The 134,538-nt window shown below is 39.6% G+C and overlaps 34 protein-coding genes and 1 pseudogene across 41 annotated transcripts; 16 read left to right on the top strand and 19 right to left on the bottom strand.

Moving 5' to 3' along the window:
• Nucleotides 1-13,887: 13,887 nt before the first annotated feature.
• On the bottom strand, nt 13,888-15,054 carry BDBG_09107 (uncharacterized protein; the record flags this gene model as incomplete). Its single annotated transcript, XM_002620503.2, has 4 exons — nt 13,888-13,938; nt 14,060-14,333; nt 14,436-14,786; nt 14,879-15,054. 4 exons carry the CDS (start codon nt 15,052-15,054, stop codon nt 13,897-13,899), a joined length of 843 nt encoding a protein of 280 aa, XP_002620549.1. The 3' UTR covers nt 13,888-13,896.
• An 848-nt stretch (nt 15,055-15,902) lies between these two features.
• Nucleotides 15,903-16,190, top strand: BDBG_09106 (uncharacterized protein; the record flags this gene model as incomplete). Its single annotated transcript, XM_031723875.1, has 1 exon — nt 15,903-16,190. One exon carries the CDS (start codon nt 15,903-15,905, stop codon nt 16,188-16,190), a length of 288 nt encoding a protein of 95 aa, XP_031581233.1.
• Nucleotides 16,191-17,505: 1,315 nt separating this feature from the next.
• Nucleotides 17,506-19,005, top strand: BDBG_09105 (uncharacterized protein; the record flags this gene model as incomplete). The annotated part of the gene is made up of 4 exons (XM_002620501.1): nt 17,506-17,629; nt 17,772-18,102; nt 18,138-18,201; nt 18,265-19,005. The coding sequence occupies 4 exons, from the start codon at nt 17,506-17,508 to the stop codon at nt 19,003-19,005; spliced, it is 1,260 nt and encodes a 419-aa protein (XP_002620547.1).
• A 457-nt stretch (nt 19,006-19,462) lies between these two features.
• On the bottom strand, nt 19,463-19,702 carry BDBG_17955 (uncharacterized protein; the record flags this gene model as incomplete). The annotated part of the gene is made up of 1 exon (XM_031725566.1): nt 19,463-19,702. The coding sequence occupies one exon, from the start codon at nt 19,700-19,702 to the stop codon at nt 19,463-19,465; it is 240 nt and encodes a 79-aa protein (XP_031581232.1).
• Nucleotides 19,703-19,828: 126 nt separating this feature from the next.
• On the top strand, nt 19,829-22,696 carry BDBG_09104 (uncharacterized protein). The gene is made up of 2 exons (XM_031723874.1): nt 19,829-20,086; nt 20,177-22,696. Exons 1-2 carry the CDS (start codon nt 19,945-19,947, stop codon nt 20,356-20,358), a joined length of 324 nt encoding a protein of 107 aa, XP_031581231.1. The 5' UTR covers nt 19,829-19,944; the 3' UTR covers nt 20,359-22,696.
• Nucleotides 20,576-22,872, bottom strand: BDBG_09103 (lysyl-tRNA synthetase, class II; the record flags this gene model as incomplete). The annotated part of the gene is made up of 5 exons (XM_031723873.1): nt 20,576-21,342; nt 21,442-21,867; nt 21,976-22,146; nt 22,250-22,533; nt 22,814-22,872. 5 exons carry the CDS (start codon nt 22,870-22,872, stop codon nt 20,576-20,578), a joined length of 1,707 nt encoding a protein of 568 aa, XP_031581230.1.
• Nucleotides 22,873-23,464: 592 nt separating this feature from the next.
• On the top strand, nt 23,465-23,917 carry BDBG_09102 (mitochondrial import inner membrane translocase subunit; the record flags this gene model as incomplete). The annotated part of the gene is made up of 2 exons (XM_002620498.2): nt 23,465-23,562; nt 23,725-23,917. The coding sequence occupies 2 exons, from the start codon at nt 23,465-23,467 to the stop codon at nt 23,915-23,917; spliced, it is 291 nt and encodes a 96-aa protein (XP_002620544.1).
• Nucleotides 23,918-24,488: 571 nt separating this feature from the next.
• BDBG_09101 (Sin3 complex subunit Stb2) lies at nt 24,489-27,704 on the bottom strand. Its single transcript, XM_002620497.2, has one exon. The coding sequence runs from the start codon at nt 27,366-27,368 to the stop codon at nt 24,795-24,797; it is 2,574 nt and encodes an 857-aa protein (XP_002620543.1). The 5' UTR covers nt 27,369-27,704; the 3' UTR covers nt 24,489-24,794.
• Nucleotides 27,705-27,971: 267 nt separating this feature from the next.
• Nucleotides 27,972-30,396, top strand: BDBG_09100 (uncharacterized protein). The gene is made up of 4 exons (XM_002620496.2): nt 27,972-28,413; nt 28,542-28,669; nt 28,762-29,517; nt 29,615-30,396. The coding sequence occupies exons 1-4, from the start codon at nt 28,293-28,295 to the stop codon at nt 29,831-29,833; spliced, it is 1,224 nt and encodes a 407-aa protein (XP_002620542.1). The 5' UTR covers nt 27,972-28,292; the 3' UTR covers nt 29,834-30,396.
• Nucleotides 30,397-30,772: 376 nt separating this feature from the next.
• BDBG_09099 (uncharacterized protein) lies at nt 30,773-32,355 on the bottom strand (the record flags this gene model as incomplete). The annotated part of the gene is made up of 2 exons (XM_002620495.2): nt 30,773-31,706; nt 31,856-32,355. The coding sequence occupies 2 exons, from the start codon at nt 32,353-32,355 to the stop codon at nt 30,773-30,775; spliced, it is 1,434 nt and encodes a 477-aa protein (XP_002620541.1).
• Nucleotides 32,356-33,226: 871 nt separating this feature from the next.
• BDBG_09098 (uncharacterized protein) lies at nt 33,227-35,355 on the top strand. Its single transcript, XM_002620494.2, has 3 exons — nt 33,227-33,720; nt 33,798-33,950; nt 34,043-35,355. The coding sequence occupies exons 1-3, from the start codon at nt 33,636-33,638 to the stop codon at nt 34,933-34,935; spliced, it is 1,131 nt and encodes a 376-aa protein (XP_002620540.1). The 5' UTR covers nt 33,227-33,635; the 3' UTR covers nt 34,936-35,355.
• Nucleotides 35,356-35,510: 155 nt separating this feature from the next.
• On the bottom strand, nt 35,511-39,139 carry BDBG_09097 (uncharacterized protein). The gene is made up of 4 exons (XM_031723872.1): nt 38,044-39,139; nt 37,635-37,711; nt 37,300-37,549; nt 35,511-37,210 (listed from the first exon to the last, which is right to left on the bottom strand). The coding sequence occupies exons 1-4, from the start codon at nt 38,231-38,233 to the stop codon at nt 35,553-35,555; spliced, it is 2,175 nt and encodes a 724-aa protein (XP_031581229.1). The 5' UTR covers nt 38,234-39,139; the 3' UTR covers nt 35,511-35,552.
• A 362-nt stretch (nt 39,140-39,501) lies between these two features.
• On the bottom strand, nt 39,502-42,302 carry BDBG_09096 (uncharacterized protein). The gene is made up of 3 exons (XM_031723871.1): nt 41,532-42,302; nt 40,603-41,361; nt 39,502-40,521 (listed from the first exon to the last, which is right to left on the bottom strand). The coding sequence occupies exons 1-3, from the start codon at nt 41,753-41,755 to the stop codon at nt 39,762-39,764; spliced, it is 1,743 nt and encodes a 580-aa protein (XP_031581228.1). The 5' UTR covers nt 41,756-42,302; the 3' UTR covers nt 39,502-39,761.
• A 25-nt stretch (nt 42,303-42,327) lies between these two features.
• On the bottom strand, nt 42,328-45,407 carry BDBG_09095 (peroxisomal ABC transporter). The gene has a single exon (XM_002620491.2). It carries the CDS (start codon nt 45,081-45,083, stop codon nt 42,600-42,602), a length of 2,484 nt encoding a protein of 827 aa, XP_002620537.1. The 5' UTR covers nt 45,084-45,407; the 3' UTR covers nt 42,328-42,599.
• Nucleotides 45,408-46,181: 774 nt separating this feature from the next.
• Nucleotides 46,182-46,373, bottom strand: BDBG_17954 (uncharacterized protein; the record flags this gene model as incomplete). The annotated part of the gene is made up of 1 exon (XM_031725565.1): nt 46,182-46,373. One exon carries the CDS (start codon nt 46,371-46,373, stop codon nt 46,182-46,184), a length of 192 nt encoding a protein of 63 aa, XP_031581227.1.
• A 1,019-nt stretch (nt 46,374-47,392) lies between these two features.
• On the top strand, nt 47,393-52,173 carry BDBG_09093. Of its 2 annotated transcripts, XM_031723870.1 has the most exons (6): nt 47,579-48,398; nt 48,521-48,607; nt 48,680-49,851; nt 49,924-50,073; nt 50,157-50,255; nt 50,327-52,165. In XM_031723870.1, exons 2-6 carry the CDS (start codon nt 48,577-48,579, stop codon nt 50,537-50,539), a joined length of 1,665 nt encoding a protein of 554 aa, XP_031581225.1. In that variant the 5' UTR covers nt 47,579-48,398; nt 48,521-48,576; the 3' UTR covers nt 50,540-52,165. The 2 variants fall into 2 exon arrangements, with proteins under 2 accessions (XP_031581224.1, XP_031581225.1); XM_031723869.1 differs by having other exon boundaries at nt 47,393-48,607; nt 50,327-52,173.
• Nucleotides 47,487-47,762, bottom strand: BDBG_17953 (uncharacterized protein; the record flags this gene model as incomplete). Its single annotated transcript, XM_031725564.1, has 1 exon — nt 47,487-47,762. The coding sequence occupies one exon, from the start codon at nt 47,760-47,762 to the stop codon at nt 47,487-47,489; it is 276 nt and encodes a 91-aa protein (XP_031581226.1).
• Nucleotides 52,174-52,289: 116 nt separating the features above from the next.
• Nucleotides 52,290-55,357, top strand: BDBG_09092 (adenylate cyclase). Its single transcript, XM_031723868.1, has 7 exons — nt 52,290-52,726; nt 52,854-52,885; nt 53,001-53,072; nt 53,162-53,458; nt 53,546-53,620; nt 53,749-54,151; nt 54,271-55,357. Exons 1-7 carry the CDS (start codon nt 52,498-52,500, stop codon nt 54,288-54,290), a joined length of 1,128 nt encoding a protein of 375 aa, XP_031581223.1. The 5' UTR covers nt 52,290-52,497; the 3' UTR covers nt 54,291-55,357.
• On the bottom strand, nt 54,361-57,043 carry BDBG_09091 (uncharacterized protein). Its single transcript, XM_031723867.1, has 2 exons — nt 56,503-57,043; nt 54,361-56,000 (listed from the first exon to the last, which is right to left on the bottom strand). The coding sequence occupies exons 1-2, from the start codon at nt 56,647-56,649 to the stop codon at nt 55,227-55,229; spliced, it is 921 nt and encodes a 306-aa protein (XP_031581222.1). The 5' UTR covers nt 56,650-57,043; the 3' UTR covers nt 54,361-55,226.
• A 108-nt stretch (nt 57,044-57,151) lies between these two features.
• On the top strand, nt 57,152-59,304 carry BDBG_09090 (alcohol dehydrogenase). The gene is made up of 3 exons (XM_002620486.2): nt 57,152-58,264; nt 58,396-58,482; nt 58,508-59,304. Exons 1-3 carry the CDS (start codon nt 58,253-58,255, stop codon nt 59,243-59,245), a joined length of 837 nt encoding a protein of 278 aa, XP_002620532.2. The 5' UTR covers nt 57,152-58,252; the 3' UTR covers nt 59,246-59,304.
• BDBG_09089 lies at nt 57,688-62,731 on the bottom strand. 2 transcript variants are annotated; one of them, XM_002620485.2, is made up of 4 exons: nt 62,447-62,731; nt 61,573-62,316; nt 61,041-61,313; nt 57,688-60,981 (listed from the first exon to the last, which is right to left on the bottom strand). In XM_002620485.2, exons 1-4 carry the CDS (start codon nt 62,675-62,677, stop codon nt 59,752-59,754), a joined length of 2,478 nt encoding a protein of 825 aa, XP_002620531.1. In that variant the 5' UTR covers nt 62,678-62,731; the 3' UTR covers nt 57,688-59,751. The 2 variants fall into 2 exon arrangements, with proteins under 2 accessions (XP_002620531.1, XP_031581221.1); XM_031723866.1 differs by having other exon boundaries at nt 57,708-60,981; nt 61,384-62,344.
• Nucleotides 62,732-63,190: 459 nt separating this feature from the next.
• BDBG_17952 (uncharacterized protein) lies at nt 63,191-63,571 on the bottom strand. The gene has a single exon (XM_031725563.1). The coding sequence runs from the start codon at nt 63,457-63,459 to the stop codon at nt 63,259-63,261; it is 201 nt and encodes a 66-aa protein (XP_031581220.1). The 5' UTR covers nt 63,460-63,571; the 3' UTR covers nt 63,191-63,258.
• Nucleotides 63,572-64,148: 577 nt separating this feature from the next.
• On the bottom strand, nt 64,149-66,684 carry BDBG_09087. 3 transcript variants are annotated; one of them, XM_002620483.2, is made up of 9 exons: nt 66,439-66,684; nt 66,245-66,340; nt 66,007-66,177; nt 65,816-65,869; nt 65,652-65,685; nt 65,455-65,479; nt 65,308-65,340; nt 65,139-65,179; nt 64,149-65,032 (listed from the first exon to the last, which is right to left on the bottom strand). In XM_002620483.2, exons 3-9 carry the CDS (start codon nt 66,035-66,037, stop codon nt 64,876-64,878), a joined length of 375 nt encoding a protein of 124 aa, XP_002620529.1. In that variant the 5' UTR covers nt 66,038-66,177; nt 66,245-66,340; nt 66,439-66,684; the 3' UTR covers nt 64,149-64,875. The 3 variants fall into 3 exon arrangements, with proteins under 3 accessions (XP_002620529.1, XP_031581218.1, XP_031581219.1); XM_031723864.1 differs by having other exon boundaries at nt 64,422-65,032; nt 66,007-66,182; nt 66,439-66,649; XM_031723865.1 differs by having other exon boundaries at nt 64,422-65,032; nt 66,007-66,128; nt 66,255-66,340; nt 66,439-66,649.
• A 21-nt stretch (nt 66,685-66,705) lies between these two features.
• BDBG_09086 (uncharacterized protein) lies at nt 66,706-69,351 on the bottom strand. The gene is made up of 2 exons (XM_002620482.2): nt 69,157-69,351; nt 66,706-69,061 (listed from the first exon to the last, which is right to left on the bottom strand). The coding sequence occupies exons 1-2, from the start codon at nt 69,274-69,276 to the stop codon at nt 66,875-66,877; spliced, it is 2,307 nt and encodes a 768-aa protein (XP_002620528.1). The 5' UTR covers nt 69,277-69,351; the 3' UTR covers nt 66,706-66,874.
• Nucleotides 69,352-70,600: 1,249 nt separating this feature from the next.
• BDBG_09085 (protein transporter SEC61 subunit beta) lies at nt 70,601-71,294 on the bottom strand (the record flags this gene model as incomplete). The annotated part of the gene is made up of 3 exons (XM_002620481.2): nt 70,601-70,635; nt 70,818-71,145; nt 71,292-71,294. 3 exons carry the CDS (start codon nt 71,292-71,294, stop codon nt 70,601-70,603), a joined length of 366 nt encoding a protein of 121 aa, XP_002620527.1.
• A 372-nt stretch (nt 71,295-71,666) lies between these two features.
• On the top strand, nt 71,667-76,295 carry BDBG_09084 (high nitrogen upregulated cytochrome P450 monooxygenase 1). Of its 3 annotated transcripts, none has more exons than XM_031723862.1 (6): nt 71,667-71,966; nt 72,035-72,933; nt 72,996-74,111; nt 74,249-74,431; nt 74,519-74,859; nt 74,957-76,295. In XM_031723862.1, the coding sequence occupies exons 3-6, from the start codon at nt 73,715-73,717 to the stop codon at nt 75,725-75,727; spliced, it is 1,692 nt and encodes a 563-aa protein (XP_031581216.1). In that variant the 5' UTR covers nt 71,667-71,966; nt 72,035-72,933; nt 72,996-73,714; the 3' UTR covers nt 75,728-76,295. The 3 variants fall into 3 exon arrangements, with proteins under 3 accessions (XP_031581216.1, XP_031581217.1, XP_002620526.1); XM_031723863.1 differs by having other exon boundaries at nt 71,687-71,966; nt 72,051-72,933; XM_002620480.2 differs by having other exon boundaries at nt 71,687-72,942; nt 74,957-75,407; nt 75,526-76,295.
• A 213-nt stretch (nt 76,296-76,508) lies between these two features.
• On the bottom strand, nt 76,509-79,829 carry BDBG_09083 (uncharacterized protein). The gene is made up of 4 exons (XM_002620479.2): nt 78,361-79,829; nt 77,861-78,299; nt 77,580-77,774; nt 76,509-77,459 (listed from the first exon to the last, which is right to left on the bottom strand). The coding sequence occupies exons 1-4, from the start codon at nt 78,441-78,443 to the stop codon at nt 77,157-77,159; spliced, it is 1,020 nt and encodes a 339-aa protein (XP_002620525.1). The 5' UTR covers nt 78,444-79,829; the 3' UTR covers nt 76,509-77,156.
• A 1,047-nt stretch (nt 79,830-80,876) lies between these two features.
• BDBG_17951 (uncharacterized protein) lies at nt 80,877-81,603 on the top strand (the record flags this gene model as incomplete). Its single annotated transcript, XM_031725562.1, has 3 exons — nt 80,877-81,007; nt 81,098-81,204; nt 81,353-81,603. 3 exons carry the CDS (start codon nt 80,877-80,879, stop codon nt 81,601-81,603), a joined length of 489 nt encoding a protein of 162 aa, XP_031581215.1.
• Nucleotides 81,604-81,635: 32 nt separating this feature from the next.
• BDBG_17950 (uncharacterized protein) lies at nt 81,636-81,986 on the top strand. The gene has a single exon (XM_031725561.1). The coding sequence runs from the start codon at nt 81,789-81,791 to the stop codon at nt 81,966-81,968; it is 180 nt and encodes a 59-aa protein (XP_031581214.1). The 5' UTR covers nt 81,636-81,788; the 3' UTR covers nt 81,969-81,986.
• Nucleotides 81,987-87,451: 5,465 nt separating this feature from the next.
• BDBG_09081 (uncharacterized protein) lies at nt 87,452-87,682 on the bottom strand (the record flags this gene model as incomplete). The annotated part of the gene is made up of 1 exon (XM_031723861.1): nt 87,452-87,682. One exon carries the CDS (start codon nt 87,680-87,682, stop codon nt 87,452-87,454), a length of 231 nt encoding a protein of 76 aa, XP_031581213.1.
• A 12,617-nt stretch (nt 87,683-100,299) lies between these two features.
• BDBG_17949 lies at nt 100,300-100,388 on the top strand (annotated as a pseudogene). The gene has a single exon. The product of its transcript is annotated as a tRNA-OTHER (tRNA).
• A 14,917-nt stretch (nt 100,389-115,305) lies between these two features.
• BDBG_17948 (uncharacterized protein) lies at nt 115,306-115,632 on the top strand (the record flags this gene model as incomplete). The annotated part of the gene is made up of 1 exon (XM_031725560.1): nt 115,306-115,632. The coding sequence occupies one exon, from the start codon at nt 115,306-115,308 to the stop codon at nt 115,630-115,632; it is 327 nt and encodes a 108-aa protein (XP_031581212.1).
• Nucleotides 115,633-115,928: 296 nt separating this feature from the next.
• BDBG_17947 (uncharacterized protein) lies at nt 115,929-117,712 on the top strand (the record flags this gene model as incomplete). Its single annotated transcript, XM_031725559.1, has 8 exons — nt 115,929-115,991; nt 116,050-116,289; nt 116,416-116,600; nt 116,625-116,822; nt 116,844-117,009; nt 117,124-117,270; nt 117,305-117,398; nt 117,486-117,712. 8 exons carry the CDS (start codon nt 115,929-115,931, stop codon nt 117,710-117,712), a joined length of 1,320 nt encoding a protein of 439 aa, XP_031581211.1.
• An 871-nt stretch (nt 117,713-118,583) lies between these two features.
• BDBG_17946 (proliferating cell nuclear antigen) lies at nt 118,584-122,862 on the bottom strand (the record flags this gene model as incomplete). The annotated part of the gene is made up of 11 exons (XM_002620474.2): nt 118,584-118,601; nt 118,718-119,004; nt 119,140-119,569; nt 119,681-119,721; nt 119,870-119,879; nt 119,946-120,013; nt 120,791-121,402; nt 121,458-121,909; nt 121,974-122,461; nt 122,541-122,746; nt 122,814-122,862. 11 exons carry the CDS (start codon nt 122,860-122,862, stop codon nt 118,584-118,586), a joined length of 2,661 nt encoding a protein of 886 aa, XP_002620520.2.
• A 2,221-nt stretch (nt 122,863-125,083) lies between these two features.
• BDBG_09077 (calmodulin-binding protein Sha1) lies at nt 125,084-129,317 on the top strand. Its single transcript, XM_002620473.2, has 3 exons — nt 125,084-125,307; nt 125,364-128,197; nt 128,274-129,317. Exons 2-3 carry the CDS (start codon nt 125,407-125,409, stop codon nt 128,816-128,818), a joined length of 3,336 nt encoding a protein of 1,111 aa, XP_002620519.1. The 5' UTR covers nt 125,084-125,307; nt 125,364-125,406; the 3' UTR covers nt 128,819-129,317.
• Nucleotides 129,318-134,538: the final 5,221 nt, after the last annotated feature.

The following is a 134,538-nucleotide window of genomic DNA, read 5'->3' as shown; positions in this document are numbered from 1 at the left end:
TTTCCTCACTGTATCTCAAGAAAGAGATTATAAAGATTGTATTAATTTATCTTAAAAATCAATTTTAGTTTATTAGATTCTCTTCAAAAATCTAATCTAGTTACTGAACTAGTGTGAAAAAAATCAGGTGTTTTATATATAAAAGTCTTGTATTCTTCTTTTAAAATAATCTGATCAACTTTTCAATTGAAAACAGACTTAGAAATCTCTTAATTGAAACAGTCTGACTAACTTTTCAAAAGAGTTTAATAAATATCTCAATTGAAACAGTCTGATCAACTTTTCATTAAGTGAGAATAATGAGTTCAAAAATACACTCAGTTGATGTGGAAAAAGATGCTTTCTCAAATGCTATTTCTGAGATTAAAATTCTGAAGAGAAGAAAGAAAGAAGAAATAGAGAAATAACAAGTTCTTGAAATACAGAAACTTGAAAAAGTAAGCAAGATTCTTAGAAAGTAGTGTCTAAGTGAGATGAATAAAGAAGTTCTGTTAATTCTTTATACTCAGACTAGACAACTATAGAAGATGATCAAGTTCAAACTTGAAATTTGAAACACAGTTCAAAAAACATTGAAAATTTCTAGTACAATCACTGACTCTTTATCTTGCTCTTCTTTCTTTTTTCTACTTCTTCTTCTTCTTTGAATCAGAAGAAAACATATGCTCAAGCAGCTGAATCTGCTATTTCTAAATCTGCTGTCTCAAAACCTGCTTAAAATCCTGAGAAAACTGAGAAGAATACTGCTCATACTTCTATTCATAGAAAAGTGAAGAAAAAAATGTAAAAAGAGAAAAATCTTCAAATCTTCAGAAATAGAAGACTTATTCTCAAAGTTTCAAATCAGAATATTCTGTAAAGAAACAAGCTAAACTCAAATCTTATTTTTAGAATCAGAAATGAAATTAATCAGCAGTTCTTTTCTCAGTTAATAACTGATATTGAAGTTCAAAAATCAGTTATAGCTTCAATTGAGTTATTATTCTTTGAAAACTTCATTATTCTGACTACAATACCTGAATTCAGTGCTGAATTCCTTATTCAGAATGAGAATCTCTGAAAGTCAGTAGTAGAATCTTTGCTAAACATAATAATTCTATCTAAGAGAGATGAAAAGTGAGATAAATTCATTGTTTATAATATTTCAGTTGAAATTTTTGACTGTGAAGTAGAAATACTACTTCTTAAAAATGAATTGAAAGAATATAACTCTATTCAACTGAGAAAAGAGTCTGTATAACTAAATTCAATTAAGTTCAGACAAAGCAGGAGAAATGCCTCTGTTCTAGTATATATAAAAACACTTGAACAGTCAAAGATCTCTGAAGTAAGAGTAGCAGATTTGAAAATGAGAGTTTATGAATATAAAGACTCAAGAATGAATCTTAAAGCTCAAACACAGTATTTAAACTATCAAAGATATGAATACTTTATAATCTTATATTTTAGAGACTCAAAATATGCATTCTGTATCAGAGATCATAAAACTAGTGAGTATAAATGTGAAACATGCTCAAAGAGTGATGAAATATATTAATACACTCCACTTAAGTGCTTCAATTGTAAAGAAAAATATGCATCTAGCTCAAAAGAATGTATATTTGCTTCAAGAACTCAAAAGAACTGAAGAAAAGATGAAGTTCAAAGTCAATCTAGAACTGAAGAGAAGAGTCAAGTCAGTAAACTTACAACTGCAAGCTTAAAAAGAAGAAACTCTTAATTATCTAAATCTTCAAACTTCAATTCTTCAGCTAAATATAAACAGAATTTGAATTCTCAAACTTCTGTTAAGATTAGAGAATTGAGAAATGACTCTGATGATAAACTAGATATAATGTAAGCAGTTGAAATTCCTACTTTTTAAAATAGTTATAATCTACTATCTGATGATAGTGATTAGATTCTACTCTATCTCTACTCTCTTTTAGTATGAATATACAATGAAAATAACAAAAAAAGTTTAAAAACTCTTCAAAAATCACATTTATTTAAAATAATGTGAATAGAAACTTAAATTATATTTATTCTTGTCTTCAAATTGCATTTGAATAAAAAGTTGATTTTATACTGCTTCAGAAACCAAATTTTGATACTGAGTAAAAATACATTATTTCTCATTCAAGCTACTACTGCTTTCTATCTCAAAAGTCTGAGATAAAGTCAAGAGTAGTGATCTATGAAAGAAAGAGATCAAGATATCAATTTAATCTAAGATTTGATATCATATCTGACCCTCATATTCTGGTGAGTGATATTATAGATAAAGAAAATAAGTTTGATATTATACAGCTCATAAATATCTATAATAAAAAGTCATTGAAGAAAAATAACAATATCTGAACAATTAATAGAGGATTTCTGAACATAACTTTATCAAGAAACTCTATAATTCCAGAAGATTTCAATGCACATTATCTCTGATGAAATTCAGAATGTAAGAGAGTAGTAAGAGCTGATAATCTGATTAAATGAATCTTTGAGCATTCAATAGATTTGATTAATAAGTCTGATTAACAAACATTCTTTAGAAAAGACATGAAATAGAAATCTATTATAGATCTAATCTTCATATTATAAAATCTAATAAAAAAAAGACTTGTAAACTGATTTATTGATTCAAATGAGACATCAGAATCAGATTATGAGATTATTTAATTTAATATTGAACTGAGTGAAAAATAAATAAGTGAAAATTCTCTTCTCTCTAATCAGTTTAACTTTGAAAAAGCTGATTGAAAAGCAGTTGAAGAAAGTATAAAACTGTTAAAATCTGAAAGACAGAGTAAGTTATATTGAAATTCTGATCAAGATATCTCAAATGAAATACTTAAGAATAGAGTGTAGCTCATTACATCTATTATTCTAACAACTGTTAGAGATAATATTTCAAAGAGAAAATCTTCTGAGTATTCAAAATCTTGATGAAATGAGAATATCTCATCTAAAAGAAAAGAATTAGCTACTGCTAGAAGAGATTGAAAGAATGATATAATATCTGATAAAGAGTTCAAAGCTGTCAGAAATGAATATTTTTCAGATATTAAAAGAGCTAAAACAGACTGCTGGAATAAATTTCTTAAAGAAGCATAAGAAAAGAAAGTTTTTAAAGCTTTTAATTATACTAAAATAAGAAGTGTAGCAAAACTTCCAGCCTTAGAATATAAGTTTCAGAATGAATTATATACAGTAAACTCTTTTGAGAAAAAATGTCAAGCTTTCATCATAATTCTCTTTCAGAACTCATCAGATTCAAATTCAGATAAAGAGAATATATCACTTCATAACTATATTGATGAAAATGACTGAGAATAATCTGAACTTATACAAGATGAATTAGAGTCAGCTATCTTCTCAAGTTCAATTAAAACTGCTGCAGGGCCTGATTCAATTAATCACTTAATCATTCAAAATACATATTTCTACTTAAAGAATGAATATTTTGAGCTCTTTTTCAATCTCTTGAAAAATGAGTATTATTCTGAATGCTGGAGAGAAGTCACTGAAGTGATTCTTATAAAATCTAATAGAAAAGCTTCAATTTCTAAGTTATATAGAGTAATATCTCTATTGAACTGTCTAGAAAAGGTTTTAGAAAAAATAATAGCTACTTAACTATCTTTTATAAGCTCTATTAATGATTCTCTTCTATTTAGTGAATAAATAAGAGATAGAAAACAATGCTCTGTAATTGACACTATTCTCTCAGTTATTTATAATATTTAAATAGCAAAGTATGAAGATCTAGTCTCAACTGCAGTTTTTATTGATATAAAAGATATATTTAATTATGTTTTAAAGTCAAAGTTAATTCAGACTTTGAAGATGTTAAAACTGTCACTTTCTCTAATAAAATAAGTTAACTATTTTATATCTAAAAGAATTATATAACTATTCTTTGATGAAATAAAATACAATAAGACTGAGATAAAAATAGAAGTACTGTAAGAATCTTTAATCTCACTCATTTTATTTATAATATACACTGTATATCTATTCAAGAATAGAGATATGAAAATAGTCAGATCTCTAAGTTATATGAATGATATTGATCTAGTCTACAGTTCAAAAACAATCAAAGAGAATTTAGAAGTGATTGAAAAAGCAGTAAAGAAAATCTTTATTAGAGCAGATATCAATCAAATTCAATTTAATATGAATAAAACTAAGTTAATTCATTTCTTTTCTAGATTCAATGAGAAAGAACTATATCTAACTCTTTTAAATAAAGAGATTAAACCCAGTTTGAATATTAAATGATTAGAAGTATGATTAAACTTCAAGTTAAATTTTAAATATTATATTCAACAAAGAACTATCAAGATAGAAAGACTATTAAATAGCATAATCAGACTATTAAATACAGAGAGAGGTCTATTCTTCCAGACTATGAGACAGTTATATATAACCTGTATTATCTCAGTAACTGATTATGAAGTTCAAGTTTGATGAAATAATCAAGAAAATTTCACTGAACTCTTTCAAAGTCTGTAAAACAGAGTTTTGAGAAGAATTCTGAGAGTATTCAAATCATCTTCTATTAAAGTAATGAAAATTGAAGCTTCAATTCTTTCTTCTGCTATTAGATTTGAAAAGACCTGTATAAACTATACTCTGAGAGTTATAAAGATGAGCTTAAATTATATAATCAGAGAAAGAGTCTCTTCTTCATTTTCATTAATTAACTCAGAAAATGAACTGAATTGAAATAGATTTCTTGATTGAAATGAAAATAAGTCTTCAAAGAAAATATTCTCTCAACTATACAGACTATACTCACTGATTAAAAATTAATTTTCTTCATTAAATATTGAAAAAGTTGATCATGAGAAGATATCTCTCTGAAGAGAAAAGCTTGAATCTCTCATAGACTTGTAAATAAGTGAACTATCTAAAGAGAGAGAATATAAACAGCATTTGAAGAGAATCTCTATAATTAATATAAAAGACTCTATTCTGATTTATTCAGATGGCTCAAAAAATGAGAATTTGAATAGATTAGATACAGACATTGCTTACACTGAAGATAATATCAATTTTGTCTCAGACTTCTGAAATTTGAACTGTGAATCTGAAGTCTTCGATACTGAACTATTTACAATAATGAAAGCTTTCAAACTCGTTAAAATAAATTCTTATAAAAGAGAAAATAGTTTGAAAGAGATATGAATATTCTCTGATAGTCAAGCTGCTTTAAAAAGACTTAGAAATAGTCAGATTTATAATCATTAAATGAATCTTGAACTGATTTTAAACTCTGTTTTAAAAATTCAAAAGAGAAGAATATCAAAACTGATAATTTATCTACACTAAGTTCCTACTCATATAAATATTCATGACAATGAATTGACTGATTCAGCTGTAAAAAAGAGTTCAGAATTAAGCAGATCTATGCAAAAAATAGTGTTCTGATCTTTTATAAAGAGAAAGATAAATGAATGTTGTTTAGATAAGTGAAATGAAAGCTGGCAGAAACAAAAGAAGAGTATATATAATTCAAGATTTGAAATAAAACTTAAGTGAAAATCTTGTTTAATTGTGGCAGGCTGCGCCCGATCAATCATATAGAATATTCTGTTACACTTCACAGATTTCAACCGCTTCATTCTCGCATGTGTACACTCCGATTCTCGGCCATTCTCAATCACCAATCCTCGGCCGCCACGAACGCGTATAGATTCTTCCACCCTGAAGCTCCACTGCATACATCATCACATATGTGTATAAATATTCACTTTAATTGCTGATTCTCACACTTTCTCTTTCTTTTCCTTCTCTAATGTTTTTCTCTTTGTTATATAAGATCTATATATTATACCGATCTATTCAGTGTAGGCCTCTTATACTAGAAAAATGTTCATTGTCTCCTTATTAGAAATGATTACTCACTGAGATATCTGAATGTATAATGACGCGTAAGAAATAGAGAAACAGTTAAACAGTTAAGTGAACACTGAGTTCTCAGATAGAAGCTTGCTTGCCAGTCACTCTGACCCTGTAACAAGATCTTATGAAGAGAGTAAGATCTTATAAGAGAATGTCAGTGAAAGACCTGAGAGTTCTGACATCTCAGATGTATAAGATATTCATACAATTACACATTCAATGATTAATATAATCATGTCTAACAATAATATAAGAGAACTCTTAAACAGAAGTATAGACACAATGTCACAGTGGCTCTGAGCAATGTTGAAATTACAATAACAATAAATAGCTGATATGCATGCAACTCAACAACATCAATATGAAGAGATTCAATGATTATTATAATAAGAAACTCATGCAATTTCAACATCTACAGAATTGAATATAAATGCACTGAAAGAACACTTAGATGCTTCTATATATTTCAATACTTCTGATCTCACTCTCTACTCATCATAAAGGATGAAAATGCTTATGAAACTGAGTGTACATGAAGATGTCATTGACTTGTTAATCAATCAAAGTTAATATATCAATGAATGATTGAAGAATTGTGTGAAACAGAAGTTTCATTCATGAATAAAAGTATGTGAACCAGTGTTGTGAATATCTGATAATATTATGAAATATCTTGATGTTCTTCTCTGAGACACTGCCATGTAATAGAAGATGTTAGATTGAATACAGAGTATCTGACAGAGAAACACTTCTCTTACAACATTTATCTCTGACTTTGATATCAAGATCTTAGAAGCAGGTGATTAATCTTGAGAGAATCAAATAAAGATTAGCATGCTTAAGAAGACATTAACTTTTGAACTCTTACAGACTCTCATAAGTGTAAATAAAGACTTAACTTATGAAGGCTTCTGCACACAGCTTCAGATATTGAATGACTGTCTTATCAAGCTTAAGACTATACAGAACAGTGACAGAAGATATTATATCTCAGTCACTTATACACCTGCACTGAAGAATAACAATGATGCAGATGCTATGAATTGAGTAGACTTGAATGTCTACACATAAGCAAGAGTCTCTGCTGTCTGAACAGGCTTCTGAGTTCCTGGGATCACTTCTGAAGAAGTTACTGATTGATGTCAATGAGAAGTGTGTATCAACTGTAATTGATCAGAACACATTGCTTTCAACTGTTGATCAGTCTATGTGCCTTCTTACTCAAGAAATGAATCAGCATCTGTTCACATCAATCACATTGCAGTGAAGAAAGATTCAGAAGATAACTATAAGAATGTTCTGATGAAACAGAGAAAAGATTAGCTTCTATTCAAATTCACAAACAGAAGCTTGAAGAGATCAGATGACAATGATTTAAAGAGAAAATGATAATAAACACAATTCTTGTATCTACTGTGATCAATAACATGTATAATATGAAAGTTATGATAGACAGCAGTCTATGTTATTATATAATGATTAAATCTTCAGTTGTAAGATATTACAATCTTCAGTGTATTCTCTTATTAAAACTCTGACTTCTCACAGAATTTAATGACTTAAAAGACATTTCTATCTGTTATATGATGAAGTTGAACATAGATGTCAGAGAACATCAATGTGAAGATGTCTATATATATGAAGTCAATAATCTTGATTATAATCTTATATTAGAACTGATCTGACTATCTGAACAAGACATCTTATTAAATACTTGAAACAGAAGCTTAATATTCTCTAACAATGATAGGATTTACAAAGATGATATTCACAAGACTATGAATCTGACACAGATCTCTGTCAACACCTAGGAAATACTCTGAAAAGAAAGTTGCTGAAAAGATCATCAATAGGAGAATCATGTGATAATCTATTTCATCAGCCTGGCTGATATTAAGAAAGCTCTAGAGAAATTATTCTGTACTACAATAACAGATTCTCATACAAAACTCTCTTAATAATATCATGAATATCTAGATGTCTTCTGACAAGATAATACTATGAATATACCTTCTTTACAAGGCCCAGAAGTAGATCACAGTATCAAGTTAGAAAAGAAGAATGATAAGAACTCTGAGTCATTATGAGGCCTTCTTTATAATATGTCTCAAGATGAACTTCTTCTTCTTCAGAAGACACTCAATTATTATTATTATTCTTCAATTATAGATGTATGCAGTCAGAGACTATGACATCTACCCGAGAACCTTTAGTTCTCAGGGTTTTTCCTATATCTATAGAGTCAACTATTATACATTTATCAATTTCAGATATGCAAAATCGAGAATAAGAACCTCATATTTAATTGATTTAAATCATACTTCTTCTTTAATCTGACTCTGAGACTATTGTATAATGCACAATGCATTACAATATGCTCAGGATTTTCATTTGCATTGCAGAATGAGCACTCTGTTGAATCAAATCTATCATCAAATCTTTGTATATAGGATTTGAAATAACCATGTCCTAGTTTCAGCTGAATTATAGATGAGAATATTTTCTTTTTACATTTAATTGAACAAGATTTCCACTTTGATTTTGTCTCAAATCTTGAATAATGTATGCTCTTCTTTTGTTTCTGCTAGCTTTCATTTCACTTATTTAAACAAGATTCTTTTATCTTTCTCTTTATAAAAGACCAGGATACTGTTTTTTGAATAGATCTGCTTAATTCTGAACTCTTTTTTGCAGCTGAATCATTCAATTCATTGTCATGAATATTCATATGAGCAGGAACTCAATGCAGATGAATTATCAGTTTTGATATTCTTCTCTTTTGAATTTTCAAAACAGAGTTTAAAATCAGTTCAAGATTTATTTGATCATTATGAATCTGACTATTTCTAAGTCTTTTTAATGTAGCTTGACTATCAGAGAATATTCATGTCTCTTTCAAACTATTTTCTCTTTTATGAGATTTTATTTTAATAAGTTTGAAAGCTTTCACTATTGCAAATAGTTCAGCATCAAGGACTTCAGATTCACAGTCTAAATTTCAGAAATCTGAGATAAAATTTATATTATCTTCAGTATAAGCAATGCCTGCATCTAATCTATTCAAATTCTCACTTTTTGAGCCATCTGAGTAAATCAGAATAGAGTCTTTTATATTGATTGTAGAGATTTTTTCAAATACTGTTCATATTCTCTCTCTTTAGATAGTTCACTTATTTATAAGTCTATGAGAGATTCAAGCTTTTCTCTTCAGAGAGATATCTTCTCATGATCAATTTTCTCAACATTTAATGAAGAAAATTGATTCTTAATAAGTGAACATAGTCTATACAGTTGAGAGAGCATTTTCTTTAAAGTATTATTCTCATTTCAATCAAGAAATCTATTTCAATTCAGTTCATTTCCTGAGTTAACTGATAGAAATGAAGAAGAGACTCTTTCTCTGATTATATGATTTGAGCTCATCTTCATGACTCTCAGAGCATAGTTCATACAGGCCTTGTCAAATCAAATAGCAGGAGATGAAATTGAAGCTTCAATTTCCATTGCTTGAATAGAAGATGATTTGAATGCTCTCAGAATTCTTCTCAAAGCTGTGTTTTATAGACTTTGAAAGAGTTCAGTGAAGTTATCTTGATTATTTCATCAAACTTGAACTTCATAATCAGCTACTGAGATAATACAGACTATGTATAACTGTCTCATAGCCTGAAAGAATAGACCTCTCTCAGTATTTGATAGTCTGATTATACTATTCAGTAGTCTCTCTGCCTTGATGATTCTTTGTTGAATATGATATTTAAAATTCAACTTGGAGTTTAATCATACTCCTAGTCATTTGACATTCAAACTGGGTTTAATCTCTTTATTTAAAAGAGTTAGACTTAGTTCTTTCTCATTAAACCTGGGAAAAAAGTGAATTAACTCAGTTTTATTCATATCAAATTGAATTAGATTGATATCTGCTCTAACAAAGATTTCCTTTACTGCTTTCTTAATCACTTCTAAATTCTCTTTGATTATCTTTGAACTGTAGAGTAGACCAATATCATCTACATAACTTGAAGATCTCACTATTTTCATCTCTCTATTCTTGAATAGATATGCAGTGTATATTGCAAATAAAACAGGTGAGATTGAAGATTCTTGTGATACTTCTATTTTTATCTCAGTTTTATCTTATTTTCTTCCATCAAAGAATAGTTGTATAATTCTTTTAGACATGAAATAATTAACTCATTTTATTAGAGAAAGTGACAGTTTTAACATCTTCAAAGTTTGAATCATCTTAGACTTTGAAACATGATCAAATGCATCTTTTATATCAATAAAAACTGCAGTTGAGACCAGGTCTTCATGCTTTGCTACTTGAACATCATGAATAACTGAGAGAACAGTATCAATTGCAGAACATTGTTTTCTACCTCTCATTTATTCATTAAATAGAAGAGAATCACTAATAGAGCTTATAAAAGATAATCTAGTAGCTATTATCTTTTCTAGAATTTTTCTTAAACAGTTCAACAGAGATATTACTCTATATAACTTAGAAATTGAAGCTTTTCTATTAGATTTTGTAAGAATTACTTCAGTAGCTTCTCTCCAGTATTCAGAATAATAATCATTTTTTAAGAGATTGAAAAAGAGCTCAAAATATTCATTCTTCAAGTAGGAATATATGTTTTGAATAATCAAGTGATTAATTGAATCAGGCCCTGCAGCAGTTTTAATTGAACTTGAGAATATTGCTGACTCTAGTTCATCACATGTAAGCTCAGATCATTCCCAGTTATTTTCATCAATATATTCATGAAATGACATATTCTTCTCTTCTAAATGTGATAAGTTTTGAAAGAGAATTCTTATAAAAGCTTGATATTTTTCCTCAAAAGAGTTTGCTGTATACAATTCATTCTGAAATTCATATTCTAAGGTTGGAAGCTTTGCTACACTTCTTGTTTTAGTATAGTTGAAGGCTTTAAAAACTTCTTTTTCTTATACTTCTTCAAGAAATTTGTTTCAGCAATCTGTTTTGACTTTTTTAATATCTGAAAAATATTCATTTCAAATATCTTTGAACTCTTCATCAGATATTAAGTTATTCTTTCAATCTCTCTTAGCAGTGACTAATTACTTTCTTTTAGAAGTGATATTCTCATTTCATCAAGGTTTGAAATACTCAGAAGACTTTTTCTTTGAAATATTTTCTCTAATACTTGTTAGAAGAATAGATGTAATCAGCTTTACTCTATTCTCAAGCATTTCATTTGAGATATCTTGACTTTGATTTCAATAGAGCTCACTCTGTCTTTCAGATTTCAGCTGTTTTACTCTTTCTTCAACTGCTTTTCAATCAGCTTTTTCAAAGTTATACTGATTAGAGAGAAGAGGATTTTCACTTCTTTGTTTTTCACTCAGTTCAATATCAAATTGAATAATCTCATGACCTGATTCTGAGGTTTCATTTGAATCAATAAACCAGTTTATAAGTCTTTTTTCAATTAGATTTTGTGACATGAAAGTTAGATCTATAATAGATTTCTGTTTCATGTCTTTTCTAAAGAATGTTTGTTGATCAGACTTGTTAACTAAATCTATTGAATGCTCAAAAGTTCATTCAATCAGTTTATCTGCTCTTACTGCTCTTGTGCACTCTGAGTTTCATCAGAAATGATATGCATTGAACTCTCCTGCAATTATAGAGTTTTTTAAGAGAGTTATATTCAAAAATTCTCTGTCAATTGTTCAGGTATTGTTGTTTTCTTTCAATGATTTTTCATTATAGATATTTATAAGTTGAATAGTATCAAACTCATTATCTTTATCTATAATGTCACTCACTAGAATATCAGAGTCAGATATGATATCAAATCTCAGATTAAATTGATATCTTGATCTTTTTCTCTCATAGATCACTACTCTTGATTTTATCTCAGATTTTTCAGAAAGAAAGCAGTAATAGCTTGAATGAGAAATGATGTACTTTTGCTCAGTATCAAAGTTTGATTCTTGAAGAAGTACAAAGTTGACTTTTTATTCAAATGTAATCTGAAGACAAGAATAAATACAATTTGAGTTTCTATTCACATTGTTTTGAATAAATGTGATTTTTGAAGAGTTTTTAAACTTTTTTTGTTGTTTTTGTTGTACATTCATACTAAAAGAGAGTGAAGATAGAGTAGAATCTAATCACTATCACCAGATAGTAGATTATAACTATTTTGAAAAGCAGGAATCTCAACTGCTTGCATTCTATCTAGTTTATCACCAGAGTCATTTCTCAATTCTCTAATCTTAACAGGTGTTTGAGGATTCAAATTCTGTTTACATTTAGCTGGAGAATTGAAGTTTGAAGACCTAGATAGTTGAGAGTTTCTTCTTTTTGAGCTTGCAGTTGCAGATTTACTAGCTTGACTTTTCTCTTCAGTTTTAGATAAGCAAGCTTTACACCTTTCACAGAATAGATATAAAGAATTTATAAGAAGCAGGATTTCTTATATAAATATAATATTTTACTTTACTTTACTGTATTTTATTATTTATTTTATTCTATATTTTAATTAATTTTATCTGTATTGTTATAATTTAAGACTTTATTATAGTATAAATCTTAATATTTATAAATTACATCTTAAAAAGTTCAAATAAAGAAGAACTTTTAAGATATTAATATTTGAAGTGAATCAGGTTGTTAAGTGGTGAATCACATTAGTCATTGACATATCTCTCTTGTAATTATTTTCTCCTTTCTCTTCTCTCTTTCCATTCCCCTTCCAATGGCAATTTAGATAGAAGACACAAAACATGTCCTTTTCTCCAGGAGGTACATGTGGATACAGAATGGAAGGGGGAAACAAAGAAAAACAAAAAAAAGAAGAAAAAAAAAACGGAAAACGGAAAACAGAGATCAATCAACTCTTGAGCTAGCAGCCATAAAACAAGCCCAAAAGTTCTCTCCGCATAATCGGATAACTAACTGGAATTTCAAGATACGATCAGAAATCAGGAAATGAGTGTGATTTAGGCAATGTTTGGTAGAAAGAGTCACTTGAGAAAGGGGAGGGGGAATGCAGAACAGTAGCAAGTTCTGAATTGCGAAAAATATCTGATGAATAGTCAATGCACAACCATCAGTTTCTGTTGTATGCATGCATTCCTGCTGTGTCTCAACCAAGCATTGTTTCATTCTGTTAGGAGACAGGGCAGCGGCGGGGCGGGTGCCCGGTGCTACCTGGTATATAAAAGAAACAAATCAAAGTTTAACAAACAGTAAGAGTCAAACAAGAATGATGAGAAACAAAATGTATGGGGAATATGAGATGGGATATAGTAAGTGAGAAATACAATACGGGGGAAAAGGTGGAGATAATAATACACAAAAAATGTAGAGCTACTTGAGTAATGTAACGTAGGATGGGGGAAGAATATGGTTAGATGGATGGATAGATTTTCCATCTTTTTCCATCACTCGCTTTATCCCGTTCCCCATCATCTGTTACTCCTCCAGATGTGGAGTTTTTTCCTCGGTGCTTCAGACTGGTACTGACGTTAGACGGCGGGATTTCACTGTTGGTTTTATAAATAGTAATAGATGGCCCCGAAAAAACAAAACACAACATAGGGATGGACGGACAGGACAGCTTTCGTTCGTCGATTCGGCTTGTTTCATACTAGCTCCTCCCCCCTCCCCCCTCCCCACCTCCTCCTCATCGCTGCTAGTTTTTGCAATCTTTTCTTTTCTTTTCTCTCAATTAGTCGGGTGGTGCAAAATCATATATTATACAAGGGTCGTAGGATAGTAGAATGATAGCCGTGTTGTGTGGTCGGATTGCGGTATTAAGTTTTTTATATCGCGAGGGCGCGGCGGCTAAAAGATAGGAGATAGGAGATGTGGAGGGGAGAATCCTGGTTCGGACGGGACGGTGGGCATGGGATGGACGGGGATAAGAGGTGAGATGGACTGCGTTATTGTAGCGGGGGGTAGGGAATGGTGAGAGGCATCCATCCGGAGTGGATCGTATGTGATGCTGGGAGTCGTAGTGTAAAGGGGCATTATTAACGGGAGAAGGGTGACTTGGAGGCGTTGGTGAGGTCATCCTATTCAAACAAGGGTGAGTATTTGAGCGAAAGTAAACCAGGTAAGAAGAAGTGAAACGAAAAGAAAAGGAAAGGAAAAAAAAAAAAAAAAAAAAAAAAAAAAAAAAAAAAAAAGACTAACCATATGATTGCACATGGCGACGAAGAGGTCAAAGAAGAGTTTCCCTCCAATCTCCATTTCCATCTGCATGGTGCCACTTCGCTTGAAGGTCGATCTGCTGCGGATGATCAGGGCAAGATAATGGGCACGGAGCTTGGAATCGTTGTCCGGGGTGTTTGCATAGGCGAATCGAGCACTAGAGAGAATCGTGCTACATTGCACCGCGACCTGAAGCCCCTGTTTTCGGAGAGCGAGTCGTTTCAGGTCGTCCAAGCCGTATCGTTCTGCAGCACAGCTTTTGGGGAAAAGAAAAAGAAAACGGAACTGGTTAGCTCAACTTCAATTATGAAGGAGGATACAATGAGCTAAAAGTACAACGGAGAGCAGGGAGACAAACTAGACAGCGGTATCCTTCAAGATAACAGCCCCATCCACCTGGTTGATAATAGTCGACTCGGACGCTTGCTCACTCGAACCATTCCCAGCATTCTCCAGCTCCCAGACATCTCGGCGTTTATTGTGCATTAAGCGTGGGTAATAGTCGCCCTTGTAGAGGTACTCGAGGATGGACGAGAGGATTTCTGGCTGCTCATCGGGCAGATTGATTCTCTTGCCGTGGGACTCGAGGAACTGGCCTCGACAACAGGTGGCGAAGAAGGGTGAGATGCACAGGACACCCTCGTGAGCAGCAAAGAGACGTTGGTCGGGGCCGACGCAGAGGGTTATAATGGCAGAGGTAAGGTTGCTGCTACATGTGAAATATCTAGGTCAATACTTGTGTGCAGCTCAATGTAGATGCATATTTGCTTGAGGCTGGGAAATTGTCTTGTGTTGACTTACGTGCCAGCTGGAGGGCTATCTGGTTTGCGAGCAGCCCTTTCAGCTCGTCTGGTGGTTGTTGACGATGATGATGCAGGATCTCTGAAGGATCTCTTTGATCGAGACGAGGATTTACCCGCTCGATATTTGGAAGAAAAGCTCTCCGTATGGCTTTGGGATGACCGTCTAACAAACATGATTCCAGCTGGGGTGTTTCTGTTCTTCGAGGGGGGGTGGTTGGTTTATTTAGTTGGCCTGTTTTTCTTTTCTTTTCCCAGACAAGCCAAAATATCAGCTCGGGGGGGCAAGCAATGAATGCAATTCGAATAAATATAGCTAACAGCAAGCCTTGGTATGTAAAATGAACACAAACTATCCTGGAAGTCGACAGAATTTGAGATTTGACAGCTTGAGAACACCCGCAAGAGGAAAGGGAGAGGAAAAAAGAAAAAAGAAAAAAAGAAAAAAGAAAAAACCCCCTTCTCTCTCAGTCTCAGCCACACCTTTTAAGCACAGATATATATATAAGGAACGGTATCAGTATTATTATATACCCCGTTCATAACAGGGGGCTAGGCAGCGTCCACTCCGCAGTAGTTCATCTCCGCTCCAAGTATCACTAAGCTAGCAGCACAGCAAAAAAAAGAAAAGAAAAGAAAAGAAAAGAAAAGAAAAGAAAAGAGAAAAGGAAAAAGGAAAAGGAAAAGGAAAAGGAAAAGGAAAAGGCAAAGGAAGCAACAAGTCGCAAGTAGGAAGAGGGAAAAAAAAAAAGGAAAAAAAGAAACAAGGAACAAGGAAACCTGCACTGTTGTCCACGGCAGGGCAGCATCAGCACCTCTTTTTTCCCCCTTGGTTCCAAAAACTAAAACTACAAAACATCTTATACAGAGTAACCTTCTTACTCCGTGCAATCTCTCTCTCTCTCAATAATAATAATGGGAATTGGGGGAAATCTCTTTATCAAGAACAGAAGAGGGAGACGCGGCTTGCAAAGCTGGGCGACGCGTAAAGTGGTTACGCGAGTTCAGGTGACTCACACGAAGTCATGTGCTGCGCTAGCAGCCCCGCAGCGGCCAATCATCTAGCACGACACAGCTCCATCAGCGCAGTCTTGGCGGCGCACACGGCAGAAGCTAACCAAAGATACATACTCCGTAATATACAGGTACCGGCTGGCTGGGGATGCGGTGCGATGCTTGTCGTTCACGCTGGTAATTATCGTATTGGTGGAAGCGATAAGTCTGTCTCGTGCTTGCTGCCGACTACAAAAACTATGGCGGATGTGACGTATCATGTATCTGCGTATATCCCAATACTCAAGGATTTAACCTAGCGCGAAGAGGCAGGCTGCTTTAATAATCATCATCCATGTCATCATTGCCAGCCATGCATGCAGCCATGCTGGCCCTATGGCCTGCGTAGAGGTTTGACAGGTGGCCAATCCAATCGTGGAACCTCATACACAGTAGTAGAGGAAGACCTGTTTGCACGGCTGTGTGAAAGCATTATTAAATTACGATCCCACACGCAGGCCCGGAAGGAGCCTCAGCGCCGGGGAAGGCCACAAGAAACAACAAAGCCTACTACATCCATGACGAGGATGATGACAGGAACCTTTTCCAGAGAAGCATATGGAGATGTCTGGTTAGCTATGTATCTCAGCTGCCACTCAGCACCCCAGACCCCAGGTAAAGAACACTGTTCCTTGAATATTGATTGACTCACAGCTCACAAGTATATCCTCTCTGTACATAGATCTATGTTGACAAATACCAAATACTGGAAATGCACCAATAATACAAATATCTAGTACGCCCGTCGGGATGGACAAATTCTCGCGTGGCCGATGGATGTACATGTACTATATACTCTGTGCTCCGTACACAATCCAGAGCCGGCGGTTGAATTGGGCCGCGAATCTGAGTTAGCAACTGACTTTACGCTGAGGCGGGAACTCGGGAGCACTCTACCAGGCGCGTGTAACCCATATCATAGATAGTAATACAAAATCGTCAAAAACTCCAGAGACTTGGATAGCAGTACGGGGCCGGCCCTTCAGCGATCCCCGCCCAACAGAAAAAACGTGGAGCAAGCTTGCACCATGCCCGGAAAACCGCAAGAAATTCATTACATTATGTTGGGGGTCCCGCGGTTGATCGGCCCTTCTACCAGTGATTGAGCTCTTTTGCCCCAGTAGCCTACACATTACTCAAAGAATGCATGACTAAGCCTGGCTAAACATGGCTTCAAGGCTGTTGATATTGACTGGGAATAGTAAGAGTTCCTCTTTATGTCTCTGTTGTGTTCTGCTTGCTGTTGCTAATCGCTACGTCAGCCCAAAGGCGTATTATTTAACGTTGAAGGAGATCGAGCAAGTGATCTCAGAAAGGCTACTCCAGCCTCAGTTGCTAAAAGAAAGATATGATGAAATAAATTTACCTTTGACAACCAGTGGATTGGCTACGATGATTCAGAGACGATAAAAATGAAGAGGCAATGAATGGACCAGCGAACATTGCTTTGGAGGCACGATGATTTGGAGCATTGATCAATAATATCCCACTCGCAGAAATTCCCAGGATCCCAGTAGAAGGGAACGCTGGAGGGACCCAGATCCTCACACCAAAAAATCGCTTCTGGATAACGCAATGTCTCATCTCATGGACACCATACTAGCACTAGGAACGCGCACGACAGTTCAAGGTGGAAGTGGAACAACCGCCCAACCAAGCAGATACAACTTCACCTGGGATCACCCAGTCAACAGTCACTGTATGAGCTGCATTTCACATCGATCTATCTAAGAACATCAAACACCGTTCTCTTTTCCACTGTACAATTATCTTCTGATATAGAATATTTAGCAATTCAACTATCTAGTGAGAGTGGCAGAATGCAGCTTTATTTTTACCAGGCGTACCCTCCGGGGGGAGATCACCTACTCCCAGGCCAAAGGAAGCGATGGCAATGTTATACGTGAGCTGTCTTACGCGACCGAGCAGGCGGAAGTTCTACACGCGCATATACCGGAATCGTGATGCGATTTCCAAGCTCGTTGCTCATCACCTCAGCATCTACCCTTCAGCTTGTCAAGTGGAAGTGGAAGAACCAAAGAAATGGATGAGTGGTAGCTTCAACCTCTGCGTCCCTGTCAACGTCAATACTTTTACGACGCGTAATCATGCGTTTTCCTCTTCCCTATCGCGTTGGCGAGAACTTTTCTTCCTGGCAACGCGGATGAGAAGGTGCGTTGTGAGGCTGCAACCTATGCTTGGATCAGCCAGGAGTGTCCTTCAGTCCCAATACCACATTTATACGGATTTGGTCTTTCAACCGGCCAGCTTGTGAGAATCTTTGTTCTTTTCTCCCTCACTGTTGTCATTTAATGTTGTTAAGACACTCTCTAGTTTACCGAGAGAGAGCATCTACCGTTTCTCACACGGCTATGGTATTTCCTAAAATGCACAATCCGAAAGCTGCTCCGACTTCCCCTTCCATCTCGACTCGTTCAACATCCAACCACTATCTCTAACAAACTTGGCCCGTATTTGCTATTAGATTTCATCGAGGAAGCAGATGGAAGGATGCTTTCAGATGACTGGCGTGACAAGCACGATGATGATCAGACACTACGGATGAATTTGTTCCGAAACCTTGCAAAAATCATCCTCACCCTCAGCCACAGGCCCTTGCCGAAAATTGGATCCTTCACGATTGATAATGATGGTTTTCTACGACTAGAAAACAGGCCTCTCGCTGCTGCTAAGTCGACAATTGTGGAAAACGAGGAGACACCTCTTGATATCCCCCGAGATCGTGTGTACCCTACAGTTGACTCTGATGTTAACGGTATCTTATCCGTCCACGATAGTTACTTACGCTACCAGCCAAATTCACTCGCTTGTGTTGCAGATTGTGTCACTCAAATGTCAGCATTATCCATGATGCGCGCTCTATCAGCCCGGTTTCTCGAGCCTGGTCTGAACCATGGACCATTTTATCTTAGCTTGACTGATTTACACGCAAGCAACATTCTTATTGATGACGACTGGAATATCAAGTATCTGATTGATCTTGAGTGGGCCATTTGCGCAACCATTGGAATTCATGCAGCTGCCTTACTGGCTAACTGGCGAGACTGGGGATGAAATAAGCCCTGATAAGTACAGCAAGCGTCATAAGGAGTTTGTGGAGGTGTTTAAAGAGCAGGAGCACAAGATTCACCCATCCCACTCCATGCAGTGTTCCTCCGTCATGAAGAGGTCCTGGGACACTGGTTCTTTCTGGTACATTTTAGCACTGCAGTCCCCGTCCGGCCTCAGCAAAGTCTTCTTCTATGCACGGATCCAACCCCAATTTACAATGGTGGACATGGACAGAGTTCCATTTCTTCTAACAACATATCAACATTGGACGCACGACGCAGCGGGATTTCTAAAGGCTAAGTCAAAGATAAGATGGAGTATAACGAGCGACTTCAACAGCTATTCGGGGTGGAGGACAAGGAGGTCAACGAAGGGCTCAAAAACGACCTAGACAGGTTTGAGCGTGCAAAATCAGCGTTGATATGAGCCGCGATACCTCTTCTCCCATATTCCTCTTCGATTATTTTGGATTATTTCCACTAGTCTCGCCTATTCTCCCCGCCGCCACAATAACATCTTTATCGACAGCTCTTTTTACCGCATTATCCAATTCCTCTGCCCCTCTCGCAAACCGAGCTTGCTGGGCAGCTTTTCTCGAAGTGGAGAGCTCCTTTCGTTCGTTTGCGTTGACTTTGATTGCCTCGAAAATAACAGGATCATAATCTTCGGATGACACAGAGTGTTTTTTCTCGGCGGACATGATAAGAGTGTAGGCAACGGGTGGAGACGGACAAAGTCCTTTTCAATTCCAAGGATCAAGAGTCATTTCGAGAATTGACTTGATTGGAGACATCACCGCTGCATTTCTAGGTTTCACGTCCACCCAAAAAAAAAAAAAAAAAAAAAAAAAAACCGCGTGGAAGCTCAGCCAACCCACATTGCGTAAACGTTGGGGGCCCCATAAGAACAAGGCTAGAAAGCCGACGGCGATAGCAAGTAGTGATGCATAATGCTTGCGATACGACGGCATCGCCGGGAAGTGTGGCTCTAGAAGGGAAGCCAGACCGGTTAAATATCCCCGGTATGTTGAATTCGGGATGTCTGGGAGGTTACCCCGACGCCAGCGCCGTAAAGATCACTTTTTGTAAGTGTCCAGGGGCCGAATGGAAGTGTCATTACGATGTCGAGTTCATGTTATTGTCATCCGTGAGGACTGACGAGTTGTTGCTGCCAGACAATCATCACCGAGCCAAGAAACAGGGGTTGATCGGCCGGATAAACATAGCACCGGACCTGGTCCGGGATTATGATTATGGTAATTTGACATTGAAGGGGGAAAAGCTGGGATATTTCTATAACAAGTTACCTGATGCACCTGTCTTCGCTGCCTGGTTGCCTGATTGCTGCCTTCGTTAGTATCCTGTCGATGAGCATCGAGGTTAATATGATGGTGATGGCACGTCAACGTCGATCTAAAATGGTACATCTATCCAATCACCCTCTCTCATCTGAGTTTCTATCATACATTTAATCCATCTATCATTAAAGGGAGAACAAAAAGTGAAAAACACCCATACAAATACATATCTCATCCTGATATAATCTCCCAAAGAGCGAGGCGAAATTTCTCCCCTTACTCAGACCGCGTCACACTCCTCAAATTCCCAAAACTCAACACATCCCCAATCCGCCCTGCCCCCGTAAACAACATCACCAGTCTATCAACCCCACACCCCCACCCGCCCGTCGGCGGTAACCCCCACTGCAGCGCCTGCACGTAACTCTCATCCATCTTCCCCTCCCCCTCCTCCTCCACCGCCTGCCCCTGGAACCCAAGCTGGATCTCAAACTTGCGCCTCTGCTCAAACGGTGAGTTCTCCTCCTCGTACATATTCACCATCTCCCGCTTGTCAACGAAGAGCTCCGCTCGCGCAGTCACCACTTGCCCGTTGGCCGGGTGGATGAACGATTTCGAGAGCGGCGAGAGACATTCCGGGTGGTTGATAATGAAGGTTGGGTTTTTGCATTGCGGTTCGAGGTAGATGGAGCTTAGGCGGTCGAGGAGGCGGGGGAGGGTTGCGTTTGTCGGCGGTGGGTGGTGCAGCTGTTCGAAGAGGTCGAGGATTATTTTTGCTGCTTCTTCAGTAGGCGTGGAGGCAAAGTCTGGGAGCTTGTGGCCCATTGCTGCCTCGAGATCTGGGATGAAGTCTAGGCGGCTGAAGGGCGCTGCGAAACTGGCTGTGGTTGGCGATAGGGTTGGTAGTGTTTGGTTTAGATTGTGAACGTGTTGCGAGAGACCCGTGAAAATGGACTCGGTCAGTGATATTAACGTTTCTAGGTCGGCGAATGCGTGGTAAAATTCACAGGTTGTGAATTCAGGGTTGTGAGTTTTATCGAGACCTGTGGATTTAACACCCAGTTTTAGATGATTGTTTTCTTGTTTCTCCCTGGAATTACAAGGTAGAAAAAATCCAGGGTAAGGGGGAAGAGAGTTTTTACCTTCATTGCGAAATGATTGGCCAATCTCAAACACCTTATCGAACCCGCCAACAACAAGGCGCTTGAGCCATAGCTCTGGAGCAATCCTCAGCGACAGAGGTCGGTCAGGAAATTCAGTTGCGGATGTCTCGAACGGCCTAGCAACCGCGCCGCCGGCAACAGATGCCAATATTGGCGTCTCCACTTCCATGAACGACTTGTCTAGGAAAAAGGTGCGTATGTACTGAATGATGGATGACCGAGCTCGAAGGATATCGGCCGCGGTGGGGGAGGAGAGTAGTTGGACGTGCCGGTGATACGGCGAAGATTCTTGCTCTTTGATACGGAGCGGGATATCGTGTAGGCATGGCGTGATGAGCTTGGGAAGCTCGGATGCGGTCACGGAGAGCTCCCCGCGGCCTGTTCTATGGGGTTTTCCGATGGCAGCTAATTTTCCGGACCAGTTATAAAATGTTAATTTGCGTTACACAGATCGCTTTGCTCGGTGATACGATAAGAAATATAATACGACTCGGGGGGATAATGGTAACCTACAGAAAACATCCCCACGCCGCAGCAGATGATAGAACTGCTTAAATTTCTCTGGCGTCACGCCAGTGCCATCCAGATGTCTCTGGTTGCACAGAATCTGCACTTTCCGTCCATTCTGCACAAGGTCAAGAAATATCAACTTGCTCCCCGCAATACGTGTAGATTGTATTCTACCTAATCGCTTAAGTTATGAGCGCAGGCCGAACCCTTTTGGTATTCTTTTCTCCCTCCTCTATTTCTTTTAGGAGAGATATTTCCCAAAATCTAGGCTACATACCATAGATAACCACTAAGTCCTGCTCTGCAGTTTCGTTCGGTTTTATGTCTTTATATTTGGAGTGGAACTCGTCACAGCTGATTGACCGCTTATCGACGGACAGTCGTGGGTATGGTTCTCGGTAAATATTTGTGATCTCTGCGATCCTGTTTTTCCAGCCCTTTTTATCGTTCACGCTGGCTGCCTCTGCGACAGTCGGTGTATTTGTTGACGACCAACGGACCGGTCGGAAGGTTTGCTGTATCGCTGTTCCATTCAGGGACGAAATGTGTGAGCGGGCGAAACTAGAAAGTTTTATAGAGTTGGATTTCATTAGCGGATCTCCGAAGCGTTTCCGGGATACATTTAAAAAGTAGATTAACGCAAAGCAATTTGCATAGCACATTTTCAGATTAATGGTACATTGTTTTGATTCCTCTGCCTTTAAAGGGGCGAGGGCAGAAAAAAAAAAACCCCTCGCTTTCTAAAGCATAATCCGCAGCGGTTCGGTAAATGTAGTATCTCGTCCTTACGCATTTGCCAGGAATGGAAAACGAGTGGAAAGCTGACAAGAGATATACGTACCTTGCAAATGGCCTATCCAGACTCACTTGGCTTACCCATCGAGAGCAAGAAGTCCGCATCTGCTCAGCGGACGATAGCACTCACTGTGGGTGACGTCCAGTGGCTGGAGGAATCGAGTTGAACGAGAGCTTTCGGTCGTGGTTGGGGAGGAGGGAAATAATGCCGCCGGATTTAGCTGTGGTTAAATATTTAAGCGTTCCAGATGTGGTTAGAACAGACTGAGTTTATTCTGACGGCCGGCCAGATTCCTAGGCTAATTCAGCTCAACTTTGCGCAAACCGATAAAGATATTTCTATATATACATCCATTGTTGAAGATAGATATGGGATAGTACTGAAATCCTAAAAGCTTCGTTTTGATTTTATCTCACTTTGTATCGATCTGTCAGTGATCTTTTAAGGCCTTTGACCTGCGGCGACTTATACCACGTGATATAAATCAAACTCTAAATCGGCGAAAGTGCCCCATACCGCGGCCCGCAAACAACGAAACTCATATCCCAGTCTACATATACAAAGTCCTTTCGAATTGCAAGCATCAACTCCAATACCAGATTCCTCATATATATCATATTAACCCGCACTCGCCGGATAACTGCTAATCCTTTAACCCGAACCTTTATCCCGTAAACCCGCCCGAAAACCACCAAAATGTCGTTCCTATTCGGAGGCCAACCAAAATTATCCTCAGAGGAGAAAATCAGCAGGGCTGAGATGGAGGTTGAGATGGTCACAGATATGATGACCCGGTGAGTTTACGGTTACACTACCCGGAAGCTATGGACGAAAATTTGCCTCCCCCCTTAAGGAAAAAAAAGGAACCCAAGTTAGAAAAACCACCAATAAGTCACACAAAAATAGAGGCCTCATTTTTCTAACATATCCCTTTCCCCATTTTCCAATGGCCCCAGCCTCTCAAGCGCCTGCATGAAAAAGTGCATCCCACCCGACTACCGCGAAGGAGACCTGAACAAAGGCGAATCCGTTTGCCTCGACCGCTGTGTGGCCAAGTTCTTCGAAGTCAACATGAAGGTTTCGGAGAAAATGCAGCAGATGCAAGGGCAGGCTATGGGGCAGCAGGGTGGCTCTGGGTTTGGGATGTAAACAAAGAGGACAATACCTTTTTTTTTTAATTCCACAAAGGGAGAGGGAGATACCGAGATACGGGGCCGTCGGCCACCGGATGATGGGATAGAGATGACGATAATGGATACACGGATGCGGGGGTTTCTTTTACATCTTTTACAGCCTTTTCTTTCGCTACGTTTACCCATCTATTCTGGAGCTTGATTGATTCCCGGGGCGCCATTCTCTCGTGCGTTGGAATATAAATGCGGGTTTCATCGTTGAGGGATACGGTATTTGCTTGGTTTGCGGAGCTGGCTAAATGAGATGTTACGAGAACAGCGTGGGCGAGAGACCGTATTGTTCCTTATGGGCGTGTCTTCCTTTATATTCCATAATCAGGCATGGCGGTGAGAGGGGCTGTTGAAACTTGACTGTGGAGGCGGAAAACGCCTTTTGACATCACTTGTTTTATACCCTATCTACGGATTCATGTTTGTGCATCTATGGGGCTAGCAGATTCTTTTTTTGTACTTTTATCGGTCATATGCTTGTACGCTGTCGTATTCCTTTTGTATTATTATAGTAAGATTTATGTTTTCACACCCCCTTGCTATCTTGGTATGGTAGAGCAGATAGATGCCATTCGATTTAAGTGATCAATGAAATACTTCTTTGATTTGCTATGCTTGTCTGCTGCTATGAAACGCCTTGCTATGCGAGTAGTAACTATATGTACAGTACAATCAAACAGGGTATAAACCAGCTCTAAGTAATCTGCATATGCAGCACTGCGAACCCCTGTATCAAAAAGTAAAGGGGTAAATAGAAACATTCCAATATGTACCTCCCAGAGCTAAAGAGGGGAAGTTAAAGAAAAGAGGCCGGCTTGATCCATTATTATCAAACACCCATTTCACCGTCCAAGGAGCCCACTGCCCCAGCTAAACCACGATTCCCTCGCCTTCTGCGTATCATCCTTAACCAGATCCCTAACCCTATTTTCGATACCAACGATATGCCGCTCGTAATCACTCAATCCGGCATCCACCTCTTCGACCCTCGACTGTAGCGCATTGAGCTCATAATCAAGCTTTGCACCTAGCAGTTCGACTTTCTTGGAGCCCTCCATGAGACCCGAACCTTCGACCGCAAGCAGATCAGCGGTGCGTGTCTGCAACCCGCGAAAATCTTCAATCTTCTCATGGTAGACAGAGTTGAGCTCGTCTAACCAGGCCTGGGCACGGACGTTTATGAATTCAACGGCGGAGACTTGGTTCTCAACCCAAGGCGCGATCGTAGCGTGCAAGGCGTGAATCTTACCGCCGTAATACTGCGCGTCGGACGCGAGGATATCCTCCCGCAACATGGCGTCCGCGGGGGTCGTGTCTTTCGTATCGAGAATTGGGTCCCAATCTGGGATATTTTTCCATGTAAGAATCGTATCTTCTACGGCGCTAAAGGATAGGTGCCGTGGCCAACGGGAATCGCCTTGATTGTTTGACGGTTCAGAGGGAAGTACACAATGGCTTCGTGGCCGTCGAAGGGGTATGCTAGCGGGTAGTGTAGCTCCCCCTAGCTCTACTAGTTTTGGTTCAGCACTTTCGAGCGCAATTTTGCCTTCCCCAGCAGATAGCACAGCTTCCTCGCTGAGTTGTGATTCATTAGTTGTTGAATGCTTATCGTCAGGGATAGGACCCTCATGGGCTTTAACGGAGATAACATTGGAAGTGGACAGTGGTTCATTCGGTGGCAGTTCATACAAAGCTTGGGTGGTATCGTCTCGATTTTCCGGATATGTCGATGGCAATTGTTCGGCATCTGGAAAATTCTCGTCCTGAGTTTGCGTAGACGGCGGTCCAAAATAGCCCATGTTTGAATGAGAGCCTAGCTCATTTTCAAAATCCACGCCATCTCTAGACCGCTTGTGATGATGAGACCGGAGACTAGGTAGTCCAACAGCGTCCTTGAAACGACCAAACCCTGCACGGGCATCGGATACCTTGCCAGTGACGGATCGTTTTAGGGCACCTTTTAGCTGCTGTTCCCTGTCATCCAAAAGAGTAGCTGGGGAATCAAGCATTTTTCCAGAATAGTCGGTTTCAAGACTATGGCGGCCAGAGTTATGATCAGACGCAGCGTCCCTCTTCCTACTAGTCCATTTATATCCACCACGGTCGTCACACGTAAAAACCATTGAGTTGTCTCCAGCAGCATGGCGGAAGATATCACTTCCGGTTTTGCGTGGCTTCCCATGCCAGAGCCATTTAGGCCGTTCGCCTCCGACTAACTGAACAAATCGGTCCATATCTATGGTTTCAATTTCCGCGATTCCAGCTTTGGCACGTCCGCCAACAATTCCCATGACCATTTCTCCGCCTTTGCCTCCTAGTTCTGCAACAGTGGATTTTACTGCGCGTGGTACATTCCAGCCATCACCACTAGCGGCTTTTGCAGTTACCCGATGTAGTCGATCCAATGTCTGTCGATCGAGTCTGCGAGTCCTATCCAGTTTCTGGGACTTCTGAAAGCTCTCTATTCCTCGCTTTAGAGTTGCCACGTCAAAAACATCCTTGGGGACTGGGGCACCGTTCGCATTAAGGCGGTTCCTCGCTCCCATCAACGTACCAAGCAGTGCGGAAACTGTCGTTGGGCCTAGAATCCCATCGCTGGGCTCGATGTTGAAAAAGTCGGTTCCAATATCGGTCCACCAGTCGTTTATGGCTTTCTCTGTTACGTCACAGAGCAATCCATCAACATACTCAGGGACCAGCTTATCGAAAATCATCAGCGCCGTCTGGCATTGCTTTACCAGCTCCATTACCGCCGAATAGAGTGGTACCCGCTCGCTCGTTCTGTATAGTTGGTGAAATTTGGCTTGCGTAGCGGCGGTGGGTTGTTTTAGATTCATACCAGCTCGCCCCGAGCAGCCAAGGCGTTTCAGATCCTCGTTAACAATGAAATCCTCCCTATGTCTCTTCACATCGCCATTAGGCACGGGAATCACAGTCAACGCAGAAGGAAAACTACTCAGATTCGTAACCATCAAAATTCCAAGAGGGGTTTCTCGTTTTCTAGCATGAAATTGGGCAATAGCATCGAAGTAAACCTTTAATCTGGGGGACCAGGCATTTTCATCCGTTGGGACACTTAGCACAGCCACCATTGCAGTGTTTGAAGGATCGCCAGTATATGTGTTGATGACAAAGGTAGGATGGACCCTTGAGCATGCCCACTGCTCAACAATGTATATTTCATAGCCTTTCAATGTACGTCGCCGGTCCAGCACTATTGTCGACGGGTCCTCTTCCAGGTATCGAAAGGCAACAGGGTCTGTAAATACGAATCTTTGATGGCCCTGCTTGGGAGAAGAACCTTCGACCGCTTCGATATGAGGAGGTGTTGAATAACCTCTACCGGCAGTCCTGTCACCGTTTCGAGGACTAGCGGGGTGAGGCGAGAAAGTGCCAGTGTCGTTGGGAAAGGCCATGGCAGCTCGAGAACAGGATATGGACTATCTCTATCCCCTGTAGGCTCCTTGTTTTTCGAATCGGTATATGGAAGGAGGTTTTGGATTAAGTGCTTGTGGAATCGGACAAGCGGCGGTGTACCTCTGCAGTTATTTGTTATGGCTCTGGAGGGCCAGGAGTGAGCAAATAAGCACTGTCAGTGAAAAAGGCCATCATCGGTTTGGAGGATAGGACAGTCTGTGGTTTAATGTGTGCATCCTCAAAAGTTGTAGATCGACTGCGAGAACGAAATTCCGTACCAACAGTGTCGTGGAGGATGGATAGAAGCAGCGACGTCACAAGTGGCTGAGGATGTCACAAGACCGGGAGGACTAGGTAGTACCTCCGACCGGTGTTACAGTACCTAATACGACACGATACTGTCCTTTTAGCAGTGCAAACCTCCAGAGAAAGTCTTTAATACAAGTACAATACGTATATGGCTTGCGCCACAATCATGGGATGGTGGCCTGTATTACCGGCGGTACCCTAGCTGAATCGGGATGTACCCGTATGTACTCCGTAATGTACCGTATGTTACATGCTCATGCGGAGTTGGGAGCAACCACCCAATCACCCATCACCATCACCCATCACCATCACATCAACCCATCAAACCACCATCAATAACCACCGCTTGCTCACCTGCTTCTTCAACTGCCCATGACCACTCCGACACGACCACACCAAAGCAGCTGAAGGGGAAATATAGCAGAAAAATAAAATAAAAAAATAAAAAAACAAACAAACAAAATTACACCGTCTTCTCCTTGCGGGGATTCTTCCATTGTCTGGCCTTGAAGCTGAAGCTGTAGCGTCGCGACATGTCCGCCATACCCCAACGCCGGTAGAGCTCTCTGACCAAAGGCGACATTCGTTGGGTCACCCACTCCGCCACCGGCAAAATGGATTTACTGCAGAAGGAACATCAACGGCTCTGGAAGCGCGCTCACACTGGGAAGAGCATCAAAGATGTGCAGGCCACAATTGACCTCCTCCAGGAGGCAAGAAACAACATTGCCGAAAGTGAGCCGCTATCCCCTCCCGGAACATAAATAACCTTTAACTCCGGCACACAGAGCAATATCCAAGGCTTGCGGGTCGGATATTTGGCTTTTTGGAAGGATTCTTAGTAACTCATATTGTCTGCTTAGATCCCAGTTCAGCATCCATAACTTTGGCAAAGCTACAAAACCCTGTGAAGGCTTCCTTCGATGCGACCAACGACAGTCTCAAGGACGCCCATAGTGGCCTGAACAAATATACCAAAGCCCTGGACAAAGTAAGATCCCAGCATGCGTGGATGTTATGTGTGGTAAATCTATGCGTATGGAAATGGTCTACATGATATTAACTTTATATTTTTCTTTGCAGCTCTTTAAGGACAAGCCTCTGCCTTATGACGCTTTATCAGCGCAGCCAGCGCTGGTGAACAGAGCTATTGCCATGCACCTACTTCGAGAGGGCCAGTTTTCCGTTGCCTCTACATTTTTATCGGAAGTGGCCAAAAATCCAACTCCCGCACAACCCACTTCGGATCAATCCGATTCTGACACCGCCAGCATTGCCATGGAAATGGAGCAAATGCAATCAGGTGATATCAGGAAACAGTTTGTTCTCATGTATCAAATCCTACATGAGTTGAAAGAGCAACGAAACTTAATACCGGCCATACAATGGGCCTCGGAACATCGACACCTATTGGAAGCAAGGGGGAGCAATCTAGAGTTTGAGCTGTGCAGGTTGCAGTTCGTGTGGCTATTCCACGGAGGCAAAAATCCGCAAACGCCGATGGCGGTTGGCCGGCAGCTGGCATTGGAATATGCCAGGAACGAGTTTTCGACTTTCCAGAGAAGGCATCTGCCAGAAATCCAACAATTAATGGGGGCTATGGCATTTTGTCCTAATCTCGCAGACTCCCCCTACAAAAACATTTTTAACAACCCTTCCTCCTGGAACGATGTAGCACACTCCTTCACCCGTGAATACTGCTCTTTGCTGGGTCTAGCAGCAGAATCCCCTCTATATATAGCAGCTACAGCTGGCGCAATTGCACTCCCCACGCTACTCAAGCTACAAACCATTATGAAAGAGAAGCGGACGGAATGGACATCCCAGAACGAACTTCCGGTGAGAAAACACTCCCTGCTCCCCTGATTCTTTTCCCGTCTTAAATTTGCAAAACTTCCTTGCTCCATCTCTAACGGTCGTCGCTAACAAAATGCAGGTTGAAATCCCCCTCCCACCGTCATACCAATTCCATTCTATCTTCGTCTGCCCGGTTTCGAAAGAACAAACCACCGATGAAAACCCACCCATGATGATGCCTTGTGGTCACGTCATTGCGCAGGAATCTCTCATGAGACTTAGCAAGGGCTCTCGATTTAAATGCCCGTACTGCCCGAACGAAAGCCATCCAAAAGACGCCCAGAAAGTGTTCTTGTAGCTCAGAGGAAAAGGGAAAACACTAACACGACGTCTTAGGTTTGCTACTTGATTTTTAACTTCAACTTTTATTTATTTACTTATATACAATCTCCCTGGGGCATTTGCGGAGTTTCTTTCTTTCTTTCCTATTTTTTTTTTTTTTTTTTTTTCCAAACTGGCTTTGACGAGTATCCTCAAACTGTCATTATTCATAACGGCGCAGTGGAGTTGGGAAGGGCTGGCTGGGCTAGGGATAGGGCTGTCTTGTCTGCCTGTCAAAGGACAGGGCAAGTTTGTGCTGGCTGGAGCAGTGAATGTCATTTACATCGTTTGTTTTTATTCGTCTTAACAGCTCTTTATTTGGCTCTTTCCTTTTTTAAACTTTTTTGGATCAAAAAAATGGCTTGCCTACTCGCGTTATTGTATTTCAGATGATTAAATAGATCGATTTGATATCGTCTTCACCGCGATTTCGTCAGGACCAACCAACCTTCGTTCCCGAGCATTTGTCAGCTGTTAAGTAGTAGTCAACTATCGTAGTAGCTATACAGATAATAAGAAAATTACGGAAGTGGTAAAAATTCATCAAAAGTTCATTATCATATCGTTACTCGAAGAGACCTAGGTCTAAAGTATATCGAAAACTGATAGGGGTAGGAACAAGATACATCATGGTCCTCATAAAACGTTTGTGCAAGAGAAATAAATCCTCGTGAAAATTAATAGACAAAGAGGAAGGAGGGATTAAAAGTGTGTAAAGACCGTGGGAAATAATAACAAGAAAGGAAGGGGGTTTGAACCAAACACAGTTAAAACCTATCCGGCCTCCGTAAACGAAAACACGCGTCGATCGTGTCACGATGCACGCCAATCAATCCCTTGAGTTAAACGCCGCAGGAATCTAAAAAAATTCCCCATCGGTAATAGGCTTCGCGTACCCCCACCAAGCCCGACTCAACTACTTCAGCTTCGAACTCGCATCAAGATTCTGGAGAATCCTCCACTCTTCCACCTCCCTCACCGTCGGCCGCCTCTCCTCCCCCTGGTATCGAATAGGCGTCTGCCCCGCGATCCTCCGCAATTTAAACCGGTGCAACATCGTCTGCGAATCCAGCACGTCCACGCCATGAATCTCATAGAGCCCGTCGTACCGGAACCCGGCAACGGGACGATAAGGGTTAATCTTGGGCAGCTTCGAGCTGCGCAGGACGCGGATGGGCGTCCGGTTCGCATGTGATTCGATCAGCAGGTTCGTGCCCGCGGATATCTGGCCATCCTTGCCGTGCGTGCCACAGTAGGCGATGGTATCCCCCTGGTCGACGTCTGGGTACCCTTTCCCCGCCGAGCTAAGGATGATGGAGACGGCGCCGACCTTGTTGCGGCCGGAGATGCCTGCTTCCATTTCGCCGTGGGCGCCGTCGCGGATTGTGGTGATTTGCAGCGGGAACCATTGGCCGTTGCGCAGGTGGTTGTCGCCGACAACGATGCTGTCTCGTTTGAATTTGTAGGTGGGGTCGAGTTTGCGGGCGGATCTGTTGCGTTCAGCAGTCATGATGCCACGGAGTAAATTCGGGTCGAAGTCCCCACGTTGCCAGCGGAAGAGGATCGCTTCGCAATCTAACTTGATGTCCCAGGGGACGGCGTCGTCGGGGCTGTTAACGATGGCTGGAAGGCCGGTGTTGTAATCCATGAATTTTTGAAGGAGGGAAGGGAGAGCTGCGCTGACATCGTAGAATTGCAGTTGTTGGATGCGTCCCCGCATTCCGTTGAAGATGGCGGGGCGTTCGCCCTCCGGGGCGGTGGATGCTCGTTTGAAGAGCGTGAGTAATGAGAGGACATCGTCAGCTGATCTTTGGAGGCGACCTCTTTCCTTTGGTGAGATGTAGCGGAAGCTGGAATTGGGGGAATTAGCTATGTTTGTTTTCCCTCGACGTGATATATTCGCAAATGACGCGTAGCAAAAAATAATAATAATAACAATAAAAGGTATTACAATAAAAACACAATATAGAGATGAGATAGAGAAAAGCTATATACTCACGGCTCATTTTCGCGACCAGGCCTGGGGCCTACGCGCGTCTGTTTGCGCTTGGGGATTGGGGCGCCAGAGCCAATTCGACAGTCTACCACGCCATCCCTCGCAGCTCTTAAGCATTTTTCGGAGACAGCGCACGTACACTTGAGAGGGTCAAGGGCAGGTCTCTTTCTCTTTGCAGCTAACCTTTCTTCAGGTTGCTGTAGGGTAATTGGGCGATCCACACGCGTAGTGGTCTCCTCGAGGGCAGAGGCAGACTCAGTTTCCTCGATCTGCAAGTCGCTGCTATCGGCTGCATCCATGGCGCCGGTGGCAGGAGTTGCAGTTGTTCCTGAAGCGGGTGTTACAGATGTCGGTGTCAAGATCGCAGCAGGAGGTGTGCTGGCGGATTGCTTCTGTCTCAGCTCCTTGAGAGCCGCCGCGACTTTCTCAGCGAATGGGCGGTTGGGGATAGAGATGATCCCTTGTGTTTGATTGGGCTCTGGTTTCACATTGCCAGGCTCCATTGTAAAATTGTTTGGATTGAAGAGAGGAAGGAAAGCGAGTTTAGATCTTTTAAATCAGACCATCAGAGGACTTGAACTTTGCCTTGTAGAGAAATAACTTCGTGCGAAGGAAATGTGCAATTTCGATTCAAATGTTGATTGAAAAGTGGAGGATTGGCTGAAAACGGGTGAATGAGAAACAGTGAGGAGAAGGCTAAACTGTATTAAGTGCCTGAGAGAATGCTCTCCTCATTACAACTCAATGTATGCGCCGACTAATCTGATGAAAAGAGCGGGGGATTGCAGGTTGCATTCAATCAAATGAAATTGTGGTGTTGACGTGATGATGATTTTTAAAACTGTTTAACTTCCGCAGTTGACAGAGCAACTGTGGGGCAGGCAGCCTCTGATGACATTTGAGTAATTTTCTAACTAGTGTTCTGTTTCAATGAGTACAACATCAATGATACTGTGATTGTAGTAACTAGCAATCAAGGTCTCCTCATTATTGATGTTGTGTCTTACTGTCTTGATATGATCAATGATAGAGGCTTCCCATCAATAAACAGTTATAAATTGAGATGACAGAAAATTACACTAATTGTGTTATTGTTTCCTCCTATAGAGTATATATTCAGACAAGTCTCTATCTACATAGTAAGTACTCTCTCTGTTAATCTTTATACAGAAGTTGTCTCTCTCTCTCTCTCTGTACTGTATTGTACTGTATTGCATTGTACTGTACTGTACTGTACTGTACAAGTAATATATGAGTGATGAAAGCCAGGACTGACTAAACCATATACAGTAATATACTTGCGTGTCTATATAATGAGTATTTTGTGGAATTAAGCTTTTACACTGAAAAACATCATTTGTCACTATATATATATATATATATATATAGGTTAGTTAGTTATTGGCAGAGAGAGTGAAGCACTCGGAGTACTCTTCTGCCTTTGCGTAAATGGAATAGTACATATTATTATTACCTGTATGTCCGTCCATATTTGCACTCAAGAAACTTCTCTGTATATTATTATTACTACTTTCCAGGTGTTGTTGACGTTGAGCTCAATTCTTCCAGTAGAATAGTTAACTAACAACCCCCGAACTTCCCCCGCGATTAAGTTTAGTTATAACTAATACTCTTCTTATAATGGCTTCCCTCCCGCAATCCCCATTCCCATCACCAGGGTATTAAACAGGTTGTCGGGAGTCAACCGATGATGCTCTGTATATGGAGTATATAGACCACACTCAGTTCTCTCTCCCCCGCATCAATAGTAAATCCTAACTTGATGAAGTCCGTCAAGACACATATGGACTCCTCTGCGCCCATCCAGGGACAGGCAGTTACAGTTAGCCTAAAAGAGCTTGAAGAGGGTATGTAATCAACTATATTCCTCCTTAAAAAGCCAAATAAAAGCAGACGCTGACTCCATGTATAACATATATATAAGGTTCCGTTTCTTTCGAGACATTAACTGAAGCCTTTGGCCCGTCGTCACTCGGCATCATCATCGTCAAAGATCTCCCCGCCCGCTTCAAAGAGCTACGCGCCACAGCCCTATCAAATGCCTCATACGTAGCTGCGCTCCCACAGGATGAGCTCGGTATGTAAACTAGTTATCTACTTCACAAAGAAAACAAAAGAAACAAGGAAAAATAATTAATCGCTTGAAATAACCCCAATCACTCCTCCCAGACACCCTCTCCAGCCCCGCATCCAAATACCTCGTCGGCTGGTCCTGTGGCAAAGAAACCCTCCGCTCCGGCCGCTTCGACACCCTCAAGGGCTCCTACTACATAAACTGCGCATTCTACCAGGATCCATCCCTGCAAAATGCGCCCGAGGACGGATTTCCAGATTTCCCCCAGCACACGGCCCCGAATATCTGGCCCAATGCCCAGCACCTGCCCACTTTCCGCAATAGCATCGAGCAACTCTGCACCCTAATCATCGATACCGCGACGCTGGTAGCGCGCGCCTGCGATCGCTATGCGCTGGCGAATATCGAAGGGTATAAGAGCGGTTATTTGGAGCATGTTGTCAAGACGAGCTTGACCACCAAAGCGAGGTTGTTGCATTACTTCCCCCCTGTGGTAGACGAGGCTGGAACAGACAGCGTGCAAAGAGGCGCAGGTGAGGACGACGAAGGTGAAGAAGAGGATGACTGGTGTGCGACGCACATTGACCACAGCTGCCTCACTGGCCTCACCTCTGCCATGTTCGTTGATGAGGAGGCGAATCCGCCGAATTCCTCCTCATTGTCAAGTTCGTCTAGCAGCGGTATCCCCGAATTATCCGCCTCCCCAGACCCGAAGGCTGGCTTGTATATCCGCTCACGGACAGGACAGGTTGTCAAGGTGAATATCCCCAAGGACTGTTTGGCGTTTCAGACGGGGGAGGCGCTGGAGTTGATTACCAAGGGGAGATTCAAGGCCGTGCCACATTTTGTGAGAGGGGTGAAGAATGTGAAGGGGAAGGTTGCGCGGAATACGTTGGCTGTGTTTACGCAGCCGAATCTGGGTGAGGAGGTTCAGGAGGGAAAGACGTTTGCGGATTTTGCGAGGGAGGTGGTGGAGAGGAATCATTAGGCGTTATTTTTTTTTCTTTTTATTTTTTATTTTTTCTCTCTTTTCTTTTCTTTTCTTTTCTTTGTTGTATTATAACCGTACTCCGTATCGTAAATTGAGACCTAGCTGGGCGGGGATTTAAATTTATTTCATCCTATTTCATTTATTATTTAGGATTGCCTTTATATTGATTACTCTATGTAAACCATATCATTCTATGTATGGTTGTGGCAGCGCTTGGAAACAGTAAAAAATATTCTGCTAACTAGAAGTAAAATTGTATGCTCAACTATCACTTAGGCGCCATTAGCTGTCTTAAAACGCTGAAAATGGGGATAGAATACAGAGGTATCTTGCTAGTAGTACATGGGGAAGGACAAAATAAAGAGGCAAAGGGGCAAACACTAAATGCGTAGAATGAAAGAAAATGGACATGAGCAAAAGGCCTGAAAACGAACAGTTTATATCAAACCCAGCCCATGCGTTGAAATGGTGCTCCCGTCTCGGGAGGAACAGAGGAAACCCATTGCAATCGTAACCAACCGAACAAACACCACCCTGCTGAAAAAAAAAATAAATAAATAAAATAAAATAAAATAAAATAAAACTTGTCCAAATCAGAACGCCGGAATGTAAGGTCACGCGTATTTAGCCTTTTTCGGCTTCGAACCGCTCGGCCTATAATCACCGCCCTCGCTCTCCTCTGTTCCGCCACGGATCAGAGGTATCTGCTGGAGAGCAGTCTGCAGGTCGTCACTTTCACTGCTCTCACTACCCCCACTGACATCCGAACCAGCAGCAGACGTAAGGTCCATTGGTGTCTGGTTTGCCGACGCCTCCAGCGGCCCAAGCGCGCTAGTCACCAGCGAAGTCATCTTACCCACTTTTTCAAACGTGGACGACGTAGTTCTGCCGCCAATGAGACCCGCCCGTGGTGGCCTGCCCATTGCGCGGGGAATTTTGGCATCTCTGATATCTGCGCCCGTGGCGTTGCCATCAATAATATGCAGATTTGCGCGGAACATCTTGGGATCTCGCATGTCATCGTATATGCCAACTTCCTCCAAATTCAAGCTTTCCAGCGCAAGGGTCTCGACCCTGGTATCTCCGAAGAACCACTCTTTGCCCGGGGCTAATCGTTGATCGGTCAATCGGCCATATTCACGGCCCGCCGTCACCCCTTCCAGGTCGATGCCCAGCGAGATCTCATCGAACATGAGGGACATGACCTCCGATTCGTAGCAACGGCCGACAACATGATCTAGGGATATTTGAACACGTGTCTTCTCTGGTTGCATGCGGTACCATGTGCCATAGCCACTCATTCCCACGCACTCAAAAGAATTGATGACTTCTTCATCTGAAAGGGGTCTCGGAGCCATAGTTGAATCCGGCTCTCGATAGGCATTTTTTGGAGATAGCGTGTAAGCTTTGCCCACAAGTCGAACTGCAGTTGACTGACATAGCAGGGGAGACGCAAGGTCGGCGTCGCAGTTCCTCAGCTTAACCTGGATACTCTCGATGACTAGCACATCGGTGACACGGTTGTATGGATCTGCCGAAAGTGATGGTGAGCGTGGTGTGAGTCTAACGCCATCACCCTTTATTAGGAATTCGGAGCCAATAAATATGCCTCTACAATATACCGTCGCGTCCGGCCACGTGCCCTTGAAATGGTACTTATCGACCACGGAGCACGAAGGCATGACCGTGAGCGCGTTTTTAATAGATGGGTGATAGTCGTCAGGAAGGACGCCTTGCAGAAATATCTGCCAGTAGTTCAGAGGCCGAATGCAGTTCAGGGGTACATATTTGTATTGGCGCGAGAGGTTCTTGTCAGTGCTATTTGGGTCCGGGAATGTCTCTATCCGGAAACCAGATATGTTGACAGCAAATCTTTTCTTGGTTTCCGTAACAATGTCTTCAAGAACAGGAGGTTCCTCGGCCGTTTGCGCCACAGTTCCCGCTCGCCATTCAGGGGTGCCAAGGAATTTTCGCGTTTTCCGGCAATACACTTCGAACTTTTCAGTCACCCAGTTGAATTTAAGCTCTGTCCCCTGAAAGGAGTAGCACCAGAGAACAAGTTCGCCAAGCCGAGGGATAAACGAATGTTGCATAAAAGTTCTAGTTAGATGTTCTTGTAGCGTGTTGCGTTGTGCTCTCCAATCCATGCTTAATGGTTCTTTAATCGATTGGTCGATGCTGCCTCTTTCCTTTAGTTTGGAGACTAGGATTTTGAACACGTCTGGTGTTCCCTCCTCATCCTCAGCCAGATAGTTTCTCCTTTGAGGACGCCCTATACCAACAAACACATGTCAGAGGCTACGTCTCAATGAAGAAACCGCGATATATTCTCCAAGAAGAGCAAACGGGTAAATCGCTTACCGAACCTGTTTCCTGCACCATTTGCGGATTTGCTCACCCCACCAAGCTTCTGCTTAGGTTTAGGTCCAGGTTTGCGGCGCTGCCCCGCCATGGTAGGGTCGTCGTACTTAGCTGCTTGCTTACCAGCTTTGCAGATATCGCAGCCGCATGGAGTGGCACCATGAGTCATTAAATAGTAGAAATGAGGCCAGAATCTATTTGGAGAGTTATAGTAGTATCCTGATGGGTGGCCGTATAGATATTTGTCCCGCTGGTGTTATTTCGATGCCAATCAGCTTGTGTTCATGAAATATACAAACATTTTCTGAAAATCTGGCAGAGGTACTAGTACTGACAAGCTCGGGATTTTGTTGGCGTGCTCGAGACATATATACATATCCTTCGGGTAGTTGGTCCAGGATATATTGTTTCCCTAAACTCCAGCCGGGTTGAATCAATTGTTAACATGGCAACGCTTGAGTCGAGATAGGGAACCAACAAGGAACAAGTTTGATATATGTAATATCAAGCTCAAAAATACAGAGAGACTCCAAGAACTATCAACCCTTCATACATCCTAACCCAATTCTTCAAGTTTTGAAAAGGGTAGAACATGGGGAAGAATTGAAGATGCAGCGCAACGACATCACACGACACGTTCATACAATATTTTACAAAGCAACAGTTATTCAGAACATGAGAATGAAAGAGTTACGACAAAGGAAGCATGGCACCATATTGAGGAGATCAAAGACACCAACTAACCTGGTCTTGCCTCGCCTCTCGCTTTCATCCACATATTAGCCAATTTCAGCAAATAAAGACGCGGATCTTCTCTTTCAAATCGCGACTCTGTCGGCCAGCGATTTATGTCTCCATCCGTAAACGTCTTGTCTATGCAGACCTTGACGACGCCTTCGTCATCTTTCGTGGACGGCGGGTTAGGAGGCGGCATTTTGTATCGTAAAAAAAATTGCGCTAGTTGGCTAAAAAGGAGATTCTAATTTTTTGATCATTTTACATTAGATATATTCCCTCGAAATGAAATAGTCGACGCGTTTTTATGAATTTTAAAAAGAAACAAAGTAATGAGTTAAAAAAAATATAAAATGAGAAATTCAAAGTCGAACGAAAGTCACGTGGATCATATGAAGCCGTGGATCTGATTGGTGCATTCAGATAAACCCAAACCTTCAAGTGACAATTGAGCGGAGAGGAGTGAGCTTTGGAGGGGGGGTGTGTCACTTCTGAATTCATGTTCCTTTTTCTAAATCGACGAGCTTGTTATTTAGTTTGACGCAAATATTGCAGCTTTTATTTCGCTAACACCTCATACAATGAACACGGGTGACTATTAATCTCATTCATGTACATGTACATTACATACAAGGGAAATGAGTTAGTTTCATGGAGACGTAGAGTAAGTATATGAAAGGATATCCTCAAGAGGGGGTTCACCTCATACCTCACTACATAGAGCAATAGGAGGAATTTCGAGCACCTGGATATGTTGTATGTGCTTATTCTTCATGCTTTCACGGACCGGCGGAAGAAGAGGGAGTTAGCGAGTGGAACCGATTCAGCGTGGGAAAGGTTAAAGAGAGGAATACGCCCTCCGACCCTATGTAATTGTGAAGGCGTATCTATCCGGTTGCCAATATATCAGAGATATGGTGGCAGTGGAATATGCGCCTGGGTGGAATAAGGCAAGTTACATCGAACCCCAGCGAAAGAAAATATGTATACACTGACAACCTGACAGTTGCGCCGAAGTTCTGGAGGTGGTATCCTGATATCCTAGTGTTGAGGTCAACTCCCGAAGAATGATGATGTTAAGAATTAACCCGAATGCGAACGCAAGAAGGCTCCTCCTTATCTAGATATGATGAAGCTTAGCCTTAGGACCATTTGTCACAACCGAAGGTTTGAAGCTTAAAACCCCATCGGGTGCAAGTCCATAGTATATCTTCATGCTCATCCGTCCATGCTTGATGAACTTGGAAGAAGCTTAGCATATTTGAATGTGAAAGCGATACGTTAAAGGACGGTGCTAGAATAATGAAGCTCTGAAAGCACCCAGCGTCGTCCCGATCTTCCATATTCAGGTTATCTCCAGCATGGCTAAATCCCCAGTTGCTTGCGGCGGCTTCAGAGAAGCTTCTTACGAACATATTCCTTGCAAAATGGAATGGATTACAGGGAGTGAAGTAGCTCATTGATAATCCGAGTATGACTTATGACTTTATGTATGTATATAATGGCTGATCATTGATTGTTCGAGAGTTTCCCTCCGATCTCACTGAAATCCTAGACTATTTTGCTACTTTCTTCATATATATCCATACATCTGTCGCTGTCGTTTGCTAACTAGAAATAAACACTAATCCTGCATCCTCCCTATCGTTCTATCTCCATATGTCTTCAATAATTTCATACCCCTACTCCGCCATATTCTTGGAATCTCTACCTAAGCCCTGTGGGCTCTATTCCGCAGTCTCTCGCTTCTTCATTCTCACCATAAACGGCCTATCTGGGCCCATTGTTCCCGACAAGTTAGTGTTTGGTTGCGGCATTCCATTCGAAGCCAGTGCTTCCTTATCTACTTCGATATCAAATGCCGACAATATGGCCACCATGCCAACAACGACCTCATACATCGCGAGGTTCCTTCCAGGGCAGAAGGAGGTGCCTCCTCCAAAGGGACGCATGGAGTACATTCGTTCTCTGAGCGGCTTTGATCTTGCCTTGCCGGGTATCGACATCGCGTCCGCCGACAGGGTCAATCCAGTTTCAATTATCACATTCTGTCCACCCAGGTTCTCCAATTTCGTATCCGCGTTAATCTCTGCTCCCGTGTTTTCGTCATCGTCTGGTTCTTTGTCAATAAACCTTTCCGCCCAGAATTCAGAAGCATCCACAAACGTGCCGTCCGGAGACCAAACATCTGGATCTGTTTGCAATTCTCTGCCGGGAATAAATATCGTTCCTCCCTTGCGAAACACGTAACCCCCAAGCTCAGTCGTTTCCAAGACAAGCCGCACTGATGGTGACGAAACGTATAGCCGAAGTACCTCAAGGACTAGCGATTTTATGAGCTTGTTTGTGGCTAGGGTTCCGATGTCTAGCGTGCCATCTTGTTTCTGAGACAATGCTATTGCGCGACGAACTCGACCGTAGAGCTGCGGGTCGAGAACGCAATGTATCAGCATCCATGTCGCGGCCGGGATGGCATTTGCATTTGTTCTTAAATTATGCACCAATCAGCTATGCACTAGATGGGGAGAAAATGATGCAAGAGGAGAGGGATAGGGGGGAACAACGTACGCCCACATAAGGCTGAGGTGGAAAACAGCCCGCCCTCGTTTACTGATGCCATTGTTTAGAAATGTACGGTGTCTTTGCCTCATCAACCTGGCTCCCCAATATTCATCCCACGCGGGATCTTCCGATTCCACGTCTTCAAATTTTCGGTGCTTGGTTGCTTCCTCTTCCCATCGTTCTAAGACAGAAACCATCGCGCTTCGACTTGCAGCAGCCTCTGGAATAAATATGCCGGGTAAGTTCGTCGTAAGTGCCAATGCCCATGAATCAAATTCCCAAAGATCTTTATATGCTTGGGGCCAAACTTCCATGAGACGAGTCCCCATTATCATCGGAATGGAAGCAAGCGTATAATGCCGCATCAGGAACTCGTTAAAGTCCAGAGTTTTCCATGTGCCGCTGTTACCATGGCTTTCTTTCATTGAAAACGCCTGTTCTAAGCTTGCAGTCAAAACCTCGTTGAATTTAGATACCATCGGGGGTAAATTTATACCACTGAGGCCAGGGATATGTTGTCGATGGAGTTCAGGGATCAGGCCTTGGCCGTCACCTGCACCGTTTGGACCAGTGGGACCTTTCTCAAGGATTTTAAGGTCGGCTTGAGGGGCTCCGAATGCTTTATTCACGAGCAGCACGATGGGATCGAAGGTGAATAGCTTTGGGCGGCGATCTATCTGGCTTGCCAGTTTAGTGTCGAAAACTGTATACAGGTAATTCCCTGCCATTAATGTTCTCGACACGGGAAGACTAGGATATTTTCCCCTAGAAAAAATGTGAGATCGAGACATAAATAAGCGAAAGTCTGCTAGAATTCAACCCCCTTTCCCCTCTTTTCCTCCTCCCGGTTTTTTTTCAGTTTATCTCCTTTCTTGGACTAAGATATAGAACCACCCCCTAGAAAACAAGAGAAGCAAAAAAAAGAGTCAACCAACCTAACCCAGCTCGAGAAACGAGTCGTTCCGCGGCGGAAGAACAGTCCATGACCAAGCCATGGTATGGCATAAGGGATCAAGGGGGGCTCTCTCCCTTGCTGGAACTCGCAACGTGCCTTGACGCTGGTAAATACCCAGGTCAGGAGGAATGGGGAGATGAGAAGGACGAAGACCAGGCAGAGCATCATCTCTACTGGGGCAATGAAATGGATATTGGATAACATCGTTGAGAGTAGGAGGATATTGGGTGGGAGGATATTTCACTCTCCTTCATATACTACTCTACTTAGAGCTGTCCGTAAATGGGCGTATAGCTCGTTCTTCTTCGTCCGCTTTCGTCTTTGGGACGGGTATCTTCACGAAATTGATAATCTCAAGTCTGAAAGCAAAGCATTTCGTCTTAAAAATAAAGAGGAATTCTCCAAAGGCCAAAGAGGGAGGTTATGCCGCCACCACTGACTGGTTAGGTCGGTCACCCTCCCCTTGGTGTGCTCGGGGAAGCAGCCATCGCCGAAATATGACATCCGCACACGGATCCTTGTATGTTGCGAGATCCTTTTTTCTTGTTTTTGCCTTGATATGGTGAGACACAGCCGTACGGCTATTCATGTGTGCTTGATTTTCTTTTTCTTTTGATCTTTGAGTTTTTTCATTGTCCTCGAATGATTTGTCGATTAGCCGGGCTAGACGTTGAGAAAGGTTATTAGTTATCTAGAGCCGGTTTGAACAGAAGCAGTTTACTTGTACGGATTAGCTGTGCCGCCAAACAAGCTTGTGTTAGTTTCCGTGTTGCCTTCCAAGGTATGTTAGGATGTCAAAATTATTATTTTTTTCTTATTATTCTGAGAAGATGCAACTAGTTTCAAATGGATCATTCATGTGATGCTAGCAATTGGAAAAATTAAGTATGACGTAACAAAAAATAGACGCAGCCGATCCACCAAACAGAGCGCCTCACACAATTCTATTCTGTGATTCCAGCTTGTGCATACAGATTATCCGTAGCTGTATGGGCACTACATATGCATCTCAATCCGCATTCCGCGGGGCATCCGCGTCTCCACCCCCCTATTCGTTTTGCCCTTCAGCTTCGACCTCATCTTTTTCGCCCGCCTGGTATGGCGGAGGAGCCAGCTCAGCCTCACCATCACGAACCCACACCTTTTGCAACTCGGCATCGATTTCCTGCTTCCGTGCCTTCCACCCCTCAACTTGATCAAGTCGCTTGCGGAGCTCCTGTATTTCCTTCTCGACACCCATCTTCTCCTTTTCCGTGCCGATGCGGTCGAATTCCCATTCTGTGCCGTCCGGTCCCATGCCAAGGGTGAGATTGAAGGTGTGGTACTTTTTCAGCGAAACACGCGTGGAGATTGTGATCAAAGTGATACCCCGCTGCTTGGCTTTTTCATAGAGCAAGCCTTCGACATCAGAGGAGACAGCAGACGTAGCCTCATCGATGAATGCATATCGAGGCTCGTGGTAGAGGAGCCTTGCCATACCCATGCGTTGCTTTTCGCCACCGCTTAGGACGTCCTTCCATTCTTTGCGGCAGTCCCAACCACCCTCACGATCGGGTAGGTAGCCAAGATGGACATCGTTCAGCACTTGAAGTAGATCCGCGTCACTCCTCCCATCTTCTAACATGTCCATTTCGCTATGGGGATAAATGACTTGGTCACGTAGGGTGCCGAGGCTAAGGTATGGACGCTGCGGGAGGAACATTATGCCATCTACACCAAATCCTCTCGGCCGACTAACCAGGCCCCGGTAAACAGGCCAGAGACCCGCGACGATGCGAGCAATGGCGGATTTTCCGACACCATTCGGTCCTGAAATTAGAAGATGCTCGCCAGAACGCACTATAAAGGATAATGATTCGATAAGTTCATCACCCCCTTGAGGGAAGAGAGACGGCGCTACTACAGGTACATGTTCTAGACGCACGCCGTCGAATCCGCTATGGATCGTCCCCTGGACATCTGAAAGTGAGTATAATTCAGGATGGGAACCACGGCGAGATGCATATGCATTAGCCTGTACCCGGTGGAGAGTTGATATTAACGTATAGACGCGAGAGGTATATCCTGCCAACTCAGAAAGGTCTTTAATGCTGTACATCATACGGCCACCAGCATCCGCTAGGGAAAGCATAAGTCGCTTGTTTGTAATGAAATCCTTCATTCGATCTCTCTCCCTCCCAGAAGTTTCGATAGACGAGAGAGCCATCTCGGAAACACCAGCTAGGCCGCCCCACGCAGGCAGGAATATTGGAAGCGACGTGATTAGATACCCAAAGGCGGACCAAGAATACTTAAGAATCATATCTTCAAGCATATTATAGCGGATTTTCAGGCTATATATGCCCTCCATCCATCGTTGTAGATCCTTAAAACTTTTGGAGAGGAACACATGTTCCATTTCAGCTCCGCCGTAGAACGCCACCTCTTCAGCATTTGCCAGAAGTCGGGAGTGGAGACCTCTAAAGTCACCCTCCTTCTTACCCTCGACCGCTGTCAACTTTCCGAATGGTGGAGAAAGTCGACGCAGTATTGTTGCTGTACCGAAATATCCGCTGAGGATTCCTGTCAGTGCTAGGGGTCCCAGCGAACGATAGAGTTGGTAGTTGAAAACGAAGAGGTCCACTAGTGGTTTCCCAATAGAAGAATATAGCTTCGCAGAGGCCGCACAGAACCGGGTGAGATCCTGCGTGATGAATTGGTCCGCCGACTCGCCAACACCGCCATCAAGATTGGAGAGTTTATAATAGTTTATGTTATCGTTTAGGTAAAGGTCATGTATATACCTTGTGAGTCGCGTTCGGAAGGCAATAGAGACTTTGGACTGGAGGAACTTGATCATAGAATTGGTGTAAGACGCGAATGTGCCGATTCCACACCATTTTATCAGGCCCCAGAGGAAGGCTTTACCCTTGCCAGCGACCAAATCTCGCACAATCTCTCCATCAAGTCGTGCTACCACGAGAGATAGATATGTTCTGAGCATGAGAAAGACGCCGTGACCAATCAAGAATCCAGTTTCCTTGCTCCTCCACCTCGGAATCATGATGCTTAAGAGACTGAGAAACTGGTGCAGGAAGGCCAGATTCAAGCCTGGTCTGGTAGAGGGGGGCGGAATTTGGGATGGTAGAGATGATATATCACCGAGGCCGGCAGCCCTGGGAGGATTAAGAAATAGCCGTCGATGCGCATCGAATGTCGTCAATTTTGTCGGGCGAATGGTTACTTTGGAGGTATCGGAAGTCGTTACCGACGACTTGTAGGGGACATATATTATCCGTGTTCCATCCTTGCCGCGAAGACCGGAATTCTTCCTCACCAGGCGTTTCCCCTCAGCCCTCTCCTTCGACCATTCATGCCACCAGCGATATCCCCCATACCCACTTCCGATTATCGATAATAAAAGAATTATAGTTGCAATTAGCTTAGCAGTCTTGGACGATTTGCGGAATCGGTCTTGCAACAGCTTCGAATAGTAGGCAAAGAGGAGGAGCAAGGGATCCTGTGGAGGTCGCAACGTCGACTGCGCAGCCATTGTGTCCGTGTATTAAGTATCTTGTATAGTCGCTCACAGCCGGCTGAACTTGGGGGCTAAAGTATCCCGTTTTATCCCCCGTCTTGAGATTGCATTGTCAGCCTCGAAAACGGCCTTTGGATTGGAAAACGATATCGGGCAAGTTCTTTGAGGTCAGATTTCTTTTTGCGCCGCGTCAGGTACGTGGTTATAGGATTAGGTCATGCCAGCAGGCTCCCTGGATATTCTGAGTCTGTTGCAGGTCGGGAAAACGCCAACTATACCAGATACAAGGTGTAACTCGAAGGAATGAAGGTAGCATGAAACAAACAAGATACGCTTCGGCTGAAGAATACCGTGGGTGCAATTCAATGACATGTGACGACGCCCAGAATCCAGGAGACTCACATGACATCAAAATCACGTGCCGAGTGTAGCCAGACTAGTTAATATCCAAGAGTATTGTATTATACGAGGTTAGCGAATTGAAAAATAATTACGTGTGTAATATACAATACTAAGTAACTGAGAAATGCGCAGTAATGTAACTTGCGTAGCCGCCCATACGCTGTAGAAGTCTGCGCGCACTGGCGAATGAGCAACCGAGCATCAAACAAATAATATCAACCCCTCGGTATGTACGTACGCAGTACACTACATGTACCAGCGTACATAGCTTTCGCCAAAAGAATGCTTCAATAGCAGCGTGTCCAGTTTGTGATTCGTGGAGATTAGCTACCCTAGAGCTCGCTCGCTGGCGGGTTTGCTGAATATTTCCGGGGTTAAAGCTTCTACTTTGGCACCTGGTTGGCTGGCTACCCTTTATTTTCTTGAAGCATATCATGCTGCATGCAACCGCAAACCATTCGCCAGTCCATGAAAATTTGCCTACAGAGACCACGTCTAGCCAACATAATCGGCGGGATGTTTTGCCTGTTCACGCACCGCTGTGTACAGAGCAATAATCGCTGTCGTTATCACAGTGGGACCAAGCACACCAGGGCGCTGCCAAGCTGGAGCGGCAGGCTTAGCTCTCCTGCTAGCGGTAAATTACCCGGAGTGGCCCCAGCGAAAAATGGTTCGGGGATCGGGTACCTAGGTAGGCGGGCAGACTGTTGGCTAACCGCATTTCGATCTAGATTTCTCCGTAAGCGCCTTGAAGAAAATAGACGGCCCAATAGGAGCAACGAACCCAACCTGTGGCAGTTTACAAGATTGACAGGAACCGAGTTGATGAGCGCGCTTCGATTCCACAGCGCAGATGGAGCTTTGCTCCTCGACAATTTTGCCGCCATTCGAACTGGATAACATCTTGTGCATCGGCTTGAAAAGATGAGCCCAAGCATCGTGAGTTACTCCATGCAGCTTGACCCAAAACGTGACAGTGCACAGGGAGCATAAGGAACATGTTTGGCATTTTGCGCAATGTCCGTACGGAGGCACCTGAGTGGCTGAGATAACTACCTACACACCACTGATGTCGTTGATCTCGGCGAAAGGGATGAATGACACCACTACTAAGACGAGCTTAAGCTGGTACGTTACACGGCGAAACCTGCAGTTCAAAACCACGAGCAACAGCATCAAGTGCTATGTGTGCACGTACACGGGGAACCCATGCAGGTTCCCTTACTCCGCCTTTCAAAAAAAGGTCGCCAACGTATCATGGGTTGCTCGCTCAGCTTGACCAAGCCGATATTATTTAGCTGCGGAAGTCAGTTCGCTAGGCCGATGATTCTCGCAGGGAGAGCGCGCGCTATTTTGCGGTCTCTAATACAAATTAAAGCACAGTAAGGGCACAGGAGGTTATACGCAGAACCTAGTTAATACCCTGATCAATGGAAATGTAGTTAGTGGAGGAACCGAGATTGAGTAGTTGGGATAATCAACAACACGCAACTCAAATTCTATATTTTGCTATATGAGGCACAATACGCTACTAAAAGATGGCTAGCGTCGTGTACATGCAAGTCAACAATTATTTTTGAGTACACTCAGCGCATGGTTTTGTAACAAGAGACGTCGTTGTTGGTGGGGCGTGCATACAGCGTATACAAACTTTTTTGAAGCAGCTCTCCCCGCCTTCTACGAAGTACGGAGCACGGAACTCGGTCGTAAGATATTATATCACGTGCCTATGTATTTTTAGAACTTGGAGTGTATCGGTAATGAAAATTCCGCAGCCCGCCCGCGTCAAGGGGTAACATTACATACAATTCCCTGACGATACGAATGGTCACTCTCACTTGGAAGCCAGCCAATGTAACGTCAGGATGGGATGGCTCCAGCCACAAGTGCTCTTGAAATCAGTATAATGATGCGTGTACTTAGGTACTTCGATAATACGCAGCAAGATATTTACGAAACAATACCTCACGTGATTCATTATTACAACCTTGGAATAGACGGATAGCACACCCACCTCTAGGCAAGCCACAAGTTACCGTATGCCGGGTTACAGTACATGACCATACCAAGTAGCCCCCTTTCCAGACTGTCCAGACTCCCTTCCCAATAATCCCTCCAACCATCACCACCACCAACCAACCACCAACCGCTCCTATTACTGCTGGCGTTGAACCGCCTCCGCTTGTCTTCTTCCTCCTCCTCCATCCTTCTCCTCCTTGACCCTTTGCTACCTCTGTTGCTCTTCATATCCTGTGGTGTCTTCCGCGTCTGCCCCGTTGCAAACAGTATCATTCTCGAGTCCGTTGAGCTGGTTCCTTGCCCTGACTCTTTCCCCCTTCGCCAATTCGCTTGTGCCAGCCAGGGTTAGACCTGTCCTCTCACCCCGTTTTTTCGGCCTTTCTACCCCCAAATTTGGACTATTCCTCCTTGGGCTGCTTGCTCTCTATCCCAGCCTTGGCTCGCTCTGTCTGTCGCAAGGGCCTCCTCCGGCCCGCCGTCCCCTCGTCCGACTCTGTCTCACTTCGTTCATCTGCCGCTTGGAACACTCGTGGAGCTTTATCGATCACCTTGGGGGTCTGTTGGGATAGCCCTTGAATGATCTTTACGATACACTGCTGCTGTGAACGGTGTTCTCCTTAGCCCGAAGACGCGAGTTTACGGAAACTTCGCCCGCTGGAATTCTCCGCTCTTTGATCGATACAGCCAGTTTATATAGGTTCAATTCCTGGCGTGTTTTGCTAGCATTGACAGCTCAAGGCTGACTGGGAAGGCGACCACGGAGCTGTCTATTTCGTGGATATATTTTGCGACCCATTCGTCGAGCTGAATGAAGCTAGTCTTCATTGTTCGCTATCTTCATAAAGCAAGCAAGTCTACAATTCTGGTCGCATAGGCTCAGGAACAAAAAAGGCCAGAAGTCTTTTTCTTGTCAGTCTTTTGATTTGGGTTACAAGTGTCGTAGTTTTTAACTATCACGTTCTTGTTTGGGTCTCTCCCGGCGTGTTGAAAACGACGTATATTGATAGCCCCGATTCTTCTTGGCATTCCAGATATCAACACCACCTCCTCCTTCCTCACGCCAGAATTATCTATCGCGAACCTATCCATGACCGCTTCATCCAACGGCCCAGGGTCCAGTGAGTTATTCTATTTAGGTTATAATATCGTGCCTGAAACCATCTCGTTCTAACCAACCTCGTTCTCTTAAGACTCTGCCTTGCCAGTTCCTAACGATGCAAGTTCAAAAAACCTATCGTCAAATGATCATTCCATCGGCGATGCCCCTCTAGAGCGACATACATCGCATACGAACTCGGCGCAAGGTTCATCTGGCGATACTGAGCGCCCAAAGAAAAAGCGATCCTTTCTTCGCGTCCCATCGCGGTCATCTTCCAATGCAAAACAACGGGGACAACCCGCTGCTCCTGACTGGCCACAAGATGGAACTGAAAGCAATGCTGGAAGTAAAAAACGGGCTGGAAGCTTGGCAAGCAGTAAGCGGTCCAGGCGCACCGACGCACCTATGGCCACAGACACCAACAATGTGTCCACGCCCGATACAGATGATCAGCCTAAAGAAAGAATGGCAAAGGGGCCCTCGAAGCTGTTTTCTTTCCTCAGTTGCTGTGGCGGCACGTCGAACGACGATCAGGAAGAACCTGAAATACCCCCCAAAAAATCTGTAAAAACACAGTCGTCCCGTGGCAGGCAGCCAACGCCAGCCGAGAAGACAGAACCCAGCGCTGCAGGTTCGAGCACCGCCGATTCCAGAGAACCCGCCTCTTCTGACGAAAAGGCTGCGTTAAAGACAAGTGCGGACCGGAGGGAGCCTAACACTGATAACGGCCTGGCCGGAGTCACAGGAGAATCTGGGTTGGATAGCGTGGTTAAAATGGATATTGATAAAGATTCAAAGCCTCCAGCACCATCTAAGTCAGGATCAGGCTCTGGCTCGCCTTCGGGCTCTAAGACTTATACAAGCCGAGATTCGGATTTACCACCAATTCCTGCGTCAGAGCAAGTGACCTCTTCAAACACAACCAGCGTTCCCCTTGAGAAGCAACCAGCCACGGACGCCGTCCCGAAGCAGCCCAATGGTGATCACGATGCTGCCATGCAAGATGCGCAGTCCGCGGATAGCTACATAGAAGAAGACGTGGATACTCCATCCAATGACGAAACCGCGCAGCGATCGATGGAGATTCCACCTCCACCTCCATTAGCTCGCCATGCTGAATCGACAAACAAGTATATCCCGCCCGCTCCACCCGTTCAACCAGAGAAGCAGCAGTGGTTATTACCTCCCATTGAGCCCCACCTTCAGAGCCGCAAATGCCTTGTCCTCGACCTTGATGAAACCCTTGTCCACAGCAGCTTCAAAGTAAGGAAAGCGCTTTGGTTTCGTTTAGATGATATTACTATGCGATTGTACTGACAAAAGCTGGTTTTTAAGGTCCTTGAAAAAGCAGATTTCACCATCCCAGTGGAAATCGAGGGTCAATATCATAATATCTATGTAATCAAACGTCCCGGCGTTGATCAGTTTATGAAGCGAGTAGGAGAGCTCTATGAAGTCGTCGTTTTTACAGCATCAGTATCCAAGGTTCGTCAAAAGCGGGTATTTATGAGAGACGACGCCAGGAGTAACTAACGGTTTTTTTTTTGTTTTTTTTTTTCAATTTGCAGTATGGTGATCCTCTATTAGATCAGCTAGATATCCATAAAGTGATACACCATCGGTTATTTAGAGACAGCTGTTATAATCATCAGGGAAACTATGTAAAGGTATGTGCTTCGCCCTATTCCTATAATAACCAAGTGATGCACTTAACTTACCCTTGACGATGACGCCGCAGGACCTTTCTCAAGTTGGCCGCGACCTCCGAGATACCATTATCATCGACAATTCTCCAACGTCTTACATTTTCCACCCTCAGCATGCCATTCCTATTAGTAGCTGGTTCTCGGACGCCCACGATAATGAACTATTAGATCTTATTCCTGTCCTCGAGGATTTGGCCGGTTCGCAAGTTCGGGATGTAAGCCTGGTTTTGAATGTTGCGTTATAGCGACCGCGTGGACGTGGACTTGACTTCTTGACTGTTCGCTATCTATGCCACGGCTTGCCGGGCTCCTTTTCCCAGCCGCTCGTCCTACCCCGTCGAGTATCAAGAGATATCTTTACTCTCGCCACGAAAACTGGTCACATCAAGCACTGTGATCATTATTGCTCGGGCTGTTCTACTGCTCATCTCAACTTGCCAAGGATACCTCTGAACATGGCAGAATTGAGAACCCACCACCAAAATGCTTCAGCACGACCACCACAACCAAAGGGAGAGTGGGCTATAAGATGCTTCTCTAGTTTACATGGAACCGGTGAGCCATGCTCTATCAAGCCGAGTTTTCCGTCGAGACTGGTGTCTTTTATTCCTCCCCTTGCCCTTTTTTTTTGCAATTAATCTCCCTTCCACTGCCTCCATTTATACCCCCCCGATTGCGAACCCTTGAACGGGCCCATATATTTCCTCCAAGTGAGCGTTTCATTTCTCTTCGAGCATTTCCTTGCCGTTGCATCAACCAGGCGTTTTGTCTGCTCCCGATCTGCAGACCATAAAAGACAAAAAAGTGACCTTGCTGGGCACATGTGTCCATTCTCATCCTTATGTACCCTATCCACACAACACAAAACACAAAACACAAAACACACTGCAAACCATGCATCCATCTCCTTTGTTATTTTCCCTCTGTTATCATTCTCTTTTGTCACTCTATTTTCTATGATCTAGTCCTCCTGTCATATTTGTTTTACTCCCCTTTGTTTCCGTAACCTGAAGAAGCGAATTTTGTTTTCTTTTGAAAGATATCACACAAGTGAAGCAACTGATTTGCGGGTCCTTATTTGTCCTTACCACTTCCTCTTCCTGGTTCCCTCTAATATTCTTTGCTTGTTCATTCTGATTTTCCGTTTCCTCTTTATTTAACTTCTATTACTATTACTCTATTGTTTATTGCCACTGGCAGTGCCAAATTCTGCTGTTACATTATTCCTGCGCCTTCTTTTCTCCTATTTCCCTTTTCTGGATAATCTGATTCTCTCCTTTTCCTCGCTGTCTGTTTTGTAAGGCAACAACAACTTGTCCCCTGTTTTTCACCTTTCTCTGCGTCATGATTTCTCTGGTGAAAACCAAAGGGATTAAAATTCAATCTGTCTGTTCACTTTTTCGAAAGACTCAACCCCCCCACCCCTCCCCAAGCCTTCTTTTTATACCTAATTCCACACCAAAATAATTCTTCGCGCTTACATTGCCATATTATTCGCGTATGCAACTACCTAGGTACCCACCTACTACGAACGTATTTAATTTTATTTCACACACAGCTACATTGCCTCACTCTATATCTTTTGGCCGTGTTGTTCATCTTTCCTCCTCTACCATGGTTCTTTTCTATCCCTCACTGTGTTCGCATATATTGTATGTGGAGTGCCATCCCTTCATTTTTCTGTATTGGTAGGTAATCTTTAATCTTTATGCTTACTGAGTGAGACATCTATGCTATATTTCTTAGAGTTGTACGTATGTTGGTGTGGTGCGAGTAGTATGACTTGTCGATGGTTAATGGTTGTACCCATGCTTGGCAAAGATACGTCTATATATATATATATATCTATAGTAGAAGAAAATCGTCTCGGCGATGGTATACATCCGTAAATAGAGAAATAGAGAAAATATTTAACTCTAATAAAGTAGGCAGATCTTCAGGGTATATCTAATAAGCACTCCGTACTCATTACCTTTGTTGGGAATTGGACGAAGGGCTTGGCTGACACAGACTTTGCCAGGTACACACAACCACCTCGTGACATCATCTGGCTCGCGCTTGTTCTCCCTTCGCGACATCACCCAAGAGCTACAAATCAGTTTCTCTCCTATATTGCAACCTCTCTCACTCTCTCTAGAGACTAACTTTTTCTGCACGCGCTCCGAACGCCTCACCATCTACCCCACCCGCCCACAGCCTCTACATGACGGAACCTAACCCACCTCCACAAGCCGCAAGCTCGACTCCAACTCCGAGCCCGCCCGCAAACGACGAGATAGACGATAGCAACGCGGCAATGAAGGATTCTAAAGGCTGGGATGGTAAGCTGCGAGTCGAGCGCCATGCCGTGCTCACCAACCCCGAAGCTCTCGAAGACCCCGACTATTCAGATGAGAATGCCCCACCTCTGGAGGAGATCGAGGCGGATGAAGGTATGCCTCTTTTTTTTTCGCGTAATATATAAACGCTTGTCTCTAGTTGCATATGGTTTCTGTTCGTATCTCTTTTACGATGTTATATGAAGAATGCTAATATGTATGTGCGTCTATTTCCCCTTAGACCTACTTTCGGATTTGGGCAACGATGTTGAGGTGCGTGGGCAGCATAGTGCCTACAGATCTCCGTGCCATATGCCTCTGAATAGCTTCCAGTTTCTCTCTAGAGATAAAATACATAGAAATGAGCTATTGTTAACTTAAATGATAGGACATCGACCTTGTCCATTGCCGTATATCCTCACTACCGGCGCTTCATCTGGAACGTTTTACACATCTAGAAGTACACAGTTCCTCCTCCAATATATCCCCAGCTTTCATTGCTCATAGGCTTACAACTGTATCACCAATCGGAAAAATAACACAATACAGAAACTATGCCTCCGACAAAACCAAATAGCTCGAATGAGCTTTCCCGAAAATCTAGGCCCAACTCTTACTGATTTAGACCTCTACGACAATTTGATCACGCGGATCAGAGGACTTGATGGATTTACCAAGCTCACTAGCCTAGATCTCAGCTTCAACAATATCAAACATATCAAGAATGTCTCGCACCTGGTACATTTGACGGACCTATATTTCGTGCAGAATCGAATACAAAAGATTGAGGGACTGGATGGGTTGAAGGTATTGAGGAACTTGGAACTCGCCGCGAATAGGATTAGGGTATGTTTTGCGATCTGCTCGTGCTACAATTATTCCCTGGCTAGACTGCGAAGTATGACGGTGCTTTTCTGATGAATACGGGTTTAGGAGATTGAAAATCTGGATGATCTCACAGCTCTTGAAGAGCTGTGGCTGGGAAAAAATAAAATCACCGAAATCAAGGTATGCGAACGATCCCCTACAACTCTTCAGCAACTGAGTACCTACCTTTCAATCCGGCCCCTTTTTCAGACCTTGAAAATTGCAACCAAATACATATACTCACCATTTTCAATCCCAACTTCATGCAGAACATCGACGCTCTTACCAACCTAAAAATCATCTCCCTCCCCTCAAACCGCCTAACAACCATCTCCGGCCTCTCAAAACTCCAAAACCTTGAAGAGCTCTACGTCTCCCACAATGCCATCACCGCTATTTCTGGCCTAGAAAACAACACCAACCTTCGCGTCCTCGATATCTCCAGCAATCAAATCAGTAAACTAGAAAACATTTCGCATCTCACCCATCTCGAAGAGCTCTGGGCGTCCAACAACCAGCTCGCTAGCTTCGATGAAGTCGAGCGCGAGCTAAAAGATAAAGAGGAGCTCAAGACGGTGTATTTTGAAGGAAATCCTTTGCAGACGAACTCTCCTGTGCTCTATAGGAATAAGGTCCGGCTGACGCTGCCGCAGGTTCAACAGATTGACGCTAGTAAGTTTTATTTATTTGATTAATTCCAATGCTGTAATCCCCCTGAACACTGCCCACATCGCGGTCAGGCTTTTGTAAAAGAGAAATGATAACTTGGCTAACGAGCTCTGGAATTATAGCATACGTGCGTGTATCGTGAGGAGTGAATTACCTTTCTTATTCTCCCTTTAGCTCAGCAGAAATTGCCAACATGGTGCAGGAAACTTGGGGGGTACTATCTTAAAAGTTGTCTTGAGCTATGGTTCAGTCATTATGCATTTCTTTATGATAGATATATTACGCCGTAGATTTGATAGACAGGAAAGAGGGCAGAAATTTTGGCTCCCCAAAAACGCCAAGAAGGAAAGGAATGTATCTAGTATGTCTACACGTTTGCTCAGGTTTCCTCCGTCCGCGGATCCTTGCTGCTATAATATGATATGGGTAACTAGAACATGTCCTGTACCGTACCAATATCCGTGTATTATTACTGCTACTATTTTACATGGGCATATATACATCTTGGCACTCTCTTGTGGATTTGCTATTCAATATGATTCCCTAAAACTCGCAGAACCCCACATTTTCTCTCTCTTTCAAGTTCTTGTCCTCTATATCTGCAAAGCACGCAGCGCCTTAAATGAAAAGTATATTATTATACCTGCCCATACAGCGCTTAAATGCAGAGGCCTCCTCCGCCCGATTCCTGACATACGGCAAACGTACCCAGAATGACATATGACAAATTTGATGCGCGGGTAGGTAGGTATTGGCCAAGCGATTTCCTGGCCCAGTAGTACACTTTCGTCGAGCTGCCGCTTGGGGCCTGGTTGGCTGCGTTTGTATTTTGACATTCAGGGTGGTGGGGGGCTGTCAAAATAAGTAGGGGCATTCCAGAGACGAAAAAAAATTCTCGAACCATGTATGGTCTAAGTGTCATCAAAGGCGGAGAGGTAACTATTTCCGGGTTTTGGCGAGACGGACATCATATTTTGACCGTAATGCTTAGGAGAATAACCTTGACCGGGCCCCTGCTGTTTCAGTCAAAAAGCCAGGGGCCAATCCCTCGCTCTTCTCCAACCTCCTTAGTGTTTGGCTATGGTGATCTTGCTCTGCTGCCCACAATTTTCCTCCCATGTCTTTGGCTCCTGTTCTCGTTACTGCTATTGATCCGGCTTAGGCTTGGGCTTTCCTGTGCTTCTTCCTTCACCTTCTCTGAGGCCACTGACGCAAGCTTCTCTTTTTCCGCAATCTCCCGACCTTCCCGCCACAACCGCATAAGTGAATCGCCATGCAAAGACTCGGCAAACCGCATAGCGTTGATCTGATGACGAAATGGAACGGGGCGTTTTTTCTTTGGAAAGCAATCAACATATCCAACCCAGAATAGTGTAGTTCGCCTTCGGGAATGTGCGCCTCTTTTATAACGGCCGCGGGCATTTCGCCCATTTGCCGTCTGCAAAAGATCCTGAACCTCGACGGAGTTAGACGTGATAAGGAAAGTGTTATGGTATGGATTCTGCTTGACGGCGACATCGTGGTCGTGGTACGACGGCTCGATATAGCAGAGAATTGATGGTTGAGGCTGATTAACATCACTGGTACTGATTTGTTCCTTTTCCTTTTCTCTGGCTTTGTTCATTCTGGCTTCTTTGGTTTTAGCTTTGATGCGCGGTTTCGCTAGGGAGCTTTTTGTTGGATATTGGTCCCCGTCAGAATCGCGGGGAAAAGATGATGGGAAGAGCGTGGATAGGCTGGGGATAGGAACGACAACTGGCGAAGCTTCCAAAGCAGCATTCCTGGCTTGAGGATCCTCGAAAATTGCCAGAGCCGAACGCCCGGTATTTTTGGCGTCTCTGGACGGGGTATTCTACTCCAATTTCGTTAGCATGAAGTACGATCTTTTATTTATGTGTAAGTTCTCGGCCGCTTAGAGAGCTCTGATAGAAGTGGTAAAATAAAGCACTAATATTCAAACTTTGATTGCAAGGATATCATCCCAACCGGGTCCACAACAGACGCGCGGGGATCCATCTACAGAAGAGCAGAACAATGCCAATCTTCAAAGGGACGAAGGAGAGTAAACCGCCGCCTTTCGACGGTCTCAGCAAGTGCGGTAGTTTAATGCTAATAAAAGCCTATATTGGTTCGGGCCGAAATCTACCCACTTCACATTGGACGGAAAACCAGGCCATCTCATCCCCAGTTCGTAAAATTGGGCGAGGACATAGAGAACCTAATATGAACTCAAAAGAAAAAAGTAATGCAAAATTGAAGAAAATACTCCATCTTCTGTTAAATGAACGAGGGCGAGACAATGAAAATATAGACACCTAAAAGGAAACAAAGAAGGAACCCAACAACATACATACCTTCAAATTTAAGAAATACGACACCTCTCCAAACTTCCGTATCGCCGCAAGGACCAATTGCGACTCTGCGAGCGTGCGAGGACTCGGCACCATTTTAATATGAACTTGTTTGAGATTCGCAACATGGCGGGCAGCAGAGGAAGCCATGGGAAGGTAGATATAAAAAATAATATGATAGTCCACTTCCTATCGTCGGCCTTTCCAAGCAATTATTCAAATTGATTTCTTGAATGCCCTTGTCATTGAAGTGTTTGCTTGGGCCTCATGTGGCATATTCCATGGGCGTATGGTCGCTTTGGATGAGAAAATTCGGGCGCTCAGGTGGTTGGATCTTTTTTCTCCTTCAATGGCTTGAGGACTTAGAATGGGGCAACGCGTGTGCGGTTTTCTCCACGCGGGTGTTAGTTTGTTTGAGGTTCAATTGGGTAGTTGCTAGCGCCTGTGTAGGGATAAAATGCAGAACATGTAGATATCCAATTCACCTAAATGTTATGGTTCGATTGGTTGATGATATCTTGTCATATCTTGGTGAGCGTTGGGAAAAGAAAACTTCCAAGGTTGGATGTTCCGAGAGGTCATGTGATATGCCGGAGTCGCGAAGCCGCAAATCTCGGACCGACCGAGAATCGAACATCTACAACTCCCGCCATCTAGGTTCTCCCATTCACCCATTCTATTCGCTTTTCCTTAGCCATATATTCGATCTAGGTATCTTAATTTGCATATCTATGATTAACGTGGGGCACAGAATTGCTAACAACATACGCCACCTCTCTGACAGTTTCATATATTTTCTATCCTTCGTTTCGTGTTGAATCTAATATACACGCTGCTTCGGCTTCCCCGCTGATTTACCCATTAACGCGGTCCCAAAACCGCCAATGTTTCACAGTGGACAAGGAAGAAAAGGATAAACTTTCCACAGGGTTTTTCACTTATGAATTTGCACCAAGATAACCCCACAAAGGAGTGGGTGGCCCATGGGGAGCTCAATGCTCAAATCTTTGACGGACTAGTGTTCTCCAGGCTATCACTGGAGTGGCCGAGCAAGGCATTATTGCAATCCGTCATCTACTCCTCATTCGGCGATCAAAGCGGTAGTTGTGTTAGGAGGCGAGCTTGTCAGGGTGGATTGTGTTAGACTAAAAACATGCTAAGCACGTACTCCTCTGCTGCGTGGGATAACGATGAGAAAGTGAGAATTTCTTTTTAGTCATAGGTTAGTATAATTCCGCCAGCTACGCGGAGTAGCGTGGAATGTATCGAAGTCCGATGTGGCATGGAAGACCTCAAATCTCAAAAGCTCCCTGGAGAGCTTCTGCGGGGATGCCGTTGACGCTATCGTTAAAATGGAATGGCTCTTCATGCTATGAGAAATTCTCATTGCCATGCATACATATAAAACTCAATCTGCATTCTCTGCTCCTCCCTTACTACCTTTAACTTGCTTCCTAACCCCATGCCCGATTTCCTACATAGTGCGAACAGTTCTCCTCTTGATTGATTAATAGTCTAATCAGGGATATCCGCCCAAATCACCCTAATCAGCCTCTCGTCTAAGATTACTCCGTACTAGAGAAACAATTACGATTTCCAAATCCAGTTCTTGAAGAAAGATGGCTGTCCCGAATATAAAACTGAACAGCGGGTTTGACATGCCCATTGTTAGCTTTGGTCTCTAGAAGCTCAAAAAAAGACACCTGCGCCGACTAGATCTACAACGCCATAAAGACCGGTTACCGCCTGTTCGATGGTGCTTGTGGTAAAGAGAGAAATCCCACTACACTCCCTTTTCTACTCTTCTTTTCAATTCTGGCCCGATCGCTAAAGCCCCTAAAAGCCCCTGTGCCTATCAATATGAGAGCCGGCACCCGTGACTTTGCGACATATCAGACTACGGGAACGAAGCTGAAGTGGGGCAAGGAGCTGCCTGGGCCATCTAGGAGGCATCTAGGAGGGTATTGTCAAGCGGGAGGAGCTGTTTATCGTATCTAAGCTCTGGCAGACTTTTCACGATCCTGAGCAGGTTGGGCCCGTTGTGAGGAAACAACTGGCCGACTGGCGCGTTGACTACTTTGACCTCTATATTGTACACTTCCCGGTTGCGCTGAAATATGTGGACCCCGATGTCCGCTATCCCCCAGGCTGGTTTAACGATGGTAAGAGTTCGATCGCTACCAGTAATGCAACCATCCAGCAAACATGCGGTGCCATGGAGGAGCTTGTCGACAAGAAGCTATCCCGTAGCATCGGCATCAGCAACTTCAATATCCAGCTCATCATGGACTTACTACGCTATGCGCGAATCAGGCCAGCTACTCTCCAGATCGAGCACCACCCATACCTTACTCAATCCCTCTTGGTCAAGTTCGCTCAGGACGATGGAATTACTGTTACCGCCTACTCTTCGCTTGCCAACTCGAGCTTCTTTGAGCTGGGTACGCAGATCGCGATGGAAGCCCCGCGACTACTTTCTCAGTCCGCTATTACATCCATTGCTCAGAAGCATGACAGAACAGCTGCCCAGGTCGTCCTCCGTTGGGCCACGCAACGAGGTATTGCTGTCATCCCTAAGAGTAACTCTGGGACACGTCTCCTTGAGAACCTGCGTGTCAATGATTTCAACCTCGATCAGGGTGAGATTGACGCCATTAGCGCTTTTAATAGAGGTCTTAGGTTCAACGATCCCCTGAACGTAAGTAGAAAATATCCTGGCGAAATGAGATTGATGGGCATGGAGTGATCGTGGCTTGTCTCACCCCCCAGCTCTTATTATAGTACGGAATCCCATGCCCAATCTTCGCTTAAAAAGCAATGCTCAGCGAGGGTCCCAACGCGGCGGCTATCCCTCGGGGATTACCAATGCCCTCACAAGGCTACATCAATTTATCTAGAGCAGATACATATCTTCGACATATCTCGTTTGTATTGGCTAAGGTCCTATAGCCCGCTATTTGTTTCATTGACATCTCTCCTCATGTTAGCACCTTTCCTTTTACTTTCATGTCCTCTGCTCTAGATCATGTAGTCGAAACAAACTTTTCGCTTTCCATACAAGGTAGTTTTTGGTTTGATTCCAGTTCTTGAAAAGCGCCCTGGCCGACAGGCTTGGAAAAATCGATGCAAGAAAATCGAGTGCGGTGGAATAGAGGCATGAGGAAGACTCGGAAAGAAGTAAATTATTACTCCATTCTGGGATTGGCTAAAAATAAGAAGCATGTGGATATAGAACAATACAATACGATTCGTTCACTCATCCTCATCCTCACCAGCATCGACATTGAATTTCTTTCTCCCAGACCCGGTAAGATTCTTAAGATTCACCAGGTTCACCTGAGCATCCATCTTCTTCTCTATATTCTGAATCTCCTTCTCGGGATCAATAGCCTCCTCAGAAGCAAAGTCCAGCACCAGCCGCCTACCCAGAAGATGGGTATTCTTCAAAGCATCCATGGCATTCTCCGCCTCGCGCGCACTTACGAAATCAGCAAATGCAAAGCCACGAGCCGTCCCGTCGAATTTCTGCGGCACACGGACAGACCGGAGTTTGCCATATGCACTGAACAGGTTTCTGATATCCTTCTTCGTGGCCTGGAATGGTAAGTTTTTGATGAGGATCTTGGTTCCCCGCATGGCCAACTTCTTCGCATTATCCTGGCGCCTTCGTTCCTCAGCAGCATCCACCGCTTTGTGCGAGGCCTTGATGACAAGTTCGTGTTGATCTAATTTGTAGCCTTGCATCGCCGCGAGGGCAGCGCGTGCTTGCGCACTTGAGCGGAACTCCACGAACCCGAAGCCCATGCTAAGAGTTTCTCCTGGGCGCTTTGGGTCTGTTTTGGTTTTTACCCTAGCAGACAGGAATCCATCCAGCGGTTGGAACACCTCTGTTAGACGAGCATTTGTTGTAGAAAAGTTAAGATTTCGAACGAAAAGAGTAGATGTCTCCAGCGGAGACTCGGCTTCTTCCGTTTCTGTTGCCTTGAAAATGTCCGAAGTTGAGTATGTTTGCGAGATCACCTTTGGAGGAGGTGCTATAACCCGTGTAGCAGTCGCATTTTCATCAAACAGGTCCTTTGGTGCTCTCTCCAAAAACAGGATTGAGTCGCCCAGCTTTCGATACGCAAGCCCCTTGAAAGCCTTTTGGCATTCGTCTGCCATGACGAATTCAACAATGGCTATAGTGCCACTGGGAGGCATCAGGAGCCTCTTAATTTGCCCAAAAGGTTCAAACAGCTGTCTTAAATCGTCAGCTTTAACACCAAACGAGAAGTTCTTAACGAGGATTGCAGTATTGCCTCGTTCCCGCTTCTTGAACGAATCCAGGTTCACCCCATGTGATGAGAAGTACGCCTTCGTTTCTTGGATCACATGCGTTTCTGCATGGGCTTGTTTGACTGCTGCGTCAGAGGATGTGGGATCAAGCAGCTCGGATTTCGAAATCCCCAATCGTTCAGATACAGATGACATGACTGCATCAGCCTAATACACGTGTTAGATCATGGAAACTAATTTTGGGCACAAAATAACAGGCAACTTACATTCATATATAGGGAATTCCAGCTGAAATTTGACGACGCGGCCTCTTGTTTCCTTTTTATTTGTTGTTGCTTTTTCAAAGGCAATTTTGAAAGCTCATACTCATCCAGTTTATAGGTTTTTTTTGATGAGGCCGGTAAGATGTGCAAGAGACGGCCTTGGAAAACTTTCCCATCAAGCGTTTTGAAAGCCTGAATGGCAGCCTCTGGGTCCGCGTACTGTACGTACGCGAAGCCTTTGCTTTTAGAATGTCGTGTATCAAACGCAACATGGACCTATTTCTGCGGTCAGCGGCGGGTTGATTCTGGAGATTAAAAAAAATCAAGACATCGAATAGTTATTCACCATAGGATAGGCTTCTCAGATTATAAGAGGCATCTACTAAAATACTCTTTCCAGGTAACATCACATGCATAGCATAAGCTGTCCCTATCTGGACGATCATCATTGGAGCCAGTGAATGCAGGAACGGTGCACATACAATGAAAAACAAAAGACTTAACGGAAATGACACAAAGCAACAAGCATGCTTACCTCATCGATTTTTCCAAAGGGAGAGAATAGTGACTCCAGGTCACTCTCGCTAGCATTATAGAGAAGATTTCGAACGAAAAGGCGACCGGTTTCACGGAGTTGGCCTATATTCGCGTCAAAGGATTCATTCTTGTCGGATGGGTTAGGTGGTTCTTTTTGAACGGGTGGCGAAGCCTCCTGCGCATTCCCTCTCCTGGTGCTTTCATAGTCACTGTCCTCGCTTTCCTCAATTTCCCGTATTTGAGCGGTGCTAGGACCTCCTTCGTCTTCATCTTCTTCAACCAGGCCAAGAAGTCGACTCGTTCTCGATCGCAGCCAATCCATATCGGACTTCGGCGCTTCTTCCACAGACGTGGCCTCAGGTTCATTTTCAGGCTCGATAGACCTTGCTTTTTCTGCGATAGAATTATCCTCTGAGACATTGTTCGGCCGCTCCCTTTGCTGCTTTTTGAAAGCGGGCTTATGATCCGGCCTTAACCGCTTTGTTTTGATGTTAGGCTCTTCAGTCTTGCTAGACGGTTGAATTTGAGCACTATCCGTTGAAACCCCGTTAGTAATAACCACTATACCATCGTCAGCCCAAGTCTTTGACTTCATTGCCGGCTGCATAGCGGCAAGATATTCCTGGAGCTTAGGATCTTGTTTCTGTTCTACTTGGTCGTGTTTTCGTTTGAGAGTAGTGGAGTTGGCTGATGTGGCATGTCTTGAATTTGGCTTCCCACTTACCGGGGAATCACCGTCGACCTTAAGAGTTCGGTCAGCTTCATGAATCCTTTAGTTGGGTCAGTCTTCGATGATGGCAGCGGACAAATAAAAACGGTGGGAAATTCGATAGTGCGGAGGGTAGAAGAAAGGGAAGGGGAGGAATACGTACCGGTCGTGCCATCTCCACTGCAATTTTTGACATCCTTATATATGTCTTATTGAAGTAATTGGCAGCATCTTGTGCCAGAGTCGGGGTTTTGAAGCCCACAAATCCAATCCTTCGTTTAGGGATAACATGTGCATCAGTAACCTGGTACCGCGTAGAGAAGTGTTTTCGGAGGTCATCATTAGAAAAAGTAGGCGGCAAGCCTGACACGAAGACTCTTGTATTCTCCTCCATATTGACTGGATGGGAATAACGAAGAGTTCTTCAATCTTCCTTCTTGTGTGGAAAAGAAATGCAAAGAACGAACGAATTTGTGTGGTGGAATGTTTTTCTTTTTTTTCTGCCAAAGGCGGTGAGAGTAGTCCGCACTAGCAACTAGCTATTCTGCTGAATGCAGCTCTGTGGCAACTGAAGCCATAGAATAACACAGAAACATCGCCGTGCTCTCTGCCCCTGAATCACTCACATCACTTTACATTCCCTCCACATAACACAGTCGGCATTGTATTGTATCTTTGGAACTAACTTGGAATATCACTCACTACCTCTCCAAATCAATACTCAAAATGGTTGCTGAAAAGCGTGAGAAGCTGGAAGGTATACATACCAAGCCCCCGGTTGTTTGCCTTCTTCCCTGTCGGCCAGCATGCTGCCTGAAGAAAAGAGCCTTACTAACAAGATGTGGGAATTATTAGCCCAGATTAAGTCTGCTGATATGGTGAGCGCTCCAATTGCATTATGACGTACCATCAGGAAAAGATAGTTGCGATAGCGCTTGTTTCCTCTCGAGTGTTTACTAACAGCCGGTCGGGAACTTAGAGCGAAGACATGCAACAGGAAGCCATTGAAGTTGGTACGTGCGGGACCTTTAAGACTGAAATAAGTTTCGGGATTGGGATATTGGTGCTGACTATTTGGTGACCTTTTCGACAGCAACGGAGGCCATGGATAAGTACCACATCGAAAAGGTATGGCGTTAATGTCGAAAACTGGAGTAATATATATGTACAGTACATATGCTGTATCGTATCGATACCCGCGAGACTGACAATGTTGGATTGCAACTTTAATAGGACATTGCGCAGTACATAAAGAAAGAGGTAAGAGAAAGCTACAGATTCGCTTCATAGTCTGCTTCGAAAAGGTATGGCTTGGTTGCTCACGGGAAATACAGTTTGACCTGCGCAAGGGCGCAACGTGGCATTGCATAGTAGGGCGTAATTTTGGCAGCTTCGTGACGCATGGTAAGAGGCCCTCTCCGTCCTATCTTGTCCGGTCTATTTAGAGGACATATTTCGCGTTGAATTGATTAGAAGCCAACCTAACCATCATGTCATGAATCTGTAGAAACCAAGCACTTTATATACTTTTATGTGGGCCACTGCGCCATTTTACTCTTCAAGACCCAATAAGTAACCGGCGATCGTTTCTGGATGAGAATGCCAGCGCCCGGCCTCCCCCTTCCGTTCGAGATCCTCGTCCTATACCAATTTGTTCTACAGTCTCAGAATGACTTGAATTTTTTTTTTTTTTTTTTTTTTTTTTTTTTTTTTTTTTTTTTTTTTTTTTTCTCTCTCAGACTTCACCATTCTAGAACGTTTATAAATGGCGGGTTATATACTACTGCAACAGAATTTCCCAATACGTATACGTGCGCACTCATAAGAAAGAGAAAGGACAGAAGAAGAATGGTGGTATGATGTGGAGCTGGAGCTTGGAATGAACGATTAACGAAACGCTTTCTCCTTTTACTCTCTTCTTTTTATGGTTTGTTCTTATTGCCTTCATGTTGTCTATTTTTTTGTCATTTTTACCCTTGCTCTCAGCTAGTCATTTCTTATTTATTTACCTTTCCTTCAATTTACTTTCAGCATCCACAGACATTGCATATCGTGACATCATTTGCCCCCTTTGCGAATGAATTAACAGAAAAGCAACACGGATGATGATTGAGCAAAATCGTATGAAAGTGTGCCGCTTGGGATAAATAAAATAATTCTATTACTGATGATAACTGCTCGAGTCCTATTCCTATTAAGCCCACCAAATGCAACTCCGTATCTTATTATAAGACATCCGTACCCAAAAACCACGCCCAAGTAGAAAGCAACTAAACTAAGGAAACTAGGAGAAAAGATAAAAATCCCCCATCAATAAGCAAGTTTCAATAAACAGTTGGGTATGTAAACGTATATTGGCGATGCGACCATGAGAGTATCGAGATATCCCATAAACTGGGTGGTAAGGGGAGATTGGAAAGGTCGAAAACCAACACAACAAAAGAATGGAAGGAGCGAAACAGCTCATAAAGTACAGCAAGACAAAAGAGATATAAGTGAGCCAGAAAACATAAACAGGAGAAGCGGAGGAAGAGGGGAGAAGAAAAGAAACGGGTCCGACCAAGGCCAAAAGGACGCTCCTAGTTCCGTAGGTTACTTATACCAGTAACCCGGCTGCGGTTGTCCTGGTGCTCCTGGCCCTCCCGGGGCTCCTGGGCCTTGGGGTCCCCATCCAGGGGGCCCTTGATATGGTCCTAGTGGTTGAGCCGGTGGGCCTCCACCGGCTTGCGATTGGACATCTGGTCGATTGCTGTGTAAAAGCATATTAGTGTTGTCATGCAGAAAGATATTGAGAAGTAGGATGGTCTAAAAGGGAGCAAAAAATTGATGATGACCAAGCCCTTGTCTTAACCTACCTTAGATCCTGTGCGAAGTGGCATACATGGCAGGTTACCTCCTAAACACTCCGAATGAGAGTTGGTTAGTTTTGTTCGATTATAAAAAAAATACTTGTGCCCATCACTGTGGCCAGAGGATGGTTGCTTTTCATGTTGGGTATAATGGGGTGGAAGTAAGAGGGCGAACCTTATATTTGCGAGTTGATAGAGGAATAACGGGCTAAAAACAGAAAGCAGACGGAATCAGTTAATGTGAGGTTCAAATTGAGTTGGTTCTGACAAAAATCCGCCTAGGCGGAGAGAAGAGAAATGGATATCTATGAGGCGGGCGTACAATGAAGCAAACAGTAAACCAAGGCCTGGAAAAGATCAGAAAATTTAGTCAGCATGTCATGTACCTATCAAAAAAATCCATTCCGTCTCTCAAACCATTTATTCAACCGGCGTCTTAAGATATGAAAGAGAGATTCCGAATCAAATTGCCTCCCTTGAGGTCGAGATGGGGAGATATCATGAATTCTCAGCACTTACCATCTTGTGGCGCAATGCGCGGACCAATTTCCGCCTGCACAGAACAAATAACGAAGTTAGAAACGCAACACTTGATTTGTACCTCGTCGTCCCACCGCCATTTCCTCATCTAAAAAGGGAGAAAGGAATGGGGCCATTCCCCGCCATGGATAAGCCAAACTTACAGTTATGGCATTGTGCAGTGACATTTTCATACCCCTTCAGGCGGGACGTAAATTCTGGGAGAATATGTCAGCACGGTGCTGCTCATTTTTTCACAGTTTTCCGTCTTTCTTTCTTTTGGTCCCTTCCGTGTATAAGAGCGAGCAGAGCGGATAGATATATCTATATGTATGTATGAATATATGTGACATACCTTGGGTCCCGAATGTAAGACAGATGGCCATTTTGTCGTTTCCGGAAACAGGGTGGCCGTACTAAAAGAGACGTAAAATAACTTTGACGGGTAATGGTGTTTCTCTATCTCTTGGTCTGGAGCTATGTATATCTCTTAGTCTCGATCTTCTTTTCGTCTTCGTGGAATAAGCTAGGCTACCAGTCAGATCAGCTTGAAGCCGGCGACGGATAGACTGATTATACAAGCAAGAACCTACACAGATATACCGTCTGCTGGTGCAATAATAATAAGACAGAGAGCGTGTCCACAAGAACAGGAATTTGATCCTCTCTACGTGGGTATGGGGGGCTGGCTATTTTTAGGTCAGTGACATCAATGATGGGGTCGACGAAACAAGGTAGAAGCCGGCACTGTGGTGGATTCGAAGAGGAATAGCAGAGAATGCCTTACTATGGCGAAAGTGAGGGATATATATCTGCGGGTATTAAACGGCAGTTTGGTTCATGGATGGACGATGAGTGGACGCAGGTGGGTTGGTTGGTTTAAGTTGTGTAGAGGAGATGACAGGCGGAGTTAACTGGCTGCTCGGCGGACTGAACGATGGAGCTGAACTCTGGAGGCGCGCTCTGCGTGTAATTGTGGCGCAGGGCTTGGCGCTCCGGTTGGTCAGCCATCTTATCGGGTCACTTGGATGCCTTGATCAATTTAATCAGTGGAGTTGACTTCAAAAACTCATATTAGGGCTCATGCCGATATTGGCTACTACAGAAACTACATCTATTAAGCGTGGTTCAATGCAAGAACTAGTATTGTTCCCCTTCTCACGAACATGGATGTTGGGATATAAAGAGAGGGAGTATAAGAGGGCAGAGGAAAATGACCCGAATCAATGGACTCCGATAATTTGATACCCAGTTGGCATCTTCGCCTCATATGCCAGTGTCAACTTAAGCTCCATTCCCTTTTTAACCTCAAGCTGCCACATAATTTCCCCCGCTTTCAACCTTGACACCCGCCCAGAGCCCCAACGCTCCTTAACGGCACTGCTATCGAGAGCCACAGTGGCAGAGTCGCCTTCTTTATCCAAACCCTTGGGTTCTAAAACATTAACTTGCAGACTCCCATTTTTACTGACGGGTACCTGATCGAGCAAAACTAATGAAACCGCGGTCGACTTGGTATTGGTTATCCGGCATGAACGTGTGAATATTGCGGTCTCTAAGCTCCCCGCAAAAAATCCCCCGGAAACACGCCTCACGCTAGGTTTGTCATAGGAGACCTGAATCCCTGGATCGACGCCAAGGCTAAGGCTAAGGGTAGTGTTTGGGCGGCCGCCGGCAAGAACTACCGTCCCCATAAACGTGCCATCAAGGGTGACGCCAACCTGTCCCCGGAGAAGCGCCAATGATGATGTATTGAAGACCTTGGCGCGGAGAAATGCAGCGGGGCGGAGCTTGGGGATTATTACGTGGGAATATTCCACTTTAGGGAAATCAAGCTCGGCGATTACGTGACGGTGTTTTAGGGGTGAGGGGCGGAGGGTCCGTCGTCCCGGTATGTCGTAACTGGTTGTCAAGCCGTAGCCATGCTGGGAAGATTCCTGGAAGGTGAGTGCATTCGACGAATCAGAGAAGATGGTTGCAGGATCTATAGAATCGCCATCGATGGTGATATTATCTTCTTCGGTGGCCTGCCCACCTTGAGTGCTTCCCGACATAGCAGGAGCAGGTACCGGTGGAGGGGATACAGGCGCGGTAACGGAAGTGGGACGAGGCGGAAGGATCCTCTGCGATACGGCTATATTGGTCAGTTGCTCTTGCTGCTGCTGCTGTTGCTGTTGTTGCAGGCGTTGCATCTGTATTTGGCGTTGATGCTGTCGCTGCTGTTGCAACGCCTGTTGTCGCTCCTGTCGGTGATGCTCCAGTTGGTTTGACATTTTATGCATCAAAAGGTTTGGTGATATTGTCAATGAGGTATTGGTATTTTTCTTAAGAAATGCAGCATGCTCCAGAGCCACTCTGGTACTGATTTCGGCAGGATTCTCCAATCCCTTGCTCCAGCTATCAAGGCTGCTTGATTCCTCAGATTCCTCCTTGAGTAAATTTAAATGCCACGCCTTGAGCAACGGAAGCTTCTCCCCAAGTCCACCGAAGCAAGTTTCCGACGTGGACAACGTGAGTTTAGCATCACGCCAAACCTCAGAGCTCGAATTATGATATTCCGCCAGATACACCCCTTTCCCACTCGATGTCAACGTCGTCAGATTGAACTCGTAACAGGGAAGCCATGCGGCCTTCTTTGTCACATAGGTCAGAGAAAGGTCTATTTTCCCGATCCTCTCAAGTGCGTCAGTAGACGTAATGGTGGAGTTCTGACGGCTGGAGCTTGGAGTGAGGTTGGAAAAGCCGTCCAGAAACAATGTAACCACGCCCACCTGCTGCGGGTAAAATTTCAAATGATCGTCTCGGCGTCTACGCTTCTCTGCAACCACGATATTGTGATCATGCAGTTTCCTCTTCCTGTTTTCGCGCTCGGGCTTTGCTGCTGCGTCTCGAGCACGTTTGAAAGCCGCTGCGAGTTTATTCACTTTGCTGGACACTTTCTCTCTTTTCTCAAAAATTTCGGCTACTTTGTTGTCGCAATTGTACATCACATCCCCCAATGTCGACACCTGGCGCTGGTAAGTGTGGAGGTACTCTTCTAATTTCGCGGCAGGCACATCCCCTGCCTTGATAGTTTTGCCATAGCCATCTAGGACCGCGAGCGACTTCTCAGCTGTTTGCCGTTCTCTCTCCGCTGCAGCAAGATCGGAGTCCCAAACCTTCAGCTCCCTCTCTGCATTTGACAGTTCAGATCTATCAACCCCGAAATCATCATCCGGGTCCTCATCGTCAATATCATTGTCCTCAGACTCGACTTCGCATCCAGGAAACAGTTCCTCGAAATGATTCCTTTGGGTCACCGTGGCAGTCTGTATGTCGGTGATGGTGCCTGGCCCCTGGCCAGACACACGAATCGAGTCAGGGTCAACTTGAGGGTCTACCCCATAGATGATAATTTCATTGGGGCCCGGCTACAAAGAAAATAGAAGAGAAAGCGAAATAAATTAGTCATTAATATCGTACTTGAATAATACGTTTTTAAATCGGACAGAGCATATATTCGTACCTTAATGGGAATACCCAAGATTTCACGGACAATTGTAGCTCTCTCAGGACCCAAGGTAACTGACGTTGTGAGAGTATCCACCAGGGAAACTTCAACAGTATGGGCAGTGTCAGCCGTCATTTTAACGGAGGGAATACACAGTATAATATGCTGTTCTATACACGAGTAGAGAGTAGTGGAACTATCGGAGTAGGGGAGGTCCAAGATGATTTAAGTAACTGGCAAGTAGTGATAGACAGTTACTTGTGCTATATGTATGATACATTTGCCAAGCGGTTTAATGACTATATATATATTCATATAATGAAGGTAAAAGAATTAAAGAAGGGTTTCTGAGCGGTGTTGGCGTCCTTACATAGTTTGGAGGAACAGAGTAGGCAGCAAGCACCCCTAAACCCGCGAGGCTAACTCGAAACCATCAAACATCTATATTTAGATTTTCGCCGACTGTAATTGATTAAACCGCCGATTTCTCCAAAGCTGAAGTTGACATGTTAATATACCATTTGAACGTTTTATTTAGTATGTAAAACCATTGCCAATTCATTTTTTTCTCAGTTGCCCGCTCCCACCAGGCAGAGCTGTAGTCAATACATCTCATTCTACTACTGTGGCCAACTGCAGCAAGACACGCACCGGGAATATAGCTCAATATTATCAACGGGGAACAGGAATCAATCGAATAAATAAGCAGTAGTTACGCCATTCTATGTATACATTCTCATCTACATAGCGCAAGCTTTCCATTACAAAAGACCCGCGTAAATAAGAAACCAGTCGTGAATTCGAGTGAAAGAGAAGTAGAAGGTTTACAATGGGCCGGAAAAGCGAACAGAACGGGCAAAAAATATCAAGAATATATTATTTACGACATGAATGGTAAGAAACAGAAGAAAAAGACAATACAGATTTTGCAAACTTGAAAAGGAAATATTGGTCTTGCGTGTGGAGCGGGTGGGAGTGAGTGTGCGCGTATAGTCTGCCCTCTGTACTGCAGACAGGAGGGTGACGGTCGGTCGAGGTATGTAGAGTGAGATTTAGGTGGTAGAAGAAAAGAGACGGATGAGGATGGGGGCATGCCAAACCAGGCGTCAAAAGTGCACGCGGAGCAAACGTTGGAAACGTTCACGGTTCCCTCTTTCGCACATTGTGACATAGGCATCAGTGGTAGGTATACGAGGAGAATTAGGTATAGAGCGAGTATTTGGAGCGTGTATGAAGTCAAGTCAAAAGCCAAGGAAATAGTGTAGGAGGACAAAGTCGGCCCGTTCAAAATGCAATGAACTTGCAAGCAACCCATAGAAATCCCAAGCGAGATATTTTCGCCCGACTCCGCCAACGGTCATATCGTACAGGCTATTGGATTATGTTCTTGTTCGCGAACTTAAAAGGATAGCGTTTGTCGAGGATATAGGGTATCGAACGAAGCAGACTAAATAAACGTTTATGAAGAGAATTTCCGTGTGATTTTGGCAATGACTGTGGAAACCCATGTCAGTGAAAAAGGCAACAGGCAAGAAACACTGCCATCCCCCAGCTCCAAAAGTACATGTTGGGATCCAGCAAGATCACAAAATTCCCACTTCGACGACGAAGAATAGGAAGCTACCAAACCAGTTCAAACATGCACTCCGGGCGAGAGCCTAGAGAAAACAACATACCATGCAATCCAACAACAGAGAAAATGAAGCCCAAACTCAACACCAACACCACGACGGGATCAACCTTGAAGCCAGGGCTCTCATCTGTATAGAGCTTCAGCATGGTACCCGAAGAGCCGCCCGCACCAGCGGAGCGTGTGGACGCTGGACGCGCATTCCGGATAGATTCCTTGTGGTCTGCAGCAGCGCGACGGCGCATAGCCGTGCGTGGTCCGCCGGGGGGTGTAGGCGACGAGGGGCGGTTGAGAGACGAGCCCGCGATGCCAGAGGCGACGCCAGTTGACGCCTTAGCTCCTTCAGCTCCTGAGTCCGGACCGGATCCTGAGGCCTACATTTTCGGGATATATGGGTTAGCAATAGGGTTTTCTTCTCGTTTCAAAATCCATTCTAGCTTCTAGAGAAATGAGAAGCTGGCTTGGGTGTTTCGAGAGGAAGCGGTTGAGGTCCAAGAATGCGGAGATGTAGCCAACTTACCATTGTGTTGTTGGGGGGGGCCCTTAATAACAGAACCAGTTGAATAAGTTACGAGGAAGTATGACTCAGGTCGACAAAAAAGAAAGGAAATAGATAGGAGAGGAGTTGGCTTGTGGACGGGGTGGACGTTGTTGGAGGTACGAGCAAGGGGGAGCGAGGACAGCGAGGTGAAAGTTGAGGTTGCGCTGTTCCTGAAGAGGCCACGACGATGAAATCATGGAGTCTGTGTCTGTATTGTCACTCTTGGCGTAATATAATCCACACTAGGGCAAATATGTTTCCAATAACTCCGTACCGGTATTTAGATTTATTTACTGATTAAACTTACCAGACCCTCACCAAACTATCCTGCATATATTGCACAAACAAACATCGCAGGAATCTATCTAAATGCAAGGAATACAGGAGATAATAGAAATATTGAAACTAATGTTATTTTACAGTCATGACCTTCAACAAAGATTATCCAGAGATAAGCTTTTGCTACTACTCATATCTTTGAGTATGCTATTATCACAATCCTCACAGCATGATAAAAGCAAGAAAACACAAATGTCATCTGTCATCTGATGTCATCTATGACAGAGATATCAGATTTTGTTTCCCACAGAAGAGCTGCTGTAAATAAATTCAGACAGCATGAAACTATGAGAATGAATAAGAACTAAAATATTTGTGAGTCACATCTGAGTCTCAAATCATTTCAAGATATCATCACTTAAGAGAGTCTCATTAATCAGAAGCTGTTAAAATTCACAGGTATGTTCCTCTCCATTCCTCCGGCTTTCCTTAGCCTATTTGAAAGTGGTCTCGGAGCCAAAATCAGCGCTGATCGTTTGAAGAGGAGGGGGAGGAGAATTTTGGCATCAGCAAGGGCGTGGAGATTGCCTTACATTTCGTTCCTACTATACGGAGCAGGTCTTGATGCAAAGCTGACCTGACAACGCGCATATGTCCAGTAGGGATTGCCCAGTGGCAGCCGTTGAGGTTGCGAATATGGGATCCGAAATGCTTAGTCTTCCAAAGCAATGATAAGTTGGCTATTCACGGCTATCATCAACAGCTTTGCTGAACGACTTTAACGCCGATAGACAGCATTGCATCTTGCCAGAGGAATGGAAGGTCAGCATCTTGCTCTCAGAATTGGCCCAGTAACACTTTTGGCCACTTCTAACAAGTAATTGGGTAGGGGTTGATGTGAAAATAACTATGGACTAACATCCAATGTATTAATATAGAGAAGAAAGACTAGATCTATTCATAAATAGAATTTGCTTTTGTTATTTCCCTAATCAGCAGCCTTGCCTTTATTTACACTGTATACATATATACATACAATACAATCAATGAGATATTATTAGCTGGAGGGGGTCAGATAGTTGCTTTGTGCTTATGATCTGGGTACAAAACTTGGTGTTGAGCTTGCAGCTTGCAGGTTGAGGCGAGCAGTAAATAAATAGCTTACAAATCATCCAACTTGTTAATACCAACTAGGGCTCAGTTATTTACTAAATAACACTCACTCACAGTTCTTCTTCCATGCTGCACCGGCTGCAACAACTAGTTTTTGTGGAGGACAGAACTTTATTATGTCGTATGTACGTACAGTACATTGGGACACCATGCTCAACCTTAACTACCTGTAAGCCCTGTACGCCCCTGAGACTTTTGGACTCAAGACGAGCCTGACTTGTTTTGTGGAAGGAAACCTAGGGCTCGCTCGCTCCCCTTGGAATTTTCGACAGTCCGTCATGGACACCTCTGTCACATATTCGACACACAGAGAAAATGTATGGATAGCATGAACGGATCACCCAGTCCTATCAAAGGTTGTGTTGTGCGGCAGGATTTGGCCTGCAGCAGCTCGGACACTTGGTGAGAACTAAGTAACTCATATCTGGGGCATGGTCAAGCATGGTCCAGTCCTTAATCCTGGCCTAGTCCGCCAGCGGTGAGAAGAGAGAGCAACCACGCGCATCAAATATCCAATTCCCGTCTGGGACGGGGGCGGTGATTGTGGACGCTGCGGGGTGGGGATGGAAACAACCCAATCACGGCCCCAATGTTGCACACATCTCAGAGTATCTCCGTCAGCTTCGGTCCCCTTGATTGTCGACAAATGGACCGGCGTCACCTTGCACGGCATATCTAGGCCTGCTCGGTATAAGTTCATGAAGTTGCGCTTTCGTGCAACTTCCAATATGTCGGCCCTATGGGGCTGATTAATTTCACCTGCAATTGACTAGTTTACTATTATTTATATAATCTCGTGTATTATCTTTCCAGCTAGCTGCCGATCTGGAAACAACTATCTTATTTTCTCTTCTGCTGGGAAGAGACTTGTTGTTCTGAGTGTGCATTGTCTGTCTCCCACTTTCATCAACAAGGAGACACGCTGAGAAGAAGGAAACGAATTGGGCACAATGTTGCAACTCGCTTGCACCGCAGGCATCGCACTGGGGATCCTCTCCCACCTTCTACTCTTTAAGCATGGCGAATGGGACCGATATGCTCCCACTTTGGTGTTGTTCTACGCGTTTGCTATGAGTGTACTGAGCCCAGTAGTGGTCTTCATACTGATGGAGCTCTCCATGCTTAGCACATTGTTGCTGGTGTCCACATTCTGGATAAGTTATATGACTGGGCTTTTCGGGAGCATCGGTCTCTATCGCGGCTGGCTCCATCGTCTCACCCAGTTCCCAGGTCCGGTGGCTTGGAAATTATCCTCTTTCGGGTCAATCAAGGCCTCTGTGGGAGAATTCAAGTTTCCCGTAAAGGTACAACAACTTCACGAGACGTATGGAGATTTTGTTCGCATTCGTACGTTTAAATTTGATTTCTTTTCTTTTTTCCTTTTTTTTTTTTTTTTTTTTTTTTTTTTTTTTTTTTTGATCTGGCTCTCTACTCGGCAGTTTATGAAGTCAAATTGTTGTATTTCTAACTACGTATCACGCCAGGGCCCCGAGAAATCTCAATCAACCATGTAGATGCTGTTCGCGATATTCATGGACCAGGGACTACCTGTGTCAAAGGCCCATTCTACGACATCACTTACCCATTCAGATCTCTCCAGATGCTCCGTGACAAGGGCGCCCATTCCAGAAGGCGGAGAATCTGGGATCGCGGACTTGGTATAAAAGGTTAGCCAACGATCATCAACCATTATATTCAATTCGAACAACAGCTACTTATTTATAGCTCAAAATGAATTAACATCACACCTCCAGCCCTGACCACATACGAGCCTAAAATACTCGGCCACTGCGCAGATCTCATAAGCCAACTGAGCGCGAAATCAAAGGGAGGCAAGCCTATCCATATCGGCCCGTGGATGAACTATTTCGGCTTCGACGTCATCGGCGATGTTGCGTTTAGTAAACCATTCAACATGGTAAAAGATGGGAAGGCGGCAGAAATCCTTGAAGATTTCCTGACGTCAAAGCCGGCATTGGGAACGCTTATCTGTGCCCCGTGGACATTCAATCTTGTGCAAAATCTCCCTGGATTGCGCAGGTTATGGGAAGCACGGACAAAAAACCATGCGCGCAAGATTGCGGAAAGAATGAAGGTAATGGTCTTATTAAGAGCCTCCCCTACCCGCTCTGTCCGTCTTTTAATAATATCGTTCCACCTAACGTACTGCGTCATCGTCACGAAATATCCAGCTAGGAACAACCTGCAAAGATCTCTTCTCCTATCTCCTCGAAGACGGCCCAGCCTCGCCCGCCGCTTCCGCCCCATTAGTTTTCTCCGAATTCTCCGTCCCCGGCGACCTCGCCTGCGACTCTGAACTAGCCATCACCGCAGGCAGCGACACAGTCGCTGCAACTCTCACCTCCCTCATCTACATCCTCGCCACGCACCCAGATAAGCAAACCCTCCTGCAGCAAGAGCTCGACACGCTCCTCACAGGCATTGCCGACATCTCGTATCAAAAGCTGTCTGTTCCCAATAACGCCCCGATGCTCGAAGGGGTCATTCTTGAAACCCTGCGCTTATATCCAGGGACTCCGGGGGGGATGCAACGCATGACGCCGCCGGAGGGTGCACGGATTGCTGGCAGATGGATTCCCGGCAACACGCTCGTGTCTACGCCTACTTATACCTTGCATCGTGGTAAGTTACTTGACTCTCCCCCACACACCCTTTTAAACAACCCCCACCACCATTTTGCCACACACGTACTCTCACGCACACACACACACACACACACACACACTCACTCACACCCCAGACCCGCGCAACTTCGATCAACCAACCACCTTCATCCCCGAGCGCTGGTCCTCGACACCAAACCTAATAAAACACAAAGAAGCCTTCAACCCCTTCCTCATAGGCACCAACTCCTGCGCCGGCAAGGCCATTGCGCTCATGGAACTACGCTTCGTGACCGCGCTGATCTTTCGCAAGTTCACAGTACGCTTGCACACGGCTAATGCTGCAAAGTCATCGCCACTCTCGTTCTTCGATGAGCAGAAACCGGGCTGGAGGGATTATTTCACGGCGAGCCCGCCGCCTTTTGAGGTTGTTTTGGAGAGGAGGGGGTAGAGACGTAGTTTGGATGATCGGCTAACTATGTGATGGGGGATGGGGGGGTATATTTCGTCTGTTGGTTGGGAAATGGAGGGAGCGGGGAGGAGAGGGGGAGAATCGCATGTTGCGGCGATGGATATCACTTGTTTTCTTGATTTTTATTATTATTTTTTTTTACGACGATTGATGATTTTTGACTTTGATGGTAGGTAAACTGGTCGAATAGCGTTCATTATTTGTTTGCTTTCTGTTGTTGAAAGCGGGTAAGGGAGGGCAGTCATGTTTTCTTTTTCTTTTTTCTTTCTTTTCTTTATTTCCACATGTTGCTACTCTATCAAATGATTAGGGGAGTATAGTTGAGTGTCAGGTGTCAGATTGAATATGGTCTCAGCATTTTTTTTTCTTTTCTTTTTTATGAATATTAATAATACTTATCTTTTTATCATGCTGTCTATCAACATCTACACAAACGCGATAAAGTCAGCCAGTCGCTTGCAAGCCCAAGCTCCCTTTATTGTATCTCCACTAGGGCAAATAGACAACGTAGCTATTAGGTACCTAGGTATCCATGCAGATGATGCGGTGTGAACTCCGTATACATCCAGCACAAAGGGTAGGAAATAAGGACAAAGAGCATTCCCATGACAAAAGTAAGAAGAAAAAAAAAAAAAAAAAAAAAAAAAAAGGAACACGGAACCAAAATATTTATACACATAACGATCCACCCTCTGAGAGGAATCCACCATACCAAGGTACTGTAGGTAGGTGGCTAAGCTAGATTCGAACCAAATTCACTTTTGTCTCGCTTCGGGTATCTGCTGCAACAAATCAAACGGGGGGGAGAGAGACATGAGCAAAAATGGGTGCTTGCTTGAGGGGCATTATTATAGATAAATAAATGTTGGTGGATACAAAGGGGGCGGGGGGAGGGGGGGGTATAATATTTTGCTGTTTTGCTGTTATGATTTCGTCTTGTTCGTAGATGATTGTAAGGGGTTTTCAAAATACTCAACAACTCGCCTCGCTCTGCTCACCCGCTCCAATCCAATCCAATCCAATCCAATCCAATCAATTAATCAACCAACCAATCAACCAGTCAACCAATTCAGTAGATATAGAGAGAACGAAAAACGAAAATATCAATAAGATGGGAGTAAAAAGTGGAAGGGAAATGAGCAAAAGAAACCGAAAAAAACGCCTGTTTACATAGAAGAAAAAAAACTTAAACAGGCACACACATGACAAAAAGGGAACCAAGGAAACAAAAGGCCGAAAAAAACAGTAAAGCGTTAGAAAACTAAGTAAAAAAGTCTAGCACCCCCAGCGTCTAGCTTAATCAATCGTCATCCTCGTCGGCAGCGGTCCGCCCGCATGCAGATTCGACGACAACTCCGTTGTATTCGGCTTCTCATCATCACTAATGACCCTCCGGGTCGACAAGTGCGGTTTCAAGCCCTTGTTAAAGTTGCGCGTGCAGATACACGCGTTGACGATGGTCATGATGATCAGCACGATGGTGATGACAGTGAAGAATGTGAGGGAGGTGCGAGCGGCCTTGTAGGCGTCCATGCGCGGCGGGGTGTACATGCGCACGAGCTTGAAGAGGAAATAGGCTAGGCCGCCGTGGTAGAGGAGCTGGAAGAGAGAAAGATTCATGATTAGTTGATTGATTGATGATTGACGTGCGGATAGGGGGAGTAGGGGTTGGTATGTTAAAAGGTTTAGGTGGGGTGGGCAGTTTGGGTGGGAGCTTACAATGGTGATGATCATTCCCCATGTGTTTTCGCGACGGGTGGACCAAGCAGCGCCTAGGAGGATGAGGATGGTGACGGGGATGGCTATGATAGTGAGGATATACTCGGTTGCTTTCTTGTCGGTGACGATGACGATGAACTGGACGGTAAAGCCGAGGAAGAAGAAAAAGTCGAATTTCAAAAGGGCGATATAGATCTATATATTGCGATAGATTAGCAATTTAGCCAAATGCCAGGTTGAAGGAAATAGGATAATGGGACATGCAAAATAGCAAGTCTTACCTGGTATGTTAGATATCGACGCTTCATTCGCAAATCAGCGCTGATATGTTTATAAATGGTCCAGGCAAATTCATCGTATAGTTTCCAGGCAATGAAACTCATGCACAAAGACCCAACACCAATGATGACAGGAATGGCAACAAGGAACGGCTTTAAGTCGGACCAGATTTCCCTGTCAATGTTTTGGCCGGCATTCAGCTCAAAGATAGCCTCTCGGATCTGGTCCGTTTGCACAGCACCGTATATAAGCAAGCCAACGTTGCAAATACATAGTCCAATGACTTGGATGGTGTTTTTCATTCGAAGCGCATCGTACGTCAAAACTAGCTCGTATACAAAACCGAAGATGTAGAGGGTTAAGAAAGTCGGGATCGTTCTGGAAGTAGCTGTGGTGCTCCAATTGCCTCTGAGTTGGGACTGGAAGCGAGCAAAAACATATCTATAACGTTTTCCAAGATTATTAAATAAAAACCCAAGGTACATACAGGAAAGTAACTTACGACTCAAAACCCAGAATGATAGCAGCCTGCACGCAAGCAACAATGACGAACGACCACGTCCAGAGCGAGGTTGGGCGATACATCTTTGGCTCTGGTTCGGTGAAATTGATATAACCTTCTCTGGCACGGAAGCCGGTTGTTGAATGGCGAGCCGACGAGTCGAAGGCCCGTCCCCCAAGGAAAGAGGCGCGCGACGGATTGGAGGGAATTTTGGCGGTTCGCTCCCGCACGGAGCTCGACGCCTCTTAACAGAAAGACAATGGATGAATTGGGGAGTCGGGGAGTCGGGGAGTCGGGTGGTTAACGAGTGTATTCGAAATTGGTGGTGGTGGTGGTGATGTTGAGGAATTGGGGATTGGCTGACGATGGGGGGCCCTTATCCGCAGCCGGACAGACGCGCAGAGAACCGGTGGAATTGCGGCAATAGTAGGACTGAGATGTTGATCGGAAAAGGGACTAATAGTTATGATATGAATTTGAGAGATTCAAGACGGTCCAATGCTGGTTGAGGACAGATGAAGACCCCTTCATGCGTGCCCACCACCTTGGCCTATCCAGCAACAACCACAACAACGAGCAGCAGAAGAATGGGCGAATGAGCTGGAAAGGGAAAAGATAAAGAGGGAGGGGGAGAGAAGGGCTAAGGGAGGAGGGAGGAGAGGGAGGAGAAAAGAGAGAGGAGAGAGGAGACACAAATGCCAAACACACCCAGACACAGGCTAGAGTGTCAAGTCAACGAGGGGGGTTTGTGATGGTTGTGATGGTTGTGATGGAGCCCAGCAAAGGGGAACGACAGATGGAATGCCCAGACTGCCAGAGCAAAGTCTGAAACGCGGTGTCTAGGAGTTGTCAAGGCCAGCGAGAGGGGAGGATATGCTGTAACCAAGAGAACGGGAGAGAGGGTTGGACAGAGAGAGGGTCGTAATAACAGGTAAGTTAGCAGATAACCCAATAATAATAATAATAGTGAAGAAGAAAAATAAAACCAAAAAAAATAAAAATAAAATAAAAATAAAATAAAACAAGCGCAGACTCCGCCCTGGAGGAGGATTGGAGATGGAGAACATGACAAGACAAGGGCTTATTAGGCTTATTAGGTATCGTATCTGAGGCTGGCGCAGGCTGGCGCAGCAGGCTAAGCATTATTGAACTGAACTGCTTAACTGCTATAACTAACTAACTACTAACCTAACTGCGGCGTAGATCCATAAATAATACTGCGTTAGTTACAACTACAGAAATAAGCACACCCAACTGAGACTCAGCTCAGCTAACTAACTATCAACTCAACCACATGGTCCTTCTTCAGCTCGCAATGTCCAACAGACAGTGTGTGTATACGCTGTACGGAGTAGAATCAATTCAGCTGAATCAGAATCAATTGCAATGTCGCGGCGCTGGGGTGGTAAGACCGGTGTAGAGTCAGTAAATTGAGGTTGGTTATAAGAGAGCTAGCTATTCAGATGAAGCTTGATTCAGCTACTTGCTACAAGAGGATAAGATGATTCATATAAAGATTGATATATATATATATATATTTCAAGTACTCAGATATATTAGAAATAAATCACTTGATTTCTAGAATGATAAATCAGCCAATTAAAGTTAAATTAATAAAACTTCTCTGGGAATTCTCCCACTCAAGTGATAAAGTTATATTTAGTAGAGAGAGTTTATAACAACATTGCAGTGATACCGCGACATCAGTTATTTTACAGATATCTATTTTTAATAATAAGAAAACTAGAGTCTGAATTCTGTAATCTATTATTATTATGTTTTTGGAAGAATTAACAGCTAGTAAATTAATAAGTAGTTAATATCAGTTTGCGAACACTGTATATAAGTAAGAGAGAGTGTTAATAGTTATTGCCTAGGTGCCTAGGTACTGACCATGGCAGTCACATGTCTATTATTAGAGAACCTTGCTAGCTAAACTACTACTCCTGTACTCTGCTCTGTAACTACGTAGATACAAAATAATAAACTAATAAGCTATGACTATTTCATAACATAAATATTTAATGAATTTAATCAACTTGATCAATTTTATGCCAAAAAGGCCATTTTTCATGAAATAGAGAAGAAGGGCTTGCTTGTTCTCAAAAGGCCCACCGCACCGACCCTGTAACTAGATAACAAAGCCAGTATGATTCCAAGGTGTGACCCCCATGCACCCCGCTCTCTGAGATACATATTTGCCATGCGTACTCCGTATGGATCAAAAATTAGAAAATTACCCTGTTATCATGATGATCATGACCATGCTTTATTCTCCGCACCCACCACACCACCTTGGCACCAAAAACGGCTGTCATTTAGGTAAATAGTACTTTCGAATAACCATAATTAGTTAACTACTTTCTCGACAGGGCACGCCGATAGTTAACGTGCGGAATGTTCCTCAAACAGATACCATGGCCGTTCTTCCGTCTGTGAATAACGTGCCACATCCAGCTGGATAATACCAGAGGATTGAGTAGTATACGCCAACAGCACCGGCACACAGACATTCAATGCAGCTCGCTCCGTTGAAGGCCAATGTCCGATTTGTAGTTATAAGCTATATTGATCTCGAGGCGATCAAATGTGACAAGTGTGCGGGCCAGCTTCTAGAACCAGAACCCCTTCAAACCGAAATAATCCTGTGAGCAAAATTCGATGGCTCCGTCAAAGCATGTTTTCTTGGAAGTAGACAAACAAACTGCAACCGCTGAAACTTGAGGTTTTCTTTCAGGAAACGCTTCTTCAAACGGTGTTTGGCCAAGCCGCATCACGTTGGCGTGGTTAAACGAAATGGGGAACGGACGTTGGAGGTCCCGCTCCCAGGCTACGAGGAGAGAGGTCATATATTCGCGGTTTGATGCCTGCATGCTAGGTATACTCATCAGTGGTAGAAACGTGGCGGCAGAGTCATGATGGTGTCCAGCTCTATCAGTTCATTGAAAAGGACAATGTTGTTTTTCATTCTATCATCTTCCCCGCTTCCCAGACGGTACGGTACTAAAGACCAGTGAGCACAAGTTCATCATCATTCGCCAACGGATTATCTCACCTACGACGCTGGAAGGGTCTCCGAGTCTCGCGGTATTAGCGTTTTTGGAAATCCTGATCAACAGATGGGGGTTCCTTCAGATGTCTGGCGTTATTATCTGCTGTCCCGTCGACCAGAGACTGGAGACATCGAATTCTCCTGGGACTCGTTTATCAGAGTATAGTGCCCGACTGGACGAAATACCATGAACCCTCGTTCGGCGTAGGAAGGAAGAAATCAGCAATCTCCTCACACAGTCCGTCGAGGAACTCGATGTTGTCCAATCTGCACGCCGGCCTGGCCAGCGTTTTCTGCTCATCACATACCCAAAGCGCAATTTATTCCTCCAGGCGAACAAGCTCGATGGCAAATTGCATGAAAACGAGCACGCAAAATGCATCTCGCCTCCATTATCGCTCCATACATACCAGACACGGCTGAGTCCATCTGCACGCAACTGCGCGTAGAAGAGTCATTTCCCATCCCCTACCGTTGGAGTGCTGATTCCATCAAACCTGGTCGTGATATTGGAAACGCAAAACTGGGCGCAAAACATTTGGAAGCGAAGAGGTAGAGAAAGTGAAAAAGTGGAAGCAGCAACAATAAAGGCAAAAAAAAGTCTATAGTGTTGAAAGTGAATGGGATTTCGAGATCATGATCAGTCCCCATGAACTAATAATACATGTTGGATTGCCACGGGGATTCGGATCATGTCAGCTGTGTTTTCAAAGCCTCGTTCAATCTGGTTTCTTGGGAATAGAAGAGCGGCAGTTGGTATTTTCTTTTTTATGATACTCTGAGAGTAGACTGGCCGCCGGGACCATGAATTTCATGTTTGGTCCCATTTGGTCTGGTCCCATACATTTCTTGGTGTGAATCCCGCTGGGACCAGCCATTAAAAAAACATGCAAAGTGACTATATATCAGATCTTAAAATGAAATCATGACTTGAAAAAAATGAGAAAGTGGTCTTATTTGATCTCATTTAGTCCCATTCTTAGTATAAAGTTACTATTTTTAGACATTTTAAGGTTTTTTTTAGACTATTTTTAATTTTTTAAAAAGTAACACTTTTTAATAATATTTAAATAAGATTTAAAGTCATTTAAAGTAATAAAAATAATTTAAATTGAGAAGTGAAAATCATAGTCTTATTTGAAAAATATAATAAAAGTAGACAGTAAGTCTCACTGAGACAGTATGAAACTACTATTTAATGTTAAAATCATGTAATGAGATCAGTTGAATTGATAATGAAACTATTAAAAAATCTAATTCTGATCTTAGACACAGTCACACAGTCAGTCTATCTAAGAGTATCTATTAAGATAAGAGTTTGAAACGTTTCCTTCTCATCTTCAGCTTAGTGTTAAAAATGTTTGAACATTAATAAAAGTTAACATGTAATCATGTCATGCTTACTCACTCTCTGTAGTGAGTATATCACAGTGTATGAAAAACCACACTATATAGAAAATATTTTCAATATCTTCATTTTTCATCTTCAAATAATTATCATTAATTATAATCATGTCTAAATCTTCTAATTACACTGAGAAGCAGTTGTAAAGAGCTGTTAATACATATAAAAGTAATTTAAAATTAAAAATCATATCTCTGTTATAAGAATTCAAAGTCTTATATATTATCTTATATAAGAGAATCAATGAGAAGAAATCAAGAACTATGAGAATTTCACTGAATTAAGTATTGAATGACAGTCAGAAAGAGATAATTAAAATATGAATTTATCAGTTAAATATTAATTTTTATTCATTTATTATCAAGTATATTAAAGCTGCTATAAATTATATATTAAGACAGTATTATATAGATTCAGAGACTGCATCTCTTATAGTAAGATATAAATATATTAATTTATTAAATATCTATCAGATTATAAATAAGTTAAGCACAAACTCATAAATTTAAAATAAGTATCTTATAAAAATATAAGCTTCATTATTAACTAATTTAATTAATATAAAGTTGTTTTTAATTAATATCAATCTTTTTACTATGATATCTACAACTTTGATAAGATTGAATTTCAAGAAGAAAAAGAATATAAATAGTAAGTTATAACTATCTTTAAAGATATGAATTTTATTATACAGTTATTATACTCTCATGAGTTAATAAAAGTAATAAAGTGTATTAATATAAATAATACAGTATTAAATTCATTGATTATAATAAAATTAAAGATTTATCTAGAGAATTGATATATATACTTTAACTTATTTAATAACTATATTATCACTGCATCTGAGTCTGACTTTATAAATAATAAGATTGAATTTAAATGAATTAAGCAGTTTAATAAGATAATAAAAAAGTGTTAAATAAGCAGTCATTGACTGCTATTAATAAATAATTATAATTCTTATTTTATGAGTTGAAAGAATGTACAACTGTTGAATAATAACGCGGCCGCTTCTGAACTTACTTATGAATGTAAAAGAGGCTATAGCAGCCACTAATTAATTTAGTATATAATATATAAGAAGTCAGTATACATCTGTAATCATACACTAATAGAGCAGATCTTTGAATGACATCTGATAGTATGTTTAAAAACTGATAAGAAGCACAGACTTCTTCAGAGTGTGATAATTCTGTCTATAAAACAATTCATAGTTATCATATCAGTGTGGTTCTAGAACATCTCAAAAGATAGTGTATGAAGAGCAGTAAGCAGAAGAGCATCTGATTGATACTACTTTACTTATTAAGAAAAAACTTCGTACTCAGACAAATGTCATGTACATAAATTAGACTGACTGTGTGACTGTGTCTGAGATAGACTGACCGCTGAGACCATGAATTTCACATTTGATCTCATTTGATCTGACTCTATACATTTCTTAACATGAGTCTCACCAGAACCAAGTCTCAAACAAATCTGAAAATGAATCATTTCTGAGAGAAATAATGTGAAAAATGACCAGATTTAATTCAAGAACAGTGAAATGAGAGTAATTTTTCAGAATAAACTGTGAAAGATAATCATTCTTTCAAAATCAGAATAAGACTGAAACTGAAGATTAAAATCAGTCTTATTCAGTTCATTCAGTGATTGCTTATATAATCAGAATTTAGTAATGATTATTGATAACACTTATGAAACAACTAAATACATTCTTGTGTAAGTTTATTCTTCACTTTCTTATGAAAACTACACTTCTCTGATATACTGTGATCAGAGATATTAAACTGTCTGATAATTTCATGTTTTATAATCATGAGTTTCTTGATTGTTTCTTCTTATAATTGTTCTTGATAATAGTGATAAATATCTTAACTTAAGTTGAACTTTCACTTCATTCTCACCTCTATCAATGAAATTATCAGAATATCACATGTTATCAGTGCAACAGTTGAATATATACTCTCAACAATTTTTCATAACTCTAGAATTGATTTAGTATATAAATTCATCAGATTATCTTGAAGATAGTAATTAAATTCAGTTTTACAAGCATGTAGTTTTGCCTGATTTTCAGTTGTAATTAATATATACAAGTTCTGTTTCAAAGTTAGTATTATAGTTCTATGTAATATAGAGTATTATCAAAGATCATTACTTACTAGAGAATTATATTTCACTGTCTTTACATCTTAAACATCTGCTTGTTCAAATCTCTGATAGTTAATATTGTAGTAGTCTCAGATTAATTTAATATATAAGTCTTATTTCTTCTCTGTTCAATCTTGAGAAGTGTAAATATTAACTTAATAGAAGAAATCTAGTAGAGCTGCTACAGTATAGTACTCTGTAAAAGATTGTTTCATTTTACTGTAATAATATATCAGTTTATTTCTTGCAGTAATAATAGTCTGCACTATAGCATTATTTCAGACTGAATTTCTTTTTAAGTGATTTAACTGCTTCTCAAGATGAGTAAATAAACTGTTATACACTTATCAGACTGACTGCAGTATTGATGTATAAGTGATTGAGACTGTCTTTATTATTTTATAAAACTGAAACAGTAAATCAATCATATATTTCAACTGAGTTTACTTCATATCAGAAAGTTTCAATATCTGAATCTTTTTCTGATCAGAGTGTTGCACTCAATGATTAATCATCTAACATAATTAAAGAGTCTGAACAGTTATCTTATATATTGAACTTCATTATATTTTAACATTCTGTATCATATTCAGTGATGTGACTGATTTATTTATTTATTAAATATTATGAAATTGTTGTTATTATTTAGAAGAGATATAAATCACATTAGCAATGTTTCAAATCTATGATATTTAAATTATTAGTCAATCTATTCAAAATTAACAGTAGTATTATTAAAAAGTATTATTAAAAAGTAATATTAAGAAGTGTTGTTAAAAAACATTATCTTTTATAAAGTGAATATAAAAGTTACTTAAGTAATTACTTTCATCTCATTCTCATCTCAAGAATTAGTCATCTCATTATTCTTCATCTCAATGTTAAGATTCTTTATCAGTGTTTATATCACAAGTTAAATTATATAAGCAATGCAGAGAATATAATCTTATTTATCATTTCAGAAATACAAAGTCAATTTTTGCTTTAAGCTCTTTATCATAGTATAGTTATTCACAGTATTATCAGTTGTAATTGTAAGAAGACTGAGACTAATATCTTAATAGTTATTTTTAATCACAGTCATTAATATCTCTGCTATATAATTCTCAGTATGACTACTAATCAATGATTCAAATTCAATTAATATCTCTTAATAAGTTCAGTTCTCATTAATATAATAATATATAACTCTTATAAATGTAAGATTATTTATACTAGTTCATACATTCACTGTGAGAGATACTCTTTAATGATTCTTCAACTCTGATTCTAGATATTGTATATTAACTTTATAGTGTATCTCAAGATTGAACTGAAGACAGAATTAATATGAAATATAAAGATTTAAATTAAGCATTTGAAGAAGTATTCAGAATTCAGAATTTTCAATTAATTGAAGAGAAAGATTCAGAGATATATATATATGAAGTAATTATTCACAGAAGTTATCAGATAAGAGTTATAGAATCAGAGTACTGATACAGAGTCATTTTCACATAATTTTCTTCAAATTAGAAAGTTAGTGTTATCAAAAATTATTATCTAATAGAGTAACTTACCAGCTCAGTAGTAATTTTCTAATTATTTTTCTTTTATTATCTGCATTCTGATGACTTCAGATATCAGAAAATTTCTTCAGAGTTATAATCAGTTTATGATAAATGTTTCTGAATAAAGTTACAGTGATTATAGCAGAGAGATGACTCTTCAGTAATTTATAATATAATCTGTTAATAATTATTTCATAGTTTATCTTAATATTTATGTTAAGTTTTTCATAAATTTCATTACCTGAAATCAGATGTGAAGAATGAAGTGATTATTTATCATGATTGAAAGAGAGCATTCTGTGTTAAATTGTAAATAATATAGACTTTGTGATTTACAGTGATTTCTTGAAGAGTTTATGAATCTTCAATAGAAGTAAAAGAAGTGAAAGAAGTGAATTCAGAAGATATAATAATAATTTAAGAAAGATAATAATTTATTTTCAATAACTGATCACTGATGTATATAAGAAGAATTAATATAAGAGAAAATAATCTTATTTCTTAGCTTAGTTATAATTTTAGTACTAACTCAGATTGAATATTATCAATGTATAAAAGTAAATAAATAATCTTAATTAATCTCTATCATATTTCTTGAAATATATTAATATTGTGAAAGAGAGTGTTACTAAATTATATTATCAGATAATATTATTAAAAATATATTAATATTGTGAATATCAATGTTGAAAAAATGTTGATACTTATATATTATAGTGATTTGTGAATCATGATAGTTAAATATATATATATATATATATATTATTTCTGACTTAATTACAACTTGTATAATAATTTTTAAAAACTTAAAATTAATTTCAATTATTAATAATTATGAACTTATAACTAACTAATATAAAAAGAAAAAAACTTTTTCTACTCATCATCTTTCTTCTCTTTCTCATTCTTCTTATTATTCTTTATAATTCACTTCTCATTCTTCTTCTTCTTCTTCTTCTTCTCATCTGAGATGATAATCATCTCAAAATCTCTCTTCACTATCTTCTTAGAGAAGAATTCCTGCTGCTCTCTCTTAGCCAGATCAATCTGCATCTCAAAATCCTGCATTTCCTGATCTGCTGTCTCAGGTTTCATCTCAGCAGTAAGCAGATTGACATGCTCAGAGAGCAGAACTATCTTCTCAATGTTCTGAATCATGAAGTGTATTTAAGATCTGAATAAGACCTTAATTCTCTTCTTCTCTGTCAGCTTCTGCTAATCAATTAGAGAACAGAAGTGTTATTAAAAATCATTATCTCTTAATAAATAAAAAACTTATCAGTTTTGACTTCTTTATCTTCTACTTTAATACTCTCTTAATCTTCTTCTACTACTACTTATTTACAGTAATACTCTTCTTCTTTCTCTCTCTCTTCATCTTGATCTTAAATTATTCTTAAGACTTCTTCTGATCTCACTACTACTGTATGAGACTCTTCACTATCTTCTTCTTCAATCTCTTATGAGTAGTGTCATCTGCATTATTTCTATACTTAGTTCAGTCTAAATCTATCAGAAGTGTTACTTAAAATTGTTATTATTCTACTCTTTTACAGAGTCTCTTCAAGATATTATAACATATCTTATGATCTGTCTTCTCTCACTTAAATGTCTTCTTCTTCTCTTTCTTCAATCTATGATAGTACTCCCACGCCTTGATAATCTGCAGAACTGCAGAATATTTGAAGAAGAATAACATGATTGATTTCAGTGAGTATTAAAGAGAGATGAAGGCAGAAGAGATGACCAGAAATAATATGATAATAATGATGATGATAATGATGATAATAATAATAGTAATAATGATAATAATAATAATAATAGTAATAATGATAATGATGATGATAATAATAATAATAATGAAAGAAGAAGTGCATTGAAATATATTACTGACTTATCAAATATAAAGAGACTCAAAGAAAATATTAACAGCTTTCAGTGATGTACAGAAACAGCTACAGTGTTATATAGTAATATCATCTTCATTCAATACATGCACTGTTAATATTCTTTATATACAGTTATCATATAATCTGTATCAGAGATACATGTAGAAAACAGATCTTTGTTACTAGAGTAAATAATTACAGCAATTCTCTGTTTTTATATTATAAAGATAAGTTATTCTTATTTCTTTCTTCTCTCTTTTCTCTTCTTCAATCAATCACTAATTTCAAGCTGATATGAAAACTATTAAAATACTCTCAGAAACTCTTAAAATGAAGAGTATAGACTAATTAAATTTCAAATGTAGAAGAAATTAAATTATCTTCTATAGATTCAATTATTCATTCTCTCTTAAATAAAACAGCAGTCACATCTTCTTCTCTTCTCAATTAAATGAAATATGACCTGTGAAAAGTGAGTATCATACTAGATTATAATAATCAACACAGCCTCAGCACACAGAGCTGTATATACACAGCATATGCTGAACTGAGAGACTGTATGAGTTGTAAACTGATAGCAGCATCTCAGAGAGAGTCATGCAGCATGGAAAAGCTACAACTCTTAGCTACATACACAGAGAATGAATTACTACAGTAAGTGCATATATATTAAAGTAATACTTTTTGATAACACTCAGTCTCTGATATGATGAAAATAGAGTCTCTTCATGAGATCTGTTTCTATTAGAAGTCAGAGAATCTTATATTTCTCAAGACTATCTTTGTATATCTTGTCTGTGAAATCAATGAGAGAAATCATTAATTTCAGTATTCTGTTCTTGATACTATTCAAGTGATAGCAGAGTTCACTCTGATCACACTTTTTAAGTGTATGATTTCTAATTATTCATATTTATATAGATATATACTGATTATTTATTAGATGATATTAAGATAATAACTTATCATGACTGTGTTACTCTCACTGTGAGAAATACATGATTGATAATAGATATTATAAAGACTCTAAAAAGTGAGTATTTTAGAAATACTGTGACTCTGTAATCTTGATTTTTTTTTATTTTTATTTTTTGTTTTTTTCTTTTTCTTTTCTTTTTTTTTTTTTATTTTTCTTTCTCTTTCTATCTCTTTTTTTCTTTCTCTTCTTTTTTTCTTTCTCTTTTTTTTTTTTTTTTTTTTTTTTGTTGTGATTTTTTCTTGTTATTTTATTTTTTATTTTTTTATTATTTTTTGTATTTTATATTTTTTTTTTAATTAAAATGATATTAATTATAATCTGTGTTTAGAAAAGTAATAGTATTTAGTAACACTCTCTATTAAATTTTCAACAAATGAGCACTATGTTATAATATTATGTAAGTGAGAAATGATTTCATGATCTCATTTAATATCATTTTCAATAATAAGATCAGAATGAAAATGTGACTAAGAATTTAAACATATTCTTTATCTGAGACTAGATTTTTATTTGAAAAGTGAATCTGAGATCTTTAATATTTGAAATAACAGAATTTGAGATCAATGTAATAAACACAAATTATGATCAGAAGTAATGCTTTTAGGCAATATGACAACTGTAAAGTTTGATTCTAGTCTCAGACACGGTCACACAGTCAGTCTAGTCTGAGATTAGAATCAGATTTTTTAATAGTTTCATTACTAATTTGACTGATCTCATTACACAGTTTTAACATTAGATAGTAGTCTCATACTATCTCAGTGAGACTTACTGTCTACTCTTATTACATTTTTCAAATGAGATCATGATTTTCACTTCTCAATTTAAATTATTTTTATTGCTTTAAATGACTTTAGATCTTATTTAAGCATTATCAAAAAGTGTTACTTTTTAAAAAATTAAAAATAGTCTAAAAAAAACCTTAAAATGTCTAAAAATAGTAACTTTATGTCAAGAATGAGACTAAATAAGATTAAATGAGATCACTTTCTCATTTTTTTCAAGTCATGATTTCATTTTAAGATCTGATATATAGTCACTTTACATGTTTTTTTAATAGCCAGTCTCAGCAGGATTCACATCAAGAAATATATGAGACCAGACCAAATAAAATCAAATGTGAAATTCATGATCCCGGCGGCCAGTCTAACACAAATAGATAAGATGTGAGAAAGAGAGATAAGAGCAGTGAATCAGATTCAAAGAAGACTGCTCTTCATTCAAAGAAATAAAAGAGAAGAAGTGATTATCACTGAAGTTATACAATGATAACAGAAATCATATAATAATACAGTGATATAATAATAGACATTGTACAATTAACAAGAAATTACTGAAATGAATATCTTTTCTAGTCAATATAAATAACACTCTTCTCTGCTATCTGAACTGAAAGATATACAGAATCTCTCAGAGAGTTTACTCAAAGCAGTAAGAAAAGCAGCTGAAATCACTGAATCAGAATCAAAACTCTGTATATATATGAGAATTCTAAACAAGATCAAGGCCTTGCATACACAGTGACAGACTGAGACAGAAGTCAAACAACAATTGATATTTACTGCAGAGTAAGTATTTACTATAAAGAGCTTCATCAATGCAATCATCATCATTAATAAGAATAGAGAAAATCAGATCTTAGATCTGCAGTGAGAGATTAAACATTTACACAGACAGATAATTATACTGAATCTGAAGATTTCATTACAATTATTCATAATCTCTTCAGAAGTATATACATCATTGAAGATCACTGCACAGAATGAGAATCTGAGTATAAAATATATTAAGCTGAAAGATCTGCTGAAGCTATTAAGCTTTAATAATAACTGAAAAAATGATACTGCAATCAGCTAGCTGAGTCAGATATAATTATATTATCAGATCAAATGTGAACTCATAGACAGATAGTTAACAGAATTTTAACAAGTCTTAAGATCTACTGTATTTCTATATAAAAAAGTGAAGTCATTATAAATAACTGATAAAAAAATGAATCTTACAGACTCAGAGTAATATTCATTCTTATAAATATAAAATGAGTTTTTCAAATGAACCTTGTATAACTTTGAGAAAGTGAATATATAAGATAAGTATTATAAACACTTCACTGAGTGTAGATAAGTAAGTGATCTTATATTATACTTCACACACTTCAGTTTATACTATCTTATATTGAATGAAGAGCTTCTGACATCTTTCTATTTACAGATCTTCATTCATAATCTTATACTTAAGTTGAGAGTGAAATGAAAATGTTTAATCTTACAATCAGATACAGTGAAAGAAGTATATAATATTCTTATTATACAGAAATAAGTAAGTCAATTATAACAGAAAATACTGTAATTGAGTATATCTTAGCAGAGAATAAGTAATTAGACTTCTATAACATAAGTTATATATCTGAATGTAATAAATCTAGATTTAAATGTTATTACTAAAGTACTGAATTTTCTGAAAAAGAAATTCTCTGAGTGAAAATCTTGATATCATGAGTATTGAGCTTGCTTTAACTGTAAATACTAAAATCATGATGTAAAAGATTACACTCAGTGTACACAGTTAAGAGAAGCAAGAGAGTTAAAAAACTAGCAGAATCAGTGAGCTTGAAGACACTCACTAATATTCTATGAAAAGTCTTCAAAGTGAAAGAGATGTCTGTATTAGATAACTCTCTGAATTCTATGAATATAAAGAAGAAGCAGGCTTCTGAATAAGATGTGAGTAAGAATAATAAAGCAGACACTTATCTCAATACTGTAAAGTCTGAAATGTTAATATATAAGAGACACTTGAGTAAGAATCAAGAGATGACTGTAAAAGTGTTAGTGAATATAGAAGCTTTTATATAATATATTAATAATTATATGATCTGAAGACTGAAAGAGGTCTGCTGAGTAAAGAATCTCTGATATATAAGATTATCTGATAACTGATATTTAATATCATCTGTAAGAGTAAGAGTTCTCTTGCACTTCAGAGAATAATCTTGCTATATTTGAGTGTGAGACTTTTCAGTTCTATTCATGAAAAAGATGAGTGAGAAGTAATGAATGTGTATTGATTATCAAGCACTCAATAAGCTTACAATCAAGAATGAATATTCACTATCATAGATTTAACAACAGTTGAATACAGTTGAAAACATCTGATATCTATCAAAGATTGATCTTCTCTCAGAATACTGATAGATTCACATAGATGAACTATCAGTCTCACAAACTGTGTTTAATACACAATGAAGAAAGTTTGAATTTCTGATAATATTATTTAATCTGATAAATACATCTGTTCTCTTTCAAATGATGATGAATACAATTCTTTATAAATAGAATGAAATCTCATATCTTGTATATCTCAATGATATTCTAGTTTTTTTAAACTTATACAATGAATATCTGAAGCATCTTGATAAAGTGCTTATAACTCTGACAGAGTATAAGCTCTATATCAAATTAATAAAGTATGTGTTTGAAACAGAAGAGTTAAAGTTTATAGAATATATAGTAAGTGATAACTGTATACATCTCATTTCAGAGACATTGAATGTTATAGTGAATTAGCTGCAGCTGAGAAATATATATTATATACAACAGTTTCTTAAGTTAATCTTATATTACTGCAGATTTATCAAGAATTTCATATGAATATCTGTATCACTCTCAGATCTCTTAAGAGAAATAGATACAAATCTGTGAAAGAAGAAGTTTCATTCAATTATCTGAAATACTGTGTGTGAAGAGACTTTTCTCACACTGAGAAAATATATAATAATATCTTCAGTGCTTATTCAATCAGATTGTGATAAACCTTTCTATATCAAGACAGATGCATCCATCATCCTCTACCAACAAAACCGCTCCACCACGAACTCGCTCGATTTTTCGAATAAGAACCCGCCGATAGATCCATCGAAAAGCCCTCGATCATACGAGCATTTTGACCCCATCGCCGACTGCATACCCCGTGTGGTGGTGGAGTTATCCAGCCAAACGTGAACCAGACGTCGTTCAGAACTCCTGCGTGGGATTATCCCCCATTCTCCCCTACCACACCACAACCCCGGGCCAAATTGCCATACAAATTGTAAGGTGAAGAGACCTAGCCATATGCACCAATCTTCTCGATTTTGGAAGATCCCCGATCAGTAGTTGTGGAGATATCTGAGGAGCGACCTCCGCGAAAACCCTGTCCATCTTTGATGTTCCAAAACACCAACGCCAAGTCCCACCCTCGTACCGCCCTTCCCAATCTGGCCCATCCCCGGCAGAAAAATACAAAAAGATACCTCGGCGATAATATCAAGCACATAATCAACAGCCACTTCTGAAGTGCAACCTCCGCGGTCTGTCTTCAGTGTATCTAGACATCAACGCCAAGTCTCACCCTTGTACCACCCCTCTCAATCTGGCCCATCCCCAACAGAAAAGTACAAAAAGATACCTCAGCAACTGTACTCAATACATAATCGGCAGACACAACAACTATAAAATCAGTATACTTCAAGGTCTGACTGAGCCTTTGATCTCTGCACAGTGAGATATATTAAATCTAGTTTTAATATCTTAATATTCAATAGATTCTGCAAGAGATTGAGAACAGCAACACTAGGTTTCTATTAAATTTGAGAATTAACTCTATATTGATATAATCATTGACAAAGTCTTCTATTTTGAGATATAAATAACCAGTTCCTCTACATCCTGCTGACAATATTTATATTATTATATAGAAACAGACTTATATTCTCTATAATATCAAGACTCTGAAGAGGGAAAGTCTTGATAGAGAGTATATAGTAGTGCATATCTTAGCAGTTTCTATCTCATTCTTCTGCAGCAGTTAATGCAAAAAAAAAAAAGATCTTAGAAATAGTTTTTTACTTCTCTTGAAAAAGTAAGGTGTTTTTCTCTGGGTTTTACACAATATTCTTACAAAGAATTAAAAACAGAGTTGTTTTCTGTCATAATTTCATATTCTTTTAAGTAAGAATTACTTTTTTAGTGACTGAAGAGCTTTCATTAATATTTAATTCTTTTTTACACTCTTTATTAACTGATTTGAGTTGCACACTTGTTGTGTGAGAAGAATTGAATGATTTAGAATAAAATTGAATAGTTTTAATCAATTTCTCTTCAAAAAATTGATTTATTTTTTGTCAGTTTTTCTCTCAAAAACTGTTATATCATCTGATTTAGTATTAATTGATATCATACTTTTCCTCACTGTATTCTAAGAAAGAGATTGTAAAGATTTTATTGATTTATCTTAAAAATCAATTTTAGTTTATTAGATTCTCTTCAAAAATCTAACCTAGTTACTGAACTAGTGTGAAAAAAATCAGGTGTTTTATATATAAAAGTCTTTTATTCTTCTTTTGAAACAGTCTGATCAACTTTTCAATTGAAAACAGACTTAGAAATATCTCAATTGAAACAGTCTGACCAACTTTTCATTGAGTGAAAACAATGAGTTCAAAAATACACTCAGTTGATGTGGAAAAAGATGCTTTCTCAAATGCTATTTCTGAGATTGAAATTCTGAAGAGAAGAAAGAAAGAAGAAATAGAGAAATAACAAGTTCTTGAAATACAGAAACTTGAAAAAGTAAGCAAGATTCTTGAAAAGCAGTGTCTGAGTGAGATGAATGAAGAAGTTCTGTTAATTCTTCATGCTCAGACTAGACAACTACAGAAGATGATCAAGTTCAAACTTGAAATCTCAAACACAGTTCAAAAAACCTTGAAAATTTCTAGTACAATCACTGACTCTTCATCTTACTCTTCTTCTTTCTTTTTTTCTACTTCTTCTTCTTCTTTAAATCAGAAGAAAATATATACTCAAGCAGCTGAATCTGCTATCTCTAAATCTGCTATCTCAAAACCTGCTCAAAATCCTGAGAAAACTGAGAAGAATACTGCTCATGCCTCTATTCATAGAAAAGTGAAAAAGAAAATGCAAAAAGAGAAAAACTTTCAAATCTTCAGAAATAGAAGACTTATTCTCAAAGTCTCAAATCAGGACATTCTGCAAAGAAACAAGCTAAACTCAAATCTCATTTTCAGAATTAGAAATGAAATTAATCAGCAGTTCTTTTCTCAGTTGATGACTGATATTGAAGTTCAAAAACCAGTTATAGCTTCAATTGAGTCATCATTCTTTGAAAACTTCATCATTCTGACTACAATGCCTGAATTCAGTGCTGAATTCCTTATTCAGAATGAGAATCTCTGAAAGTCAGCAGTAGAATCTTTGCTAAACATAATAATTCTATCTGAAAGAGATGAAAAGTGAAGCAAATTCATTCTTCATAATATTTCAGTTGAAATTTTTGACTGTGAAGAAGAAATGCTACTTCTCAAAAATGAATTGAAAGAATACAACTCTATTCAACTGAGAAAGGAGCCTGTATGACTAAATTCAATTGAGTTCAGACAAAGCAGGAGAAATGCCTCTGTTCTAGTATATATAAAAACACTTGAACAGTCAAAGATCTCTGAAGTAAGAGTAGCAGATTTGAAAATGAGAGTTCATGAATACAAAGACTCAAGAATGAATCTCAAAGCTCAAACACAGTGTTCAAACTGTCAAAGATATGAATACTTTGTAATCTCATGTTTTAGAGACTCAAAATGTGCATTCTGTGCCAGAGATCACAAAACTAGTGAGCATAAATGTGAAACATGCTCAAAAAGAGATGAAATTTGTCAATATACTCTGCTTAAGTGCTCTAATTGTAAAGAAAAACATGCATCTAGCTCAAAAGAATGTATGTTTGCTTCTAGAACTCAAAAGAACTGAAGAAAAGAAGAAGCTCAAAGTCAATCTAGAACTGTAGAGAAAAGTCAAGCCAGTAAACTTACAACTGCAAGCTTAAAAAGAAGAAACTCTCAACTATCTAAGTCTTCAAACTTCAATTCTCCAGCTAAATGTAAATAGAATTTGAATTCTTAAACTTCTGTTAAGATTAGAGAATTGAGAAATGACTCTGATAATAAACTAGATATAATGTAAGCAGTTGAGATTTCTACTTTTCAGAACAGTTATAATCTACTATCTGATAATAGTGATTAGATTCTACTCTACTCTCTTTTAGTATGAATATACAACAAAAACAATAAAAAAAGTTTAAAAACTCTTCAAAAATCACATTTATTTAAAATAATATGAATAGAAACTCAAATTGTATTTATTCTTGTCTTCAAATTGTATTTGAATAAAAAGTTGATTTTATACTGCTTCAGGAGCTGAATTTTGATGCTGAGTAAAAATATGTCATTTCTCATTCAAGCTACTACTGCTTTTTACCTCAAAAGTCTGAGATAAAGTCAAGAGTAGTGATCTATGAAAGAAAGAGATCAAGATATCAATTTAATCTAAGATTTGATATCATGTCTGACCCTGATATTCTGATGAGTGATATTATAGATAAAGAAAATGAGTTTGATACTATACAGCTCATAAATATCTATAATGAAAAGTCATTGAAGAAAAATAACAATATCTGAACAATTGATAGAGAATTTCTGAACATAACTTCATTAAGAAACTCTATAATTGTAGAAGATTTCAATGCACATCATTTCTAATGAAATTCAGAATACAAGAGAGCAGTGAGAGCTGATAATCTGATTGAATGAATCTTTGAGCATTTAATAGATTTAATTAATAAGTCTGATCAACAAACATTCTTTAGAAAAGATATGAAACAGAAGTCTATTATAGATCTAATCTTCATGTCATAAAATTTAATGAAAAGAAGACTTGTAAACTGATTTATTAATTCAAATGAGACATCAGAATCATATTATGAGATTATTCAATTTAATATTGAACTGAGTGAAAAATAAATGAGTGAAAATTCTCTTCTCTCTAATCAGTATAACTTTGAAAAAGCTGATTGAAAAGCAGTTGAAGAAAGCATAAAACTATTAAAATCTGAAAGACAGAATGAGCTATATTGAAATTCTGATCAAGATATCTCAAATGAAATGCTTGAGAATAAAGTGAAGCTTATTACATCTATTATTCTAACAAGTGTTAGAGATAATATTTCAAAAAGAAAATCTTCTGAGTATTCAAAATCTTGATGAAATGAGAATATCTCATCTAAAAGGAAAGAATTAGCTACTGCTAGAAGAGATTGAAAGAATGATGTAATATCTGATAAAGAGTTCAAAGCTGTCAGAAATGAATATTTTTCAGATATTAAAAGAGTTAAAACAGACTGCTGGAATAAATTTCTTAAAGAAGTATAAGAAAAGAAAGTTTTTAAAGCTTTTAACTATACTAAAACAAGAAGTGTAGCAAAACTTCCAGTCTTAGAATATGAGTTTCAGAATGAATCATATACAGCAAACTCTTTTGAGAAAAAATGTCAAGCTTTTATAAGAATTCTCTTTTAGAACTCATCAGATTCAGATTCAGATTCAGAGAAAGAGAATATATCACTTCTCAATTACATTAATGAAAATGACTGGGAATGGCCTGATCTTACACAAGATGAATTAGAGTCAGCTATCTTCTCAAGTTCTGTTAAAACTGCTGCAGGTCCTGATTCAATTAATCACTTGATTATTCAAAATACATATTTCTACTTAAAGAATGAATATTTTGAGCTCTTTTTCAATCTCTTGAAAAATGAATATTATTCTGAATACTGAAGAGAAGCCACTGAAGTGATTCTTGCAAAACCTAATAGAAAAACTTCAATTTCTAAGTCATATAGAGTAATATCTCTATTAAACTGCTTAGAAAAGATTTTAGAAAAGATAATAGCTACTCAACTATCTTTTATAAGCTCTATAGATGATTCTCTTTTATTCAGTGAATAAATGAGAGATAGAAAACAGTGTTCTGCAATTGACACTGTTCTCTCAGTTGTTCATAATATTCAAATAGCAAAGCATGAGAGTCTGATCTCAACTGCAGTTTTTATTGATATAAAAGAAGCATTTGATCATGTTTCAAAGTCAAAGTTAATTCAGACATTGAAGATATTAAAACTGTCACTTTCTCTAATGAAATAAGTTAACTGTTTTATATCTAAAAGAATTATATAACTCTTCTTTGATGAAATGAAATAAGACAAGACTGAGATAAAAATAGAAGTATCACAGAGATCTTCAATCTCACTTATTTTATTTATAATATACACTGTATATCTATTCAAAAATAGAAATATGAGAATAGTGTGATCTCTGAGTTATGTGAATGATATTAGTCTAGTCTACAGCTCAAAAACTATTAAAGAGAATTTGAAAGTAATTGAAGAAGCTGTAAAGGAAATCTTTGTTAGAGCAGATATCAATCAAATTCAATTTGATATGAATAAAACTGAGTTAATTCATTTCTTTTCTAGATTCAATGAGAAAGAACTATCTCTAACTCTTTTAAATAGAGAGATTAAACCCAGTGTAAATGTCAAATGATTAGAAGTATGATTAAACTCTAAGTTGAATTTTGAATATCACATTCAATAAAGAACTGTCAAGGCAGAAAGACTATTGAACAACATAATCAGACTATCAAATACAGAGAGGGGTCTATTCTTCCAGGCTGTGAGACAGTTATATATAGCCTGTATTACATCAGTAGCTGATTATGAAGTTCAAGTTTGATGAAATAATCAAGAGAATTTCACTGAACTCTTTCAAAGTCTGTAAAACAGAGCCTTGAGAAGAATTCTGAGAGTATTCAAATCATCTTCTATTAAAGCAATGAAAATTGAAGCTTCAATTCCTTCTTCTGCTATTAGATTTGAAAAGGCCTGTATGAACTATGCTCTGAGAGTTGTAAAGATAAGCTTAAATCATATAATCAGAGAAAGAGTCTCTTCTTCATTTTCATCAATTAACTCTGGAAATGAACTGGATTGAAATAGATTTCTTGATTGAAATGAACATAATTCTTCAAAGAAAATGTCTTCTTAACTGTACAGACTATGCTCTCTGATTAAAAATCAATTTTCTTCTTTAAATATTGAAAAAGTTGATCATGAGAAGTTATCTCTCTGAAGAGAAAAGCTTGAATCTCTTATAGACTTATAAATAAGTGAACTATCAAAAGAGAAAGAATATGAACAGCATTTGAAGAGAATTTCTACAATCAATATAAAAGACTCTATTCTGATTTATTCAGATGACACAAAAAATGAGAACTTGAATAGATTAGACACAGGCATTGCTTATACTGAAGATAATATTAATTTTATCTCAGATTTCTGAAATCTAGACTCTGAATGTGAAGTCTTTGATACTGAACTATTTATAATAGTGAAAGCTTTCAAACTCATTGAAATAAAATCTCATAAAAGAGAAAATTATTTGAAAGAGGTATGAATATTCTCTGATAGTCAAGCTGCTTTAAAATGACTTAGAAATAGTCAGATTTATAATGATTAAATAAATCTTAAACTGATCTTAAACTCTGTTTTGAAAATTCAAAAGAGAAGAATATCAAAGCTGATAATTCATCTGCACTGAGTTCCTGCTCATATGAATATTCATGGCAATGAATTAGCTGATTCAGCTGTAAAAAAGAGTGCAGAATTAAGCAGATCTATTCAAAAAATTATGTTCTGATCTTTTATAAAGAGAAAAATAAAAGAATCTTGTTTAGATAAGTGAAATGAAAGCTGGCAGAAACAAAAGAAGAGTATACATTATTCAAGATTTGAAACAAAACCCAAGTGGAAATCTTGTTCAATTAAATGTAAAAAGAAAATATTCTTATCTATAATACAGCTGAAACTAGGACATGACTATTTTAAATCTTATATACAAAGATTTGATGATAGATTTGACTCAATAGAATGCTCATTCTGCAATACAAATGAGAATCCTGAGTATATTGTAATGCACTGTGCATTATACAATAGTCTCAGAGCCAGATTGAAAGAGAAGTGCCCCGGTGGCCGAATGGTTAATGCGGCCACCCGGTAGCACCTTGGCGTGGGAAACCAAGGCGCGTGGGTTCGAAACCCGCAGGGGATACATTAAATCCGGAACTCAAGCACCTCAGGTTTCTAATAAATACAGAGATGTACAAATCGCTTCAATGAATTGCTCTATGTTCCTGGGCTGGGAAGTTATTATCGCATGTATCTAATTGTCACTTCTTTGTATTTTCCTATGTTCTTGTTATCTTGGCGTGGTCTCAACACCTGTATTTCCTCCTGTATAACCAACACTTGACCTGTATTTAACATCACGCAAGGACTCATCATAAGCTCCGCTTGCATATGAGTATAATGAAAGAATAATAATAATAATAATAATAATAATAATTGAAAGAGAAGTATGATCTAAATTAATTAAATATGAGATTCTTATTCTCAACTGAGACAGGAATTAAATACTTAATAGACTTTCTATCAGAAACTCAAGCAGCTATAAGAAAATGACTAAATTCAGAATTATCTGAATATGAAGAGGAGGAAATCAATGAGATATAGTCTGTTAAAACAGCTACACACTCTCTTTTAATAATTTGTTTTATTATAGTCTCTCTTTACTTTATCTTTTTCTTTATCTTTTTCTTTCAATTTCTTTCTATCTATCTATTTAATGTGTCTATCTTTGAGACTGTGTTCTTTTTCTCTTTTCTTTTGTCATGATATTGTCAAATGGTTTCAAAGTATTAAAAGATGTTAAAACACTGCAATTTGTAAACAGTTTTTGTATTCTGAGCTGGAATTTTCTGATTTTACATATCTGAAATTGATGAATGTATAATAGTTAACTTTACAGACATAGAAAAAACCCTGAGAACTAAAGTTCTCAGGTAGATGTCATAGTCTCTGACTGCATACATCTATAATTGAAGAATAATAATAATAATAATAATAAGACAGATGCATCTGAATAAGCTATCAAAGACACTCTTCTACAGATAGATAAGAACAGCAAGCTGCATCTGATAATATACAATGATAGAAAACTATCAGATGCTGAGCTTAATTAGTCAGTGTATGAAAAGAAATTACTAGTGATCAAGCACATGCTGGTGTTATAAAATAGATATATTGACAACAGATATATGACAACAGTGATCACAGATTATGAAAGCCTCATCTATCTATAATCAATGATAAAACCTTTCAAATACTTAGCATGTTAAATCTCAGAGTTTTAAGTGTATAATCTTCATATTAAATACTGAAAGAAATTGAACACTGTAATATCTGATACAATCAGTTGCAGATCTGATTTCATGAGTGAGAGTTCTGTGAATCAGGCATAAGAAAAGTTCACATTAAATGCACTGAGAGAGTGTAAGAAATCAGAATAAGTAAACATCATAATCTCTCACTTAAAGAATGACAAGATGTCAGATAACAAGTGTTTCATAAGAGTAGTAGAAGAGATGCTTCTGAACTTCAAGCTGAGAAAATTGAAAAATGACATTGTACTTTACTGTGATCTAGAATATGTAGAAGCTCTCTATCTAGAATCTTCATTTAGATGTGACTTGATAACTCACATGCATAAGAAATTCAGTCACTTAGAAAGCTCTGAACTTATAAGTGTACTCAAATCAAGAGTATACTGATCAAGCATGGCTAAGAACATTCAGATGTACACTCACAAGTGTCTGAATTATCAGATTGTGAAAGAATCTAAGAAAGAGTTAGAATATGAAAAAGTGCAATATCAGATAAAGTGTATGATATAACTGTTCAAACAATGAGAGATGAATCTCATAGACATATTATCATGAATATCAAATAAAAATCAATGAATAATCACTGCTATTGATTATGCTACTGACTGGTCAGTTGTAAAAGCAGTTTCAGAGATGATAGAGAAGATGATAGTAAAGTTTCTACATGATAAGATCTATGTTAACTATGAAATGCTGCATGAGATTCTAACTAATAATGATGTGAATCTCATGAAAGAAGTAGTGAGGCATTTCATGAGTCAGTTACAGATAAGATATTGTAGAACAATGCTATATCATCTGCAGATAAATGAGAAGATGAAACACTTGAATGAAATCTTGAGCAACATGCTGATAAAATATCTAGTGAGTAAGCCTATAAGACTATGAGATGAATATCTCAGACAGATGCTATTAATCACATGAATTTGACAGCATGCAGTCTTCAAGTGTTCATTATTCTATCTGTTGTATGAATTGCATTCATGCATTCTGAAGAATGCTTCAGAAAAGATGGAGAAGAAAATAGCAGTTACAGATACAACAGTCACAGATACAGCAGAAACAGCAGTTACAGACACAGCAGTAGCAGTTGCAGATATAACAGTCACAGATATGAAATCAAGATTGAAAGAGATCAGTCATGCATGTGTAAAAGCTAATAAGTTACTTCTGAACTGAGCAATTCAATTGAAAAGAATATGAGACTCACTAGTTAAGAAATTGAGTCTCAAGATAAGAATATAAGTTCTTATATACAATGAGAGTTCTGAGAAGTTTCAATCTAGATAGTTTCAGCTATATAAAATACTCAAATCACATTCTCTGAGAATATACACATTGAAAGAATTAGAGGGATGAGTCTTATACAACTTAATTAATGATTCATAACTTGTAAAAGTAAAGATATAAGATCTGAGTAGATTATAGTCATTCACAGCACTATCATCAGTGTTAAAAAAGAAGAGACTTATAATTGAAAAGCCTTACAAAGTAAGAGAAATTATAGATACTTATAAATCAGATAATCTCACTTATTCTGATCTTTTCATAATTACAAGAAAAGAATGAGAAGTAATGAAGAAATCAGGTGAATGTTACACTTCAATAAGTGATAAGACTGTAGCCAGTTATATGATAACATGCTGTAGACAGTAAATGCAATATGACAAAGAGTGATCTCAAAGCAGCAGACTTGCATATAAGTCAGATCACAGAAGAAAAAGAAATTCAGAGTTGAATTCAACTATTTATATCAGTTCAATTGCAGAGATCACAGAGAATGAACTATCTGAAACATCTGTGAATACATGAGATTAGACTGGCCGCCGGAACCATGAATTTCACATTTGGTCTCATTTGATCTGATTCTATACATTTCTTGATGTGAGTCTCATCAGGACCAAGTCTCAAAAAAATCTGAAAATGAACCATTTCTGAGAGAAATGATGTGAAAAATGATCAGATTTAATTCAAGAACAGTGAAATGAAAGTAATTTTCCAGAATAAACTGTGAAAGATGATCATTCTTTTAAAATCAGAATGAGACTGAGACTGAAGATTAAAATCAGTCTCATTCAGTTCATTCAGTGATTGCTTATATAATCAGAATTTGGTAATAATTATTGATAATGCTCATGAAATAACTAAATACATTCTTGTATAAGTTTATTCTTCACTTTCTCATGAAAACTACACTTCTCTGATATACTGTGATCAGAGGTATTAAACTGTCTGATAATTTCATGTTTTACAATCATGAGTTTCTTGATTGTTTCTTCTTGTAATTGTTCTTGATGATAGTGATAAATATCTTAACTTAAGTTGAACTTTCACTTCATTCTCACCTCTGTCAATGAAATTGTTAGAATATCATGTATCATCAGTGCAACAGTTGAATATATACTCTCAACAATTTTTTATAACTCTAGAATTGATTTGATGCATAAATTTGTCAGATTATCTTGAAGATAGCAGTCAAATTCAGTTTTATAAGCATGTAGTTTTATCTGATGTTCAGTTGCAATCAATGTATACAAGTTCTGTTTCAAAGTTAGTATTATAGTTCTATGTGATATGAAGTATTATCAAAGATCATTACTTACTAGGGAATTGTATTTCACTGTCTTCACATCTCAAACATCTGCTCATTCAAATCTCTGATAGTTGACATTGTAGTAGTCTCAGGCTAATTTAATATATGAGTCTTATTCCTCCTCTGTTCAATCTTGAGAAGTGTAGATATTAACTTAATGAGAGAGATCTAGTAGAGCTACTACAGCATAGTACTCTGCAAAAGATTGTTTCATTTTGCTGTAGTAATATACCAGTTTATCTCTTACAGTAACAATAGCCTGCACTATAGCATCATTTCAGACTGAATTTCTTTTTAAGTGATTCAACTGCTTGTCAAGATAAGTAAATAAACTGTTATACACTCATCAGACTGACTGCAGCATTGATGTACAAGTGATTAAGACTGTCTTTATTATCTTATAAAACTGAAACAGTAAATCAATCACATATTTCAACTGAGTTCACTTTATATCAGAAAGTTTTAATATCTGAATCTTTTCTCAATCAGAGTGTTACACTCAATGATCAATCATCTGACACAATCAAAGAGTCTGAATAGTTATCTTATATATTGAACTTCACTGTGTTCTAACATTCTGTATCATATTCAGTGATATGACTGATTTGTTTATTTATTGAATATCATGAAATTATTATTATTGTTTAGAAGAGATACAAATTATATTAGTAATGTTTTAAATCTATAATATTTAAATTATTAGTCAATCTATTCAAAATTAACAGTAGCATTATCAAAAAGCATTATCAAAAAGCAATATTAAAAAGTGTTGTCAAAAAATATTATCTTTTGTAAAGTGAATGTAAAAGTTACTTGAGTAATCACTTCTATCTCATTCTCATCTCAAGAATCAGTCATCTCATTATTCTTCATCTCAATGTTAAGATTCTTTATCAGTGTTTATATCACAAGTTGAATCACATGAGCAATGCAGAGAATATGACCTTATTTATCATTTCAGAAATGCAAAGTCAATTTTTGCTTCAAGCTCTTCATCATAGTATAGTTATTCACAGCATTATCAGTTGTAATTATAAGAAGACTGAGACTAATATCTTAATAGTTATTTTTAATCACAGTCATTAATATCTCTGCTATATAATTCTCAGTATAACTACTGATCAATGATTCAAATTCAATTAATATCTCTTAATAAGTTCAGTTCTCATTAATATAATAATATATAACTCTTGTAAATGTAAGATTATTTATACTAGTTCATACATTCACTGTGAGAGATACTCTTTAATGATTCTTCAACTCTGATTCTAGATATTATATATTAACTTTATAGTGTATCTCAAGATTGAACTGAAGACAGAATTAATATAAAATATGAAGATTTAAATTAAGCATTTGAAGAAGTGTTCAGAATTCAGAATTTTCAATTAATTGAAGAGAAAGATTCAGAGATATACATATATAAAGTAATTATTCACAGAAGTTATTAGATAAGAGTTATAAAATCAGAGTACTGATACAGAGTTATTTTCACATGATTTTCTTCAAATTAGAAAGTTAGTGTTATTAAAAATCATTATCTGACAGAGTAACTTATCAGCTCAGTAGTAATTTTCTGATTATTTTTCTTTTATTATCTGCATTCTGATGACTTCAGATATCAGAAAATTTCTTCAGAGCTATAATCAGTTTATAATGAATGTTTCTAAATGAAGTTACAGTGATTATAGCAGAGAGATGACTCTTCAGTAATCTATAATACAATCTGTTAATAATTATTTCATAGTTCATCTTAATATTTGTGTTAAGTTTTTCATAAATTTTATGACCTGAAATCAGATGTGAAGAATGAAGTGATTATTTATTATAATTGAAAGAGAGTATTCTGTGTTGAATTATAAATAACATAAACTTTGTAATTCACAGTGATTTCTTGAAGAGTTTATGAATCTTTAATAGAAGTAAAAGAAGTGAAAGAAGTGAATTCAGAAGACATGATAATAATTTGAGAAAGATAATAATTTATTTTCAATAACTGATCACTGATGTGTGTAAGAAGAATTAATATAAGAGAAAATAATCTTGTTTCTTAACTTAGTTATAATTTTAGTACTAACTCAGATTGAATATCATCAATGTATAAAAATAAATAAATAATCTTGATTAATCTCTGTCATATTTCTTGAAATATATTAATATTGTGAAAGAGAGTGTTACTAAATTGCATTATCAGATAATATTATTAAAAATATATTAATATTATAAATATCAATGTTGAAAAAATGTTGATACTTATACATTATAGTGATTTGTGAATCATGATAGTTAAATATATATATATATATATATATTGTTCCTGACTTGATTACAACTTGTACAATAATTTTTAAAAACTCAAAATTAATTTCAATTATTAATAATTATGAACTTATAACTAACTAATATAAAAAGAAAAAAACTTTTTCTACTTATTATCTTTCTTCTCTTTCTTATTCTTCTTATTATTCTTTATAATTCACTTCTCATTCTTCTTCTTCTTCTTCTTCTTCTCATCTGAGATGATAATCATCTCAAAATCTCTCTTCACTATCTTCTCAGAGAAGGGTTCTCACTGCTCTCTCTCAGCCAGGTCAATCTGCATCTCAAAATCCTGCATTTTCTGATCTGCTGTCTCAGGTTCCATCTCAGTAGTAAGCAGATTGACATGCTCAGAGAGCAGGGCTATCTTCTCAATATTCTGAATCATGAAGTGCATTTGAGACCTGAACAAGGCCTTAATTCTCTTCTTCTCTGCCAGCTCCTGCTAATCAATTAGAGAACAGAAGTATTATCAAAAATTATTATCTCTCAATAAATAAAAAACTTATCAGTTTTAACTTCTTTATCTTCTACTTTAACATTCTCTCAATCTTCTTCTACTATTACTTATTTATAGTAATACTCTTCTTCTCTCTCTCTCTCTTTATCTTGATCTCAAATTATTCTCAGAACTTCTTCTGATTTCATCACTACTGCATGAGACTCTTCACTATTTTCTTCTTCAATCTCTCACAGGCAGTGTTATTCACATTATTTCTATACTTAGTTCAGTCTAAATCTATCAGAAGTATTACTTAAAATTGTTATTATTCTACTTTCTTACAGAGTCTCTTCAAGATATTATAATATATCTTACAATCTGTCTTCTCTTGCTTGAACACCTTCTTCTTCTCTCTCTTCAATCTGTGATAGCACTCATGTGCCTTGGTGATCTGCAGGACCGCAGAATATTTGAAGAAAAATGACATGATTGATTTCAGTGAGTATTGAAGAGAGATGAAGACAGAAGAGACAGTCAGAAATAATATAATAATAATGATGATAATGATGATAATGATGATGATGATGATAATAATAATAGTGATAGTAATAGTGATAATGATGATGATGATAATGATAATGATAATGATAAAAGAGAGAGTGCATTGAAATATATTACTGACTTATCAAATATAAAGAGACTCAAAGAAAATATTAACAGCTTTCAGTGATGTACAGAAACAGCTACAGTGTTGCATAGCAACATCATCTTCATTCAATGCATGCACTGTTGATATTCTTTGTATACAGTTATCATATAATCTGTATCAGAGATAGACTGACCGCTGAGATCATGAATTTCACATTTGATCTCATTTGATCTGATCTCATACATTTCTTGGCGTGAATCCCGCTGGGACTGGCTATCAAAAAAACATGTAAAGTGACTATATATCAGATCTTAAAATGAAATCATGACTTGAAAAAAATGAGAAAGTGATCTCATTTGATTTCATTTAGTTTCATTCTTGGCATAAAGTTACTATTTTTAGACATTTTAAGGTTTTTTTTAAACTATTTTTAATTTTTTAAAAAGTAACACTTTTTGATAACACTCAAATGAGATTTAAAGTCATTTAAAGCAATAAAAATAATTTAAATTAAGAAGTGAAAATCATGGTCTTATTTGAAAAATGTGACAAGAGTAGACAGTAAGTCTCACTGAGACAGTATGAAACTACTATCTAATGTTAAAACCGTGTAATGAGATCAGTCAAATTGATAATGAGACTATCAAAAAATCTGGTCCTGGTCTCAGACACGGTCACACGGTCAGTCTAATCAGAGATACATGCAGAAAACAGATCTTTGTTACTAGAATAAATGATTGCAGCAATTCTCTGTTTTCATATTATAAAGATAAGTTATTCTCATTTCTTTCTTCTCTCTTTTCTCTTCTTCAATCAATCACTAATTTCAAGCTGATATGAAAACTATTAAAACACTCTCAGAAATCCTCAAATTGAAGAGTATAGACTAATCAAATTTCAAATACAGAAGAAATCAAATTATCTTCTACAGATTCAATTATTCACTCTCTCTTAAATAAAACAGCAGTCACATCTCTCTCTCTCCTCAATCAAATGAAACATGGCCCGTGAAAAGCAAGTACCACGCCAGGTTATAATGATTAACACAGCCTCAGCATGCAGGGCTGTATATACATAGTATGTACTGAACTGAGAGACTGTATGAGTTGCAAACTAGCAGCAGCATCTCAGAAAGAGTCATGCAGTGTGAAAAAGCTACAACTCTCAGTTATATACACAGAGAGTAAATTATCACAGTAAGTATATATGCATTGAAGTAATGCTTTTTAATAATACTCAGTCTCTGATATAATGAAAATAAAGTCTCTTCATGAGATCTGTTTCTAGTAGAAGTCAGAAAATCTTATATTTCTCAAGATCATCTTCACATATCTTATTCATGAAATTAATAAGAGAAATCATTAATTTCAGTATTCTACTCTTGATACTATTTAAGTGACAGCAGAGTTCACTCTGATCACACTTTTTAAGTGTATATTTTCTAATTATTCACATTTATATAGATATATACTGATTATTTATTAGATAATATTAAGATAATAGCTTATCACAGTCATGTTACTCTCACTATGAGAGATACATAATTAATAATAAATATTGTAAAGACTCTGAGAAGTAAGTATTTTAAGAATACTACAGCTCTGTGATCTTGATTTTTTTTTATTTTTATTTTTTCTTTTTTTCTTTTTCTTTTTTTTTTATTTTTATTTTTCTTTCTCTTTCTATCTTTTTTTTTCTTTCTCTTTCTATCTCTTTTTTTCTTTCTCTTCTTTTTTTCTTTCTCTTTTTTTTTTTTTTTTTTTTTTTTTATTGTGATTTTTTCTTGTTGTTTTGTTTTTTGTTTTTTTATTATTTTTTATATTTTACATTTTTTTTTTTAATTAAAATGATATTAATTATAATCTGTGTTTAGAAAAGTAATGATATTTGATAACACTCTCTATTGAATTTTCAACAAATGAGTACTATGTTATGATATTATGTAAGTGAGAAATGATTTCATGATTTCATTTAATGTTATTTTCAATAATGAAATCAGAATGAAAATGTAACTAAGAATTCAAACATATTCTTTATCTGAGACTAGATTTTTATTTGAAAAGAAAATCTGAGATCTTTAATATTTGAAATAACAGGATTTGAGATCAATGTGATGAACACAAACCATGATCAGAAGTAATGCTTTTAGGCAATATGATAACTGTAAAGTTTGATTCTGGTCTCAGACATGGTCACACGGTCAGTCTACATAAGATCAAGTCATCTCAACCTCTGAAGATGCTCAGAGATCAGACAAGATTAGTTTTGATAGACTGTTCACTATAGTAATCTAAGTGAGTGAAGAGAGACAGTATAATACATGAGACAGAATTATAAAAGATAAAAGCTGTCAAATCTAGTCACTGAATACTGTATCATATAGAGGTTGTACAAGAGTAGTAACTAGCAGATAAAGAAAAAGTATAAGAAAAGAAAAGAGATAATGAATTAATCATCAACTGTAAGAGTCAGCTGCAAAAGACAAATGTTATTATATATATCTCATTCATTTTCATATGTCATATATTTAATCTATTTCCAACATCACATCACTCAGAAAACATCAAAAACAAAAGAAATCTTAAAACTTGAGATCTGTAAGGAATTTGAGAGCTGTAAGTCACTCTTATAATAACACTATACATGTCTTCAATTCCTCTACTGCTCTGTGTATGATATTAATGTCATTTATCACAAGATTGACTGAAATACCAATATAGAAATGTGTATATGTACATGTAGAAAAATTGAAGAAGAGTGCAGAATCTGCAGAATCAGAAGTCAGAGCAGAAGAAACAGAGACAGAAGAAACAGAAGAAGAAGAAGATGCAGAACTGAATAAATAATAATAAGAGTCACTCAGAGCTGAATACTTATAATCTGATATGTGTACAACTAGACTGACCGTGTGACAGTGTCTGAGATCAGAACCAGATTTTTTGATAGTCTTATTATCAATTCAACTAATCTCATTACATGGTTTTAACATTAGATAGTAGTCTTATACTGTCTCAGTGAGACTTACTATCTACTCTTATTACATTTTTCAAATGAGATTATGATTTTCACTTCTCAATTTAAATTATTTTTATTGCTTTAAATGACTTTAAATCTCATTTGAGCATTATCAAAAAGCATTACTTTGTAAAAAATTAAAAATAGTCTAAAAAAAACCTTAAAATGTCTAAAAATAGTAACTTTATATCAAGAATGGAACTAAATAAGATTAAATGAGATTAGTTTCTCATTTTTTCCAAGTTATAATTAGACTGACCGTGTGACCGTGTCTGAGACCAGGATCAGATTTTTTGATAGTCTCATTACCAATTTGACTGATCTCATTACACGGTTTTAACATTAGATAGTAGTTTCATACTGTCTCAGTGAGACTTACTGTCTACTCTTATCATATTTTTCAAATGAGATCATGATTTCCACTTCTCAATTTAAATTATTTTTATTGCTTTAAATGACTTTAAATCTCATTTGAGTGTTACCAAAAAGTGTTACTTTTTAAAAAATTAAAAATAGTCTAAAAAAAACCTTAAAATGTCTAAAAATAGTAACTTTATGCCAAGAATGAAACTAAATGGGATTAAATGAGATCACTTTCTCATTTTTTTCAAGTCATGGTTTCATTTTAAGATCTGATATATAGTCACTTTACATATTTCTTTGATAGCCAGTCCCAGCGGGATTCATGCCAAGAAATGTATGGGACCAGATCAAATGAGACTAAATGTGAAATTCATAGTCCCGGCGGCCAGTCTAGTCATGATTTCATTTTAAGATCTGATATATAGTCACTTTACATGTTTTTTTAATAGCCAGTCTCAGCAGGATTCACGCCAAGAAATGTATGAGATCAGATTAAATGAGATCAAATGCGAAATTCATGATTCTGACGGCCAGTCTATGTACAACCTTCTCTGCAGAGAAGAGAGAGAAAGTGATGAGAGAAGCTTGAGAGTGAGAGAGAGTAGTCTCAGCAGTGTTATCATCTTTGATTAAAATGATCTCTGACACTGAAGCAACTAAGAACTATTGTTAGTATATGAAATTATAAAAGCAGAAGTAATAATTACTGAACAAATACTCACTGATCTTAGAATTGTATATGTAATTACAACACACATGAGACTTCTCAGAAAGAGAGAGAGAGATACAGAGAAATGCAGAAAGCAGAACACAGTGTACAAACAGCTTATTCTTATAATAACATCTCAGACAAGATGTACAAGTCTCACATCTGTGAGTGTAAAAGAGTATGACATCTGCATTCTCATTCTCAAAAACACAGATATCTTTTGCCTGCATTATGAAGTCAGATGACAGATATTAGAGAATAGATGAATACAGATCTATCATTCTGAAGAAATTTATTAGAGTAGATATCTCTACAATGTTGAACTTTACAGTTGTAAAAAGTTTCTTGATATCTGTGAATATCATGACTTTATACACAATAAAACTCATAATGATTTTCTCTAAGAATAGAAAAATCAGTATCAGAAAGAAAAGATGAAAAAGAAAAAGACTTATAATTTTAACACTATTGAGAAGAGAAGTGATTCTCTAATATAAATAAATAATTGTCTCATCATGAATATTTAAAATGAATGTAATAATTGATGTTCACAGTCAAGCTTTAGATAGTTGTGTTATACACAGTCTTTATATAATAAATCATTCTAGAGATCAGTAAGAAGAATAAGAGTGTATATACTGAGAAATATAATTCATTAAGTCTATATAACATCTTCTTGAAACAGAGAGAGCTGATAATAAAAGCAGAGACAGCAGAATCAGAGAGAGCAGAGATAGTGAAAGTGAGAGAATCAGATATAGAGGCAGAAGTAACAGAAGTAGAAGAATCAGACACAGAGGCAGATATAGAAGATTGAGAGAGAGAAGCAGCAGAGAAAGAAACAGAGAGAGTAGAGAAGAATGCAGAAGATCTGATTATATATAATATAAGTAATTTCTTTATTATTATATTCTTCAAGTTCTTGATCAATGATTTAATATTGAGTTCACTATCATTGATAAATATAAATCTGTCAATATATAAAGATTCTATATAAATAAAAACAAATATATCAGCATCTGTGTTCATGTAAAATTATGTCAGAAAACACAATCAGAAACTCACTGAGAAGAAAAACAGTTGAGAATGTATAAGAAGATAAAGAAGATGTGTCATTCATGATAGTATATTCTAATAATTGTTAGAAGATAAACAAGTTCTGATCATATTTCATAATGTATTACACTTACTGCTAATGAACTACTCAGTATAAGTACTATAAGAATACTTGTTATAAGAACAGAGAGTCATTATCAGAAACACATACAATGTGATAGATGAACAGATAAAAAGAGTTGAATAGAAGAAGAAGTAGAAATCTTGAATAAGATAGTAGCATTCAATGATGATGATAATGAAGAAGATGATTGAAGAATGAGAAAAGTTAGTGAATAAGTAATATAATATAGTGAAAGTTTCTTTATAAGAATATATACAGAATGCTAGCTGAATCAGAGATAGATCACAAGATTGTAAACACTAGTGATATACTAATCTGCATGAAGCTAGAGTGAATATTACAATCACATAAGTGTGACTGAATCTGATGAGAGAGAATGTGATTCAGAAGAATGTATAACTATCAGATAATAACACAGTCACTTTCAAACTTACTTACAAATGTAAAAGAGGTCATAGCAGCCACTAGTTAATTTAGTGTATGATATATAAGAAGCCGGCGTATGCCTGTAATTATACGCTGGTGAAGCAGACCTTTGAATGATAATTTCATAGAAGAATTTATTTAATACTGTAATTATTATAAAATTATTCTATTTAGATTCTTATCTTATATAAGTTATATTTTACAATCTCTTAATAATGTATCTTTTCAGCAGTATAAGTATTATTATATAAAGATAGTTAATGAGACTATCTACTACAGATATAAGTAGTATAATAATAGATAATTTCTTACTAATCTGAAAAGTATCTGACAGTAAATATTTAAATCTAATACTATAAGAGCTGACTTTACTGATTATAAAATATATTCAGTTAATCATGATATAATTCTCAATTAATTAAGATCTCTTATCATTGATAATACTCTGAATCTTAATATATACAATAATAATAATAATATATATAATTACTTTATTCTACTATCTGTAAATTAATTATTAACTATCTTCTTATAATTAATCTCTTCAGAGATGATTATAAAACTATATTATTAAATTAATACAGCAGTCAAGATCTTAGAAGATGTGAAGAATACTCTTATATCTGATTTAATAAGACAGTTGAATAAGATCTTCAAGAGTAGTATAATTCAGATGAAATTAAATACACACTGTGAGAATGAACTTGCAGATTATTATTAAATAAATAGATATTAAATTATCAAATTCTCTTATAGATAGATACAAGTAGATGAAGTTCTCACTATTAAGAATGTCAATTGTAAGATTATAATCTATAGAGTAGATAAGATAAAAAAGATATTTAATAAAACTCTTCAATTAATTGAAATTAAATTCATAAAATTTACAGTTACTTAATTATAATAAGATAATTCTATAGAATCTTAACTTACAGTGAATTCTACATCTTCTAATGAGTATATAGATAATCTTTATGTTATAGATAGATGTGATAATGATTATTAATTAATTTTTGAAGATTACTATATTCAAAATATTTTCTTTACAATGTGGTTTTCTACAGAGAGTGAGTAAGCATGGCACAGTTAGTATTTAGCTTGGGTAAAATATTTGCTAATAAACCGTTTTCGCTAATACTTCGAGAGCTTCGTAATTCTTGTTAGTTGATCCGTCTCGTAAAAGTAATTGTTTACTGTAAGGAGCTTGTCACGGTGAAAGCTCCCTTACAGTAAATACTAGCAAAATCGAGGGCACTAACCGTATCCATCCTAGCGTTGTCCCGCACAGAGCCGCACTTTACTCCAAGCATCAAGTTTGTTTCTCTTCCTTCTTCTTCTTTTTTCTCTTTCAAGCGTCGTCCTCACCAAAGCTGCGTTTCTTTGCTACACACGTCAGATCTATCTCTTTCCTCACCCTCTTCAGAGGGAAGAAGAGAGCTTAGCTATCTGTCTCTGATTTGAACTCAATCCTCAATCAGAAAAAATCACACATGCAAATGAGAAATTCGGAGTAATCTTCAAACACACAACCCGCTCAACTCTCAGCAAAAGAGGGTTGGGCCGGTACTGCCCGCGAGGGCCTGGCGTCAAGAATTATCACACGTCTGCAATCAGGCATCAGAAACTTCGGAGGGGATCAGGGTTCCAGGGTCGTGGGAAACCCCAGCTTCCCTCCCCCCCCTCCATGGGAGAGCCGTTGCGAAGATTGTGTGTACATCCTCCCTTCTCTCTCCGCTTTTCCTCCCCTGTGGGTGGTTAAGTGGTTGAGGGAGGGGGGTTGTATGACACTTTAGTGCAATACGCAGCGTACTGGGTTCTCATCTTTTTCTTATTTTTAGAATGGGATCGAGACTGGTATGAATTCGATTCCGATTACTCTGGTGGGGACAACGCTTCAATCCTTTTTTCTTTTAAGGTTCGTTGTTGTTGTTGTTTTTCTTCTTCTTTTATCACACATTTGACCATTCCCGCGAAGATCTGTGAAAACCATCCGGGTTAGGGTTTAGTGTGGTTTTATTTTATTTTTGTCTTTGAAGGGATACTGCTAATAATGTCATTTGTTGTGTTGAAGGTTCCTTATAAGAAACGAACGGACAAAAAGATTTCCCCCCGCACGCCACCTCGCCCTCTTTCTCACGTTCTTATTGGCGAGGGTTGGGGGCAGTTCTTGGTACAGCCTAGACGGGTATGCGAAACATACCACGGCAGAAGTGCTTCTTCTTTTGTCCCCTTCGTTCCTCTTTGCTCTCTTCTTGGAGATGGCTACATTCGATCTTGGGAAATGATGCATGGATTGCTGCCGTTGGCTACCTTACCTGGCTGGGCGAGTGGGAATCACTGGGGAACCCTTGTCAGGGTATGTAAATATCTGATTTAATTCAAGTTCTCTCCGTGGCAAATATTACCTATCTTAGCCCTGGTGTATCCTACTATCCAAATTTATCAAATGCGTTCTTAATACTCCCATCATGGTCCGTTTCATCCGTGAATAATGCGATCTTTGGTTCTTTGACTCAGCACCAAGATGGTCAGGCTTATTTCAAAAAAAGTCGCCAGTCTCTTCAGCTAGCAGAGATTGCAACGACGCCTCTAACTACGGATTTTCATATCTGTCACGTTTAGCCTGTCTGTCGGAGACATCTATCTGTACAAGCTTTCTCCAGCGGGTCAACCATGTTGCGATTTACAACAGCACTTATTGGCTTCCGAAACGCCCTGCTTCATAACCTGGCAGTGGTCGGTCCCATAATACAATCATAGGCTCCCAGCATTAAAAGTTCCATCCTGTCCATAGTTCTATTTCATCTACTCCTGCTTCCCGATTCCCGAGTTTTTATTCGGGGTTTACTACTTTTGGCTTTGCAGCCCCTTTATTTTCGGCGTCCCACCCTTTACTTCTAACATCTCAGGTCACGGCCTAAGGCCACAAAAAGACACAGAAGCACTCTTTTCCATCATGGAAAAAAAGTTGCCGAAGAGGGGAGCCCAAAAATCCTGTTGGGGATGTGCGAGTTGTAAAAAGAGACGAGTTAAGGTAGGGTAACTACCAACATCTCGGTATATGGACTGAGGTACAAAAAGAGACGCACAACTCTATGGTAATGTAATGGGGGTGGGGGGTGAAAAACCTTCAGGCCATACTAACTTGAACTACTCGCAGTGCAATAATGAGCAGAAGCCCGCGTGCGCAACCTGTCGCATCCGGAATCTCCACTGTGTCTATCCATCAAGTGAAACAGTAGTGGCCGAAGCACGTAACGCCACACCCAGAGAACGGAGTCTTCTTCAGCATGCAGTCTTATCTTCCAATTCCCAAGACCAAACAGCGCCAATATCCTCATCCTAGTCCTCGGTTTAAGCATACAACAGCTCGGTAGTTTGGCAAGCGCTGGCCTGGATGACGGCGTCCCGCGCGTCCTCAGGAATCTCAAGCCCTTCTCCATTGACTTCCTCAAGCATACCTACATCAAACAGATTCCTAGAACTAGAGCTTCTTCACCGCTGGTCGACACGGACATGGCAAGCCATCTCACCTCTCCCGGCTGCGATACTGTTCTATTACGCGGCGTCGCCCGCATTTCCATGAAGAACAGCTAGCTATCTCCTCAACAGCCTTTTCGCCCTCAGCGCCATCGACCTAGCGAAGAATGGACATGACCCCAGCAATAAGTCCACAACATTAACGAGAGACAGATACCGATACAAGCTCACTGCGCTCGAGTACGCGAACAGAGACGACGTCGCATTCCGCGAGGTCCTGAACGAACCCGACTAAAATATCAACACGAGGAAGCTGTTTTCATTTTTTGTTCTTAGCCTCCTTTCCCGCCGTTCTTATAATCTCTCGTTCCCCGGCCAAAAGCACTAGGTATCCGCGCTCGAAACCCTAGGCATATCCATGGCTCTATACGTAGGCTCGTCCCACGTCGGCCGTTCAAATCTCGACTGGCCTAGTTGGTCCACTTGCTCGCTGACTCGTATCGTGAAACACTTTCTCCCCCCGATCCCTCCTGAGGTGATTCACAAGCTAGATATCGACAGACACCCAGCTAGCCATTGAAGGCCTACTGTCCCTTGTCAAACGTGTGCACGTGCCAGTGAGACTGCCTGAAGAGTCGCTCCGGGGCACTACTGTTAGACATGGTAGGTAACAACAGCGACAACAGTCGCCAAGGAAGTAGGGGCACCATTAACAATAAGAAGCTACTACTCGCATGCGCGAAATCCCAGCCTACAAACTCGCCTCCGACCAGGTAAAGTACACATTCATGAGCGTCGCAAATAATACGCCGTTCAAGGCTCTGTTCTTCACAATCCTCGCCGTCGGGGGCCGGGAGCTGACTGCGGCATTTCAGGAGCGCGAGCCCCTGGCGCTGTTCATCATGATTTTCTGGGCTGTGCTAATTCACCTGTCTGCTAGAAGCAATGTTCTGTGGCGGGTTGGGAATATTGGGTAGGAGATTGTAGACGAGATATCTGAAGTGTTGGTCACGTCGCCATTTGTGCGGCTTTACGGGGTTGGCGAGACGATTGTGTGGGCGAGAAGGGAGGTTGGGTTGGATTTGGAGGCGGAGTCGGGCTTGTTCGTCTGCGTTGTTGTCGTTTTTGGTGTTGTAAAATCGCGGGGGTGTGGTGGACTGTCTACAGGAACTGCTGGTGCTTTCCAATCCAGAACCGGAGTTACTGTGAACGAATGAAATGATGATATTTAACTCCTAATTGTGGTGGTTTTATTTTATTTTGTCTTACTTCTTATCTCGAGGGGAGATGAACGAACATGCGCATGCAGGGCTAATTGTCTCAGATACTACGCCGCTGGATTGTATCACCGTGTTCTTCGCTTAGTCCAACGGTACTGATTTGCATACTTTGTGGAATCTTACCTTAGAAAACAAAAAAGTCATAGGCGTTGAATGTACATGTACATTACCTCAAATCCTTTGACCGCAACGAACAAGAATCTTTGAACGTGCTAATATACCTGATGGGACGATCCCATGCTATAAATAAACTAGAAAGAAAACTGAAGGAGTACCGTGGAATGGAAGTTGAGTTGGTTAGGTATATCATTAAATCGTGTTTATTTTAAAACTCGTAAAATGATTCTTCAATTATATCGTTTCCCTATTTCCATTGAAACGATGAAAGAAGAGAAAGAAAGACGTGATATAGAAAACAGCTTGTGGAGGGATTCATGGTTGACCGACTACAGTCGGCATGGTGGGGAAGGGGCGCATCAGGGGGAAGAACATGCTTCATTGTTGAGAAGGGTTGGAAAATCTTTTGTACCTTCTGTTTTGTTTTTCCCTATTTCTCTCTTTTTCCACTTCACTCTTCGTCTCCGATCTGCAGTGCAAAATATATTAGAACAGGTCTCAGAAGTTTGAGAGGGGACAAAAATAATTCCATAAAAGCAATAACATTGCTTTCCAGGAGCAAAATGTAACGTATATACGACATACCTTTGGCGCAAGGAAGAATCTCAGATGGCCACTGCCCAATCCGTACTCGACTAGGAGCGGCACTTCCTGTGAGAGACACAGACGAACGGACGTCGACAGGCCTGTAGCCTTGCAGAAGTGCATAAGATATTTAAGGGAGAAGGTGAGGGAGACGGGCTCTGAGAGGGCGATGGAAACGTTCTGGTCTGGATTATCGACGTTGGTGTGTTGGCGGAGGGTGATGGCGCCGTTGCCAATCTCGCCTTGGCAGGAGAATTTAACACCATCCTTGTTGGCTTCGATCATTACTGTTCCGGTGTTGTTAGGTCGGATATTTCTTCCATTTAAAACCAAAAAGCAAAATACAGATAGGGATGTCGATTATGCCGGGTTGAGCAGATCTATTTTCACTTTTAAAGGGCCGAAAATATCAGTTAACATACCAGACTCCGACAAGTTTCCCAAATCCGTACAAATCCTCCTGAACTCCGTCGACGGCATGTCAACTGTAGCCGCATACTCTGTGTCCGGAATCGCCAGGTGCTCCTGGTCAATATCCATAAGCTTGATATCATACTCGCTCAGCCGGTCCGTCTGCGCGCTCTCAAAGACGAGGTTAATGACGTCTGGGGAATCCTCTGCCTTTAACGTCAAAATGTCTTCGTTTTGTGCAGCTCGCAGAACCTTTGTGAGAGAGACCAGGTTAATTCCCAGCGCGACGTTGCGGTCGCAGCGGTAGGGGGAAAAGCCTTCTGCTTTCAGCATCATAGAGACCAGTGCCACGTGGGAGTTATCCATGGCTTGGAGGGCGATTCCTGAGTCATTGCAGTCGAAGTTGCAGTCCTGCACTAGGTCTTTGATGGCATCAACAACCTGTTGTGGTTTTGTAAAAGAAGTTGTCAGTTTTTATATTGCGTTTGGTCGTATTGTGAGATCGGTGGGTGGACAGGAGTAGCGTGTTGTGGTGGGTGCCTGCCTGCCTACCTTCTTCAACAAACTGGCTTGTTCTAGCCGTGCTTCCAACACTGTTTCACGTCATTATCAATCCCAGGCCAGATTTAGTAGCTATTAGAATTAGATTACGCACTCTTGTCAATTGAGGTCTAGGAGATCAAATAGAAAAAAAAAACGGAGGTGATGGTGAAAGCGTCTGGCGGGGTAGTAATTGAGGACGTAGTAAATTCTGATAAGATATTAAAATTGTCAGCACTGAAATGGCAGTCAATGTTAAGCATATGAGAAGACTTACACTGGTATAAATGTGTCCGAATTGGATGTAGTGAGTGTCAAGCAGTTTGTCGGGGGATGGGAAAGTGTCTTGAGTTGAGGATTGAAGTTTGTGAAGTGGTGAAGCGCCGTCGCGTGCAGACACGAAATCGCGTGGATGCGGGCATCACGTAATTTTGCCGGTTTCGCGTTAGCGTAGTTACATTTTAGACCCAGCCTTTGCATGCATCCTCCATCCCTATTATAAAGAAAGGTACCTAGATGCACGCGCAGAATCTGCGAAAGGCATTATGATGCTGGGGTCAATCCCTTTGGATATCGAATATAAGTAGTATCTTAACAAAAATATCTATAGGTACAAAATTCAAAAATAAATTGGGGGAAAATACATTATCTAGAAATCATTCGAGTCGACCAAATTTCAAGCGCTGGCTTGGGAACAATAACAGAAAAAGAACCATATAGGAAGAAACTCCGTTCAAGATATGCCGAATAAATGATAACGTAGATAGCGAGAACCCAAATCAAAATTCAATGTCATCGCATGACTCCGGTCACCGCTGAATATAGGGTATCAAACACGTGGCTGGGACTGGTGGAAACAACCAGATAGTTCCAAATATCTCCCCACAGATGGAAGAAAATATGATCGGAATGCTCATAATAACGGTAGTGTACAGATGGGCAGTCCAGGCTCATCTTTAAACTTAGTAAAATAAAAAAATAAAAATAAAAATAAAAATAAAAATAGAATAAAATAAAAAAAGAAGTAGAAGAAGGGCAGGAAGAAAGGAAGATAGGAAGGAGGAAAAACCTATTACATCATTCAGATGCTGGTAATCCGTGGCCCTGTTTTCCCGCGCGGACGTAGTCTAATAACTGTTTCTAGCTCTCTCAACATGTGTGTATTTGCGTCCGATTTCTCTCGTGCCACGGCTTGTCTAACCCGCTCTTCTTTCATTCGGGCTATTCTTTCATCTCTTGTCATGGAGCTACGTTTCCGGGGCAGGGCAATTGCTTCAAAAACTTCATCGTCATCCATGTTGTTATCTGGGCTTGCGAGGTGCTGGTCCTCGCCATTCAATGCTCGAAGAGCCTCCGCAGGGCCCCCTTCAACTGCAGTCACGCCACCTAGGCTAAACGTTGGAGATGCTGGCGTCCGTAGTAGACTTGTGGGCCGCGAGAGACGATCGGGATTTTCCATAGTGGCTAATAAGGAAGATCTTCCAGCTTCCCACTCTTGTAATAATCCCCTTAAATCCGTCCCGATAGATTGGTAGAGAGTTGCCAGTGTTGTACCAAAATCTACATCATCCGTTGCTCGCTCAAGGCTGGCATCAGATTCCTCGCGAATAAGTTGCATTTTGGCATGTATCCCACGGATGCCTTGGGACAGAGAATTGAGTCGCCTAAGTTGCGCACGATGACGGTCTTTATTTGGGGTAAGCTTGGATTGGGGGGAGGGTGGTATTATATTGTCTAGGCCAATTTAGTACGTGTATCCCGCTTAGTACATCAAGCCAGTCGCACTTACAGTCTTGCTCGTTGAGTATTGCTGCCAGTCTTTGTACGCAAGCTCCATTTGTAACAGCGAGGCGTTGCATCTCCTCAATAGCAGTACTCCAATATGCAATATCGGCTTCCCCGCCCTCCGCCGGTAGCGCTAGCAAGCAGCATAATGTGCCTTTTCTAGCGGCGTAAGCTCTCGAAAACAAGTGTCTAAGAGATCGTAATGAGGTCTTGTCTTCCAATGGACTGTCAGTTGACAGAGACTTGGGTTCCTCAAGTTCCTCTGGCGAGAAATCATATATGTCGTAATATTTTTCTAAATTAGCAGTATCTGTAAGTGATCGTAGATGTCGTTTTGCATCCAAATATTTCTCTAGCATCTCCGAAAGGCACTCTGAAAGAATGCGCCGGAGTCTCAAACAGCGTCGTGTTTGTGTTTGCTCTTCCAACCGGGTTATTGGAGGCATAGGGGTGCTTCTGTGTGAATTGTTAGGGTAAATTCGGTTCGTTAGGAAGTATATTTGGATATTTAATAACGAACATTCTATATCCTCTGGAGACCAGTTCCACCTCCTGTATCAAGACAACCGAAGCCGATGCCGCAGAATCAAAAGACTGTGCGTTGGTGACGAGAACAGATGCAACATCCACGGCCTGGCGACGAAGGTATTTCAACCACTGACGCTTAGCGAAAGCGTAGAATGCTGTCGCGACTGCCAGAAGAAGAATGATAAGGATACAGACCCGCCGGAAATCCCAACCGGAGCCCTGGCGAGATCTAGCCCAGTGGAGTATCCAAACCACGGAAAACGATGCCCCGGCTGTGAATATAGCCCCTCTTAAACCAAAACTTGCTGCTCGTGTGCCTGGCAGATCAGCATTATGAGTTGTATTCGATAGTAATCCCGACACGGTGCTGTACGACGGTGCGCTTTGCTCGTTGAGGAGCTGGGAGGCAACAATCGTGTATCCAAACTGTTCAAGAAACCGCTCGTTCTCGCTCTTCCCTATTTTCGTGCTAATCGCTGCCTGATGCGTTTAAAAAAGAGAAAAGTCAGCAAGACGTAGTCCCCCAGAGGATGCGTGCGCGGCATTGTTTCCCCCGTACTTTGCAGGCATTATGGATCTTGGCTAGAGTTTCTTGCTGGCCCATGGGTTTCAATTGTAACGGTGCAGGCAGTTTATTTCGTATTCGGTCTTGAAATGTAGGGGGCCCTCGAGGAGCGAAATTCGCTGTCAACGAATCTAGAGGCGTTTGAGTTGGGTGGTGCTCTTCATGTTGAGGTGCCCAGTCTTGCTGTGCTACTCCCTCGCCTGTAAGAGTCCCCGAGTCAGCAGCGTGCGGCAAATCCATGGCAGGATAAAATACTCAAGGACATACCCTCCAGGTAGTCAGCTAATGGTGAGTCTTCATAAACCAGCGCCTCCATGGCGGAAGGGCATGGTTCGTGGGGCCTTTATGAGCAAGGGCAGAGGCGGCGATTGAAAGGTGAGCTAGAAGGCAAAATGGCGCTCTAGGAACAAAGCGAATGGGGTTAATATAGTGCGACGGAAAGAAGATTGATAGTAGTCCAAACCGTGAGTGCTACGAGATCGCATGTACCATGACTCTTCTGTTGTTTTGCCTGCACCGAAATAACCCTCTTTCAACAGGGCGATCTGGAGTTGAGGGCAGTATGCGCGCCAGAACGAGACATAGGGGGGTTTACTGCCGGGGCCACCTGACCGCGCTAAATAGGCTGACCGATAAAAACCGCCTGGACAGAGAGCGGCAACATCGAAGTTCCCCTTCCTTTTAGGCCTTTGCCGGCCACACCACCAGGCATGAATCATTAACCCCTACCCTACTCTACCCTTCTGGCTGCTGGAAACGGTTTGTCTCCGTTCCTGGCTTCAGGCTTTGGCCGCACTCGAAAATACTGCTTGCAGAGAAGCAACGCGCTATGTTCTTTGGCTCAATGTGCCTGAACCACTTGCGGGCACCACGGCCCACAGGCTGCATATTCATTCTACCTACAACACTCCACGCAACGATTCGTCCTCTCTGCTGGCATCATCGTATGCGCAGCTAAACGCATGGTTCATGGGTACCTGCAGGATTATAATCATTCCTATCCAACGTGCTACCATTGTCTGCGCAATATTGAAACATACCCCTGCTATCGTTTCTACGAGGATGGATTGTCGAGCGGCTAAACACCCGCTCCATCTTTATTTTACGCAAGTTAGTTAACTGCCGGTGTGGTTTCTGAATTAAACCGCGTTCTTTGGCAGTTACTGAAGTCAGACACCTCGTGTCGAGCAAACTTATTGGTCGTGCTAGGATTGGCTAAATTGACGACCCATCTCCACCACAGTTGCAACACGGGAGATTAGCTGGAGATTGGTATCAACATGCATGGGCGAAAAAAACATTCGTGGGACCTGGGCATTTTACAGCAATTGCCACGTGTTACAACGCTTGTAACCTTCTCGATGCCTGCTTTACTTCGGTCAACTTTTCGTTCATTCCGAAATTGTTGCGTTACCAACACAAATGCAGCAGTCAGCACTCCACCTATGGATGCTCAGTCAAAGGCTGCAATGATTAGGTACACTGTTATCCAACCCATTGATCCTGTTCGATCTTCCAAGTAGAAAACGTCTGGTGGCTCATTTTGCATTACTACATATCCCTAATACCCGACGAGGCATACAAACTGCAAAATGAAAGCCTAATTGACATCCTCTCCTTGTCTCGCAAATATTTAGCCTTCCTGTGCTTGCTCTCTAGGGCCTACGAGGAAGCCGCGTTCTGTGCTCTCCTAGCCTTCATGTCTCAAAGGCGAAGCATCCAGCTATAACCTTTTCCCGCATCCTCCGCCTGCCGATCTAATAGGTACACATTGGTCAGTACGGCCGGATCTTAGGAACGTAAGATTGATTTCAGATGAAAATACCAAGACGGAAGGAAGCCACAGTTTGGTACAACTCTACTCTACGGAGGCTAAATCAAGGTGCTCAGCTCTTCTTACCGTTTGAAGGAAGCGCACGTTCCATTGCCTTCTCCGTGCTCATGAGGCATCATCATACACTACTTAAGCCTGTCAGGTTCAGTCTTTGTGTGTTAGGAAGAGCAAGCATCTGCTTCCCTAGTTATGCCATATAATGATACTTAGGAGGAGAATGGAGCTAGCCTGATCAGCAAGCACACACACCCAGATTTCTGATAGTTCAGAATTCTCTTTTAGAAGGATATCACCAATGTATATGTGCACATACAATATGTATGTGTGTATATACTCTCAGTCAGGTATTCCAGTAAATATGTAAATTAAAACCTTAGCAGCTATATCCGAAAGCAGCCAGCTTCTCAAATCCGGTCTCTCGCTCAAGGTCGAGCCCACTTATTTTGTTCATAGAAACTGTATCCTCAGGAATGTGCCAAAATATTATGTCTTTCGTACAGTTTTCAAAGTACCCTATGGGATTTAATTCTCATGCGGCACCTAGGTAACACCTACATGTATGCCATTTGAGGAAGTAAGCAATTCTATAATGGAGTACTCCGTAGTTAAATCAGATAAGTCGAGTCTGGGATCCCGTCGATTTTGAGTTTCGGTCCGAACCGGGAGGGCTTGGCGCTTCCCAGAACGAACAGTTGCCCCAGCAACCAAACCCGCTCCTTGTAATCTGTAAACATCTTCAAGATGTTATATTGTGGTGAGGGACATCAAGAGCTTCGTCACGTCTCGAAAATGATTTAGCTCAAGGAAAACATTCGTTATCAACAATTTACATAAAGATTTCAACCCTCTTCATGTGAAAATCTCACACGTTCCCTATGAGCATCGTTTTAAGATGCTCCCATGCCCCTAGTGAAGTATTGCCTGAAGGTAAGGCCCAAAAATTGTGACAGTTGCTACTTTCATTCATTGCTCAGAACTTTTAGAATTCAACGTGTTGCGAGACCGCCATTCTTGATACCCTAGAAGATGTCGAGGGGTTACGGTGATATAGGGACACCCTGCCCTACAGAATGGAAACGAGGCAGCAAATCGCCCTTGAGTAGCAGCCGGAATATTTATGACCTCGATGATGAGCTTGGACTTTATGATGATGATACTGCCGCAATCGACTTTACTACTGACTTCCGTGCCCCATTGACAAGAGTTAAACCGAGAAAGGGGGGAAAGGCAAAAGCATTTGATATTCACGAAGATGGGCTTGATAACTTGGGGCTTGGGCAGGGCAAGCAAACCGAACCAAGCCAGCGTACAAGGGTTAAACCTATAAGTAAAAGCTCGTCGATGTTGTCACAACCAGCCCAAAGATTCCAACGGCCTAGGGTTAGCTTCGCCGATGTAGCATCAGCTAAGCTTGACAAGCCCACTGTGCAACGACAGAACCCTCCACAACCTCAGAAATCCCCTGTTATAAATAGGCGCATTGGGAAGCTGAAAGAGGAGCAGCCAACAGCTGCGACTGATGACCCTCTGAAGAAGGCAATTAGGAGAAGAACCATTTACATCCCTCCGGAAGACACTACCATTCCCTCCGTTTTCATGGGCATATTCAGTCCAGTCAAAACTCTAAATCCTTCTGAGGAAAAGGACAACGCAGTTGGGCATTCTGACATAGACAGCTTGGAATCCAAGATTTCTCGAAAACGGCCGGGAAGGAAGTCATTCGCTGTCGCTCCCCGACGTGCACCCCTTCAGCCTTCATTAAAACCGATGCAGGAGTCTAGTGTCAAACATGATATAGCAGGTCAGAACGGTGGAAAGGAAAATATACCTCCAGGTGGATTAATTGTTCCTGGCGACAAATATAAGAAATCTAAAGGAATAGATTTCCCTGTTTTTGATGTGCCACGTACTGAAAAAAGGAAGAGCATATGTACCGTGGAGCCTGTCAAAAGATCTACACCGACTGTTAAGCCAACGGCGAGGACGAAGCCTGAAACGCGGCGAAATTCTCAACCCACTGACAGGAAGATACTCGGCAATAAACCAAACGTGGCCGTGAATTCAAAGGCAAGCCTGCGAGAAAAAAGCGCCTCCAACCCCAAGGTTACCTTGAAGGCTCGCCGGAGCCAGGGCACAGGGCCACAGCTCTCTCCACCTGCCCCTAAGCCGCCAACGATAAGAAAGCCTCCAGTACCAAAAGGACCTCCAACGAAACTTACGGTTCCCAGCGTTCCTCCGTTGACGATCGATCAGAAATACCCTCTATTAACTGAAGACATATCTAATCCCGCTATGTATGAAGAGAGTTGGCTTGCACATCAAGAGGCGGCAATCACCCAACTTGTGAATGGTCTCTTTGACTCTGCACGAGAAAACTCAGGCCAACATGATAGTGACGCCCTTAGACACGAACTTTTGGGGATCTACCAAGAACCCTCTTTCTCCCTCCTATATAAACGAGTTCACGCATCTATCGAATATGGGGCGTTGGGGGTACCTAAGGATGTTTTGGCTCGTGCAAATGGTTTGAAAGAGGATATCGGACGAAAACGCGCCTTCCTCAATTTTTGGATGGAAACTTATGACCTTTCTGCGCTTCGAGCCGCTGCGGAAACAGTAATAGGTCGAAGGATACCCGTTCCAAATCGACCGAGTAGACCCAGCAATTCCACAATTTCCGCTTCGCCAAGGGGAGACAGACAATTCCGTCGTACGATAGAGTCATTTTTGGAAACGTTTATTCTACGAAATGAAGATGTTGGCGTTGGTACTGCTGCTGGTATAAGTGGTGAGGATGCCGGTACGCCGCGTTGGTCTTACCGAAGAACTCTTTTGCGCAGTATTATGATAATTGTGCTCCTCGATAGGGCAAGGTCTAGTTCAGAAACTACATTGCCGCGATGTTTGTTTACTCCGTCGTCAAAGTATAAGTCATCAGCAGCTGTCCTCCAGGGGCTGGGGAACATGCTGCTTCCGTCTGTTGGCGACATTATCCGGCCACTAAGTCACCTTGACTGCCAGGTAGTCTACAAACAACACCCTCTACAAGAATACGATTATCGCATTAATAATCTTGCTGTGGATCTTCGAGATGGCATACTTCTTACGAGGTTAGTAGAGCTACTTCTATACCCGTCTGCATCGGCTCTACTCTCCCAGCAACGTGACCTTGATGCCACGAGTACACTTACCATGCCAACTGGGGAAGTTATATCTCTATTAGAAGGAGAAGAAGACTGGATACTTTCTCAGCATTTAAGGCTGCCCTGCATTGGTCGGGCGACGAAACTATTCAACGTGCAAATCGCACTAAGCGCTCTATCAGGCCTTCAGGGCATTGGTATCATAGTCAAAGATATCCGTGCGGAGGATATCGTTGATGGATACCGAGAAAAAACCATAGCGCTGCTCTGGGGCCTTGTTGGGAAATGGGGGCTGTCTGGTTTGGTGGACTGGGACGATGTTAGAAAAGAAATTCGACGCCTGGAAAAAAAGAAAGAAGCAACTTGGGAAAGTAGCCGAGGTGGACACGAATTTGGAGATCGTGATGAAGAACTAGAAGAAGAAGAAGAAGAAGAAGAAGATTTTGATGCAGGTTATGAGAGGTATTCGTTCCTTCTCAAGAGATGGGCATCGTGTGTTGCACGACTTAGGGGTATTCGACTCGATAACTTAACAACGAGCTTTGCTGACGGGCGCATTTTCGCGATCATCGTCGATGAGTACGAAAGCTTTATTGTTGGGGAGGAGAAGAGATTAAGCTGCTCAACTAGTTTGGACATGAGACTTCGGTCTTTGGGTTGTAGCAGTCAATTCGGTAAGCATGAAGCTCCTTCGTTTTATCATCTCCGAAAAAAGATATGAATAAGCTAATATATGTTTCGAAACCTCAGCCTCCCTTGTGGCTCCAGCACCTTCATCTCCCTCTTGCGCATCCTCATCTCACTTTTTTGATCGAGATTTCACCCTCGCAGCTCTCGCTTTTCTTTGCAGCAGGCTTCTACCCGCCTCAAAAAGGGTCCGGGCAGCAATTGTTCTACAGACAGCCTGGAGACGAACACTTGCCCAACGCCAACTTCAACAACGCCTCGTCGCTGCAAAGGTTGCAACGGAATGCATGGCGGTTGTTCAGGAGAGAAATAGGGTAATATGGGCAAAAGGGGTTATTATCCGCTGGTGGAGGCGTGTCAGGGATAACCGGACAAGGAATTTCCTCGCACGGAAAACTCGGGCTGTTGAGAAATATCCAGCAAGGAAATTAACAACAACCATAACACATCCTCATCACCCTAGAAACAAGACAGCGTCGAGAGGACGGAGGAGTGCCAAAGTTGCTTTCGCGGAGGATGTTGTCCTGGATGATGATCCTCGATATGGGCGGTTGGCGGAAGGGAATCTTCATCAACCTATAGAGTCTGATCTTTGGCTTGATCTTTGATCTGAAGCGGGACCGCCAAAGGCCCTTTTATCATTGTTACACTCGTTTTTTTATATATCTATACTTTTTCCTTTCTCTTTATAGCGCTAGCGAATATGGGGAGGGGCGTCTTGGGTGGTACGGTCGTTTTACCAAAGCGCGGGGGGTTTGGCTTTGCTTTCCTGCACACACATCACAATAACATTCAATCGTAAACACATACAGATTAGTATACCCTAGGAACAGCTTTACACATTTTAAATACCCCTTTTCAGGAGAGGAAATGGCTTTACATGCTCGATAATCTACCATGAGCACATTTCCCAATTGAAGGGGCTGCCCCACTCAAAAAGAACGGCCTCAACTTCATAGTATGACTCAACTGTTGACATGAGAATATTATTATACAAGCAGACTATACAGACTAGAGTGACAACAGTTTTTATTTCTTAGTTATCTTCAGCAATATTAGTTACAAGAGCAGAAGAAGAGAGATTGTATGTGTGATAAGTAGACTGATTATATGACTGTCTGTAGACTGACCGTGTGACCGTGTCTGAGACCAGGACCAAACTTTACAGTTGTCATGTTGCCTAAAAGCATTACTTCTGATCATGGTTTGTGTTCATCACATTGATCTCAAATCACATTATTTTAAATATTAAAGATTTCAGATTCACTTTTCAAATAAAAATCTAGTTCTGAATAAAGAATATATTTGAATTCTTAGTCATATTTTCATTCTGATTTCATTATTGAGAATAATATTAAATGAGATTATAAAATTACTTCTCACTTATATAATATCATAATATAGTACTCATTTATTGAAAATTTAATAGAGAGTATTATTAAATATCATTACTTTTCTAAATATAGATTATAATTTATATAATTTTAATTATAAAAAAAATATAAAATATAAAAAAAAAATAAAAAATAAAAAATAAAATAAAAACAGGAAAAAATCAGAATAAAAAAAAGAGAAAGAAAAAAAAAATAAAAGAAAAATAAACAAATAAAAAATAAAAATAAAAAAAATCAAGATCACAGAGCTGCAGTAGTTTTTATAATATTTATTATTAATTATATATTTCTCATAGTAAGAGTAATATGACTATAATAAGTTATTATCTTAATATTATCTAATAAATAATCAGTATATATCTGTATAAATATGAATATTTAGAAAATATACACTTAAAAAGTGTGATCAGAGTGAACTCTGCTATTACTTATATAATATTAAGAGTAGAATACTGAAATTAATAATTCTCTTTATTAATTTCACAGATAAGATATATAAAGATAATCTTAAAAAATATAAGATTCTCTGACTTCTAATAAAAATGAATCTTATAAAGAGACTCTATTTTCATAATATCAGAGACTGAGTATTATTAAAAAGTGTTACTTTTATATAATATATATACACTTACTGTAATAATTCACTCTCTATATATATAACTGAGAGTTACAGCTTTTTCACACTACACAGCTCTTTCTGAAATACTGATACTAGTTTACAACTCATACAGTCTCTCAGTTCAGTATACACTGTGTATATACAGTTCTGTATACTGAGACTGTATTAATTATTATAATCTGATGTGATACTTACTTTTCACAGATTATATTTTATTTAAGAGAAGAGAAAAAAGATATAACTATAATTTTATTAAAGAGAGATAAATAATTAGTAATATTAAATATAATTTAATTCTTCTATATTTAAAATTTGATTAGTTTATACTCTTTAATTTAAGAATTTCTAAGAGTGTTTTAATAGTTTTCATATCAGCTTGAATTTAGTAATGAATTGAAGAAGAAGAGAAAAGAGAGAAGAAAGAAATAAGAATAACTTATCTTTATAATATAAAAATAGAGAATTACTGTAATTATTCTCTCTAGTAATAAAGATCTGTTTTCTGCATGTATTTCTAATATAAATTATATAATAACTGTATATAAAGAATATTAACACTGTATATATTAAATGAAGATAATATTACTATATAATACTGTAGCTGCTTCTGTATATCTCTGAAAGCTGTTAATAGTTTCTTTATCTCTTTATATTTAATAAGTCAGTAATATATTTCAATGTACTTCTTCTTTTATCATCATTATTATTATTATTATTATTATTATTATTATCATTATTATTATCATTACTATTATTACTACTATTATCATTATTATTATTATCATTATTATTATCATTATCATCATCACTATTATTATTATTATTATATTATTTCTAGCTATCTCTTCTGTCTTTACTTCTCTTTAATACTTACTAAAATTAATTATATTATCTCTCTTCAAATATTCTGCAGTTCTGTGAATTATCAAGATGTGTAAGTGCTGTCACAGATTGAAGAGAGAGAAGAAGAAGATATTTAAGTAAGAGAAGACAGATTGTAAGATATATCATAATATCTTAAAGAGACTTTATAAAAGAGTAGAATAATAATGATTTTAAGTAACACTTCTGATAGATTTAGACTGAACTAAGTATAGAAATAATATGAATGACACTATCTGTGAGAGATTGAAGAAGAAGATAGTGAAAAGTCTTATACAGCAGTGATAAGATCAGAAGAAGTCTTAAGAATAATGTAAGTTCAAGATAAAGAGAGAGAGAGAGAAGAAGAGTATTACTATAAATAAATAGTAGTAGAAGAAGATTAAGAAGATATTAAAGTAAGAGATAAAGAAGTCAAAACTGATAAGTTTTTTAGTTATTAAAAGATAATAATTTTTAATAATACTTCTGTTCTCTAATTGATTAGCAGAAGCTGATAGAGAAGAAGAAAATTAAGATCTTATTCAGATCTCAAATATACTTTATAATTCAGAACATTGAGAAGACAGTTCTACTCTCTGAGTATGCTAATTTACTTACTACTGAGATGAAACCTGAGACAGCAGAGTAGAAAATGTGAGATTTTAAAATATAGATTAATCTGACTGAGAGAAAGCAGTAGAAACTCTTCTCTAAGAAGACAGTGAAGAGAGATTTTAAGATAATTATCATTTCAGATAAGAAGAAGAAGAAGAAGAAGAAGAAGAATAAGAAGTAAATTATAAAGAATAATAAGAAGAATAAGAAAGAGAAGAAGTAGAAAAAGTTTTTTTCTTTTTATATTAGTTAATTATAAGTTCATAATTATTAATAATTAAAATTGATTTTAAGTTTTTAAAAATTATTGTACAAGTTGTAATCAAGTCAGAAATAATATATATATATATATATATTTAACTATCATGATTTATAAATTACTGTAATGTATAAGTATCAACATTTTTTCAATATTGATATTTATAATATTAATATATTTTTAATAATATTGTCTGATAATATAATTTGATAATACTCTCTTTTATAATATTAATATATTTCAAGAAATATAATAGAGATTAATCAAGATTATTTATTTACTTTTATACATTGATAATATTCAATCTGAGTTAGTACTAAAATTATAACTAAGCTAAGAAATAAGATTATTTTCTCTTATATTAATTCTTCTTACACACATCAGTAATCAGTTATTGAAAATAAATTATTATCTTTCTTAAATTATTATTATATCTTCTGAATTCACTTCTTTCACTTCTTTCAATTCTATTAAAGATTCATAAACTCTTTAAGAAATCACTGTAAATTACAAAGTCTATGTTATTTACAATTTAATACAGAATACTCTCTTTTAATTATAATAAATAATTACTTTATTCTTCATATCTGATTTCAGGTCATGAAATTTATGAAAAACTTAACACAAATATTGAGATGAACTCATTCAACCGCTTCACCACGAACTCGCTCGATTTTTCGAATAGGAACCCGCCGATAGATTCATTGAAAAGCCCTCGATCATATGAGCATTTTGACCCCATCGCCGACCGCATACCCCGTGTGGTGGTGGAGTTATCCAGCCAAATGTGAACCAGATGTTGTCTGAAACTTCTGTGTGGGATTATCCCTCATTCTCCTCTATCACACCACAACCCTGGGCCAAATTGCCATATAAATTGTAAGGTGAAGAGACCTAGCCATATGCATCAATCTTCTTGATTTTGAAAGATCTCTGATCTGTAGTTATGAAGACATCTGAGAAGTGATCTCTGTAAAAACCCTGTTCATCTTTGATGTTTCAAAACATCAATGCTAAGTCTCACCCTTGTATCGCCCTTTCTAATCTGGCTCATTTCTGGCAGAAAAATACAAAAAGATATCTCAGTAATAATATTAAGTATATAATCAATAATCACTTCTGAAGTACAATCTCTGTGATCTGTCTTCAGTGTATCTAGACATCAATATCAAGTCTCACTCTTATATCACCTCTCTCAATCTGGCTCATCTCTGACAGAAAAGTATAAAAAGATATCTCAGTAACTGTATTTAATATATAATCAGCAGACACAACAACTATAAAATCAGTATATCTTAAGATCTGACTGAGTCTTTAATCTCTGCACAGTGAGATATATTAAATCTAGTTTTAATATCTCAATATTTAATAGATTCTGTAAGAGATTGAGAACAGCAATACTAGATTTCTATTGAATTTGAGAATTAACTCTATATTAATATAATCATTGACAAAGTCTTCTATTTTAAGATATAAATAATCAGTTCCTCTACATCTCACTGATAATATTTATATTATTATATAGAAACAGACTTATATTCTCTATAATATCAAGACTCTGAAGAGAGAAAGTCTTGATAAAGAGTATATAGTAGTACATGTCTTAGCAGTTTCTATCTCATTCTTCTGCAGCAGTTAATGTAAAAAAAAAGATCTTAGAAATAGTTTTTTACTTCTCTTAAAAAAGTAAGATATTTTTCTCTAAGTTTTATATAATATTCTTACAAAGAATTAAAAACAGAGCTGTTTTCTATCATAATTTCATATTCTTTTAAGTAAGAATTACTTTTTCAGTAACTGAAGAGCTTTCATTAATACTTAATTCTTTTTTATACTCTTTATTAACTGATTTGAGTTGCACACTTGTTATGTCAGAAGAATTGAATAATTTAGAATAAAATTGAATAGTTTTAATCAATTTCTCTACAAAAAATTGATTTATTTTTTATCAGTTTTTCTCTCAAAAACTGTCATATTATCTGATTTATTATTAATTAATATCATACTTTTTCTCACTGTATCTTAAGAAAGAGATTATAAAGATTTTATTAATTTATCTTAAAAATCAATTTTAGTTTATTAGATTCTCTTTAAAAATCTAATCTAGTTACTGAACTAGTGTGAAAAAAAATTAGATATTTTACATATAAAAGTCTTTTATTCTTCTTTTGAAACAGTCTAATCAACTTTTCAATTGAAAACAGACTTAGAAATCTCTTAATTAAAACAGTCTGATCAACTTTTCAAAAGATTTTAATATATATCTCAATTGAAACAGTCTGATCAACTTTTCATTAAGTGAGAATAATGAGTTTAAAAATACACTTAGTTGATGTGAAAAAAGATGCTTTCTTAAATACTATTTCTGAGATTGAAATTCTGAAGAGAAGAAAGAAAGAAGAAAAAGAAAAATAACAAGTTCTTGAAATACAGAAACTTGAAAAAGTAAGTAAGATTCTTGAAAAGCAGTGTCTGAGTGAGATAAATAAAGAAGTTCTGTTAATTCTTTATACTCAGACTAGATAACTACAGAAGATAATCAAGTTCAAACTTAGAATTTCAAACACAGTTTAAAAA

Source organism: Blastomyces gilchristii (assembly GCF_000003855.2).
Source record: "Blastomyces gilchristii SLH14081 genomic scaffold supercont1.35, whole genome shotgun sequence".
NCBI lineage: Eukaryota > Fungi > Ascomycota > Eurotiomycetes > Onygenales > Ajellomycetaceae > Blastomyces > Blastomyces gilchristii.
Note: the sequence above shows the minus strand (reverse complement) of the source record. Positions and strands in the feature narration are given on the sequence as shown.

What these genes read in the sequence shown, in the direction of transcription:
- BDBG_09104 (XM_031723874.1), top strand. Translation starts at nt 19,945, where the DNA reads ATGCATAATGCTTGCGATACGACGGCATCGCCGGGAAGTGTGGCTCTA. An exon ending in CGCCGTAAAGATCACTTTTT is followed by an intron (nt 20,087 to 20,176) that starts GTAAGTGTCCAG and finishes TGTTGCTGCCAG; the next exon opens with ACAATCATCACCGAGCCAAG.
- BDBG_09101 (XM_002620497.2), bottom strand. Translation starts at nt 27,368, where the DNA reads ATGGCCTTTCCCAACGACACTGGCACTTTCTCGCCTCACCCCGCTAGT.
- BDBG_09100 (XM_002620496.2), top strand. Translation starts at nt 28,293, where the DNA reads ATGGATTTACTGCAGAAGGAACATCAACGGCTCTGGAAGCGCGCTCAC. An exon ending in AAGAAACAACATTGCCGAAA is followed by an intron (nt 28,414 to 28,541) that starts GTGAGCCGCTAT and finishes TTGTCTGCTTAG; the next exon opens with ATCCCAGTTCAGCATCCATA. An exon ending in CATCCCAGAACGAACTTCCG is followed by an intron (nt 29,518 to 29,614) that starts GTGAGAAAACAC and finishes AACAAAATGCAG; the next exon opens with GTTGAAATCCCCCTCCCACC.
- BDBG_09098 (XM_002620494.2), top strand. Translation starts at nt 33,636, where the DNA reads ATGAAGTCCGTCAAGACACATATGGACTCCTCTGCGCCCATCCAGGGA. An exon ending in CCTAAAAGAGCTTGAAGAGG is followed by an intron (nt 33,721 to 33,797) that starts GTATGTAATCAA and finishes CATATATATAAG; the next exon opens with GTTCCGTTTCTTTCGAGACA. An exon ending in GCTCCCACAGGATGAGCTCG is followed by an intron (nt 33,951 to 34,042) that starts GTATGTAAACTA and finishes CACTCCTCCCAG; the next exon opens with ACACCCTCTCCAGCCCCGCA.
- BDBG_09097 (XM_031723872.1), bottom strand. Translation starts at nt 38,233, where the DNA reads ATGCCGCCTCCTAACCCGCCGTCCACGAAAGATGACGAAGGCGTCGTC. An exon ending in GAGAGGCGAGGCAAGACCAG is followed by an intron (nt 37,712 to 38,043) that starts GTTAGTTGGTGT and finishes GCTGGAGTTTAG; the next exon opens with GGAAACAATATATCCTGGAC. An exon ending in TGGTGCAGGAAACAGGTTCG is followed by an intron (nt 37,211 to 37,299) that starts GTAAGCGATTTA and finishes TTGTTGGTATAG; the next exon opens with GGCGTCCTCAAAGGAGAAAC.
- BDBG_09096 (XM_031723871.1), bottom strand. Translation starts at nt 41,755, where the DNA reads ATGTTATCCAATATCCATTTCATTGCCCCAGTAGAGATGATGCTCTGC. An exon ending in CGTTTCTCGAGCTGGGTTAG is followed by an intron (nt 41,362 to 41,531) that starts GTTGGTTGACTC and finishes CATTTTTTCTAG; the next exon opens with GGGAAAATATCCTAGTCTTC. An exon ending in CACCTCAGCCTTATGTGGGC is followed by an intron (nt 40,522 to 40,602) that starts GTACGTTGTTCC and finishes GCATAATTTAAG; the next exon opens with AACAAATGCAAATGCCATCC.
- BDBG_09095 (XM_002620491.2), bottom strand. Translation starts at nt 45,083, where the DNA reads ATGGCTGCGCAGTCGACGTTGCGACCTCCACAGGATCCCTTGCTCCTC.
- BDBG_09093 (XM_031723869.1), top strand. Translation starts at nt 48,577, where the DNA reads ATGACCGCTTCATCCAACGGCCCAGGGTCCA. An exon ending in ATCCAACGGCCCAGGGTCCA is followed by an intron (nt 48,608 to 48,679) that starts GTGAGTTATTCT and finishes CGTTCTCTTAAG; the next exon opens with ACTCTGCCTTGCCAGTTCCT. An exon ending in TTGTCCACAGCAGCTTCAAA is followed by an intron (nt 49,852 to 49,923) that starts GTAAGGAAAGCG and finishes CTGGTTTTTAAG; the next exon opens with GTCCTTGAAAAAGCAGATTT.
- BDBG_09092 (XM_031723868.1), top strand. Translation starts at nt 52,498, where the DNA reads ATGACGGAACCTAACCCACCTCCACAAGCCGCAAGCTCGACTCCAACT. An exon ending in AACGTTTTACACATCTAGAA is followed by an intron (nt 53,073 to 53,161) that starts GTACACAGTTCC and finishes AACACAATACAG; the next exon opens with AAACTATGCCTCCGACAAAA. An exon ending in ATAAAATCACCGAAATCAAG is followed by an intron (nt 53,621 to 53,748) that starts GTATGCGAACGA and finishes AACTTCATGCAG; the next exon opens with AACATCGACGCTCTTACCAA.
- BDBG_09091 (XM_031723867.1), bottom strand. Translation starts at nt 56,649, where the DNA reads ATGGCTTCCTCTGCTGCCCGCCATGTTGCGAATCTCAAACAAGTTCAT. An exon ending in CGTATTTCTTAAATTTGAAG is followed by an intron (nt 56,001 to 56,502) that starts GTATGTATGTTG and finishes AAATTGGAGTAG; the next exon opens with AATACCCCGTCCAGAGACGC.
- BDBG_09090 (XM_002620486.2), top strand. An exon ending in ATTGTCAAGCGGGAGGAGCT is followed by an intron (nt 58,483 to 58,507) that starts GTTTATCGTATC and finishes AAGCTCTGGCAG; the next exon opens with ACTTTTCACGATCCTGAGCA.
- BDBG_09089 (XM_002620485.2), bottom strand. Translation starts at nt 62,677, where the DNA reads ATGGAGGAGAATACAAGAGTCTTCGTGTCAGGCTTGCCGCCTACTTTT. An exon ending in CAGTGGAGATGGCACGACCG is followed by an intron (nt 62,317 to 62,446) that starts GTACGTATTCCT and finishes CGAACTCTTAAG; the next exon opens with GTCGACGGTGATTCCCCGGT. An exon ending in CCTTTGGAAAAATCGATGAG is followed by an intron (nt 61,314 to 61,572) that starts GTAAGCATGCTT and finishes CCGCAGAAATAG; the next exon opens with GTCCATGTTGCGTTTGATAC.
- BDBG_17952 (XM_031725563.1), bottom strand. Translation starts at nt 63,459, where the DNA reads ATGTACTGTACATATATATTACTCCAGTTTTCGACATTAACGCCATAC.
- BDBG_09087 (XM_002620483.2), bottom strand. Translation starts at nt 66,037, where the DNA reads ATGGCCATCTGTCTTACATTCGGGACCCAAG. An exon ending in CACTGCACAATGCCATAACT is followed by an intron (nt 65,686 to 65,815) that starts GTAAGTTTGGCT and finishes TGTTCTGTGCAG; the next exon opens with GCGGAAATTGGTCCGCGCAT. An exon ending in GCGCATTGCGCCACAAGATG is followed by an intron (nt 65,480 to 65,651) that starts GTAAGTGCTGAG and finishes GATCTTTTCCAG; the next exon opens with GCCTTGGTTTACTGTTTGCT.
- BDBG_09086 (XM_002620482.2), bottom strand. Translation starts at nt 69,276, where the DNA reads ATGACGGCTGACACTGCCCATACTGTTGAAGTTTCCCTGGTGGATACT. An exon ending in TCTTGGGTATTCCCATTAAG is followed by an intron (nt 69,062 to 69,156) that starts GTACGAATATAT and finishes TTTTCTTTGTAG; the next exon opens with CCGGGCCCCAATGAAATTAT.
- BDBG_09084 (XM_031723862.1), top strand. Translation starts at nt 73,715, where the DNA reads ATGTTGCAACTCGCTTGCACCGCAGGCATCGCACTGGGGATCCTCTCC. An exon ending in TGGAGATTTTGTTCGCATTC is followed by an intron (nt 74,112 to 74,248) that starts GTACGTTTAAAT and finishes GTATCACGCCAG; the next exon opens with GGCCCCGAGAAATCTCAATC. An exon ending in AGATTGCGGAAAGAATGAAG is followed by an intron (nt 74,860 to 74,956) that starts GTAATGGTCTTA and finishes CGAAATATCCAG; the next exon opens with CTAGGAACAACCTGCAAAGA.
- BDBG_09083 (XM_002620479.2), bottom strand. Translation starts at nt 78,443, where the DNA reads ATGTATCGCCCAACCTCGCTCTGGACGTGGTCGTTCGTCATTGTTGCT. An exon ending in ATCATTCTGGGTTTTGAGTC is followed by an intron (nt 78,300 to 78,360) that starts GTAAGTTACTTT and finishes AAAACGTTATAG; the next exon opens with ATATGTTTTTGCTCGCTTCC. An exon ending in GTCGATATCTAACATACCAG is followed by an intron (nt 77,775 to 77,860) that starts GTAAGACTTGCT and finishes CGCAATATATAG; the next exon opens with ATCTATATCGCCCTTTTGAA.
- BDBG_17950 (XM_031725561.1), top strand. Translation starts at nt 81,789, where the DNA reads ATGCATCTCGCCTCCATTATCGCTCCATACATACCAGACACGGCTGAG.
- BDBG_09077 (XM_002620473.2), top strand. Translation starts at nt 125,407, where the DNA reads ATGTCGAGGGGTTACGGTGATATAGGGACACCCTGCCCTACAGAATGG. An exon ending in GGGTTGTAGCAGTCAATTCG is followed by an intron (nt 128,198 to 128,273) that starts GTAAGCATGAAG and finishes TCGAAACCTCAG; the next exon opens with CCTCCCTTGTGGCTCCAGCA.